This window comes from Saimiri boliviensis, chromosome 12 (genome assembly GCF_048565385.1).
Source record: "Saimiri boliviensis isolate mSaiBol1 chromosome 12, mSaiBol1.pri, whole genome shotgun sequence".
NCBI lineage: Eukaryota > Metazoa > Chordata > Mammalia > Primates > Cebidae > Saimiri > Saimiri boliviensis.
Genome location: NC_133460.1, coordinates 10,576,336 through 10,710,827, shown reverse-complemented (window position 1 = coordinate 10,710,827; position 134,492 = coordinate 10,576,336). Strand labels below are relative to the sequence as shown.

The window sequence follows — 134,492 nt, the reverse complement described above, 5'->3', positions numbered from 1 at the left end:
TGCCCTTTGCTGCTGTTCACGGTGCTGCCGGAACGTCCCCGCACCAGGTTCTGTGGACATCCCGGCTCCGTGTCTCTTGGGTGTGTGGATCTGGGAGTGGCGTTGCTGGGTCAGGCGGGAACGCTGTCTGGTCCCTGGAGGAACGGCCAGGCCGGTATCCAAAGTGCTGCCCACCTGTAACCTGCCTCTCACCCCCGGCTTTTGGGTCCCTGAGCAGTGTTTCTGCAGGAGTGAGGGCTGGCAGCCACGCCCAGCCTGAGTCCAGGGCTGTGGGCGGAGGACACGGCCCTTCCTCCCATCGCCCACCCTTGGGGCATCTCGTGTCGGGAATGGCAGTGCCTGACCTGCTCAGTGAGCTTGAAACGGGGTCTCTGCAGGGGCCTGTGGGGCTTGGGCCTCCTGTCAGCAGCCTATCCTGGCAGGTGGGGACCTGCCGGCCGCCCACGGGTGTCGGGAGCCTTGGAGTCCTGACGCACGGGTGTGGGGGCGGTATCGGTGTGGAGCTCGGAGCAGGCGGGGTGGCGCCCGGGCCACGGGTGGGAGAAGCTGGCGCTGTTTGCGAGGCATCCATCCCTCCATCCGTCCTCTGGAGAATTTCAACACCCACACTTGGAATAAAAAAAAATTATTAATGAGCTTGGTGCGGTTGCCATGGGAACCTGTTGCTAATGAATCTCTGGGGTTTCCTGTTACCTTTGCCGAGGAAGGCCGGAGCCACGCTCCTTGCTGCAGCAGTGCTCGTGGTGGGGTTGCCGTGGCAACGCCTGTTGCTAACCCCCAGCTGTTCCCGGTTGACCGGCCCGGCCCACATGACAGAAAGCAGTTTGGCCCCTGCAGGCCTGCCCCCGGCCAGAGACCCCAAGACCCCTCCCCTGTTTCTGAACGGAGCCCACCCCTGCTTCAGGGACACAGCTAGACACGGGAGACAGAGGGGACTTCTGGGGTTGCCATCCACGGGGCCAGGCTGCAGGTGCCCAGTAAATACTTGCCAGGCCAGTGCACGGAGCACGTGGGGCCTTGGGGCCCAGGCTTGTTCCCCAGGGCTGCCTGGAGGTGGCGGTTGTCCCCAAGGCTTGGCGTGTGCACCTCTGTCTGCCCCAGGCCTTCAAGTTGGGGGATTTGTAAGGAGCCGCTGTGCCTGGGCCAGGGACGGTTTTTGTGGCACCTGTTCCCTGAGAGACAGACCAGAATTCCCCTGGGGCGTGGGGTTGGGAGACCAGGGTGGCCTCCAGTGCCCCGACCCCCTCCAGTTGGGGAAGTTCCTGTAGGACCCCCCACAATAGTCTCTGCTCACCTCACCCCAAGAGGGGTCCCACCACGTGTAGTCCGTGTGCATGCTGGCCATCCAGTGACCTCCCGCTCCCCCTCCTCCCAGGGCCCCTCTGAGGCCTGCAGTCTCCGAAGCAGGAAGGTCTGAAGCTGGTGGAGTCCATGCATTCTGGCCTTCCAGCTGGGAGTGTGGCCGGAGGATGGGGCCAATGACACGTGAGGCCGCTGGGCAGGTGGGGAGGCTGCTGGACTTGGGACCGTGGCTCCTTGGTGGCTCAAGCCACTCTGGGGGACCCCACCTGCCCTTCCGGTACCCAGGTCACCCCATAGCTGGGGAGATGCACCCTGCAAGCAGGGAGGGCTCCCTGGAGGTGGTGACAGGTGGGGTCGGGGTGGGGATGGTGATGACCCCAGGAAGACCCAGTGTGTCTGGCAGTGCCCCCCCAAGCCCCTCATGCATTTTGCCCAGCTCATTGCTCTCCAGACCCTTTCCAGAGTCCTAGGGCACTGTGCCCCACCTGGGGTGCCTTGTTGTAGGGGGATTGTGACATCCCCTCCAGCCTTCTTTGTCTCCCCTGGAGCCTGAGGCCTGAGGAGGGGTGAGGCTGAGGAGGAGTGAAGGCCGAGGAGGGGCGAGGCCGAGGAGGGGCGAGGCCGGAGGAGGGGCGAGGCCGGAGGAGGGGTGAGGCCGTCTGCATTGGATCCTTCTGTCTTCCTCAGCCCCCTCCCCGCTTTGGGGGCCTCAGGGGGTGTCCCGCTCTGAAACACCCTGGCCTATGGCCTCTAGGAGGTGGGCTGGGGCTGTCCCTGCCTGTCTAGGGTGAGTCTGTCCACAGTGGAGTCTTGGGGTGACGCCGAGGCGTGCTCTGACCACCGTCCGAGTGGGTCAGCGGGCGTGCTACGTAAGCACGCAGTCTTGGCGGTAGGCGATGAGGGGAAGGTTCTGGACCGTTCCGGATAACAGCACACTGGGTGCCCATCCGAGAGTTTGCCTGGCAGTGGCCAGTCCTGCGGTGGTGTGGGCACAGGGGTCAGGCTTGCTGGGGGGGTCTCAGCCCTGGACACAGACGTGGGCAGGCACTGGCCCGAGGCTTCCTTGGCAGCTGTGTTGGCTGTGGGGTAGCAGCATGGCCAGCGGGCAGGTCCTCCTGCCCCAAGCAGCCCTTGGTGAAGGGGTGGGCATCAGATGATGCCTGAGCTGGCCGGAGACCCAGACCTGCTTGCTCTCCCACTGTCTGACATGGGTATCATGGGCAGGGCCGGTGGGGTGGGCCCCAAGAGGGTCAGGGGGCGTTCGCCTTGGTCCCCACCAGCATGGCCACGGCCCCCACGATGCTCCCAGCAGCGGCTTGGCGGGTGCAGTGTGCGTTCTGACTTCTCTGGAAGCCCCGTCGGCAGCGGCCCCGGGCCCCAGCCTCTCCCCGAGAGACCTCCAGAGCCGTGCGGGCCGTGGTCCCGCCTCCACCCCATCAGCCAGTTCCCGGGGTCCTTGTGCTTCCCCTCGGAGCTCTGGGAGGCCGCAGCTCACTCCTCGGGGCTGGCCACAGGCCTGTGGGGACAGCTGATGGCACTGTGCGTGTGGGGGGTGCAGGGCCGGCTAGGCCGTGCTTGTTCCCAGGGGCATTTGTCTGTCTGCCTCCCAGGCCTAGTCCCCAGCCCCAGGGAGAGGGGGACGTGTCCAGAGCCCAGGAGCGGCTCCCCCGTGAGGCCGTCCAGTGCTGCAGTCTTGTTGGGAAGCTCGGGGCTTTGGGGCTGGGCGGCCGGGGTGTTTTTCTGAGCATGTGAAATATGGCCTGCCTGCGGGTCGGGATCAAGGATGTTTTAATTCCTAATTTAGACTGTTTATGTTCAGGGCTCAAGTCCCGGTGGGGAGAGACAGTGTGGGCTGAGCACCCGCCACCCCGCCTCTCCAGGGAGGCCTCCGGCGTACAGAGAGCTCCCAGCCCGGGTGGGTGCGGGGTCTGCCCCTGGGCATGCCGGAGGAAGGGCCTGACCTCTGACCTCTGCACCCTGACCCCAGGCCGCCTGGGTGTGTCCAGACTACGGGGCCACCCAGGCCAGCTGGTCCCAGCCTGCCCACCTCCCCCCACAGGCGGAGCCCTCTTTGTGAGGGGCAGCCCCTCCCCACGCCTTCGGGCGTGCTCTGGGGTGGGGGCCTGAGGTCTCGCCACAGCCATCGGGGGCAGGGCTCCCTGGGCCGGAGCCAGCGGGACGGCCCTAGAGGCCGGGCAACCCTGGGCAGAGGCATCTGTTGGCATCGTCGGAGTCTACCACGAGAGACCCGTAGAGACACGGAGGCGGGGGAGGGGTGGGCGCGGGCGGAGGGGGACGGCCGTGGACTGAGAACACCACGCCCCCCACCCTGGCCTGCACACCCCCCACCCCGGCCCGCACCCACCCCCAACAAGCCTAGCGGCCGTCTGTCAGCCTTGGGATCTCAGGGTTGTGTTCCGACTTTAATTAGGGAACACGTCTCTGCCCCGTGTGAATGATCTGCGGGACTGGGCTGGCTTCCTTCTTGTCATGCTGATGGAGTTTCGGGATCCTCCTCCTGCTCCCACGATCTGGACAGGGGTTTCCGGCTCAAGGGCCAGGAGACGGGGCATGGTGGGTGGGGCAGGTCCCCACTGAGCCCCGTCTTTCTTGGGGGCTGATGCAGGTTTCATTTCGTTTTTTGGCTGTTGGCTCCGGCCCCGAAGCTCAAGGTTTAAGGAGCTGACCCCACGCTGTCTCCTTGGCTCAGCGGCTCCCATGTGGAGGGTCGGGGTGCCTGGTCTGAGAGCCACCTGCTGCCTGAGGGGACAAGTGCCGCCCGGCCCAGGTGCCCCAGGACTGGCCCAGAGGAGAGCCAGCAGCCAGATGTTGGGACGGGGCAGCCCCTCCCTCCAGCTCTCCCCCCACCCGCCCCGCCCACAGCGCCTCCCTGATTCTCCCCACACACCCTCGGTTCCCGGTCATGGCCACAGCCACGGCCAGGCCTTCGTGGCCGCTCAGCCCCTCCCCTCCCCCAGCTCATCCCCCACCCACACTCTTTGGAGCCCCGGAAGCCCCGACCCTGCCCAGCTGTCTGCTTGCCCTCTCGTGGCCCAAGGGCACCTTCTCAGGAGGTCTCTGTGGGGCCCTCCCTGGCAGTCTGGGTGTCTGTGGAAGTGGGGGGTGTCGTGGGGCTTTGGGGGCTGTCAGCAACCCAGGGTGATCTTAGGGGGTGAGAGGGCAAGGCCCAGACCGGCCTATGGCCCTGGGACAGGCTTTCCTTAGAAAGGCGCCGGGGCCCTGGACAGCAAGCTTCCCCCGCCCACTGGCAGGGCTAGGAGCCTGGAGGAGGCCACCGTGAAGCTTCTGGAATCCATGTTTGAATGGAGATGGGGGTGGCTTTTATTTTCCAGGCAGTAAATTCCCTTGGTCGCCATAGAAAAGCAGAGGAGCCTCAGGCTGCTTCTGCCCCTCGGAGCCAGAGGTCCCTCATTTCCGGTTTGCCAAGGCCGTCTGCGGCCGGCTCCATCCCTCCACAGTCCTGGGCCGCCCCTCGGCCTGTGGGGACCACGCCCCCGCCCTGGAGTCCCTGGAGCTCTGGGCAGCCTCCCATCCTCCATGCGTTTGCCCCTTCCAGGCTGGGCAGATGCTTCCCCTACCCTGCTCCGTCTCTGAGCACCCACTGGGTCTGAGGGCGCTGTGGATTCAGGCCAGCCTGGCTCAAGGTCCTGGGGTCTCTGCCGGCCTTGGCTGAAGTCTGAAGCTGGCCTGCAGGTGCCAGAGCGTCCCCAGGAAGATGCTGGGGTAGGTAGGGATCCCGGCTGCAGGGGGTGGGTGTCGGGGGCGAGAATGGCCACATGCCTCAATCCAGCTGGCCCAGGGCGAGTCTGCCCTTCCCGCCTGGCATTGCCCCTGGAGCTTGGCAGGGAATGGGGGATGGGACACCCCCCACAGCACGTCACCTTGGGGCTTCCCGGTGGAGTGGAAAGGCTGCTCGGGAGCCAGGCCATGCCATCCCCAGCACCCCAGGCTGCCCTGGGCCCCTGCCTCGTCCTTAGGCTACCTCCGGGTACCCTCCTTCACCCGGTGGGCTGGGCCTGGCCTGCCTCCATGTGGGGTGGCCTTGGGGTCCCCAGCAGGACACGTGTGCACCCGTGTGCCATCATACTCATCACCCACTCTGTAGAGGGAACCCCGAGGCATGGGAGCCCAGGTAGCCCGCACAATGGATCCTAGCAGGAGCTCCCGGCTTTCCTAATTGAATGGTTTGTCATTAAAGGGGCTGCTTCCCCATAACTGGCTTACTGCAGCCATAGGGGCAGAGCTGCCTGCACGGGTGTGTGGCAGGGAGGTACATGGGGTGGCCTGGGGCATGCTTTTCCCTGGGACACCCGGGGGCAGGGTGGACGGCTGCTACCTGGATGCAGCCTGAGGGCTCCCGTCCGGGCCTGTCCCCTCCTCCGAGGTGGAGCAGGGGCCCTGATCAATGCCGGGACACCCCGTGGGGATCCTGGTAGTCACTGGCCTTAGGCCATGTCCGTCCATGGCAGCCGACCCCAGGACACCAGGGACCTGCAAGGTGGGAGCTCCCTGGAGGGAGGGGAGGTGTGGGGCTGGAGTTCCAGGGTCTCAGAGCCGCCCGGGGCATGTCGTGGGGAGCCCTCCGTATGTCCTTGGGCCCAGGGGGCTGGGAAGCCCATGCCCTTGTGGATATCGAGGTGGCTAGGTGTGGGTGTTACCTAGGCCAAGGCGGAGCTCCTGGTGTGTTGAAGTGGCTGATGGTGTGAAGTGGAGGTGCCCGAGAGGCCGGGGCTGGACGGGGGCAGCAGATGGACGGGGTGCTTGTGGCCATGCCGGGAGGAACGGGGTGCAGTTTTGCAGGGGTTTGTGCGGGTGACGTTGGGAGGCCCAGCAGGCACAGAGGTGGCCAGAGCCCCAGGGTAGAGGGCCGTTCTGGGGTGTGCGACAAGGTGCGCTCCCCGGTGGCCTTCAGGACAGTGGCTGAGCCTCGGGGCCGAGGGACCCTCCGCACTGGTGTGGACGGGCTCTGGATTAAGCCGAAGGGCCTCTGCCACTGGATTCTCTCTCACTGTTTAATTTTTTAGTGTTTAACACGAATTTTAAATAATTATTTACTAATTCACTTAACCACAATAATAAGCCCTTTGTGTGTGAGTATAACATGGTCTTTTATGGAAAAGGGTTATGTTTCTGAAAACATAAAGCTTCAGTGAGAAGAGGGGCTTTGTTTTGCAATTTTGCGACTCTGCTGCCTGGCCTGGTGGAAGCATGGAGGCGGGGGGCTGTCAGAGGGTCGGGGGAGGAGGGTGGGAGAACCAGCAGGCTGACCCTGGGAGAATCTCTCCCTTCCTTCTGCAGTGCCTCCAGCTGGAATGCTTTCCAGATGAAGGGACAAAAGCAGAGCCCCCGGGAAGGGCAGTGCTCCTGGCAGCCCATTTAGTCCTCTCTCTCATGGCAGCTGGTTGAAATCTCCTGTGGGGCTCCTGGGTTCAAGGCCACCCCACGGCCACAGGCCAGGTGCCTCCCGGTCACTTCTCCTGGACCCCACCCTTAATGGGGGCCAGAGCCCAGGACGTGGCGGTAACTAACACTCCACAGCAGCCAAGCGTGGATTGCTGCCAGAATGGGGGGCTCGATCTCGGGGTGCTGGCATGAGGCTGTCACCAGTATAGTCAGCCCAGCCCACCTGGCCCAGCCCAGACTCTGTGGAAGCTGGGGTGTGGCCACGGGGAGTGGGGGCGGCGTCCCCTCCTGTGCTCAGGGCTGTCTGGCCCCCTCCCCCAGCAGGGGCCGCAGCACCTTCCAGAATACAGCAGAACAGCGTCTGTCCAGTCCCCCGCCGGGAGAGGAGAGGCGCCCATTGTTAGTTTAAAAAAAAATGACTCAGACAGTTCACAGAGCCTTCCTTTTCCTGCAGGCTTCCAGGAATTCCGATCTGACTTAATGGATCCAGTTGTTGGTGGGTCGATTCAGACACGGGCAGCTGAACGAGAGCCAGGATGGGCGAGTTGGCGCGGTCTCGAGGAGACTCCCTGGGGCCCAGGTCTACGGTCGGCTGGCAGTGGGCAGACGGGCGGCCAGCTGTAGGCACCCACCCACCCTACCCCCACCGGCCAGGCCTGGCTGTGGCTCCGTGGTGGGTCTCAGGGCTGCAGGGACTGTAAGGCCAGCTAGGTGGCGGTTCCCCGCATCAGGAGGCCTACTGTGCGCGCAGGTCAACGCCCACAGCTCAGCGTGACGTGAGGCCCCACTGTGCGTGAGGTCAGTGTCCACAGTCCCGGTGACATGAGGCCGTTCTGTGTACGCAGGTTAATGTCCACAGCCCCCATGTGATATGAGGTCCTACTGTGTGTGTAGGCGTATCCACCATGGGAAGCCCTTCCTGCTGGGTTCTGGGGACCCCCAGGAGGACCACTCACCTCCTCGCAGGTCCATTTGGTGGATTTGCATCGTGAACGCCGGCTGTGGGGCCGGGCTTTGAGGGAGTTGACAGGAGACAGGGTCTGGGGCCCTCAGACTTCCCCACTGCTGTGTCCTCACTCTGCTGGGCATGGCCTGTGCTGGACGCACCCCTGCCCCCTCCGCCCCGTAGCTGCCGGCTCCTGAGCCCCACTCCTGGTCCCAGCCGGCCCCACGTGTTCCAAGCTTGTCTTTCCCGGTGGCTGTGCCCCATCTGTTGACCCTCATGTCCGAGGACCTGCAGCGTTCCCTGACACACAGTAGGTGCTCAGCAAATGCCTGAGGAAGGAAGAGGAGGAAAACGGGTCTCCTTCCCGGAGGAGGATCCCGGGAGTGCATTTTGACGGCTGAGTAGGAGTGGTCCCATGCTGGGGAGGTAGGTGGGCGGTGGGCCTTGCAGATGGAGGACAAGTTGGGGCCGGGCTTGGAATAGCGCATTGAGGGGCCTGTGCCAATGGCCCCAACTGCGGCAGGCCCTGGGCTCCCATCCTCCTGCGGGGAACCCCAGTGCAGGCTCCACAACAGCCTGGTTCCTCCGTCCGCTCCTGGCCTGGGGCGGCCATGTTCCCAGGACGTCCTGGTGGCTGCCCGGGCACAGCCCTATTCGGGGAGGTGCTTCCCGATCCCGTCACCTAGTCACCAGACCTGTCGTATCCAGCGGGCTCCGAAGGCAATGCTTTCCACCTCTTCACAGATTGGCCTGTGTAATGGCTCAGCTGGGTTCTAGCCCTGGGGAACTTCAGCCCATTAGACACAAACGCTGTGGGGTAGAGATGTTTGTGCCTAGTGGCTCTGGCTGTTAGTGTGGCGCTCAGCGCTCTAATTATCACCGGAAGGGAGCCTCCCCTGCCACGTGGGGGTCAGGCAGGGGTGTGGCACAGCAGCAGCGTCTCGGAGCTGCCCTGCCTACCCTTGGGTCCAGCCACGCGGACAGCCGGGCATGGGTCTGGGAGGGCTGTCCCTGCTCTCGGCGGCACCGTGGCTTCTCCACGGACGCCAGCTGCCAGCTCTTCCTGCCGGGCAGGTGTGGCAGGGACCTGCGCTCGGCGACTGGGGGCGTGGGGCCAGTACTTCCCACCACACTCGGAGGTGATGGGCCTGGGCTCCTTGTGAGGCCCCCATGTTCGTATCCCAGAGTCCTAACCTGCCCCCGAAGTGCCCCAGAATGTGGCTGTTCTTGGAGAGAGAGGCTTTAGAAGGTAGGACCAGGTGAGGCCGCAAGGGGTCTGAGTCCAGTCTGACCGGGTCCTGGTGAGACACAGACGCAGAGGGGTGTCGGCGGCATCTGCAGGCCGAGGGTCATGGCAGCCGCAGGAGTAGTGGGCTCTGTGCATACCTCGGTCTCCAGCTCCGGCCTCCAGGCTGTGGGACAGTGAGTGTCTGTGGCTTCAGCCGCTGCCATCCCAGCACACCAGCCTCCAGCCGTAGAGGGGCCACACTGTCCCTCGGGGCCCTCTCTGTACCTGGCTGGACCTGACCCATCCCCGGCCAGGAGCTCCTTGGCAGGTTGGGCCCAGATGTCCCCGCCCCTGCCTCCACCGAGCTCCAGAAGTCAGCACTGGGCTGAAGAGATGTGGAGGGTGTGGCCGGGGAAGGCAGGTGTGGCTGCCAGGACAGAGGGGGGACCAGACGGTGGAATCTTCCCAGCAGGGCGGCCCCCGCTTCCCTCCCAGCCCTGCCGTTTCCCAGGGGGACAGAGTGAGGCTCTGTGATCCCTGCCAGGTCACAGAGACCCTGTCTGGTGGTGAGTGCCTGTGGACACCAGGCTGCGGAGGGCGTGGGCTTCAGCCTTCGCTGCATGTGGCTCCCAAGAGCCACCCCTGGGCCTGGCCGTGGTCTCCCCAGCAGGAGGAGCTGTGTTCTCACCTAGCGCGCCTCCGGGGCTGGTAGAAGGGGTGTGTGGCGGCCCTGTGGGCGGGGCTTGGCCTGCGGCTCCTGGGCAGGGTGAGCTAGGGGTCCCTGATCTCAGCCACCCGGCTTCGGGGGATGGAGGCCGTGGCTGACCAGGCATCGGGGTTTGGCGGACGCCAGGGCCTCCCCGCTGTGAGGTGAGGGGGTGGGAGAGCAGCCCCTGCTGAGTGCCCTCTCTGTCCTTTCGGATTAATTTACTTATTTATTATCGTTGTTTGAGACGGTCTTACTGTGTCGCCCATGTTGGCTCGGTCTCAGCTCACTGCACCCTCCACTGCCTGGGTTCAAGGACTCCTCCTGCCTCAGTCTCCCACCACCACGCCTGGTTAATTTTTATTTTTAGTAGGCACAGGGTTTCACCATGTTGGCCAGGCGGGTCTCAAACTCCTGGCCTCATGATCCACCCTCCTTGGCCTCCCAAAGTGCTGGGGTTACAGGCATGAGCCACCGCACCCAGCCCATTCTTCTTCTTCTTTTTTTTTTTTTTTTGATTCTGAGTCTTGCTCTGTCCCCCAGGCTGGAGTGCAGTGGTACAATCGTGGCTCACTGCAACCTCCACCTCCCGGGTTCAAGTGATTCTCCTGCCTCAGCCTTCCGAATAGCTGGGATTACAGGTGCTCACCACCATGCCTGGCTAATTTTTGTATTTGTAGTGGAGACGGGGTTTCACCATGTTGGCCAGGATGATCTCGAACTCCTGACCTCAGGAGACAGATCCCCCCATCTCTGTCTCCCCAAGGGCTGGGATTACAGGCGTGAGCCACCTCGCCCAGCCCCATCCCTCTTTTTTTAATAAACACCTGGTTGCCAGGTGGCTCTGCAGGGACAGGGCGAGGGGTGTCTTGTGGATGGACAGGCAGCCTGTGGGGTGCCCCGGGGGGTCCCTGTGCCTGCACACTGGCTGAGCCGGGCGCCTGTGTGAGCACACGTGTGTGGTGCATGTCCTCGTTGCAAAACATTGGGTGTTACAAGCATGTGCTGGGCTTTCACACACAGATTGAGACCACAGCATCACCCGCAGAGCATGCAGAGGTGAGAGGGACTCGGGCCGCCGTGGGCTGGGGAGTAGGGTCTTAGAACTCGGGGGCAGAGCAGGGGCAGAACAGGTGAGGAGGGGGTATGCCAGGTGCCTGAACCCAAGGTCTCATCTAAGGGAGAGCCCCTCAGGGTGGAGTTGGAGGTGCCCTGGGGCACAGAGGTGGGCCCCATATCCTGGCGTCCCTGTGCCCCCTCCGAGGCACAGACATAGCCTCTGAGTCCTGAGCAAGGGCTGAAATTGCAGCCAGGGTGTGGAGGCCGGGGAGGGGCTGCCCTGCATAGCACGTTGAGTGGGTAGTGGCCCTCACGCCTGCCTGGCCTTGGCTTTCCTGGGACAGGGGTCCCCTCGGCCGCCATGTAGAGGAGGATGCATGGGACACAGGTGGGGCCTGGACAGGGCAGGTGAGGCAGGGAGAGATGAGACATAGTTTGGGACGAGAGTGCAAAGTGTGTGGCAGAGGCTGGGACGTCCCTGGATGGTGTGTGTCGCTCCTGCAGGGAGGCTCCTTTGGGGAAGAGGACCAGAGTGAGGTCAGCCCTGCTCCAGGCCGCCCCTGCCCTGGACTCCCCGGCCCAGCACCCAACCTGGCCGCCCGTGTGCTCAGGACATACCTGCTTGGGCCGTCTGCAGGGCCTCATCCCATCCTCCCGTAGGAAGGCGCCTGGGCTGGACTGCTTCCACCAGCTTTCTGGACAGACCCAGGGGTGGAGCGCCAGGCCACGTTCCCATGGAAGGAGCGCCTGGTCCCCTGGGGTCTCTAATTTGGGCCACGGCAGCTGTGCAGTGGTGCTCAGGCAGTTATTTCTGGCCTGGAGAATTCCAGCCTGGAGCAGGCCCGTCCTGGGGGCCGTCTGTCTTCTTCCCCAGGGTCCTCTCCTGGCTCTGTTTCTGCTGCCCACGCCTTTCCCTTACCCGCCCGGGGGCATGCGGAGCCCTCATATGGGGACCAAGATGGGCAGGGGTGAGGCCGGAGGAGAGGTGCTCTCATCCGACACAGCCACCCCTTCCGCCTCCTGCTCCCAGGACAAAGCCAGCCTGACCAGGTGGCCCCGACGCAGGGCTGCTGCTGAGCCCCCGGCCGTACCTGAGCCAGCCAGGAGTCTTGGGGCCTGCTCCACTTTCAGGCAGAACGTGCCTGGGTGCTCATGTGCCCACGGTACTTGCCGGCATTGCCGCACACTGCCCTCAAGTGGCTGGTGGGGTCTCCGAGAGGCTTTTGGGCCTGCGCAGCCAGGCTTCCCAAAGGCGTGGGGACAAGGACTGGGACCATGCGCTTTTCCACGCAGTTGTGCCTTTAAAAGTTCCTGAATCAAGCTCTTTATTCCAGCTAAGTAGGTAAATGAGGTCTTCTCCTAATTAGCATGGCTTTTTAAATGTGCGTGGAATTAGAGGGAGCTGTTGGCGGGTGCTCCCGCTCTGCGGTGGGCCCGTGAGGCAGCTGCTCCGTTACTCCCTGGAGGGGGGGCATCCGCCCTTGTCTCCGGCCTGAAGAAGGCGGTGCGTGTGCTCCTGGGAGCACAGTGTATGTGAGCCTGGCCCGTGCAAACAGGCGGCGTACGCGCATCACACACCTGCAGCAGACACGCAGCCCTCACACACACATGCGCCCTCACACAGAAATGCACGCAGGCCCCCGCTGCCCCCTGTCTGCCCACACAGAAGGGCCTGATGCTCCCAGGGCGAGAAGTTGCAGCCCAGGGGAGGCTGGTGATTCCCCGGGCGGGGGCTGGGGCGGGGTCCATACCTGAGACGGCTCAGGCAATGCAACCATTCCAGCCCCTCCGGTGGGTGGCGGGTGGGACGCCCTGCAGGGTGGGAGAGCTGGGCCCCCACCCACCTGCTGCAGCCCCGAGAGGACAGAGGCAGCGGCCAGGACTGCTCTCTGCGGGCCCGAGTCTACGGAGGCCACTGTGCAGGGAGGAGCTCCGTTGAGACGGAATGTTCCGTCAGCTGGGAGTGAGCCGTTCACTCATGGAGCGGCGACCTCCATCCCCTGGGTGGTGGCCTGTGGTGGGCGTGGGCTCCCGCACCCCTGCGTCCGGGGAGCTGCTCTCCCAGGGCAGCCCAGCCCCCCGCGCCCTCCTGTGACCAGCGGTGCCGGTTGGAGACAAACACTCCATGTTTGGCCACTGCCTGGACTCCCTGCCCCCACCGCCCTGTGAGTCAGGCGGCCAGCTCCGGCCTCGTTCCCTGGCCCAGGCCACCGAGTAGAGGGGCTGCTGCGGCGGGGGCCTGGCTGGGCTGAAAGCTCCCTGCAGGCTGCACGCTGAGACTCAGAGCAGATGGGGGTCGGCTGGGAGAGGTCGGGGGTGAGGACCAGGACGGAGGCCGGGAGGGCAGACAGTCAGTCAGTGTGGCAGGGACCCCTCACCCTGATCCTCCTCCTCGGTCACCCGCTGTTCCCTGCCTGGGATGGGGTACAGGTGACCTCTGTGGATCTGAGCCCTGAGTCCTGGGCCTAGCCTGAGAGCTCCCCAGGGTGGCAGTCGGCCACAGCGGCGGCGGGCACTGCGGGTTCTCGGGAGGCCAAGCCCACCCGTCCCGTCCCGTCCCGTCCCTGGACACCTCTGTCTCCAGGGCTGGTACAGGTGCCAGCCAGTGAAGGAGGCCTGGGTCCCACCTACCACCCCCATTCCCCATGACTCCCAACATCCCCAGCGTCAGGGACCAGGGTGGGACACGGTGGGACCCCAGGTGGCTGTTCCCAGGAAGTCGTGTGTCAGGCCTAGAGCCCTGAAACCCGGTACCCCTACATCCCTGTGCGGCCAAGGGAATCCTGAAGCTGCCCTCGGGAGCTGGCCTCCCCAGGACCCCTGACCGGCCCTGTTGGGTCTGATGGCTCCGTGTCCCCTCCACTTCTCCCAGCACATGGGGGTCCTTGGGACCCCACCCCTTCCCCAGTTAAAACCCTTTGATCATTTCTCCTGGAAGGAGACAGACAGGCATGGGGGCCGCCCTCAGTGTGGAGCCGGGGATTCCTCCCAGCCCCTCCCCCAGCCCTGACCAGGCTGCCTCCTCCCTTGTCACCATGGTGACGGCCTCCGGGAAGGAGGAGAAACTTCCTTCAGTCAGCGCATCCCTGGCATCCCTGATCCTGGGTCGTGTGGCTGCCTGGCCCTCCCGCTTCACACCGGCTCCCGCCTCCCTAAAGCCCCAGTGGAGGACAGGACACGCGCCTGGTCGTGGTGTTGGGGGTGGGGTCCACGCTCGGGCCAGGCTCTGGAGCTCCCCGGGCACCGTCCCAGCCTGCAGCTTTGATGTATTTTCCGTCGTCTCCCCCGAGAGTCTGGGGGACGGCCCTGGGGCGCAGGGTGGAAGATCACAGGTGTATACACAAGTGTGCGCATGTGACCTGGGTGCGGCTCCCTCGGTGGGGTCTGTCCCATCCAAATGCCAGGAGACCCCAGAGTCTGCAAACATCCAGCCCAGAATGGGTGCCTCACTATAGAGGGAGCCTCAATTCATTAACTCTCCCTGGGATCAGTTCGTCAACCCCAGGGGCTCCTGGAGGGGTGTCGGTGCCGCCTGGGGAAGGCGCATCTGCCTGGCCGGCCGCTTGGCTGCCCCAGTGCTTTGCCGGAGGCCGGGGATGGAAGAGTGAAGGCTAGTGGGGTGTGCTTGGCCCCTCAGGCCTGGGTGGAGCTGGTGGGGGAAACGGGTCGGGGCCACACTCAACTCCAGGGCATCACTCCTGCCCAGAGGCGCTTCCGGTGCTGCCAGAAGGGTCAGGCCCAGGCTCTCGTCCGCACGGGGCTCTCCCAGAGCCCTGAGACGAGGGAGCAGATGCTGTGCCAGGCCCAGGTCTACTGAGTGCTTGACGGCTTTGGGCCGTATGTCTGAGGCAGAGGCTGGGCTGTGGAGGTAGGCGAGCATGGGACGGAGGCTCGGGTGCATGGGGCCACCAGCCCCAGAGGACTCGGGGTGGCTTGGCCTGGGCACCTGCACATAGCAGCTGCCCTGCCTTCAAGGGCTTCCCACCTCTGGGATGGGCTGCCCGTTTCCCGGCCCTCACCCTCATCCTCTGTGAGCCTGGGAGGAGGCATCCCTGCCCTCTCGTGGGTGTCTGGACCCCCCCGGCGGAAGGCAGGTCTCAAGGGGCTGGAAGGTGCCAGGAGGAGTCACGTGGCTGGGTGGGCCTAGGGCATGTGGGGCCCTTGTGCCCAGTGAGCGTGGAGGTGTGTGGCAGGAGGAGGAGATGCTCCCACCACCCCGAGCCTGCCCAGGTGCCGGGTCTCAGTTCCCCATCCACAGGGTGCTTTTGAGTGGTGACTCCAGACAGGTGCAGGGAGTGACGGTCAGGCACCGCGGATTTCACCATTGTATTTGCTTGTTTAGTTAACAGTCAGGTGATTTGTAAGGAATTAACATTCTGAAGTGCACAGGTCAGCGACGTTTGAACCGTCACCTCCGCCTCGTTCCTGAGCGTTGCCATAACTTGTCCCAGGAGGAAACCTTGTTCCCCCAGCCCTGGTGGTCTACACCCCGATTTCTGTCTCTGGATTTAAATGTGCGGGACTTCCCATGTCTCATGGTTCTTCCGTGCCCAGGGCCTCCCGACATCACGTTTCTAGGTTCACGCGTGGCGTGGCGCGGCGTGGCAAGCTTCTTTCCTTTTCATGCCGTGTAATATTCTGCCGCACGGCCAGACTGTCCTGCATTCCTTCATTGGTCTGTTGGTGGACACTGGGGCGGTTTCCACCACAGGCCTTCAGGGTCATTGCTGCCGTGGACACACGTGGACCTGCTGTGAGTGCCCGTTTGCCTTGTCCCTGGTGTGCTGGCAGCATCGGCCTTTGTGTCCTTACCCACCAGTTACCCAGAGCCTGCTTAGACATGCCCCAGGTGGGACCTGGACTCCAACGTGGACCTGGCCATCTGCAGAGCCCACCCCCAAGCCTGCCCTTCAGGAGACCCCGGAGATGCTCAGAAAGCCTGGGTAGTGGGCACGGAGGTCCGTGGCTGGCATGCATAGTGGCAGTAGGGTGTGTGTGTGTGCGGTCAGGGTGTACAACCTGCTTGGGGCTTCTCTAGAAGAACCCGTCTCCTTCGTGGTGTTTTGGGTGAAATGAGCAGCTCCCTGGGGGGGTGTCCCAGAGGGCTGTGTAGATGCTGGGCCCAGGGACCCCGGAAGGCCGGGACCAGCCCGCTGTGACCGCACAGGCCTGGACGACTCTGTGGATTTCGCTTTTGCATTTGCACATGCAGTGCCTGGATTCGCTGAGCAGAAAGCCAGAGGATGCCGCGGTGGGGGGTGAGTGCCAAAGGTCGCTGTGGACTGCGCCGGCGTCCCGAGTGTTCTCATCCTCCAGGGATTCCCCGGGAACTTTTCCGGACCTTTGCACACATGTGCGCGCACACACCCGCCTCGAGACGGCCCGCACGGCGGCTCTTGTCATGAATGGGGTCCTGTGCCCTCCGTGACTCGCTCCTCCCGCCCTGTGTGCCCTAGACCTGGCTCAGTCCTAATCCCCAGGGCACCGCCGCCTCCTTTCCAGTGGCCGTGTCACTCTTCCTGGCCGGGTGAACATGCCACGTCAGTGGAGATCACCCTGGCTCTCAGGGCCGTGACCACCACTGTGGCTGGCAGACTTCAGGGTGGTTGTCCCACCCCCGTGACCTCAGGGTCCTTTGGAGCCGCTCTGGTTGTGAGTGGGGGTGGACGTGGACACCGGGCCAGAGGGTGAGGCTCTGCAAGGGCCGTGCGCTGTGGCGTTGGGTGCTGACCAGGCGGCCAGTTCCCGGAGGGCTCCCGTGCCGCCCACTGACTCCCAGGGTCTGAGGCTGGCCCGGCCCCTCCTAGGTCTCTTGATGTGGGACGAAGCTGTTGCTTCCCTGGTGGACAGAGTCCCTCTGAGCACAGGACCATCCCCTCCGTGCTCGGGATGATTGCTCCTGCGGGAATGGGCTTCCCCCATGAATAAACATAGGTTTTCTCCTTGAGCAAATTAGAAAAGTAAGATTGAGTGCTCCTGAGAATGAGGGCCAGGAGGGGAGGAGGCGCCAGCACAGCATGGGGCTGTGGGCAGAGCGGGTGGGGAGGGAGCAGCCTCACCCTTAGCACCCTCTCCCCAGGGCAAGGAGGGATTTGCCCAGCCAGAGGTTGGTGTGGAGAAGGGAACACGTGCCTGAGTGTCCCAGCTGCTCTGTAGCCGGCTGCCCGGTACCCCTGCTTCAGTCTGTGCCCTGTGGGGTGTGGAGTCCTGAGAGGGGGGCTCTGGCTCACCTCACCCTGGGCTTCCCTTCCTGCTGTGGGTGCCCTCCCTGCCCATGTTCGCCCCTGCCCCTGGCTCAAGCCGCTTGTACCGAGCTGTTCCGGATTTGGCCTAATGGGGCTCAGCTGGCTAAGCAGATTGCTCTGGGGGACCAAGGACGGTGGGGTCTCCCACCAATCCTCCCAGTCCACGCAGCTGCAGAGCTCTGCAGCCTCTGCACCGATGTCAGGATACAGGCCAGCAGGGAGCCACAGCCCTGCTTAGAGGTCAGCAAGCATAGGACTGACCAAGGCTCAGGGGTGAATGGGGCCACCCTTCTCTTCTCCGACAGACCGAGGTGGGGGACCTCAGGGGCCTTCTCCAGCTCCTGGCGTCTGGCCGGGGTATACCTTCCCCAGGCGGCCCCCACTGGGCTGGGCTGGTTTACCCCACAGTGTAGGCCAGGGGCTCATAAAGGAGAAAAAAACCCAGAGAGGGGCTCGAACAGGGCAACAGGGCTGAGGACCCTCTCAGTGGTGGGGCCCTGTCTGTTGGAAGACTGCTCAAGCGCAGCACCCACCCTCTCCATCCGTCCCACACCAGGCTGGGTGAAGTGGTTCACACCTGTAATTCTAGCGCCTTAGGAGGCTGAGGCAGGAGGATCACTTGAACCCAGGTGTCCGAGGCCAGCCACTCTGACTGTAGAGGAGGGGCCAGGCAGCAGCCCCACCTGGAGACGGCCAGCCGCTGCCTGGACTAGCACTGCCACAGTCCCCTCCCCGGTGATCTGAGGAGCTGAGGTCAGCGCAGGGCTTTGATCCCTTAATCATCTCGTGAGGAGGGCATGCAGCCCTGCCTGTGTTCCTCTGTGGGAACGTCTGTCCCGTCCTGACCTTCCTCCTACAAATGTGGAGGCCTCGGTGTGGTGGAAACGTGCCCTCCAGGGTCAGCAGGGGCCAGGCCGAGTCCGAGTCAGGAGGGTGGATGGGGGATTTAAAGCCCAGATGGTTTTGCTGGAGGGTCTGCGTGAAACCCATCAGCACCAGAAAGACGAAACAGCCCTATTGTACAGATGGGGAAACTGAGGCTCAGACGGGGAGGTGCAGGTGGAGGTAGAGTTCGGGTCAGGCTCTTGCCCCACAGCCCTGGCCTGGGTGTTAGTCACTTGGCAGGGTTGGGGAGACCCTGGCCCGGGGTACCGAGCCAGCAGATCTAGGTGGGCCTGGGAGCTGGTGTTACCTGGGAGGGTTCGGGTTAGGGTGGTTTGGGCCATGCTGTCCCATAGTATTCGGGCTTCTGAGGACCACTTGTCCCAACCCTGGACCCTGGAGACCACCGACTCTGGGGAGAGGGGTCCCATGACACCTCGGGGCTCACCCGGCACCGTTTGGGGGCCTGGCAGCCCCAACATTTGCTGAGTGACCCTGAGACTGGCTCCTGGCGCTCAAGAATCCTAGGTCTGCAGTGTCTTTGGCACAGAGGTAACAGCAGCTGCCAGGGTGTCCCCGCTCCCAGGCACTCCCCTCACCCAAAAGCAGGGTATGCAGGTCTTGCTGCCCACTCCAACACACACACAACGGGCAGTGCCTCTGGGGCTCCCCTCGCCCACACCCAGGGGCCAGGAGAAAATGGCACTTTGAGAGCCATGGTCTCAAGCTGGGAAGAGCGGTTTGTAACGTTTCTTTTCCTCCTCGGCTCCCCACCCCCGCCCCAATGAGAAATCGGGGATTGATGGAGCAGCTCCAGTGAAGCGCTGTGTTTCCAGCCGGGAGGCTGCTTACCTAACCCCAACCCTCCTGGCTCTGGTACACCCAGGACAGGCCCAGGACAGGCCCAGGACAGGAGGCCACTTCAGCACCATGGACAGCAGCCGCGGCAGCACCGCCTGCTGTGTCTACGGGGGCTGGCATTTGAGGTCCGCTGGAGCTGGGCCCCTTGGAGGGCCCCCCAGATCCTGAGAGCTGAGGGGGCTTCCGTGGACCTTGGCATGGGCCTTCGTGGCCACAGGCAGTGCCCGCATAGGAAGGGGGGCACTTCCTGCCACAGAAAGGAGCCAGGGGGTGCCACCTTTGTTCCAGGGCCCCAGGGAAGCTGCAGACTGCAGCAGAAGCCTGTGGGGTTGAGAAAGAGCAGTTCTTCTCCCAGAGGCTGAGGAGCTGGTGCCCCTGAAGCGTCCTGGGCAGGACTGGTTTTCTTCGTGGGTGCCAGCTGTGGAGGCCCAGCCCCAGACAGGGCCACAGGAGTGAGAAGGGGACATCGCTCCTACCCAGCCGCTCAGAAGGCCTGAGGAAGGGGAGGCAGGGGGGCTGTGCTGGACCTGGCAGGTGCCCTGAAGAGTGTCTTTTGGGGGGAGGGGGCAGGGTCTTGCTGTGTCACCCATCCTGGAGTGCAGTGGCACAATCGTGGCTCACTGTAGCCTCCACTTTCCGGCCTCAAGCGATCCTCCCACCTTAGCCTCCTGAATAGCTGCCATCACACCCAGCTAATTTTTTTGTTAAATTTTTTGTAGAGATGGGATCTCACTATGTTGTCCAGGCTGGTCTGGGACTACTGGGTTCAAGTGATCCTCCTGCCTCAGCCTCCCAAAGTGCTGGGGTTACAGGTGTGAACCACTGCACCCAGTCCAAGAGCACTGATTTTGGAGTGTAGGACCGATGGAGAGGGTGGGTGCTGTGCTTGAGGGGTCCTTCGACAGGACCCCACTGCTGAGGGGGTCCTCAGCCCTGTTGCCCTGTTCAAGCTCCGCTCTGGGGTTTTTTCTCCTTTATGAGCCCCCAGCCTGCATTGTGGGGCAAGTGAGCCCAGCCCCCTGGGGGCCACCTGGGGAAGGCGTCACCCAGGCCAGACTCCAGGGGCTGGAGAAGGCCCCTGTGGTCCCCAACCTAGGTCTGTCTGAAAAGAGGAGAATCACTGAGGTCCAGGGAGATAAGGAGTGGGGGTCAGTGGGTACATTGCTGCTGCCCGGGCCTCAGGGTCTAGTGGATGCTCCCTGCCTGAGGGAGATCCTGTGGCCAGGACCACCTCACTGCGCTGCTGCTACCGGCTGCCCGCCTCTTTCCTGGCTGGGTCTGCAGCCGCCTGCTCCTGGCTGCGTGTCGGCCTGGCTTCCTCCGACCTGCAGTGGAAATTGATTCTGATTTGTAGAAGTTGATTTGAAACCTGAAGGAATTTTTAATTAAAGCCCAGAAAAATCCATCTGTATAATTAAGCCTCCAGAAGTCACTGGGCTCCGTGCAATGCAGCCGGCAGACACTGCCTGTCCTTAGCTGCCCACAGAAGTGTGGCTGGGACAGGGTGACGCATGAGTCCGGCCTGTTCGCCCGGGAGCTGTCCAAGCCCCTGCTGGCCACCGCGGGATGTCAGACCTGGGCTTGCTGCTCCCCTCTCAAAGCAGAGTCCCAGAGGGGCTGGGACCTGGTATGTCTGGTGGCCCCTCTCCAGGGCACAGAGGGCTGGTGGCTGGGGTGTGACCAGTTGGGAGGTGCCCAACAGCCTGCCTGCTGTGCCCTACGTTGTCAGAAGCCTCCTTGGGCCCCCCAGGCACTACTACACCACCGTCCCCTCCAGAGGCACAGAGATGGGGTGCTCCCCATTGGAGGAGCTCTCTGGGGTTGTGGGGCTAATTTCAGTGGGTACTGGGGGGAGGAGAGGCAGAGGATCTATGATGGGCAGGGACCCTACAGACCCCAGGGCTCCAACCCAGCAGGCTGGCCTAGCTGTGTGGCCTCAGGCACACTTGGGGTCTCTGCCAGCCAGCACCTGTGTAGCACTTGGGGTCCCGGGAGATGTGGTGTTGCTGTCGTCACCAGGCATAGCTCAGGAGGCTGTCTGCAGCAGGGGTTCCTGCAGGCCTAGCCTTGCCCTTCTAAAACCTTCACCTGCTGTGTGTGTGATTTGGGGGGTGCACCTGGATCGGAGGGGCTCACTGGAGCCATGTCCCTGCTTGGAAAAGGCAGTGCCCCAACCCCCACTAAACCAGATGGTCCCAGAGGTGGGGGACGGGCACCCAGGCTCCCTCCTGGCTTCCCTCGAGATCAGTCACACAGGCTTGGGGAGGGTCTCAGTGGCATGGCAGAGGGGGCAAAGGTGTCCAGGTAGGACCCTGGCCCAAGGACCCCTAGCCAGCCATCTTTGAGGAGTTGCCAGGTACTGGCTTCCACCCACTGCTGCTCGCTCCTCCGTGCCACAGGCAGCTCTCATGGGCACTGGTACTGCCTGGCCCTGACCTCTGACACCATCCACTACACTCTGCCAGCTAAGCAGGCCCAGAGATGGCTGGTCAGGGTTGCCTGCACCTTCCCCTCTATCCCCACTGGGCCCTCTGCATCAGGGTCTGGGCGGGGTCCAGAAGTCAGAGTCCCCCTCAGTGCCAGGGAGGCCATGCCCTACCCTTAGCTCAAAGTCCTGAGCGGGCTGGGAGCCAGCCGGGTGCAGAGAGGGTGTGAAAGGGCCTCATGTCCAGGTAGCCCCGTAGCTTAGGGCACCCCCAGCTCCAGTCTGGACATTTCTGGCGGGTCTCCGGGGTAATCTTAGTGCAAACTCCAGGCAGGCCTGGGATAAATCGGGCCATGGCAGGAGGCATCTGGAGGCAAGCCTCAGCCTGAGGCCCGGAGTCCAGGCTCGGCTAGAAACAGCTTGCTTTACCAGAGTAAGGGTGTACTGGTTGGGGGCTGCCTGACTTGAAGGAGAGAGGGGAGAGATGCGACGAGAGGTGGTCCCAGGCACCTGCCGGACAAACAGCCCCACCACCCCCATTGGGTAGATGGGTAAGCTGATGCCTGGGGTGCCCTGTGCCTGGGGAGAGGTGGTGCCACCTGCAAGACCCATGCCCCAGCCAGGCTGATGTGGGGCAAGGGCTCAGATCAGGAAACACCGTTCCCCACACTTGCCTCTATGCCGTGTCCTCTCCTGGTGTGGTGCCTTTGAGCTCTTCCGTGCCAGCGTGTTCCGTTTAACCAAGAATACCCCTCCACCCGGGAAGTTAACGGCCCTCAGAGACACACAAGGACAGTCCCCAGCCACCCCCGCAGAAAGGTGCTATTTGCAGTAGTTCTGGGGACAAAGGTGCCAGAGGCTGGGGGCAGAGCCGCCATCCACAGTTGCTCCCTTGCCCTGGTGCTGGGTCAGGAGACAGGAGAGTCCAAGGGGCCCAGGACGGCTTTCTAGGCTTCCATAGTGGGACCTCGGTGCCTGCCCCCGCCACCTGCCCTCACCACCTTGAGCAAGTCATGCAATCCCCATCCCCACCTCGCCCAGTGCTCTGAGGCTGGCTGTGACTGAGCTTGGACACTCTGGCCCCTGGGCCTGCAGTGGATGCACCACCGGTAGGCGGGAGTGCTTGCTGTGGCCTCGCCCATCCACAGAAGGGGACAGCGGCGTGGCTGTGCCAGCATGCCAGCTGCCTTGGCGGGAGGCTGATTTCGGCTCCTTGCAGCTGTGGTGCAGCAGAGGCGCCTGTTACTGCTGAACCCATTAAGTGTAATTACCAGACCCTTGGCGGGAACTCGTAATTATGGTGGCTTGGAGCTGTGGCACTGGCATCAAAGGCTGACCAGCCCCGAGGCTGGGGCCCAGACTTGGTGGGAGGGAGGGGTCTGGGATGGGCTGCTGGGGTTCCTGGAGGAGAGGTTCCAGGCTGGACTGACAGCTAGGGACAGGGAAGGCCCTCATCCCTGGGCCCCTTTCCCTCGTACCATGGCTGATCCCTGTCCTAGGCAGTGGCGGCTACCCTTGTGGTCATCCCTGAGAGTTTGAGCCACTCAGCCGCCGACCCCAGTGTTGCAGGCAGTGCCTAGGACCTCGCTGTAGTGAGTGTGGTCCTTGTTGGTTAGGGGCACTGCTGCCGCTATCATCTAGGTCACAAGCAAACCTGCCAGTGGGGAGGGGAAGCTGGGGGCTCAGGCCTGTGGCCTGTGCAGGGTGGTTGCCAGTAAGGGCAGCCACCAAGATTCAAGCCCAGCCCCAAGTCCAGAGCCAGGGGTGAGGCGCAGCCACTGGGCTGCTCCCCGAACCAGCTGTGAGGGGTGGATGCCCAGCTCCCTGTCCCCTCCTCGGTTCCCAGGTGTTGGGGACTGTGGGGGCTGGCAGAGCTGGGGCTGTTCGCCGACAAGCTGTTGTTCTCTAAGTGCTGACTTCCGTCTTCCTTAAGGAAGGTCCCTCCGGGCCCACGGCCATCCAGCTGGTTGCCCCTTTCTCCTTCCTCTGGTTCCCTGGTCAGGGTTGGACCGGCCCGGCAGACAGCGCACAGCTCTGGGAGACGGGCCAGAAAGCCTGCCCTGAGTGTGCCGCCACCCAGGCCTGGAGGGTGGGCCAGGGAGTCCTGTCCCTGTGGAGTGCATGGCCGTACCCCAACATCCCAGGGCCCTCCCAGCTGTGCAGGGCACCCTGCCTGCAGCCCCCTAGCGAGGGAGCCCCACACAGCCTGGCCCCCACGTGGGTAGCTGTAGGGCACGTTCAGAGCCAGATGTAAGGCTGAGGGCCCCACAGGGTCATGGGGTGTCCCTTATGCTGTGCTGAGGCGCAAGATCCGAGAAATAAAGAGACAGGACACAGAAGTACAAAGAAAACGCAGCTGGGCTCAGGGGGCCACGCCACCTATAAGCGGAGTCAGGCGATGCCCCGAATGTCCAGAAGCATGAGTATTTATTGTGTATAGGTTAGGGGGCAGGACAGTGAGTGAAATCATCTTTAAGGACAGTGATAGGGTCGTGAGCAATAAAACTAGGGGTCCACCCCCATTAGGTCACCTAGGCTAGGAGGTGGACAGTGCGCAGCAAGGGGCCAGTTCCCATGAAGGCAAGGGCCGTGTGCAGTAAGGGGGTCCACCCCAATTAGGTCACCAAGGCTTGACGTTGGGCCGTGCACAGTGAAGAGGATGCAGTGTGCAATACCTCTATCTTTGGGCAAGCTACTTCTAAGAAGATTTATAGGAGGGTGCTTTAAGTCACACAGCAGTGACAGCTGTCAAGGTTACTGCCACCTTCTGGCAGCCTCCAATGGCTTCTGTGGGAAGATGCTTTTCAAGCAGCACAGTAGCAAGAGCTGATAAACTTCACAGTCACCAAGGTGGATTGCCGGTCTGAGGGCAGCCTTCCGCAAGAACTGGAGCAAGGTCCGATAACTCCTTTATCAGGAGGAGTGGCTCTCGCCCCAAGCCTGCCATACAGCGGGTATCTTTCCGATACTGAATGCTGCCGCCTGGGCCATGGGTTCTTGTCCTGGTATAACTGTTTTCTCTTAAATCATGCTCTGCACTGTGTCCACTCCAGGCAATCCTCCGATTATGAACTAAGATATAATTATAGGCGTATATGTAGGGAAATATTCTTTAGGCACTCATACTAGCAACTATTAATGATTATAGATTATATAAAGGGATTCTTCAAGCCCTATTTCTATAATACATGATCGTGTAAAGGTTATATAAAAGGAAATAGCTGAGTAGTAATACTATAAAGTGAGATATTCCTCAAGCCCTAACTGTGCCAGGGTTCTGCTTAGCTGTCATTCCTCGGTGCCTATATGGGGGTTACCCACAGGTAGCTAGGCCCTGGGAGTCTGAGCGGCCCTCACTGGGGCCTTACTCCTGATGCGACCCTCCCACCGAGGGCTCCTGCAGCCAGCTTTCCTGATAAGCCTTCCCAGGGTGACACCCACCGTGCAGAGCCTGGTCAGGCACGGGCTGGAGCGCCACCTGGTGGCTACTTTCGGGAGGGGTGGTTGCCGGTCCTGAGGCCCCCATGCCAGGCTGGACACCCTCACATACACACAGCCCTGGCGGGGCACCGCCTGACGGGTGGGCACTTGGGAGCCCCGTGGGGGTGGATCCTGTGTGCTCCTTAACTCGTGGTGACACGTGGTTCGAGCACGTGAGCATGCTGGTCATCATGCTCAATTGCGTGACCCTGGGCATGTTCCGGCCCTGCGAGGACGTCGAGTGCAGCTCCGAGCGCTGCAACATCCTGGAGGTGAGGGGCGGGGCTGGAGGCGTGGCTTCGGGTGGGTGGGCAGGGCTGAGTTATCCCATGGCCCCTCCTGACCCCTCCTCCCGCAGGCCTTCGACGCCTTCATCTTCGCCTTCTTCGCGGTGGAGATGGTCATCAAGATGGTGGCCTTGGGGCTGTTCGGGCAGAAGTGCTACCTGGGGGACACGTGGAACAGGCTGGACTTCTTCATCGTCATGGCGGGGTAGGCCTCGCCTCGGAGAGCTGGCCAAGGGGCCCCGCCCTGCCCCACCGGGATCCCTGTGTCCCCTTGTAAAGAAAGATGAGAGGTGTGTTCCGGAGGGGTCCAGGTAGAGCCAGGGATCCCGTCGGGGAGACTGGAGACCCACCCTCCTGGGCACAGGTGATGGAGGTGGTCTCCGTGTGACTGAGGGTCATACTCCTGCTACCTTGGGGCCCATCCTGGCTGGTGCAAGGCCCTCCAGCCCTGCTAGCCCTGTTGTGCCCCCCCCCAGCCCACCCTTGGCCCCTGGGCCCCTCACTGAGCTGCCCCTCGCCCCGCCCCCAGCATGATGGAGTACTCGCTGGACGGGCACAATGTGAGCCTCTCGGCCATCAGGACTGTACGAGTGCTACGGCCCCTGCGCGCCATCAACCGCGTGCCCAGTAAGTGACCCTCCCCACCTTGGCTTGAGACCGGGAGGTCTGCATGTCTACCAGCCCCGCAGAGCACTCAGAAGTGCCCACGGGACCACAGGACTGGGAGGTGAAGGAACGTTCCCAAGCACCCGGGCCCCAGCCCAGGTCCCAGCACTGGGTTGGCCTCTGCCATTTGCCACAGGCCCTGCAGGACTTGCTAGAGGTTTTCTGGGGAGAATCCAGCTGGGGTGTGGTGGGCAGTCAGCATTCACAGGGTCCCTGGCTCCCACATGGCCAGGTGACATGGGTCGCTGTGAACCTCAGATTCCTCGTCTGCCTGGCATTTAGGGCAAGGCTGTGGGCTAAGCACATTGCTGGTGGCTTTGCTGTCTGGCCCATGCTAGTGTGGCTCACACTGGTGGAGACACATTTGTGAGTGCGGCTCAGCTCTCCTGGGGCTCTGTGCAGCACCGCCTTCACTCCCACACAAGCAAGGGGAGAGTCTGTCCTGAGGACAACTCACCCTCCCCACCCCTGCCACTGCCTCGCTCCCTGCTCCTGCCAGGGGCACCACCCACGGGTAGAGGGGAAGATGGCTGGCCCGGGCTGGGCCTCCGTGTCCCCTGCTGAGCAGCTGAGTTTTGAGAAGGAAGGCTAGAAACCCTCCAGGACTTGGCCAGCAGCTGTGAGGAGGGGACTGGTGGAGAGGAGCTGCTTGTGTGTGCTGTGCGCTGGGAGTGAGGGAAGGCCGAGGAAGAGCTTCTGGAAGTCACACGCCTGCTTGCTTGGGAACTGTGCTGTCAAACCTGGGCCACCCACCTGCGTCAGAGACAGGATGGGATAGTTTTTTGTTTTTTTTTTTAAGACGGGGTTTCACCATCAGGCTGGTCTTGAACACCCGACCTCGGGTGATCTACCTGCCTTGGCCTCCAAAGTGCTTGGATTACAGGCGTGAGCCACCACGCTCGGCCCTATGGGATAGTTCTTTAAAGTACTCAGGGCTGCATTCAACTGCTGCAGCTCCTGGGGGTGGGTGCAGCCCCCACGAGGTCATATGAGGCACACTGTATGTAGCTGTGGCCCTGCATGTGCACGTGCGGATGTAACAGCCTTTCTGGCTGCCTAACCTGGGTCCTGGTGGCCTTGGCACTCAGGGCTTGTCCTGCAGCACACCCCCGGGTTGGGCACTCCCTCCCCTGGGGCCTCCAGCTTGCCGAAAGGCAGGTGGGTCAGGCTTGTGCTGCTGGCCCCTGAGCCTTCTTCCTTCCATCTACCTGCCTAGATCTGTGCGGCTCAGAGAGGGGTTGAATACCTGGTGCCAGCCTGAACCTCGGTGTCTCCCGGAATAGTGTACAGGGGTGCCTATGGCCCCAGGGTGGCTAAGCGTGCAGTGAGGTGATGCACGTGTGGGTCTTGGCCCTGCGCCTGGCACACAGTGTGCTGTCTGCACACCAGTCTGTCCCCACCTGTTGGAGCATCAAGCAGCCAGCACACACAGCCCCCTTCCATGGATGTTTACTTTTCAGGTTAAATTCCCAGAATGGTCCTAATTGTCACCCGCAGCCTGGCCTCCTGGGGATGTGCTGCTGTCCCAGAGAGGGAACTAGGAAACTCTTCCAGACTGGATCATACGTTCCTCATAATGAGGACATGTTCTGGGCTGCATCCCGTTCTGTTGACCTGGGGTCCACTCTCAGCCCTGGATCATCTGTGATCTTTGAGTCAGTTGTGGTCTGGCCAGGGCAGCGCTCACTGATCTTTCTGCTCGTTGGCTGTTCCGGCACTTCCGTGCCCCTCCTGGATCTCACTCACCCCCATGACCTGAGGAGCCCATTTTGTCATTGACACCGCTGGGTGCTGGGTGAGACCTCAGCATCCCCAGGCTCCTGGCCCAGGGCTCTACCTGCTGCCTTAACCTGGCCCTTGCTTAAATTTGGAGGAAAGGAGGTCTTCGGGGAACAGGCCCATGATGGAGCGAGGGGTGCATGCGGCTTGGCTGACCCACTTGCTGGATTAATCTGGAGTTCACGCAGCCCACAGCACCCAGGACTGAAGGCCTCACGAAAAGCCACTGCCTACCCTCCCCACTGCCCCCAGCAGCCTCTCTCAGGGGTGGGGCTCTGCCCTGGCAGGATTCTCACTGGGAACAAGACAAAAAGCTTTCAGAACGCTGAGCCTGCTGCAGAGACCCCCCCAGGAGACAGCCCACCACCCAAAGCTCTGGGACTCCCAAGGCTGCTGCTGCCTTGATGGCAACTTCAGGGTGCCATGGAACAAGCCTTGCGGGCCACTGGACTCTGGTCATCCTGAGGCCCTGAGATGCTTCGTTGTCAGGCCTGCCCTGGCAGTCCCTCGGCTCCGCCCCTCCACACCACAGCCCTCCAAAAGCAGCAGGACCAGCCGCCCTGGGCTGGTTGGAGGTGGAGACCTGGCTCCCCTCTGGGCGTGTCAGGCCCCAGGGTGTCCGTGTCCCTGGGGGCCGGCGGTGGCCGAAGGGGAGCCCTGATCACACTGAGGGTGTAGAAAGTCACCAGGGGGCAACCCAAATCAGCATGCAGTGGGCATGGACACCCACTGTGTACAGTGGACAGGGCTCAGGGCTCCAGAGAGGGGCTGCGGCCCGGAGGACGCACCTGCAGGGCTTAGCAGTGCGACCCTGGCCTTGCTGCCCACAGGCATGCGGATCCTGGTCACCCTGCTGCTGGACACGCTGCCCATGCTCGGGAATGTTCTTCTGCTCTGCTTCTTCGTCTTCTTCATCTTCGGCATCGTTGGCGTCCAGCTCTGGGCCGGCCTCCTGCGGAACCGCTGCTTCCTGGACAGTGCCTTTGTCAGGTAACAAGGCCTTGCCCCTGCGAGGCCCCGCAAAGATGGCTCCACCCACATGGCTTCGCCTTTCAGTCATCACTGCCCCTCGTGGGTCCACTCTCCACCCGGTTACCGCACCTGTGGCTCCACGAGTCACGCAGTTTCCGCCCCATGTGGCCCCGCCCACAACGCAGTCACCGCCTCACATGGCTCCGCCCTGCACGCAGTCGCTGCCTCCTGGCCCCGCCCACCAGTCCCTGTACTTTGTGGCTCCACCTAACATGCAGTCACCGCCCTGTATGACTCCGCCCACCATGCAATCACCGCCTCGTATGGCTCCGCCTACCATGCCGTCATCTCCCTGCGTGACTCCGCCCACCACAGTCAACGCCGTGCATGGCTCCGCCCTCCACATAGTTACCGCCCCCACGTGGCTCCGCCCGCCGTTCAGTCACAGCCCCCGCTGGCACTAACCCCCAGTCAGTCTGTCCGCGCCCCTACCGCACCTCGGGTTAGGCCCCACCTCCCTCGCCGCCTTCCATCAGGCCCCGGGACAAGTCACCCCAACAGTCCGTCCACTTTCGTCCAGAGTATCCTCGGCCCTCACCCTGGGATCTCCCCTCAGCCCCCAACCCCGGGGTCTCCTCTCAGCCCTCACCTCGGGGTCTCCGCTCAGCCCCCAACCCCGGGGTCTCCCCTCAGCCCTCACCCCGGGGTCTCCCCTCAGCCCTCACCCCGGGGTCTCCCCTCAGCCCTCACCCCGGGGTCTCCCCTCAGCCCCCAACCCCGGGGTCTCCCCTCAGCCCCCAACCCCGGGGTCTCCCCTCAGCCCTCACGCCGGGATCTCCCCTCAGCCCTCACCCCGGGGTCTCTCTTCAGCCTTCAACCCAGGGTATCCCCTCAGCCCTCAACCCTGGGGTCTCCTCTCATTGCAGGGTCCTCTCATTCCTCCCCTGAGATTCCTATCAGCCCTTACCTCAGGGTCACCTCCCCTCACCTCAGAGTTCCTTCAACCCTCGCCCCGGGGTCCCCTCATCCTTCACCCTGGGATCCTCTCAGCCTGTATCCCAGGATCACCTCCCCTCACCCCAGGGGCCCCTCAGCCTTCACCCTGGGGTTCCCTCAGACATCTCCCCAGGTTCCCTTCTCTCACCTGTGCCCCCTCCCCTCATCCCTCCTCCTGCAGTCCCCTTATCCCTCTCCCCAGGACTCAGCCCTCACCCCAGGGCCGTCGCCCCTCTCCCTGGCATCCCCGCCCGTCGCCGCCTGCCCCTTACCCCTTTCCAGGAGGAGCCGTGGTCTGAACGTGGGTCTCCCATCCCTGTTTCCCTGTGTTACTCTTTGTCAATTTTTCTGTCCCTGTCTCTGTTCTCCCTGTTCCTTTCTGTCTTTGTCTTTCCATGGACTTGGGCTGAGAAGGGTGAGGTTCCTGCAGCACCACTGTGTCCTTGGCCTTAGCCCTGGCTGTGTCTCCTGATCCTGGTCATGACCCCTGGTCCTATCACGCTCCCTGATCCTAACTGTGCCCCTGAAGCTGGCCGTGTCTGCTGCCCCTGATCGTGCCTCTGGGCGCCGGCTGTACCCATCCCCCAGGAACAACAACCTGACCTTCTTGCGGCCGTACTACCAGACGGAGGAGGGTGAGGAGAACCCGTTCATCTGCTCCTCCCGCCGAGACAACGGCATGCAGAAGTGCTCACACATCCCCGGGCGCCGAGAGCTGCGCGTGCCCTGCACGCTGGGCTGGGAGGCCTATGCGCAGCCGCAGGCTGAGGGTGTGGGTGCCGCGCGAAACGCCTGCATCAACTGGAACCAGTACTACAACGTGTGCCGCTCGGGTGACTCCAACCCCCACAATGGCGCCATCAACTTCGACAATATCGGCTACGCCTGGATCGCCATCTTCCAGGTGGGCACCCAGAGGATGGGATGGGGGCCCTGCTGCACTTCGGGGGAGCGGGTGTGGGACTCGCCCCCTCGCCCAGATCCCGGGGGGGTGGGGGGGAGGAGGAGGAGGGGTAGTGCGGGCCCACGTCCAGCCACCTCCCCTGCAGGTGATCACGCTGGAGGGATGGGTGGACATCATGTACTACGTCATGGACGCCCACTCGTTCTACAACTTCATCTACTTCATCTTGCTCATCATCGTGAGTGTGGGCGGCAGCATTCGCCAGGATGGGCCCTGGGGTTAGCTGGCTGCGGCTGGGGCGGGCTACCCGCGTGGTCAGAGGGACTTCTGGCCAGCCTCCAGCTGAAGGGGGCACATAGGAGGGAGGCAGAGCTTGTGGGGATGGGGAGGTGTGGCTGGGGACGCCAGGAGGCCATGCCATCCCCTACACAGGGTCCAGGCCTGTGGGTGCTGGCTTAGGGCTAAGGAGCCAGGAACACCTCTGGAGGGTTCATGCCCTCCCAGCACAGCTTTCCACGGTGCGTTCGGCCCCAGGCATGCTCCTCACCTAGTCCTCTCACGGGCCCCAGGTGTCCCAGCAGAGTCGGCTGAATCAGCAGACATCTTTAGGGTCCTGGGTGTGCCTGGAGCCACCCTGCAAGGACCCAGCAGGTCACAGAAGCAGACACACGTCCCTGCCATATTTACAGACAGCAAGTGAGGCGAACATGCCGAGAAGACTTGCTGTACACTGGCCTGTGATAAGGAGGAAACGCATCTGGGGTGCTGGGGAGGGGAGGGTGGCCCCCATCAAGAAGGTCACCTGCAGGTGAAGGAGGGGCCGAGTCACATACACGAGCAGGAAGGAGGGTGCCCAGTCTTTTGTCCAAATAGGCACAGAGCACCTACTGTGCGATGCCTGCTTTAGACGTCGGCGCTCAGCACTGTGCACCACAGTGTCCTGCCCACAGCAGGGCACCCCGCCCACGGCGTCTGTGGCATGGCCCCTACTCACACAGGTGGTGCACAGTGGGGCTCCACGGCGAACTGGGGACCCGCTCACTCACTGCCACCCACCCGCCCTCCGCCGTCGCAGGTGGGCTCCTTCTTCATGATCAATCTGTGCCTGGTGGTGATTGCCACACAGTTCTCGGAGACGAAGCAGCGGGAGAGCCAGCTGATGCGCGAGCAGCGGGCGCGCCACCTGTCCAACGACAGCACGCTGGCCAGCTTCTCCGAGCCCGGCAGCTGCTACGAAGAGCTGCTCAAGTATGTGGGCCACGTCTTCCGCAAGGTCAAGCGGCGCAGTCTGCGCCTCTACGCTCGCTGGCAGAGCCGCTGGCGCAAGAAGGTGGACCCCAGCGCAGGGCAAGGCCAGGGCCCCAGGCACCGCCAGCGCCGGGCAGGCAGGCCCACAGCCTCGGTGCACCACCTGGTCTACCACCACCATCACCACCACCACCACCACTACCACTTCAGCCACGGCAGCCCCCGCCGGCCCAGCCCCGAGCCGGACATCTGCGACACCAGGCTGGTGCGGGCTGGTGCGCCCCGCTCTCCACCCTCCGCAGGCCGCAGACCACCTGACACAGAGTCTGTACACAGCATCTACCATGCCGACTGCCACATAGAGGGCCCGCAGGAGAGGGCCCGGGTGGCACATGCCGCAGCCACTGCCGCTGCCAGCCTCAAGCTGGCCACGGGGCTGGCCGCCATGAACTACCCCACCATCCTGCCCTCGGGGCCGGGAAGCGGCAAAGGCAGCACCAGCCCCGGACCCAAGGGGAAGTGGGCCGGTGGGCCACCAGGCACCGGGGGGCACAGCCCCTTGAGCTTGGATAGCCCCGACCCCTACGAGAAGATCCAGCATGTGGTTGGGGAGCATGGTGAGGACCCCAGCCCCACCCCACGGAGAAGGTGGTGGGACCCAGGCAGGGCGGGCAGGGTCTCCAGTATGTCATTCTTGCACCCATCGTGAGCGCTCTCATGAGTCTAACTTGGAGTTTTCTAGAGCAGATCAGTCATGCCTCTGGAACCCCCATCAGTGCCATAGCAAGCCCTGGTGGCCCACAGCCCACAGCAGGAGTGGTGGCCATGGAGGTGGGATTCTGAATCTGACAGGACTTATCAGACCCTCCTGGGACAGTATCCCATGGCCTCTGCCTGGCCCTGAGAGGTGTGGTATGCCCATGTCCACAGCCTGGAGGACTTGCTGAGCCTTTGTGGGCATCGAGGCTGGCCCCCTTTCTAGGTGGAGGCACTGAGGAGGGGAGTGCAGGGGAACCATCAGGGAATCAGCAAGGTTCAGGAAGACAGGCTGGCGTGGGTTCTTCTGCGCAGGGCCTTGGCATCAGCCCACCATGGACAGACAGGTGAATTGGAGGCTCCAGGACCCACAGATGGTAGGGTTCCACATAGGCCTGGGTGCCCTTCTGGGTTCTGTGCACAGATGTGTAGATGCAGGCAAGCAGGGGGCACACGTGAGTGAGGCTGCCGGGATGCTGTGTGCCCTCATGCCCCAGTACTCAGGGTGTGCAGGCGAGAGTGTTGGGCACGTGCTTCTAAGCCTTGCATTGTGGGAGTCCAGCCACTGTGTCATAAGGGACACACGGATTCCAAAGACAGCATGAAAATGTCACAGGACGACTCAGTCATTTTTCTGTCAGTTTCGTGTTGGAGGTTGCGTTGCGTGACGCAGAATTCCGTAGCTAACTTCGCCTGTGTGCTGTCGCTGCTGGAACGTGGGTGGTGGTATATTTCTATGGATGGCGCAAGCCCAAGGCGGGCAAACGTCTCTGCACCCAAGAGTGTCCCTCCGCTAGTGTGTGAGCAGCAGTGCAGCTGTGGGGTGGGGAGTGTGCGCCCAGGTGTGTGTGTGAATGTGCCCAAGTACGTGCCCACACGTGTCTGGCTGCTGTAACCATGTACTAGGGGGCTTTGTACTGTGGAAAACCGCTTTCTCAGCTCTGGAGGCCAGCGGTCCAGTGTCGCAGGGTTAGGTCCTCTGGAGGGTCTAGGGGAGCACTCTCCCCACCTTTCCTAAATTCTGGCAGTCTCACCACTCCCCAGCTTGTAGACACGTCCTGCGGCTTCTGGCTGTCTTCGTGTGGCTGTCTCTGTTTCCTTGTTTTTAGTGGAACAGTCATGGTTTGGGGCCCTCCCTCCTCCAGCACAGCCTTCTCCCCCATGTTAACTCATTACACCTGCGGAGACCACACTTTTTAGGTGAAGTCCACTTGCAGGTTTTGGAGGTTGGACCCTGGATGGATCTTTTCCGGGGGGACACGTTCACCCCACTGCTTGTGTGAGTGTGGATTCCAGGCCCTGGTGGTAGCACAGCTGAGTGGGCCTACCCCTGTCTGTGCCCTCTCCCACAGGACTGGGCCAGGCCCCTGGCCACCTGTCGGGCCTGAACGTGCCCTGCCCCCTGCCCAGCCCCCCAGCAGGCATGCTGACCTGTGAGCTGAAGAGCTGCCCGTACTGCACCCACGCCCTGGAGGACCCGGAGGGTGAGCTCAGCGGCTCAGAGAGCGGAGACTCAGATGACCATGGCATCTACGAATTCACGCAGGACGTGCGGCATGGCGACCGCCGGGACCCCATGCAGCAGACCCCTGCAATGGACACGCCAGGCCCAGGCAGCCCCCGGCAGCAGACACAGCAGAGGGCAGCCCCCGGTGAGCCGGGCAGGCTGGGCCGCCTCTGGGCCACCTTCAGCAGCAAGCTGTGCCGCATAGTGGACAGCAAGTACTTCAGCCGCGGCATCATGATGGCCATCCTCGTCAACACGTTGAGCATGGGCGTGGAGTACCACGAGCAGGTGCAGGCCGGCCTGGGCAGGGCGTGGGCTTCCGCTCGTGCTTGTGGGGGCTGGGGAGTCTCAGGAGGCCTCCAGTAGCCTGACAGCTTGAACTGATGGTAGGACAGTCAGGTAGGGCCCGGGGAGGCCTGGGATGGTGAGGTAGGAGACCAGGTGTGCTGTCCTCTGCTGGAGGGGACATCCCTGGTCCCGGCTTCCTCCCTAGACAGCAGCTGACTAGGCTCCTCCTGAGATGCTGTGGCAGTCCCCTGACCCCTTGGGTCCTTGATGCCGCCAAGCCTGCCCCCAGATCAGTGCTGAGGAGGGGTGGGAGCCGTGATGCGGGACCCTGACCACCCCATCTCCACTTGCAGCCTGAGGAGCTGACGAATGCCCTGGAGATCAGCAATATCGTGTTCACCAGCATGTTCGCCCTGGAGATGCTGCTGAAGCTGCTGGCCTGCGGTCCACTGGGCTACATCCGGAGCCCATACAACATCTTCGATGGCATCATTGTGGTCATCAGGTGGGTCCCCACCCCTCCCCAGGCCAGAGGGGCAAGGGAAGCTCCACTCTCTGGCAAAAGAAAAAAAAAAAAACCAACTTCAGAGCAAAACCCTGAGCGCAGGAGGAAGCGCTGGCAACGGCAGAGGACTTGACAGCAGGCTGCGGGAATCAGGTGCTTGCTGACCCCACTGGACCAAGGGACTGTCCTGGGAACCGTCCCCTCCCCAGACCCTATGCTTCCCCACAAGCACTATTGGGTACGCACCTACATCAGCTGTATCTCAGATGGATGTTTCTAGAAACCAGTGGAGCTGCCGGGCGCGGTGGCTCAAGCCTGTAATCCCAGCACTTTGGGAGGCCGAGGCGGGTGGATCACGAGGTCGAGAGATCGAGACCATCCTGGTCAACATGGTGAAACCCCGTCTCTACTAAAAATACAAAAAAATTAGCTGGGCATGGTGGCACGTGCCTGTAATCCCAGCTACTCAGGAGGCTGAGGCAGGAGAATTGCCTGAACCCGGGAGGCGGAGGTTGCGGTGAGCCGAGATCGCGCCATTGCACTCCATCCAGCCTGGGTGACAAGAGCGAAACTCCGTCTCAAAAAAAAAAAAAAAGAAAAGAAAAGAAAACAGTGGAGCTATTCCCTGTGGGAATGAATAGAGCACGCGTGCAGTGGCCTCAGGGCTGAGCTGTTAAGGGCTCAGACCCTGCGGGAAAGACCAGCTTAAAAGGCTGAATGAGGCTAGTTGCTGGGGGAGCATTTCTGCTACAAAAATTAAACCAGAAAGGATAGGCAGAATTTGGGGGGAAATGCCCCCCACCGTCTTCCCCTAGGAGGAAGCCCATCCTTCAAGAGTAGAGGGGTGAAGGGCCTCACACCCCTGGGCAGAGAGCGGGTGAGCAGAGCAAAGCGGCCAGGTCTGGTTGTAGCAGGGCCAGGACAGAAGAGCGCCCTCAGTAAAGGAGCGTCCCCGACCCGGCCAGAGCCTGCTCTGCTCTCCCAGAGAGGTTGGGGGCCAGAGAGCCACCAGGGCCATCCGCAGATGGGTGGCTTTTGAGACGCTTTTACAGCTTCGGCTTGATGCAGCCAGACCTGCTCCCATCTGTGGGTTGCAGCACAGGCCACTTTGGCTCCCGGGCGGCCGATCCTGCTTCCAGTGGGAGGAGGGCCTGGGGTCAGGGATCGAGGCTCCGCTGACCCTCGCCCCCACCTGTCCGCAGCGTCTGGGAGATCGTGGGGCAGGCGGACGGCGGCTTGTCTGTGCTGCGTACCTTCCGGCTGCTGCGTGTGCTGAAGCTGGTGCGCTTCCTGCCTGCGCTGCGGCGCCAGCTTGTGGTGCTGGTGAAGACCATGGACAACGTGGCCACCTTCTGCACGCTGCTCATGCTGTTCATCTTCATCTTCAGGTGGGACCCCCCACCCTCGGCCCACCCGGCGTCTCACCCCAGGGCAGCTGGGAGGCAAAGGGCTGGGGCTACCCCCAAGGAAAAGGAACCCTCCCACCACCAGCCCCAGAGCATCCTCAGGCCCTCAGCGTCTGCTGCCTGCCTTTGAGAAGCACTGATCAGGCACCTGCTGTGTGCCACTCCGCACAGGCAGAGAGTTCAGGCTGGGCTGCGCTCCCTCGGGACTCGCAGATGGCAGGTTCAGAGCTGGGCCACCAGGTGGACAAGCTAGGCACTTGCTCCCATAGGAGCAGAGTACTGGGTGTGGCGGCGGGCGCCGGGCTCCAGCCGGGGTGTTCTGAGCACCCACTGGGTGCCAGTCTGGCTTGGAGCTCAGGGTCAGCGTTGGCTGGAGGGTAGGCAGCCAGGCAGGCTGGGCTCCCGAGACCCAGAGGAGCTGAATGAGGCAGGTGTCCCAGGACCCCGCTGCCGCCCAAAGCCAGAGTGGCCTCCCATGTCTGTCCCACCTTTGGCCATGGTCTTCTCGCCTGTGGAAAGGACACAGTAGTACTGAGCTGTGGGGGCAGGACGTCCCTGCTAAGCCTGAGAGCTCAGGGAAGGTGGGAGTCAGGAGACCCAAGATGGGCAGAGCTGGCCCTGCTCCTTCCTCCCCCGCCCCGCTTTTGCTGCCCGCTCCCCCCCCCCACCCGCCATCAGCACACCCCTGCCTTCCCCCAGCATCCTGGGCATGCATCTCTTTGGCTGCAAGTTCAGCCTGAAGACAGACACCGGAGACACGGTTCCTGACAGAAAGAACTTCGATTCCCTGCTGTGGGCCATTGTCACTGTGTTCCAGGTACGGCCTGGGGTCCCCGCAGTAGTGCTGTGCTGAGTCTTACTGCAGAGAGGTGGGTGTTCCGTCCTGCTGATGCAGAGCATTTCGGGGCTGGGTTGACCCCCCCGGGCTCCCCGCCGTCCCCCAGATCCTGACCCAGGAGGACTGGAACGTGGTGCTGTACAACGGCATGGCCTCCACCTCCTCCTGGGCCGCCCTGTACTTCGTGGCCCTCATGACCTTCGGCAACTACGTCCTCTTCAACCTGCTGGTGGCCATCCTCGTGGAGGGCTTCCAGGCGGAGGTGAGGGGCAGGGATGGGACTTCCTTGAGAACGGTGTGGGGCTGCCAGGAGGGTGAGGAAAAGGAAGAGGAGCTTCCAGGTAGAGGGGAGGGGTGTGGAGGGCCTTCCAGGAGTGGAGTAGAGAAGGGAAGCTGGCTTCCCTGAGGAGAGGGGGGCCCCAGGAGGAGGGGGAGGCCAGGAGCCCAGTGGCGTGGCCAGGGGTTGGTCTGGAGAGACAGATTTCTCCCCTAGCTGCCTGCCCCGGCAGTGACATCATCCCTTGGGCCCTCCTGTCTACACCCCCACCAGGCTGGCCCAGCCTTCCATCCGGCATGAAGGGTCCCCACCCTCAGGGCCCTCACGCCTGTCTTGTGCTTTGCGGGGTGCAGGGCGACGCCAGCAGATCCGACACTGACGAGGATAAGACGTCCGTCCGCTTTGAGGACTTCCACAAGTTCAGAGACCTGCAGGCCTCAGGTGCGTGTGGTCAGTGCGTGCGCTGGGTTCTGGCCGTGCAGGGCCCCTGAGGGCAAGTCCTAGGTAGGTGGATTCCTGGGTCGGGAGCCTGGCAGCTCGAGGGGTCCATGCCTCCCTCTGTCCTGCAGAGCTGAAGATGTGCTCCCTGGCCGTAACCCCCAACGGGCACCTGGAGGGCCGTGGCAGCCTGCCCCCTCCCCTTATCATGTGCACAGCGGCCACGCCCATGCCCACCCCCAAGAGTTTGCCGTACCTGGACGCCGCCCCCAGCCTCCCTGCCTCTCGGCGTGGCAGCAGCAGTTCCGGGGACCCCACCCTGGGAGACCAGAAGCCTCTGGTAGGGACCATCTCCTGCCCCAGCCCGCAGGCCCCTTTACATTCTGGCTCATGATGGCCTTCCCCAAAGACAAGTGAGGGTCCCGCCCCCTACACCTGTAAAGTCCCAGCCCTGTGCAGAGGCCAAGAAAGAGCTTTGTGGTTTCCGTGAACGGGAGCCGGGTCTGCTGCTCTGTGAGGCCGGTATGAAGGGGCAGATGCGGCAGCTGCGTGCACCCAGCAGTCTCGCACAGCAGCGGGCCGGGGGCGGTGGGCAGAAACGTGTCCAGGAAACAGAAGGCAGGTTGGACGGGGGGGTCCGTGGATGCCAGCGGTTGGTGTTAATAGTGATGCTTCCAGGCCACTGACTCCCGCCACCTCCCAGGCCAGCCTCCGAGCTTCTCCCTGTGCCCCCTGGGGCTCCAATGGCGCCTGGAGCAGCCGGCGCTCCAGCTGGAGCAGCCTGGGCCGTGCCCCCAGCCTCAAGCGCCGCAGCCAGTGTGGGGAGCGTGAGTCCCTGCTGTCCGGCGAGGGCAAGGGCAGCACCGACGACGAAGCCGAGGACGGCCGGGGCGCGCCCGGGCCCCGCACCACCCCCCTGCGGCGCGCGGAGTCCCTGGACCCACGGCCCCCGCGGCCGGCTGCCCTCCCACCTGCCAAGTGCAGCGACTGCAACGGGCAGATGGTGGCCCTGCCCAGCGAGTTCTTTCTGCGCATCGACAGCCACAGGGAGGATGCCGCCGAGCTCGATGACGACCTGGAGGATGTGAGTGCCGGGCGCTGGGCCCACAGCCCCTTCCCGCCCCTGTCCCGGGGTCACAGCTGCCTCGCCCCCCTCTGTCTGCAGCAGGTTCTCTGAGTGGAGTCTGAGATGGGCCTCGGGGCATGTTCTTCACTGGGGGGACTCAGAAGGGGAGAGAAGCAGGCCGGGCCGGGGAGGAATCCAGCAGCGGTCAGGGAATTCACCCACAGCTGATCCCAGAGTCCCCCCCGCAACCCCGCTGCCATCTGGGGGCCGTGTGTTAGATGACCACCATCTGGTCTGCACACCGGGCTGGGCTCTGCAGTGTTTGGTCACCCACGAGACTGTCAGGCTCCCTTGGGTTGAGGACTGCTCCCCAGGGCCACAGACCCAAGAGCACCTACTTAATTGGCCCCGTGGACGCCCAGCCTGGGTCACTCTGCCATCTCCAAGGTAGAGAAGGAAGAGGCTCCGTGGCATGGGCCCCAGAGACCAGAGAGCCAGAGGCCAAGGGCCAGTGGGTGACGAGTGAGGATGGAGAAGGCTGAGAAAGTCCCAGGAGAAGGGCTGCTCGGGCTGGGAAGGGTGGCCCAGCTAAGCGCAGAGGGTCCTGGGGTGGCCGGGCAGGTGGGCATGGGGCTCTGAGGACCCGCCTCCTTGTCCCCAGAGCTGCTGCTTCCGCCTGCATAAAGTGCTGGAGCCCTACAAGCCCCAGTGGTGCCGGAGCCGTGAGGCCTGGGCCCTCTATCTCTTCTCCCCGCAGAACCGGTGAGGGGGGCCCGGGACGGGGCAGGGTAGATCCACCCCAGGGGACCCCCGCCTCCAGGTCCCCACTGGGCAGGGCTGGCACGTGCTGGACATCCCCAGCTGAGCACCCCTTCTCTGAGACCACAGGGACCAGGGCTGAAGCGGGGGCCTGGTCAGGGCTGTCCTGCCACCCCCATCCACTCTGCCGTCCATGGCGCACGGCCCCGCCTCTCAACCGGCCCTGCCCACCCAGGTTCCGCGTCTCCTGCCGGAAGGTCATCACGCACAAGATGTTCGATCACGTGGTTCTCGTTTTCATTTTCCTCAACTGTGTCACCATCGCCTTGGAGAGGCCTGACATCGACCCCGGCAGCACCGTGAGTCAGCCAACCCTGTCGTCCCGGGCTACCACGACCCCCAGGGAGGGGTGGAGTGGACACAGCTCCCCAGCATCCTCTCCCGGCAGGAGCGGGTCTTCCTCACCGTCTCCAACTACATCTTCACGGCCATCTTCGTGGCGGAGATGATGGTGAAGGTACCTCGGGGCCCGGGAGTGCCCCTCGTTCCCAGGTCCCCGTTCTGCCCACGGCCCCGCCCAGCTGCGTGCCAGCTCCCCAGGCCCCTCCCCGAGCCTGAGCTTAGTGCCACTGGCCCTCCGCAGGTGGTGGCCCTGGGGCTGCTCTCGGGCGAGCATGCCTATCTGCAGAGCAGCTGGAACCTGCTGGACGGGCTGCTGGTACTGGTGTCCCTGGTCGACATTGTCGTGGCCATGGCCTCGGCGGGTGGCGCCAAGATCCTGGGCGTTCTGCGCGTGCTGCGTCTGCTTCGGACACTGCGGCCTCTGAGGTGGGGGCAGGGGCACCTGGGGGCTCGGGGGGCAACTTAGAAGCACAGCCCCCTGGTGCCACTGCTCCTTCCTGCTTTGGCAGACCTGAGCTGCTCGCAGGCCACCCGGTCGGCCCCATTTCGGGGCCTTTGCATGAGCTGTGCCGGGGCTGCCAGCTGCTGCCACAGATGACCCCAGTGCATCCCTGTGCCCTCCTCCAGGGTCATCAGCCGGGCGCCAGGCCTCAAGCTGGTGGTGGAGACACTGATCTCATCGCTCAGGCCCATCGGGAACATCGTCCTCATCTGTTGTGCCTTCTTCATCATTTTTGGCATCCTGGGTGTGCAGGTGAGTGGCCCGCACGTGCCTGGGGGTCTGCCCCGTCGCAGACAGGGTCTGTCACCGCAGTGTGGCTTACAGCAGTGCAGCTGTGAGGCTGGAGGGACAGCTCGGGCCTCACTTGCACCTCAAAGCCCCAGGAGGCCCTGGGTGGCGCAGGGTACAGGAGCCAGGCCCTCCGGGGTGACCGCCCCACCCCATCAGCTCTTCAAGGGGAAGTTCTACTACTGCGAGGGCACCGACACCAGGAACATCTCCACCAAGGCCGAGTGCCGGGCGGCCCACTACCGCTGGGTGCGGCGCAAGTACAACTTCGACAACCTGGGCCAGGTGGGCCAGGCGGCCGGGGGGACCCCCTGGAGCCAGAGGGCCAGGGACCCCAGCTCCAGGCCTCGTCGGTGACCCTGGGTGTGACCCGCAGGCTCTGATGTCACTGTTCGTGCTGTCGTCCAAGGACGGCTGGGTGAACATCATGTACGATGGGCTGGACGCCGTGGGCGTCGACCAGCAGGTGCGCATGGGCCGGTGGCAGCCCCCGGGAGCGAGCCGGGTCACCTCGGGGGCTCCCCGGCACGGCCGTCTTGGCCTCTGGGGACTGGCAGGGCCTCGGGAGCCAGGGCCGTCCTGGGCAGGGCACCCGGTGTGCGGCGGACGGGCACCCACTGCCTCTGTGCCGCAGCCCGTGCAGAACCACAACCCCTGGATGCTGCTGTACTTCATCTCCTTCCTGCTCATCGTCAGCTTCTTCGTGCTCAACATGTTCGTGGGGGTCGTGGTCGAGAACTTCCACAAGTGCCGGCAGCACCAGGAGGCGGAGGAGGCCCGGCGGCGCGAGGAGAAGCGGCTGCGGCGCCTGGAGAGGAGGCGCAGGAGTAAGGAGCTCCCGGTGGCGGTGGCGGGTCGGTACCTGAGTGCCCACCGGGCCCTCCAGCTCCGCACGCCTGCCATCCAGCGGGCGCCAGAGCCCTGCCCGGCCCTGCCCTCTCCCACCCTGGCCTCCCCGAATGGCTCTGCATGCCACCTGCCTTGCCTGGGCTCGCTTGGGGACCGGGCCGTGGGGGGCTGGCCAGAGAGGGCGACGGGGGGAGCCCACCATGGCAGGAGAGGAAGAGACACCCCCCAACCCCATCCCTGGCACCCAAGGGGCAGGTTCACCCCCAATTCCTCACTCCACGAGGAGCCAGCACAGCCCCCGTGACACAGGCTGAGGGAGAGCAGAGCGGGCTCCTGCCTGAGCTTCCCCACGCGCTCGGCCCTCAGACCTCCTCCTTGTCTTTCCAGGCACTTTCCCCAGCCCAGGTACCGGCCCTGCCCCGCACGCCTCAGGCCCTGCTTCTGCAGCCGCTGCTCGGGGAAGGGCGGGCATCCCAGGCCCACTGGGGTCCTCTGAAGGGCGGGCACAGGCGGCCAGAGGTGCTGGGCGTGTGGCTCGGGGAGGGGCTGTGCTCACCTGCCAGGGCCCGGGCTGCCGAGTGCATGCTTGCGTGTGGCTCTGCCCAGCTTGCCGTTTGCCTGTGTCTCCGCTGTGCACCAGGACACCCAGGGCAGCAAGGGGCCGCCCACACCCCTGCAGGCTTGTGGCTGCTGTATGTCCTCAGTGGTCCGGCCCAGCTAGGCCGCTGGCCCCCTCTGGCTGCCCGGGCTGCACCAAGCGCTTCAGTGACTGCGTGTCGGCCCTCGGAGTGTGAGGGTCGGGTGGGGGGGCTGTTTCCTGTTCTTCCAGGCCCTGGGCCAGTGGTCCCCACCCATGTGTGTTTCTGTGGCTGAGGCAGCTCATGCTTTCACCCATGGGAGCTCCTCCCTGTGCATGTAGGGACCCTGGAGGCCAAGTGTTGAGTGCAGACCAGTACGGGGGGACACGCTGATGATCGCAGACTGCAGATGGGCTGGAGTCTGGCAGACCCAAGACCAAACCCGTAGCCCTTTGCAGGATGGGAAGGGGAGGGACTTGGGCTGGTGGCCAGAGGGCAGGTCACACTCTATCGTCTCTGCTTCGGTGAGGCCGGTGGGCCCAGACCCAGAGGTGGAGTGGGGCTGCCGTGCCCAGCCCTTCATCTGTATCTTAGCCTGAGGCCACTGAGGCTGAGAATAGACCACCAGGAATAGACCACAGAGGCCCAGCCTCATGCTGTGCCAACGTGGGAGCCCCAGGAGGGCAGGGTCTACCCAGGCACCCAGGTGGAATGTGAAGAAGCCATCTCAGCTTCCATACCCACTCCTGGGGCTGCCTGGGACGGGGCTGCATCATGAGGAGGAGGTTAGTCAGTGGCCTGTCCCCAAAGTCTGCCCCAGTGCAGGCCTCCCAGCCCAGCCGTCTTCAGTGAGCTACATCTCACCTAGAACAGGGGCCCCTCCTCCAGCCTTGCGTGAGCCCCCCAAGGAGGCAGGGCCAGCCCCATCTTCACATGTGGGCAGTGGGCCCCCACTTCCCTGCACTTGGCCACCTGGGAGGAAAACAGGTCTGCAGGAGCCAGCAGCCCGGGCAGCCCCCCGCCCCGCACTCACGGCCGCCCTCCCTGCAGAGGCCCAGCGCCGGCCGTACTATGCCGACTACTCGCCCACCCGCCGCTCCATTCACTCGCTGTGCACCAGCCACTATCTCGACCTCTTCATCACCTTCATCATCTGTGTCAACGTCATCACCATGTCCATGGAGCACTATAACCAGCCCAAGGTAGCCGCCTTCCTCCAGACCAGGGCAGTGGGAAGGCCCGGGGGCTGGGGGGCTCCCTGCACGGCCGCCGATGCAGCAGGCGCAACCCAGGACAGGGCGCCCCGCCGCGCTCTCCCTGGGGCTCGGTTGGGGGATGCGGAGGTTTTGTTTGAACAGAGACGTCTTTTAACATGGATTGAAACTCCCCTCTCTCTGCCCTGAGGGACCCTCCCCAGCCTGGCCACGAGTGGGGGCCTACCAGGAGCCAGGCAGGCCTAAGAGGACGGGGTTTTTCTTGACACGGACTCCCCCTGCACCCCTCCCTTCCTCAGTGGATGGATGTCTTTCCCCATCCTTTCAGAGGGAGGAGGTGGCCTCGGGCAGCGGCAAGCCTTTGAGGCTGAACAGACTCCGCTCTATGGAAAGCCCAGCCTGCGCTGGGAGGGGCAGGGTCTTCCCTCACCAGAGGCTTATCCTCGGCGGGGGGGGGGGTGGGAGCTCCAGGGTCCATCCGGGCAGGCCTCCCAGCCTGGCCCAGACTACATAACGTAGGTGCTCAGAGCTGGGCTCGGTGAGCCAGTGTCCCCATGCCCGCAAGGTGCTCCGGTCAGTAGAGGACAGGGGCAGGTGGCCAGGATGCCGCCGCTGGGGCACACAGTGAAGTAGGCCAGCGGCCCATGGTGGCATTCCAGAGGCAGTGGTGTTCAGCTGGGCCTGTGGATGCGGGAGGGTACCTTCCACTCTCCCCTCGTCAGACGCTTTGGGAGCACTGCCTATATGCCGGGCTAGAGGAGGGGCGAAGAGGCTGCCGGTGCCCGGGGAGGAGCTACTGAGCTGACCTGGGAGCCTCCAGGCCTGGCCAGCGGGGCACTCACGGTGTGCAGGGCGGGGGCCAGGGAGAGAGGTCGTCCCGGCCTCACCTCAGCCAGCCCCACCTGCACCCCCAGTCGCTGGACGAGGCCCTCAAGTACTGCAACTACGTGTTCACCATCGTGTTTGTCTTCGAGGCTGCCCTGAAGCTGGTGGCATTTGGGTTCCGTCGGTTCTTCAAGGACAGGTGTGTGGGGTGGGGCTGCCTTGGGGCTCAGGGCTCTAGGGGCTGGGGCAGGCCTTTCCCCGGAGTCTGCAGAAGTGACCGTGCTGAGCTGAGGCGGGACCCGGCCGTGCAGGTGGAACCAGCTGGATCTGGCCATCGTGCTGCTGTCACTCATGGGCATCACGCTGGAGGAGATCGAGATGAGCGCCGCACTGCCCATCAACCCCACCATCATCCGAATCATGCGCGTGCTCCGCATCGCCCGCGGTGGGTGCCCGGATGCTGCGGGAGGAGGGTGGGGCTTGGCCCGGCGGGGAGAGTGAGAGCAGGGGCACCCAGGGTCCCCACACGGCAGGGAGGGTCCGCCCAGCCCCACTGACGCTCAGCTCCCGGCTCTAGTGCTGAAGCTGCTGAAGATGGCCACGGGCATGCGCGCCCTGCTGGACACCGTGGTGCAAGCCCTGCCCCAGGTAGGTGGAGCCCACAGCACCCTCGGCGCAGGGGCCACACGGCCCGAAAGACAGGGCTGCAGGGAGGGCCTCAGCGTCCCCCCACTCATGTCTCTCATCCCTCGGGCCTGCGGCTGCCGCGCCTATACCCCTGCTGTGCGTGCGGCGCGTGGCTTGGCCGAGCTGGGAGCGGTGGATCCAGCCGCTGCCCTCTGGGCCTCCGTTCTCTGGCAAAGACTCATCGCCGGGACACTTCCCTGGTGCACTTGTTTAGGCAGAGGGCCATGGAGAGCCAGATGGATCTGTGCAGAGCACAGCAGGTGGCCAGTGTGTGTGTGTGTGTGTGTGTGTGTGTGTGTGTGTGTGCACGCGCGCGCGCGCGTGCACAGGCCCACACTTAGGATGCAGGTGTCGGCCGCAGGCCTGTGTGCCCCTCAGAGCCCACGCAGGCTCGGCCTCCTGGCTCCCTGTGCCCCTGGCCCCTGCCCACATCCTTTTTGGCCTCCAGAGCTGAGAGACCCAATGCTTTGCCCCATCCAGTCTCCGGTCCATCTGTCCAACCTCCGTGTGTCCGTCCATCCACCAGCCCAGCCACATTGCCAGCCACCGCTCACGGCTGCACACGCACCTGGCGCCGCCGCCTCTTCCCAGCCCTTCCCCGTCCCTGCGCCCTCCGTCACGTGCCCCCTGCATGTCTTCCACCTCCCACGTCAGCTGTCCCCCCCTCACACTGTCGTCAGCAGCACGCCTAGCTCCGTTCGAGTAACACTCCCGAAGGCCTGAGTAACCCCAGGTGCTCAGCTGTGTGGAGGAGGGTCTCAGAGCAGGGCCAGGCCTGGCCAGCCTTGCGGGGTGGGCCGCCCAGCGAGGCAGCGTGTGCAGATGCTGGGGCTGGTGGGGTGGCTCACAGGAGAGCTGTGGGCAGGGGAGGGGTGAGGCTCCAGGCCCACCTGCCAGCACCCCTTAGCTTCGCGCTGGTCTGGGCCCCACCATGGGAGGTCTGAGGTAGCCCCCAGGGGTATCCTGCTAGGCCTTGAGGAACCTGCTGGGCAGAGAGAGTAGAGTGGGCTCCGGGCCAGAGGCCGATGCTCAGGGCCAGGGCCCAGGAAGGCAGCAGCCAGCACGGAGCGGTGGGCCCTGTCCACCTGGTGAGGCCGTTGGAGCCCCCAGAGGGGCATGGGGCTGAGGCGCAGGGGTCCCTGCCCTGCTCTGGGAATTTGCTTCCACTTGGCCTGGGCTGGGAGTGCCCGGGAGAGGGTGGCCTCGGCGCTGAGTGCCCTGCAGGGTGGGCTGAGGCCGCCCACCTCCTGACCCAGCTCTGCTTCTCTCTCGTGTAGGTGGGGAACCTGGGCCTTCTTTTCATGCTCCTGTTTTTTATCTATGCTGCGCTGGGAGTGGAGCTGTTCGGGAGGCTGGGTAAGTGGCCCCTGCCCGCCACTCCAGGCACACATGGGGTCCTGGCAGGCTAAGGCTCGTGTGTCAACGCAGAGGCGTGCACCCAGCTGTGACATACATGCGCGGGCGTGCGCACAGGAGCACGGACACAGGGATGCCTGCCCCACACGAGAGCGAGTACACGTGGACACATGCACACACACGCGTGGAAACACGCCACCAGCCCCAACGCAACGTGGTCCCAGGAGGTGCATGCCGGCTACGTCCCCTCGCCTGGTGGCTGTAGCCTCCTGAAGCCTCCACCCGGGCCTCAGCCTCGGCCCAGGCTGGGCTGGGCAGGTGGGGACCCTCCTCAGACAGCCCAGCCCCACCCCTGCCAGGTCCCACTTCAGCCGGCCCAGTCCCTCCCGGGTCCGTCCCCAGGGCCCTGTCCTGACAGTGGGTGTGGCGTCATCATGGCCTGTGTCTGTCCACCGGGCAGGCTCAATTTCAGTCACCCGGCTCCCCTTTAGCCCCTACCGTGCGCAGTCACAGACACAGACACTGAAGACTCTTCCAGGGCCCAGGGGCTCCAGCTTCACACCAGGGTCAGCCTCTGCCGGCCCGGCTGGACCAGCACGGCCCCGTCATCTACATCCTCCGGGCTCCCCAGGGTGCATGTCCCACCCCTGCCCGAGCAGGCGAGGCTGACGGGGGCGCGTCTCCCTCCCTCAGAGTGCAGTGAGGACAACCCCTGCGAGGGCCTCAGCAGGCACGCCACCTTCAGCAACTTCGGCATGGCCTTCCTCACGCTGTTCCGCGTGTCCACGGGGGACAACTGGAACGGCATCATGAAGGTACCCGGCAGCCCCGGCTGTCTCTCAGGCTCTCCCGGGGACGGGCCTGGGTCCGTGCCGGCCGGGCAGGGGGCAGGGGCGGCGCCCACGGGCGGTGTGGAGCCCGGCCGGCAGCTGCCCCCCACCGCAGGACACGCTGCGAGAGTGCACCCGCGAGGACAAGCACTGCCTGAGCTACCTGCCGGCGTTGTCGCCCGTCTACTTCGTGACGTTCGTGCTGGTGGCGCAGTTCGTGCTGGTGAACGTGGTGGTGGCGGTGCTGATGAAGCACCTGGAGGAGAGTAACAAGGAGGCCCGCGAGGACGCGGAGCTGGACGCCGAGATCGAGCTGGAGATGGCGCAGGGCCCCGGGGACGCAGGCAGGGTGGATCCGGATGGGCCCCCCTCGCCCCGGGAGAGCTGGGGTGCCGGGGATACCCCGAACCTCCCGGTTGCGCGCAAGGTGTCCGTGTCCAGGATGCTCTCGCTGCCCAACGACAGCTACATGTTCCGGCCCGTGGCGCCCGCCCCGTCGCCCCGCCCTCGCCCGCTGCAGGAGGTGGAGATGGAGACCTATGGGGGCAGCACCCGCTCGGGTACAGCGGGCAGCGGGAAGGTGTGGGCTGGGCAGGTGGGAGGGAGAAGGGCCCCGGGCAGGGAGGAGGATGGGGGCAGGTGGCAGGGAGGACGGGTCTGGCCGGAGCTGGCAGGAGGGTGGGTGGGTGGGAAGGAGGGAGAGGGGAGGCCAGGGGCGGGTGAGACGCAGGATGGGCTGCTGGGGAGGAGGACTGGGGTGGGTGGCTTAGAGGGAGGGCAGGTCGGGCTAGGCTGGACGGGAAGGAGGGCGGGCAGGAAGCAGGACAGTGGTGGGTTTCTGGAGAATGGTGGTGGGTTTCAGGGGGACGGTGCTGAGTTTCAGGGGGACGGTGGTGGGTTTCGGGGGGATGGTGCTGTTTTGGGACGGCGGTGGGTTTCGGGGGGACGGTGCTAGGTTTTGGGGGGACGGTGCTGGGTTTCGGGAGAATGGCGGTGGGTTTCAGGGGGACAGTGCTGGGTTTCGGGGGGATGGTGCTGGGTTTCTGGGGGAATGGTGCTGTTTTGGGACGGCGGTGGGTTTTGGGGGGACGGTGGTGGGTTTTGGGGGGACGAGGCTGGGTTTCAGGGGACGGTGCTAGGTTTCAGGGGGACAGTGCTGGGTTTCTGGAGGGCATGGTGCTGTTTTGGGACGATGGTGGGTTTCGGGGGAACAGTGCTGGGTTTTGGGGGGACGGTGCTGGGTTTTGGGGGGACGGTGCTGGGTTTCGGGAGAATGGTGGTGGGTTTCAGGGGGACGGTGCTGGGTTTCAGGGGGACGGTGCTGGGTTTCAGGGGATGGTGCTAGGTTTTAGGGGGACAGTGCTAGGTTTCTAGGGGGGATGGTGCTGTTTTGGGACAGCGGTGGGTTTTGGGGGTGCTGGGTTTCGGGAGGACGGTGCTGGGTTTTGGGGGATGGTGCTGGGTTTCTGGGGGATGGTGCTGTTTTGGGACGGCGGTGGATTTTGGGGGGACGGTGCTGAGTTTCGGGAGGACAGTGCTGGGTTTCAGGGGGACAGTGCTGGGTTTCTGGGGGGATGGTGCTGTTTTGGGACGGCTGTGGGTTTTGGGGGGACAGTGCTGGGTTTCGGGGGGACGGTGCTGGGTTTTGGGGGATGGTGCTGGGTTTCTGGGGGGATGGTGCTGTTTTGGGACGGTGGTGGATTTCAGGGGGACGGTCCTGGGTTTCAGGGGGATGGTGCTGGGCTTTGGGGGGATGGTGCTGGGCTTCGGGGGGACGGTGCTGGGTTTCAGGGGGACAGTGCTGGGTTTCTGGAGGGCACGGTGCTGTTTTGGGACGATGGTGGGTTTCGGGGGGACGGTGGTGGGTTTCGGGGGGACGGTGCTGGGTTTCGGGGGGACGGTGCTGGGTTTCGGGAGAATGGTGGTGGGTTTCAGGGGGACAGTGCTGGGTTTCAGGGGGACGGTGCTGGGTTTCAGGGGATGGTGCTAGGTTTCGGGGGGACAGTGCTAGGTTTCTAGGGGGGACGGTGCTGTTTTGGGATGGCGGTGGGTTTTGGGGGGATGGTGGTGGGTTTCGGGGGGACGGTGCTGGGTTTTGGGAGGACGGTGCTGGGTTTTGGGGGCATGGTGCTGGGTTTCTGCGGGGGACAGTGCTGTTTTGGGACGGTGGTGGATTTCGGGGGGATGGTGCTGGGTTTCAGGAGGACGGTGCTGGGTTTCGGGGGATGGTGCTAGGTTTTGGGGGACGGTGCTGTTTCAGGACGGCGGTGGGTTTTGGGGGGACAGTGGTGGGTTTCAGGAGGATGGTGCTGGGTTTTGGGGGGATGGTGCTGTTTTGGGACAGTGGTGCATTTCGGGGGGACGGTGCTGGGTTTCGGGGAACTGCTGGGTTTCGGGGGGACGGTGCTAGGTTTCGGGGGACGGTGCTGTTTTGGGACGGTGGTGGGTTTTGGGGGGATGGTGCTGGGTTTCGGGAGGACGGTGCTGGGTTTTGGGGGGATGGTGCTGGGTTTCTGGGGGGACGGTGCTGTTTTGGGACGGCGGTGGATTTCGGGGAGACGGTGCTGGGTTTCGGGGGGATGGTGCTAGGTTTCGGGGGGACGGTGCTGTTTTGGGACAGCGGTGGGTTTCCCTGCCTCAGGCTCGGCCAGCTCTGTGCACTCACCGCCCGCGGAGTCCTGTGCCTCCCTCCAGGTCCCGTTGACTGTACCGTCTCCAGCCAGGAGCAGCGAGTCCCCCAACACTCTGTCCCCTCAGGGCACAGCGCGCTCTCCCAGCCTCAGCCGGCTGCTCTGCAGACAGGTAGGAGAAGCCTTGCCCTGCATTGGAGGCTGGTTGGGGTAGGGGCCGGCAGGGACGCCTTCTCTCATCGGAGGCACCAGCAGACAAGGACCAGGCCCCAGGAGGGTGGCACTGGGTGCTTGGGGCTCCGAAGTTTTCCTTCTGTTGCTTGGTGGGTCTTGGGGTGTTGGGCCCAAATGGGCCCTCAGGCCTGTGAGCTTGTGGCCACAGAGCACCTGGCTACAGGGACTCGAGTCTCCTTGGATCCACAGCCTCCAGCCTTAGGGTGGGCAGACAGCGGTTTCTCAGGCCTCACGGTGGGCAGATGCGGTTCTCCGGTCCTGGCTTGTGCCCCAGCCTCACCCACCTGCAGCCTCAGCTCCATGCTTCTCCCTACCCCGCACCGTGTGGGAACAGTTAGGAGAACCCCATCCTGGGGGTGCCCAGCTGGGCTGCTGGTGTCCAGGGTCGGGGAGCTGGCCTCAGCCTCAGCTCTGTACCCCTGGGGGTCTCCTGCCCACAGGATCTCTTCCCGAAGACCAGTGGGTAGAAGCTTTCCCCTGGAGCCTCACAGCTCAGGGGTGAGAGTGGGATGCCCACACCAATGCCTTCCAGCCCCATCTCGAGGGTCCCTCTGCTCACATTGACCCCCCCACTGACAAGGCCCTCCCAGGGTCCCTCTGCTCACTGTGACCGCCCCCCCACTGACGAGGCCCTCCCAGGGTCCCTCTGCTCACTGTGACCGCCCCCCCACTGACGAGGCCCTCCCAGGGTCCCTCTGCTCACTGTGACTCCGCGCCCCTGCAGGAGGCTGTGCGCACAGATTCCTTGGAGGGGCAGATTGATAGCCCTAGGGACACCCTGGACCCTGCGGAGCCTCCCGAGAAAGCCCTAGTGAGGCTGGCGTCCCAGGGGGGCTCCCTGCAGTCTCCCCAGCGCTCCCCACGGCCCGCCAGCGTCCGCACCCGGAAACACACCTTCGGACAGCGCTGTGTCTCCAGCCGGCCGGCGGCCGCAGGTGGAGAAGAGGCTGAGGCCGCCGACCCGGCCGACGAGGAGGTCAGCCACATCACCAGCTCCGCCCGCCCCTGGCAGCCGGCGACGGAGCCCCGTGGCCCCGGAGCCTCTCCGGCACCCTGCGGCAGCGAGCGGGACCTGCGACGGCTCTACAGCGTGGACGCCCAGGGCTTCCTGGACAAGCCGGGCCGGGCGGAGGAGCAGTGGCGGCCCTCAGCGGAGCCGGGCGGCGGGGAGCCCGGGGAGGCGAAGGCCTGGGGCCCCGACGCCGAGCCTGCTCTGGGCGCGCGCAGGAAGAAGAAGATGAGCCCGCCATGCATCTCCGTGGACCCCCCTGCGGAGGATGAGGGCTCCTCCAGGCCCCCTGCCACGGAGGGCGGCAGCACCACCCTGAGGCGCAGGACCCCGTCCTGTGAGGCCGCCCCTCACAGGGACTCCCTGGAGCCCACGGAGGGCTCTGGCGCCGGAGGGGACCCTGCGGGCAAGGGGGAGCGCTGGGGCCAGGCCTCCTGCCGGGCCGAGCACCTGACCGTCCCCAGCTTTGCCTTCGAGCCGCTGGACCTCGGGGGCCCCAGTGGAGACCCTTTCTTGGACGGTGGCCACAATGTGACCCCAGAACCTAGAGCTTCCTCTTCCGGGGCCATAGCACCCCTGGAAGCCCCAGAAACGGAGCCTGCCATGCCCGACAGTGACCCCCCAGAGAAGAGGCAGGGGCTGTACCTCACAGTCCCCCAGTGTCCTCTGGAGAAACCAGGGTCCCCCTCGGTGACCCCTGCCCCAGGGGGTGATGCTGATGATCCCGTGTAGCTCAGGGCTTGGTGCTGCACAGGGCTTTGGCACTGGGGTCTAGGGGCCCCAGCGGGGTGGCGGCCCAGGCTGAGCCGTGCGTGGACCCTGACTTGGGTCCCATCGTGGGCAGGGGCCGCAGAGGATGGCGGTTGAGGCGGACACCGGCAGGCGCTCCTTCACTGCCCAGTGACGCGGGGGGCAGTGCTGGGTCCCACGAGCCTCCGTCCGTTCCGGTTTGGGTTCCTCTAAGAGTTTCGCTGCCAGCCGAGGCTATGTGGCGGTTGTGTTAGTGTTCCGTCTTGAGAGAAGCCACGTCTGTGAGACAGAGACCAGGCACCCACCAGAGAGGGCAAGGTACCCAGCTGCGTTCTCTCAGGCCACGCGTTGTTACGGGGCACTTGCTGGGGGCCGGTGCACCACTGCGGCCCGATGTCACCTTCACTCACAGTCCGTCCTTGTCCGCCTGTCACGCTCTCACCACTCTCCCCTTCCAGCCACCACCCTTTCCGTCCGCCCAGGCATTCCCAGAACGTCCGCGACTCTGGGGGACGCTGACATCACTAAGATGTAACACGCCCAGCCATCACTAGGGGCATCACGGTGGAGTAACGCGCCCGGCCCCCATGCGAATCGGGCCTCCCCCTCTGTCCAGGGGCTTTGGCCGAGAGATTCCAATTAACACCTTAGTTTCGTGTGCATTTAAATTCAGGTTCAGTGTTGCAATAATTAATGCAGACGACTCAGCTTCTCAAGTCAAGGGAGAGGGAGGGCCAGAGCAGAATAAATAGTAACTTATTTAAGAAACGCCCTTGGACTCCGGGGGTCATGAGTTGGGACGCGCGAGGGAGCACTACCCCCGGACTGACACAGCAGGCACTTGGCCACCAGGACGCAGGAGACCAGCAAAAGGAAGAGGCCGGGGAGGAAGAAGCCAGCCAGGAGGGGGAGCCTGGGGTACCCAGACCCTGAGACCTCTGATGCCAGGATGTGGCGGCGGATCCAGTTCACGTAGGCAGGGACAAGGGTGTAGACCCCCGGCCTGTTGGGGCGGCCACAGCCCTCACCCCAGCTCACGATGCCAGCTTGCAGCCAGAAACCATTCACCTGGCAGACCAGAGGCCCTCCGGAGTCATCCTGAGGGCAGAGAAGGGGAGGATTGGGAGCCAGGCAACTGGGGAAGCCCCCTCCCTGGGCTGCAGGCACCCCCATCCTCCATCATGGCCTGGTGGCCTCACCTGGCAGGCATCCCCAGGGCCCCAGGCACACAGCATGTCGGGCTGAAGGGCGCTGCCCTCAGGGCTGGGGTAGTCCTGGCTGCAGGCCTCTCTGTCCACCACGGAGACTTCCACCTCCTGCAGGCTGTATGGGGGTGGCAGAGGCTCTGGGGTGGGGGGGACAGGTGTCAGGGAAGGTTGGGGCACCAGCCCCTGCGCTGGGGGAATGGGAAGCTTTCCCGAGTCCCATACCAGTGGCCCTCGTCACTGGCATGTGGGTTATGATGGCATTTTGGTCACTGCTATGGATCCACACAATAAGCTTTGAAAAAGAACAGCCAACAGGAGTGGCCTTGGCTGGGTGTAGAAGCCACCAGGAGCAGGTGGTGGCATAGGTGTCCCTTGAGCCAGCTCCCTCCTGGCTGCCCTGCCCTTCCTCCGTCCCAGGGTCCCCCCAGGGCTCCTCATCACCTCCTTCCTGCGTATAGCCCCAGCCGGTCACCCAGCACCGGGTCCCAGGGCCGAAGTCAGCCGAGGCTTCCGGGAGACAGACAGGCAGGATCCGGCTGGAGAGGGTCACAGGGACACTGAGCTGCACCAGGGCGATGTCTCCACTGGACCCCGGCGGTCCCGGGGGGCTGGAGTGCAGGATGATCCGCCTCACGGTGGAGAAGTGGGGAGACAGAGTGATCTTTAGCTCTCCCAGGTGCACCTGGTAGTCAGATGCGTTCAGGGACCTGGCAGGGAGGGTGGCCGAGTGTTGGGGGCATCGGTGCCCAGAGTGGTCAGCATCAGCCCCGCCCAGACCCCACTTCTGTGGGCATCCGATGCCCACCTCTTCCCTCCTGAGCTTAGGGCACAGAAGCAGTTCTGGGCGTTGGGGACAAAGCCTGGACCATGGTCTCACCCTCCAGAGCCCAAGGACCATGGTGGCACCTTGGGGATCCTGCCAGCACCCAGGAGGGAAGCCAGCAACACTCCCGGCACCCGGAGGGGTGGGCGGGAGGCAGATTGCACGTTCAGCTCCACTTGAAGAGACTGGGCTGGGAGGGAGGGAGCTGCCTGCCCTGTGAGGTGAGCCAAGATGGGCAGACCTCACGGAGCGTGGGCAGTCAGCTCCTCCCCATCCACTGATGGGAAACGCTCAGTTCCCAGGCCTCAGAGTGAGTCAAGAGCCAGTGGAGGCCTCTGCCCCGCCCCGTGCCCCACTCAGGCCTGGACGTTCAGACACTCACCCGGAGAAGCAGTGGGCAGCCGTGAGCACCCACTGGGGGCTGAGCAGGGACCCACCACACACGTGCACCCTCCGCAGGCGGAGGCTGGCCTGCCATGGCCATGCGCCGGCCGAGGCCACGTGGCCTCCCACGATTCGGCCTCCTGCATCTGAAACCTGCTGCCGGCCACATCCTGAGCCAAAGGAGGAAGGGGTGGCTGGTGGGGATCCCAAGAAGCCCGCCGCCCTCCCTTCAGGAAGACTTCCCTGACCACAGCTCCCTGCCTTCTTGGGGACTTTCCTCTTCGGTGTCCCCGTCTGCCCGACTGTCCCCAGAAGCATCATGGGTGCAGCAGAAATGGCACCCCAGGAGCAATGAGTGTGCCCAGTGCCCAGGCTACAGTTTTGAAGCACCATGCGCCACAAACTAACCAGGGCTCCCAGAGACAGTGGCGGGGCTGCCGACGGCATCTGGGATGCTAAAAGGGGATCAGGGAATGGTGGAGCCCCCGGAAAGGCCCAGGATGCTGGGGGCGGCTGCCTAGTGGGCCCCGGGTTTCCTTCAGGAGTGGTGGAGCTGTTCGGAGCGAGACGGAGTTGGGGGCACATGGCACTGTCCAGGATCCCCAGGGCCTCTGAATTGGACCCTTGGTAATGTAACTTTATCTTCTGTGAACTTCACCTCAGTAAATTAAAAAGAAGTAAGAGGAAGTCAGCTCGAGGGCCGCCGGCCACGTGTGGGCCAGCCTGAGCTGGAGAATTTGGGTGGGGTGTGGCACACGGCTGAATGGAACAGGAAGCTGGACGGAGACAGACGTAGGTATTTAGAGAGAGGGGTGGGGTGGGGGCGGGGCACCGCGCTCTCCCGCACAGCAGAGCCCCCAGCGGGGACCCGTGCCTCGGCCGGACACTGTGGGGAGAAAGCTGGAGGAGGGCCGGGTGGTCTTCATGGCCTCAAAGCATCTCCCAAGATACAAGCTAGCTGCAGTGGTGGGGGAGACTGCCCCCCTCTACTGAGAGATGTGAGCAGAAACCGCCATGGCCTCCTGGCCCCCGGTGGGACCCCCCGGAGAAAGACAGGGTCACCTTGAGGTTCTGCCCGGCCTCGCCTGCACCCACCCCCACACCCCTATGGGAGACGTACCTGGCTCCAAAGCCCTGAGGGACACACCTGCGGGAAAGAGACGGAGGGCCGGGGATGGAGGGGGCTGCCGAGGGGGGGGGTGTGCAGGCCCCAGAGGCCCCTGCGAGGTGCCCGCCAGGCCTCAGGGTGACACTGGGATGGGGCCCATTCCTTAGCGGAGAGGCCGGGCCTGGTGAGGCCGGGCAGCCACTGTCTCACTGGCCCAGGGGTGGGTGGGACCAGCCAACGGCCATAAACAGCAGCAGGAGGCCGGGCGCGTGGCCTCAGGCGTGGGCCTCGTCCCCACCCTCCAGGTCCTGCTGGGGGAGAAGTCAGCAGAGTTCCGAGGCCTGGGACTGCCGGCACCCCAGCGCCTTCGGCTCCCACCCCACCTCTTCCTGCCTCTGTCCCCGGGCACTGATGGCTGGCCCTCCAGCCAGGGGTGCAGTCTCTGCCGAGGAGGCACGGGGCACCCCAGGGTGGGGGCTCAGCGTGTTTCTTTCTCTCAGGCAAGCCCCCAGCTTCACCCCCACCCCTGCCAGGGGTCCAGGCAGGAAGCAGATGCCCCCCCCACCCCCACACCCAGGACAGGTCACCCACCGGGCACCGCCAGGACCAGCAGAAGTCCACAGGCCCCGAGGGCCATGGTGTCTGCCACTGCAGGGAGAAGCAGGAGGGCCCGCCTGACCCTTGGACCTGCTGGGCGTTGGGGGCAGGGGTGGCCATGCACCTGCTGTTGGGCAGGGCAGGAGGCTGGAGGAGTCCGGAGCACCGCAGACCGCCCCAGCCGTTCCTCCTGCACACCTGCAGAGGAGGGTCGTCACCTCCATTTATCCCTGTGTGGACGCCACAGCCCTGGCACCCAGTGGCTGGCCTGACTCACAGGGCACAGCAGGGAAGGACAGAATGCAGGCGCTGCTTCGCACCCTAGCTCTGTTCCAGGGCGAGGGCTGAGGGAGAGGTAGGTGTTCCTATCAGTGCCACCTCCTCCAGAAAGTCCTCCCTGACTCTCTCTGCTTCATCCTCTGGGATCCCAGTCCTTGGGGTTTCTCAGAAGTGTCCCAGCCCAAGGCCCAGCAGCCCCGTGGAGACAGCTCAGGCCCCCGTGACTACCCACCCTTCAGGAAGTCTCTGTTCCCACATCTATCAGCAGGTCCCGTGGTCACGCCACAGATCAGATGGGCACCGTCTCCCGGCCCAGCCTGGGTGGGCCCTTCCTAACCGTCCTGGCTGCCCCGGCCTGATGACTCAGCTGATTAGGGGCCCTGGGCAGTGCCCGGGAATTCCCTACCCCCCTCGCCAGATCCAATTCACAGGCCAGGCCGGAGGGTCTGGCTTAGACCCTCCAGGTCAGGGATCCCCTCTTTGATGTGGGGAAACTGAGGCACGGGGGGAGTTGCCTGACCCCCTACCAGGATGTGGCCTCCCGGGCACAGACTTGGCCTCCTGCACCCTGGCACCTGGGGCAGCCACGGCTCAGAGCGGCGGGTTCAGTGTTTGCCCTCGTGTCAAGAATGATACCAGCCTCCCTCTCTGCATTCGGGGCGGCGGAGCACCCACCACGGGGCCCCCTCCTCCCTCACAGCAGTGACACCTGGAGGGGGTGTCTCGGGGGAGGCAGGACAGCATCATCCATGGAGAGAAGTGGGACTGAGCCTCGGGTCCCTGCCCAGGGCGCCCCTGCACAGGACAGTGTCACCCAGTGCAGAGGGGGCCTGAGGGGCAGGGTCTTCATGGAGCCGGGTCCTCCAGTCCTGACACCCCAGGGCCGTCCCCAGTTCCCCACAGGAGGGGACTTCAGGGCCTTCACCTGTCCCAACCTGGTTCACCTGCAGCACTGGGGACCCTGTCTCTCCGCCTGCGCCCCAGCATGCCGCTCCCCACAGAGCGCCCCACACCGCCCAGATTGCAGGCCCGCACCCTGTGACGTGGCATCATTCCCTCCCCATTTAACAGGAGAGCCAGCTGAGGAACAGGGAGGCGGGCCTGGCCCTGGCGATGGCCCCCGAGTGGTGGGGTCTCCAGTAGCCTAGGACCCCGGGAGACCTGGGGCCGCTTCTGTCTTCAGTGGCCTGGCCACCTGGGCACTGTCCCCTCGGTGGAAACCCTGTCTGGCCACAGAGGGTGGACCCCTGCCCCCCCACTCACCCATCCCCCTTACAGCCCCTGTGGCGGGGAACCAGGGCCTCCTGTCAACAGCCACGTGGGTGGCCTTGGAGCAGGCCCCCCAGTCCCAGTGGAAACTCAGGTGGCTGCAGCCCGGGCCAGCAGGCAGCCTGCCTGCCACGTCCTGAGAGCCCCCTCCTGCCGAAGCCCATGCTCTCTTCTGCCGCTGTTGCTGGGCCGAGCCTCGCTGAGCTTCCCAGGGACCCTAGATCTAATTCGGGAAGCCCTGGGGCTGGAGTCTGCCCAGTGCCCAGCCCAGTGACCAGCCTCTGGAGTCCCCTTTCCCTTACGCCGGAAGCCTCGTCCTGAGGGGCCACGTAGCTTCCCTTCAGGGTCTCATCCCTCCAACTCTCACCCCACTACACCTCCACTGGAATTGTGGATACGTGCTTCTTTTTTTTTTTTTTTTTGAGACGGAGTTTCGCTCTTGTTACCCAGGCTGGAGTGCAATGGCGCGATCGAGGCTCACCGCAACCTCCGCCTCCTGGGCTCAGGCAATTCTCCTGCCTCAGCCTCCTGAGTAGCTGGGATTACAGGCACGTGCCACCATGCCCAGCTGATTTTTTGCACTTTTAGTAGAGACGGGGTTTCACCATGTTGACCAGGATGGTCTCGATCTCTCGACCTCGTGATCCACCCGCCTCGGCCTCCCAAAGTGCTGGGATTACAGGCTTGAGCCACCGCGCCCGGCGGAAACGTGCTTCTAAGCAGAGCCCTTAGAAGGGCTGAGAGCAGGGACTGGGGGTCACCCGCACTGTCCGTGCTAAGTGGGATAAGACACGGCACTGGCCAGATACGAAGGGCCCACGCGCTGGTGTAAAGACCTCAAAAGGTTTTAAAAATCTGAAACTCAGGCCGGGCTCGGTGGCTCACGCCTGTAATCCCAACACTTTGGGAGGCCAAGGCGGGCAGATCACTTGAGGTCAGGAGTTCCAGACCAGACTGGCAACATGGTGAAAACCCATCTCTACTAAAAATACAAAATTCAGCTGGGTGTGGTGGTTCATGCCTGTGGTCCCAGCTACACGGGAGGCCAAGATGGGAGGGTCTCTTGAGTCCAGGAGTTCGAGGCTGCAGTGAGCCCCGATCATGCCACTCCACTTCAGCCTGGACCACAGAGGGAGACCCTGTCTCCAAACAAGCAACTGGGCAAGGCAGAAGCATTAAGCAGAGGGGCGGGGGAGGGCCTCGTGGGAAACGCGGGGGGAGGGGCTCCTGGCCAGCATGCTCTGTGTTGACCCTGGTGTAGGGACCTGGCTGCCTTTCTGATCATCTTTCCAGTTGCCCGAGTGGTTCTGTGTGACCCGAATGCTGGAGGCATCGTGCGGGGAGAAGCTGGCCCCGGGGACCAGGGCAGCCCAGGAGGTTGCGCCCCACGGTGACTGGCTGCACCTTGGGGGCTGGGACCCCACAGCTCCAGCAGCTTCCTCAGCATACCTGGAGCCCTCCTGCCCCAGCGACACCCACAAGCAAAAGCACAGCAACACCCACCCAGTGATTTTCATGCACTTTAATGAGATGCAGGCCTCAGGAGGGTCAGCGCCCACAACCTGCTACCTGGGCAGGGGGCACCGGAGGCCTGGTATCCGGGCTTGGGCTCAGAACCAACCAGGGGAGGGGGCTCAAGATGGGGAAGGGGCTCGGGACAGAGCAGGGTGCCCAGGACAGGGAGGGGCACTCAGGACAGGGCAGGGCAGGTGTGGTGGGCAGAGTAGGAAATTAGGGTGTCACAGGAGGGAAAGGCTCTCCAGTGACCTGGGTCACCACCTGCAGGCCTGGCTCAGGGCTTCTTGGGGATGTATTGGTGGATCCAGTCCAAGTAGTAGGTGACGCGGGTGTAGATGCCGGGCCGGTTGGGCTGGGCACAGCCCTCGCCCCAGCTGACCACGCCCGCCTGCAGCCAGGTGCCATTCACCTTGCAGACCAGGGGCCCTCCAGAGTCGCCCTGGGAAGGTCAGGGGTCAGCGCTCGCCGGCCAGGCCCGGAAGTGGGGGCTGTGGTGCGAGGGGTGGGGGCACCCTCGGGGCCCACCTGGCAGGAGTCCCTCCGGCTGTTCCCGGCACACAGCATGTCGTCACGCACAATGTGGACAGCGTCTCCCGTGTAGAGGCCGGTGTGGTACTTGGCGTCACAAACCTGGTTCTCCACAATGGGAACCTTCACCTGCTTCAGGGGAAACGGCGGTGGCAGGTGCTCTGCGGATAGGGAGGAGGGTGCAGCCTCAGGAGGGAGCCCGGCAGCACCCGCCCGGATCCCAGAGGGAGCCCCGAAGCTGCCTGTGGCTGAGACCCGGGCCCTGCCTCCCACCGTCCCCAACACAAACCGCCATTATTCACGTCGCCCCAGCCAGTGACCCAGCACGGCGTCCCCGCGGGGAAGGTCTCCGAGGCAGGGGGCAGGGTGACCGTGCGGAGGTGGCCGGAGACGTTCACAGGTTCCTCCAGCTCCAGCAGGGCGATGTCCGCCCCGGTCTGCACGGTGTAGAACTGGGGGTGCACGATGAGCCTGCTGACCGGCAGCAGCTGGTCCTTGTAGTAGAGGTGCTGCTCCCGCAGCTGCACCCTGAGGTCGGCCAGATCCTTGACGTCTCTGGCAGCGGAGGCTCCACTCAGGCCCTGGGCAGCACCCGGGGGCCAGGGCACACCCAGCCCTGCCCACCCCCCAGCCCCCGGGAGACTCACGGGCCCAGGCAGTGCGCTGCGGTCAGCACCCACTGTGGGTGGATGAGGGAGCCCCCGCAGAAGTGCATCCAGAACTGCCCGTGGAATCTCAGGCTCACCTGCCATGGCCACCTGCTCCCGGGGGCCTCCTGCCCCCCCACAATGCCCGCTCGTGGCAGTGCCTGGCCTGGGGCTGGGGCAGGAGCCAGTTCAGGACCAGGAAGCAGCCCCACGCCTGGACCAGAGCTCCCCTGTGTGGGGGCCAGCCTGGCTTCCCCAGAACCCTCCCAGGCCCCGGCCTCTGGGACATGGTGAGGGGCAGGGTGGGCCCCAGCTGGGACTCACAAGGCGCCGCATGGGCGGGGCTCGCCAGGACGGGCAGCACCAGCACCACCAGGCTCAGCATCTGAGGAGCAAGAAGGGGCGGCATGAGTCCGGCTGGGGGACGGGGCGGGGCCGGGGGCTGCAGAGTGTGGGGTGCAGAATGAGCGGGACAGGGGGCCCAGGGTGGGTCCAGGGTCCAGGCCTGCGGGCCTGGGTCTCGGCGCTCTGGGTCTGAGGCTAGGCCACTCTGCTGCAGGTGACGCTGATGTCAGGGTCTCTGAGGGTGGGGACTTACCCTGGCCGCTCCCTGTTCCTTCTACCCAGCGGGCTCTCCCCTCCCCATTTATCCCTCCAGACCAGGGCGGGGCGGAGGGGGGTGGCGCTGCACCCTCCCATCCAGCAGGGGAAGTGGATGATTCAGACCCGGGGCCCCCATGTGACACATGCCCCCGCCACCCTGATGCCCTCTGTGTGGGGGGCTGCCAGGCCGGCCCTGCTGAGGGCTGAGCACTGGAGATGTGCAGTTCCACCTGCCAGCTGTGGATCCCATACCGGAATGCACCACCTTCCCGCTGGTGGGATCAGCCCCTGTCCCTGTCCTGGTGCCAGGAGGCCTTCAGGCACAGCCACACCCAGGTCACCCCACAAGCCGTTTCCCCAAGAGGGACACAGAAAGCGGAACCCATGTCCATGGGCCACCCTCCAAGAGGCGGGAGGTGCCAGTGGGGTGGGGACAGGACTGGAGTCTCCCTCCTACAGACTCCAAATCCATGGGGGGAGGGACAGCCCTCCCCCACTCACTTGGTGGGGGGCTCACATGAAACCCCCTTGTCAGATGAGGACACAGCCTTGAGAGGGACAGCACCAAGTGTCCTCGGCCAGGAAGGGGCCCGGCTCCCGACCTCCCGTGTGAGACCCAAGTCCTCCTACAAGTCACCAATGTCCACGTCTGGGCTGTCCCTGCAGGTCCCCTGGTCGGCAGGTGCCTCATTATCCTGGGACCTGAGCTTCATCCGCGGAGGGAGGACCAGGCAGGGGTGCAGGTGTACCGCCAGGAGCCCAGCCCAGCTCTCCGTGGACTCACTCAGCCCGTCAGTGCTGACACTGACCCTGCAGGTGCACCCACTCCACCTCCCGACCCCCTCCCAGGCCCGCTGGTCCCCAGGACCTCCAGCCCACTTCCTCCCATTCTGAGCCCCGGGATCCCCGCCTGCCCCCTGACCTTTAACACAGGGCCCACTCAGAGCTCCTCCTTCCCCCACCATGCCTGGGACCAGCCTGCTTTGGGGCCGACTCTGCACACTGGGGCCATATCCAGGTGCATCCCCAGGGGCGACCCAGGCCCCTCCTGCTCACAGCCCTGCTCCTCATCCATCCTCTCAACAAACTTCCCAGAGGTCTTCATGTGCCCCATCCTGGTCCCATGCAAGAGGCCCGTAAGATGGGGCCTTCAGAAGTGCAGGACGTGAAGGGTTCGGGTGATGAGTGACACCAGGGATGGGGGCGGGGCGGGGACACAGGAGACACCAGGGCTGATGGTGAAGAAGAGACTCGGGGGACACCAGGGCTGAGAGAACCCAGGGACATACGGGGACACAGAGCTGGGGCATGCCGAGGTCTCTGGCACCGCTGAGTCAGGGGCCCTCCTAGGAATGCTCCGATTGGGTCAGGCCTGGGGTGGACCAGTCAGCACCATGGGGAGAGAGTGCATTGACTGGCTAACATTGGGCCAATCAGGGCAAGTCCTGGGCACCCTGCCGACCCCGGCCCGTCACCTGGGGGTGCTGCAGTGCTGGGGCCCATGGGAGCAGTGGATGGACCCTGTCCCGGTGCCTCTCAGGAAGCACCGCATGCCACCTCTGCCGTCCAGCAGCAAGAAGCTGAACTCCCATCACGTACACCAAGCAACCAATAAAGGCGACAGCAAAGCTCACAACTCACAACCACAAGGGAAAGGACCCTTTGTGCTCAAAGAGGTTCAATCCGTTTTAGAACAAAAATGCAAAATAATACCAGCAATCATTTGAATCATTTGGTGGTTCCAGTTTACGGAGGCTTCTGAGACGGAGGTAGCCGGCATTGCCGGGAGGTGGCGTCCCTGGGGCTTGGGGAGGGATGCTGTGGCCGGGTTGTCCGTCAAGGGCCCTAAGACGGTGACCTTCGACCTTGCAGCGATTCTACCTAAAGCGGGCAGGGATTCTTTCTGAGGTGATAAAAATGCTCTAAAATTGGCTGTGGTCATGGCTGCTGTACTCTGGATACACTAAACCCCTGGAACCGTGTATATTGAGTGGGCGAATTGTATGCCATGCAAATTGTATCTTCAATAATCTGCTTAAAAAAATAGAAAGGTCAGGCACAGTGGCTCACGCCTGTCCTCCCAGCACTTCGGGAGGCCAAGGCAGGAGAGTTACTTGAGGCCAGAGTTGGAGACCAGCCTGGGCAACACAGGGAGATCCCATCTCTACACAAAATCGAAAAATTAGCCAGGGGTGGTGGTGTGCTACTTGGGAGGCTGGGCACTGGAGCCCGGGAGGTGGCAGTTGCAGTGAGCCGTGATTGTGCCACTGCACTCCAGCCTGGGCGACAGAGCGAGACCCTGTCTCAGAAAAAGAAAAAAAGAAGAATACTAAAACCCACAGGACCAGCTCATCATAAACACTTCAGACAGACAGGATCCTTGCAGCCTCCCAGAAGCTGCTGTCTAACGCAACGTGGGAAGTAAAGGTTCCTCTTCAAAGTTTCCTTTTTTGTTAAAGAATAGATTGTGAGGTCTGGCTCCAGCTAACGGAGCTCACGCTCAGCAGTGAGGATGACCCCAAATGCGTGAGGGATAAATGTGTGTGTTTTCCTCTGTTCATTGTACTCTCGTGGCATGATGGCTAACAAGGGTACCCTTCCTGCAGTCCAGAAAGTAGAAATTGCGTTGCTGAGAGATCCATTGTCTCAGTGCTGATCTCTCTTTGTGGCACCGAGCATCTGTTTCCAACACACCATGTGGCGGACAGCCCCACGCAGCCCTGGCGACTGCAGACCAGAGGGTAGAGTGGTCATCACCCGGGACTTGTCCCATCCCCTTCCTCCTCCAGGGCATTTGTAGCCACACAGCTCCAAGCTGAGATCTCTCAGAGAGACCAATGCCAGGTGCCTGGAAGGCTGACCTGTGGCCGCCAGCTCTCCAGAATTCCGGCCTCCTCCTGATGGCCGGGACGGTGCGAAGACAGAAGAGCAGAGACCTCGCCGAAGGTGGAGCCCTCAGTTTCTCCAGCTGTTCTGCTCTCTCTGACCACGAGGGGCACAGCTGCTCTGTGGGGTGAGGAGCTCCCCCTCCGTGCATTTTCGTGTGCGTTTCCGCTCCAGCCACGCACCTTCCCAAACTCAGCCCAGTGCCCAGCAGCATACGGCAGCACACCCGGGACCACCGAAGCTAGCCAAGATGGAGTCCTGGGGCCCCAGTGTGGCCTCTCGCCGCAGACAGGTAGGCAGCTGGTAATGTTGCTGAGGTCGCCGTTGACAGACGAGGGACAAGAGGTTACATGGGGCAGTGTCCCCAGGGGAAGGGTGGGAAGCAGTGGGAGACCACGGTGACCATGTCCGGACCCGGTGCGGCAATGGGACACAGCCCCGGAGCCTGCCGGGCTGACGAGACGGACACTGGCATCCGAAGAGGCCCAGGCAGCCAGGGCTTGGGAGGCAGAGGAGAGGACTGCTCAGAGCTCTCTGGGGTCTGCAGGGGGTCCCCGGAGTCCTTGGCCGAGTGCCGGAGACGCATGAAAGGGACATAGGAGTCACGTCAGAGACAAGGACAGACCACCGAGTAAGACGGGCAAGAACTCCGGCGTGCACGCGGGCTGGGATACCGCATGCTCCCGCCAGCCCGGTGGAGACCTTGGCAGAGGCTGGCACTGGAGAGTCCTCAGAAGGCTATCGACCTACTAGGGGGGTAAAATTACCCCAAAACCGAAGGCTTCTCTGGACCCACCCTCACAAAGCTGAAAAGTGGCTGTGGTCGTGGCCAAAAACCAACCACAGTTGGATCCAAATGATTGTAAGTGGCTTAACTGCCTGTGAGAACACGTCCCCAAACAAAACCCCAGAGACTGTCACGAGATCCGGGCGAGTCAAAAGCAAGCGGGCACGAGAAAGGAAAGGAAGAGATGGCCCTCCAATTAAACGCAAAAAGTCAGTCATTAGAAGTAGATCCAGACACGTGGGGAGGGACGGGACTGGCAGACACGTGTCTTAACGGCTCCGCAGGTGTGCTCCGCGTGTTTAAAAAGATAGAGGAGGCCAGGCGATAGCTCACACCTGTCATCCCAGCGCTTTGGGAAGCCATGGTGGGTAGATCACCTGAGGCTGGGAGTTCTAGACCAGCCTGGCCAACATGGAGAAACCTCGTCCCTACTAAAAGCACAAGAATTAGGTGGGCGTGGTGGCGCGTGCCTGTAGTCCCAGCTACTCGGGAGGCTGAGGCAGCAGAATCGCTTGAACCCAGGAGGCGGAGGGTGCCATGAGCTGAGATCGCGCCACTGCACTCCAGCCTGGATGACAGAGAGAGGCTTAATCTCAAAAATAATAGAGAGCCAGGCGCGGTGGCTCAAGCCTGTAATCCCAGCACTTTGGGAGGCCGAGGCGGGTGGATCACGAGGTCGAGAGATCGAGACCATCCTGGTCAACATGGAGAAAAACCCTGTCTCTACTAAAAATACAAAAAATTAGCTGGGCGTGGTGGCACGTGCCTGTGATCCCAGCTACTCGGGAGGCTGAGGCAGGAGAATCGCTTGAACCCAGTGAGCCGAGATTGCGCCACTGAACTCCAGCCTGGGTGACAGAGCGAGACTCCATCCAAAAAAAAAAAGGAGGAATGGGGGTCCAACTCCAGGCCACGGCAGGGTTCTCCTCCTCAACCAACCCACAGGCCGGGCCCCTCCTAAGCGGTTGGGAGACACCTGCTCCCTCCCCTCCAGGGTCCGCTGAGTCTTCTTCAAATGCACCCGCCTCCTCCAGCACTTGGAGAACGTTCTCAAACCCTCCGACTCCCGGGCAGTGGGGCCCCAGCTGTCTTCAAGCAGCTCCGCACGGGCTGCCGGGGTCACAGTGGCTGCTGGGAGGGGAAGACGCAGAGAAATTCCCACAGTTGTCTGCTGATCCTTTCACAGCCTGGAAACCACAGCCCCCCGTGGTTTCCCCCGGCGACCCGCCCGCCCCACGGACATCCACAGTCGTTGTCCCGGCCTCAGAGGCTCTCGGCCAGAGTCTCGGGGTGCGGGGTGGCCGAGAAAGGTATGGAGTTGGGGCACAGACGCTTGTCCTCACTTGAGACCAGTGCCCCCGTCCCTCTCGGGTTTACAGAGTCCACCCTGGGCGCCTCGGCTGAGGAGGAGCCTCTCTAGCCCCAGGCAGTGCCCTTCCCACCTCCCCCGCCGTGGGCCGCCGTCTGTGACCCAGATCAACCAACGGGGAGGGTCCTGCTGTGCCTGGAGCCAGGGGACCTGAGAAGCAGGGACGGGGGTTTCACTGGCTGGGCTGGAGGGTCCGTGGCAGCTGAGTCATTGCCAGCCACCAGCCACGCTGGCTCCCTGACCTCAGACCTCCACCCTCCGGGGCATCAGGAATGAATCCCTACTGTGTACGAGCCACCGGGCTGTGGCAGTGCTGCAGCCTCTGGAGCCACCACGCCTGGCTAATTTTTATATTTTTTGTACGGACGGAGTCTCACCATATTGTCCAGGTTTGTCTCAATCTCCCGGACTCAAGCCATCCTCACGCTTTGGCCTCCCAAGAGCTGGGATTACAGGCGTGAGCCACCCCGTGAAAACACCTTTCCAAAAACAAAGATCAAAGAAGAACGTTTTCAGTGGGACAGACACGGAGGTCCTCTACCCCTAGCATATCTGCGCTGCCAGGAACGGGAAGGGAAGTTCTGCAGGCAGAGAGAAAATGGTAAGAGGTAAACAGGGGGATGGAGCAGGTCTTCCAAGCGCTGGGGACGGAGGCCGCTGTGGCTGTGTAGACGGTTCCCCTTTCGAAAACGATTTAAAGACAATTGGCCGTTTGAAGCAAGAAAAGCAAAAGCGAGTCAGGTAATGGAACGGGTGTGACGTCGGCGCGTCGCGAGGCGGACGGGATGGAACGGGCGTGACGTCGGCGCGTCGCGAGGCGTACGGGATGGAACGGGCGTCACGTCGGCGCGACGCGAGGCGTACGGGATGGAACGGGCGTGACGTCGGCGCGTCGCGAGGCGTACGGGATGGAACGGGCGTGACGTCGGCGCGACGCGAGGCGTACGGGATGGAACGGGCGTGACGTCAGCGCGTCGCGAGTCATACGGAATGAACAGGTGTGACGTGTCCCACAGCAGCAGAGGGGACCCGGGAAGATGAAAAGCACATCGCGAGGTAAAACTGCAAGTGAAGTAGTTTGTTTTCGAATGAATGCACTTGATTTTTTAGAGCAGTTTGAAGTTTACAGGCAACCGGGCAGAGTACAGGCCGTATCCCTCCCATCTCCCCACACGCAGTTCCTATGAACGGCTCGCGTTAGTGCGGTGAATTGTTACAACTGACGAATAGTATTGACACATTATGACTAAGGAAAGTCGGAGTTTACAGAGGGTTCACTCTTGTGTTGTAGCTGTGTCCATCATTACCGTATTATGCAGAATACACTCATCCCCCTTAAATCCCATGCTCCACTGACTCTCTCCCCAACCCCTGGAAACCATGGATATTTTCATGTTCTCTGAAGTTTTGACTTAGCCACTATTAATGATATACTATTAACTTTTTCCAACTGGCTTCTTTCACTGAGTAGTATGCCGTTAAGGCCCCTCTATGTCTTTTTATCTTTTATTTATTTATTTATTTTGAGACAGAGTCTCACTCTATCACCCAGGCTGGAGTGCAGTGGCACGACCGGCTCATTACAACCTCCACCTCCCAGGTTCAAGCAGTTCTCGTGCCTCAGCCTCTCGAGTAGCTGGGATTACAGGCATGCGCCACCACGCCTGGCTGATTTTTGTATTTTTAGTAGAGACAGGGTTTCACCATGTTGGCCAGAATGCTCTTGATTTCTTGACCACGTGATCCACCCACCTCTGCCTCCCAAAGTGCTGGGATTACGGGCATGAGCCACCACCGTGCCCGGCCAGCCCCTCTTTGCCTTTACATGGCTCGATAGCTCATTGCTTTTCATCTCTCAATGATATTCTGTTGTATGGACGTACCGCAGTTGGTCACCCATTCACCTTTTGAAGAACGTTTGGGTTCCTTCAACGTTTTGGCAATTATGCATAAAGATGCTATCAATATTTACTTGCAGGTTTTTGTGTGGGCACAAGTTTTCAACTCCTCTGGGTAAATAAGTACCTAGGAGCACCATTGCTAGGTCATGCAGTAAGAGTACATTTAGCTTTGTAAGAAACTGCCAAACTGTCTTCCGAAGTGGCCGTGACATTTTGCATTCTAATCAGCTGAATGAGAGTTCCATTCGCTCCACCTCCCTGTCAGCCCTTGGTGCTGTCTGTTTCAGGGATTTTAGCCATCCTAAGGTGTGCAGTGGCATCTCATCCTCATTTTAATTTGCAATCCTTGATAACACACAGCGTGGGGCATCTTTTCGTGTGCTTATGTGGCATTAGAATATCTTCTTTGATGAAGCGTCTGTTCGAATCTTCTGCCCACTTTTTTTTTTTTCATTATTTTAATCTCTTTGCTAGATTTATCTGATGTGCCCACTTTTTAATTAGGTTGCTTGTTTTCTTTCATGTTGATTTTGAGAGTTCTTGCTACATTTTTTGTGGGAAGTAGGAAAGTTCAAAGTTTTATAAGCGTTAGAAATAGTAGTTTGTTTTAAAGATTTTCTTCAAAGCCTTCTTGGTTTTCACTAATAACTCTCTGTTAAGCCCTATCCTCCGTAGCTGTTAGATGTGCTCACAAACACGTAGTACGCTCTATGTCCTTGTACTTTAACCAAGACACCCGTGCTGGATGTGCTCACAGGCAGGTCCCAGCTCACAGCCTAGGTCCCTTCCTTATTGGGACTTCCTTTCGTTCTCCATTGCTTTTACCTGCTTAGAAAAGTTTTAAGTTATTAGGCCTGGCGCGGTGGCTCAAGCCTGTAATCCCAGCACTTTGGGAGGCCGAGGCGGGTGGATCACGAGGTCAAGGGATCGAGACCATCCTGGTCAACATGGTGAAACCCCGTCTCTACTAAAAATACAAAAAATTAGCTGGGCATGGTGGCGCGTGCCTGTAATCCCAGCTACTCAGGAGGCTGAGGCAGGAGAATTGCCTGAACCCAGGAGGCGGAGGTTGCGGTGAGCCGAGATCGCGCCATTGCATTCCAGCCTGGGTAACAAGAGCGAAACTCCGTCTCAAAAAAAAAAAGAAAAGAAAAGTTTTAAGTTATTAGCCAATCAGGTTTTAGTTTAGATTGTGAGGTTTGGCTCCAACCAATGGGGATCAGACATAGCAGTAAGGACGACCCCAAATGTATAAGGGATAAGTATGCGGCTTTTCCTTTGTTCATTGTACTCTCGTGGCAAGATGGCTAGTGAGGGTTCCCTTCCTGCAAGAAGTGACAATTGCCTTGCTGAGAGATCCTCTGTCTCAGTGCTGATTTTTCTTTGTGGCACTGAGCATCTGTTTCCAACATTTTGGGTAATCATCTTTTATCAGATACAAGTTTTGCAAAGGTATTCTCCCAATCTGTGGCTTGTCTTTTCATTCTCTTAACAATGTCTCTTGCAGAGTAGAGGTTTTTAATTTTTTTATTATTATTATTAATGAGACTGAGTCTTGCTCTGTGGTCCAGGCTGGAACGCAGCAGCGCAATCACAGCTCAGTGAAGCCTCAACCTCCCAAGCTCAAGCAATCTTCCCACCTCAGCTCCTGAGTAGCTCGGACCACAGGCATACACCACCACACCTGGCTAATTTTCTGAGTTTTTTTTTTTTTTTTTTTTTTTTTTTTTTGAGACAGAGTTTCACTCTTGTTACCCAGGCTGGAGTGCAATGGCATGATCTTGATTCACTGCAACCTCCGCCTCCTGGGTTCAGGCAATTCTCCTGCCTCAGCCTCCTGAGTAGCTGGGATTACAGGCAATTCTCCTGCCTCAGCCTCCTGAGTAGCTGGGATTACAGGCACGCGCCACCATGCCCAGCTAATGTTTTGTATTTTTAGTAGAGACGGGGTTTCACCATGTTGACCAGGATGGTCTCGATCTCTTGACCTCGTGATCCACCCGCCTCGGCCTCCCAAAGTGCTGGGATTACAGGCTTGAGCCACCGCGCCTGGCCTATTTTCTGAGTTTTTGTACAGATGAGGTCCCACTATGTTACTCAGGCCGGTTTGGAACTCCTGGGCTCAAGTGGTCCTCCCGTCTCAGCCTCCCAAAGTGCTGGGTTTACAGGCATGAGCCACCACACCTAGCCACCTTCTAACTTTTTGTTGAGAACTGGATATAATGCCTTCAGTAGCAGGAGCTGAGGTAAATAGGCTTTATCATGAGGTTTTCTGTTTTCTGGCTGGGGGTCAGGCTGTGTCGGATGCTTGCTGTAGCTGTGAGTGCAAGAGGCTTTGATTTCCTCTGCTGTCCTTGTTTCTGTCTTGCTTGTTTTCTTTGGTTTCCCTAGAAACTCCTTCTCAAATAGAATCATGGTCCTGTGACTCTCTAAGTTTTTCTCTGCTGTAATTATACCGAAGCGCTGTTGGAGTGGCAGTGAGGTGCCATGGGACGAGGATATGTCCTGTGCTGTTAGGATTGAATCTCAGCACTTTCTGCACAGCAGGCTTGAGTCCTGGGGCTGATGGGAAAACTGGGGGAGCTGAGGTGTCTCATTGCCCTTTCCCTAGGTTGGATTGGGATCTGGAGGGCAGGTTTTTGTCATAGAGAACAGAAATCTCTGGGTGCGTTTCCAATGACTCACTTCTCTCCTCCCTGTTCCTGAAGTATGAGGGGATTTTTCTCCAGTCTTCCCCTTCAGAGCCTGTCAGCCTCCAGGAGGAAACCCTCCTGAAAGCGTGGGGTCTACCTGAGACCAGCACTTGGAATGTTCAGGCCTCAGCTCGTCCACTCTTGCCTCCAGCAATCAGTCACCTGTGACGTGTTCCCGCCTGGCTTCCGCCCTGTGAGTGGGGATTCTCTGCAGCCGCCTGTCTGTCCCGTCTGGGGGCAGTGCTTTTCCCTGTGAGCTCAGTTCTCTGATGGCTGTTCAGCTGCATTTCAGCTCGCTCAGCATTTTTGATGTGGTTGTGAGGATGGGATTGATGAATTCCAATCTCTTTATATGTCTCAATGAGAACCTGATATGTATAAAATTTTTCTTTTTGGTTCCGCAAAGAAAAATTAGTGCTGGGACAAAGGATCTCTCAGCAGAGCGATTCTTTTTACTTCCCGCAGAAAAGGTACCCTCACTAGCCATCTTGACACAGGAGTAAAATGAACAAAGGAAAGCAGACATATTTATCTCTTACGCATTTGGGGTCATCCTTACTGCTGTTTCTGATCTCCGTTGGCTGGAGCCAGACCTCACAATTTAAACTACCACCCGATTGGCTAATAACTTAAAACTTTTCTTAAAACAGGTAAAAGCAATGGAGAGTTGGGACATGCCTGTGAGCACGTCCAGCACAGATATCTTGGTTAAAGTACAAGGACATAGAATGTACTACGTGCCTGTAAGCATGGCGTGTCTACCAGCTCCATAGGATAGGGCCTCTAGCAAAAAGGCAAGAAGGCTTTTGAAGAAAGTGTTTAAAACAATCGATTATTTCTAACACTTATAATTTTTCTTAAACAAGAAAGGAAACTTTGAAGAGGAACTTTTCTACTTCCTACAGAACTGAATGTATACATAGATATTTTTTGAGAGAAAATTAAACAGAATGCACAGACTTCAAATGTCCAGTTCAAAAAATTGTGACGATTGTCAAACCTGTGTAACCGCAGCCCAAAGCGAGACGTAGAATGTGGTTGTCACCCTCGGGTGCCTTCTCCCCTCTCCTTCAGGCACGGTGACTGAGAATGGAGGAAACACTCGATTTTTTCTTTTTCTTTTTGACAACAGAGTTTCACTCTTGTTGCCCAGGCTGGACTGCAGCGGTGCAATCCCAGCTCACCACAACCCCCGCCTCCTGGTTTCAAGCAATTCTCCTGCCTCAGCCTCCCCAGTCGCTGGGATTACAGGCATGCACCACCACACCTGGCTAATTTTCTATTTTTTTTTTAGTAGAGACGGGGTTTCACCATTCTGCTCAGGCTGGTCTCGAACTCCTGACCTCAGGTGATCCGCCTGCCTTGGCCTCCCAAAGTGCTGGGATTACAGGCGTGAGCCACCACACCTGGCCGGACACACCCCAGGGTGATGACATTGGTCCGCGTTCCTGTCTCTCCCCTTGCGCAGGGCTTTAAAATGCTCTCCCGCCCATGTTTGTACCTCCCGGAGTCAAGATCTTGCAGGCCTCCCGTTAAATGTATTCCTAGTGTTTGATTTTTTGTTCTACAGCAAAGGGTATTGATGTTCGCGTTTATTTTCCAATTGTGCATAGCTGGCATTTAGAAATACGATACTTCTGCGTACCGGTTTTGTATCTCGCCGCCTTGCTGAGTCCACTACTCCAGGGCGCACGGAACCCTCTGGATTTTCCACGCAGCGGTCACAGGCGTGACTCTCCCGCGAGGCCACGCTCCCTGCGGACTGCTGCACTTCCCCGCTTCTCCACCAGAGGGCGCCCCGACCGTGCAAAGCGGAGCCGGCCTGGGAGAAGCGGGGTGTTTGCGGAGGGGGCGGGGCGGGGCGGGGCAGGGGGCAGGGGCGGGAGGGGCGGGAGGGGCGGGGAGGAGCCGGCTGCCCCGCCCTCCCCACCTGCCGCGGAGTCCAGTTTCAGAGCCCGGGAACTTCCTGGGCTGGGATAGGCCCTGCGTGTGACCGTAGGAGGTAACTGCGCCCTCCCTGCCTCAGTTTCCCCATGGGGAGAAGAGGCAGGACTGCCCCGAGACTGCACTGGGGTGCGAGCCAGGGCTGTGCAGGCCTAGAGCGGGGTCGCCCTCCAGGCCTAGGCTGTGGCCATCGCCCTCCATTCTTCTGGGAGGAGGGAGCTGGAAGGGCTCATGCAGGTCAGGGGTCCAGGGTCATAGGTCGGCGGAAGCTGCCCCCGAGGCCGCTTAGGACAGCCTAGACTAGAGGAAGGCGGGTTGGAGGAGGAGGAAGCAGCCCGCCGCCGGGAGGGGAACCTGGGGAGGCGCGGGGATCTGCACTGTGAATCCCCTGAAACCCTGGTCCTGGGAATGGCCGGTGCAGACCCCTGGCCAGTTGGGGCAGCTGTAGCTCTTGCTCATGACGCCAGGCTGCCCCCAGGAAGCATGATCGTGGCAGACCGGAGGCCCTCCCAAGTCTCCCTGAGGGCAGACGAGGCTGGGGGCGCAGCTGAGCTCCGACACCCCCACCCCCGTGCGCAGCCTGGCTCGTCACGTTGGTCACTGGGGAACTGCAGAGCGCCCACCACACTCACTGAAACGGCCAGAAGCTGGGTGGTTTTTTTGTTTTTTTTTTTTTTTTTGAGATGGAGTCTCGCTCTTCAGCCCAGGCTGGAGTGCAATGGCGAGATCTCCGCTCACTGCAGCCTCCGCCTCCCTGGTCCCGGTTCAAGCAATTCTACCTCCCTCAGCCTCCCCAGTGGCTGAGATTACAGGCACGAGCCACCGTGCCCAGCTAATTTATTTATTTTTGTATTTTTTATTAGAGACGGGGTTTCACCATGTTGGGCAGTCTGGCCTTGAACTCCTGACCTCGGCCTCCCAAAGTGCTGGGATTACAGGCGTGAGCCACCGCAACCGGCCTGGCCAGAAACTTTTTAAACAGTCAAGCTCTGCCCCCATCTCCACCCCGCCCCTTCCCTTTCCTTCTGAGAAATTTGGTCCTAAAGCCCAGGGTGGGCCTGGGGGGCCACAGCCACAATGGCCCAGAGTGGGGTGCACATGGGGGGCTGATGACATCAATCAGTGAATTAGGGGTGGAGCCCACTTTCCACTGCTGGAGAAGGCAGCGCGATGGGAGAGCGGGAAGGCAGACTAAGTCCCAGGAGCGGAACCACAGTCCAGGCACTGTGGGAGCTGACGGTTCTCATCATAGAGATCACCGTGTCGATGTGCACATGGGAGCGTGTGTGTCAGTGTGCATGCGTGAGTATGCGTCTGAGTGTTCATATGTGCATGTGTGTGTGCGTGTGAGCATGTGTGTGCATATGTGTGTGCCTGTGTATTGTGCATGTGTGAGCATGTGTGTGAATATGTGTGAGCATGTGTGTGCATGTATGTGCATGTATGTGCGTGTGCATGTGTGAGCATGTGTGTATGTGTGAGCATGTGTGAGTATGCATGTGTGCATGGGAGTGCGAATTTGTATGCATGTGTGTGCATGTGTATGTGCCTGTGAGCATGTGTGCATGTGTGAATGTGCATGTGTATGCATATTTGTGCATGTGTGTGAATGTGTGCATGTGTGAGCATGTTTGTGTGCATGTATGAACATGTGCGTTTGCATGGGTGTGAATGTGTATGCATGTGTGAGCATGTTCATGTGTGTGCATGTGAGTGAATGCATGTGTGAACATGTGTGCCTGTGTGTGCATGTATGTGTGCCTGTGAGCATGTGTACATGTGAGCATGTTCGTGTGTGTGCATGAGTTAATGCGTGCTTGTGTAAACGTGTGTGTGCATGTGTGTGCCTGTGAGCATGTCTGTGCCTGTGTGTGCATGTATGTGAATGTGTGTGCACCTGTGAGGATGTGCAAATGTGCCTGTGTATGAGCATTGTGCATGTGTGTGCATGTGTGTGAATGCATGTGAGCATGAGTATGCATGTGTGTAGGTATGTGCATGTGCGATGTGTGTGAGCATGTGCGTGTGCCTGTGTGAATGTGCATGTGTGTACATGTGAGCATGCATGTGTGCATATGTGTGTGCATGAGTGTGCATGTGTATGTGTGTGCATGTGTGATGTGAATGTGTGTGACCATGTGAGTGTGCCTGTGTGTGAATGTGTGCATGTGTGTGCATGGGAACGTGTGTGTGCATGTATGGGGGTGTGTGTGCACATGTGTGTGAGTGCATGTATGAGTGTACGTGGGTCAAGTGGTGCCTGCCTGCGTGTGCATGTGTGTGCATTTGTGTGAGTGTGCATGTGCACACATATATGTATTCCCTAGCTCTGTCCCCTGAGAAGCACTGTAAGCGTTGACACCCAAGAGCAGGGGACAACCTCGTCACCTAGATGGTGTTCTCTAAATGCTCTTTGCCACTGACAGGAGCTGGACTTCCCGGAGGAACGCCTGGAGCAGAGGAGAAGAGACGAGGAGCCCAGAGTCACCTTGTGGGAGGGAACGCTGAGAGTCGGAGACGAGGCAGAGGGCACAGACGCTCCCGGTTTCCGCATCAGGGTGAGTTCGCATGTTACATAATGACTGGAGAAAAAAAATGAAAATGATTGAATAAAACAGGAGACCATGAGTCCATGCAGTTATAAATAAGCAAATGAATACAGAGAGTGTCTGATGCTGGCTGGGCGCGGTGGCTCACGCCTGTAATTCCAGCACTGTGGGAGGTTGAGGCAGGTGGATCATGAGGGCAGGAGTTTGAGACCAGCCTGCCTAACATGGTGAAACCCTATCTCTACTAAAAATACAAAAATTAGCTGGGCATGGTGGCAGGTGCCTGTAATCCCAGCTGCTCAGGAGGCTGAGGACGGAGAATCGCTTGAACCCGGGAGGTGGAGGTTGCAGCGAGCTGAGACCACACCATCGCACTCCAGCCTGGGCGACAGAGTAAGACTCTGTCTCAAATAAATAAATAAAAGAGTCTGATGCAAACTCGGCTAGTCACAGGGTCTCAAGGAACCTCCCCACGAAACATGCAGTCATCACTAAGGGCAGGAGTGGCTTCCGTAGAGAAGCCGGCCAGCTGCCCCTTGCTCGAGTGTTGAGAGTGGACGTCCCAGCAGGTGGATGCAGGAGGCAGAGCTCCTGCCAAAAGGGCATCCCCTCAATCTAATGGTGAAAAAATATCAGCCTGGTTTGAGGGGCGCTCCACAAAATGATGGCCCGAAATCTTCAAGGCTCTCAGGGTCAGAGGCATCGAGGAAAGACCCAGGACCCTTCCAGAGCCCGGCAAGCCTCCCGATCCTCAGCGGGACGCTTTTGCTTCAGGGACGGTACTGGAGAGTCGATGGACTTGGGCTGGCGATTGAGAATTACATGGGAGCGGGCTGTCCTCGGCTTCCTTGGGGCTTGCTGCTGTGTGGCAGAACTACAGGAAAATGCCCTTCCTTCCTTCCTTCCCTCCCTCCTTCTTTCTTTCTTTTTCTTTCTTTTACTTCTTTCCTTCTTCCTTCCTTCCTTCCTTTCCTTTCTTTCTTTCTCTTTCTTCTTTCTTTTCTTTCTTTCTTCTCACTCACTGCAAACTTGACCTCCCAGGCTCAAGCAATTCGCCCACCTCAGCCTCCAGAGCAGCTGGGACCACAGGTGCGTGCCACCACGCCTGGCTAATTTTTTAATTTTTTGTAGAGATGAGGTCCTGTCACAATGCCCAAGATGGTCTCAAACCCACAGGCTGAAGCAGTCCTCCCAATGTGGCCTCTCGAAATGCAGGCATTGCAGGCGTGAGCCGCTGCGCCCGCCCTGCTTACCCTGTCGGGGAATCCAAACTGTTTCCCCTGCAGCAGGACTGCCTGCCCTCCACAGGCAACCTGTGAAGCTTCCTGTTTCTCTGCATCCTCATCAGCACTTGGTAATTTTCCTTTGTTTTTGTTTTTTTGTTTTTTGTTTTTGTTTTGTTTTGTTTTGTTTTTGAAACAGCGTCTCGCTCTGTTGCCCTGGCTGGAGTGCAGTGGCACAATCTCAGCCCACTCCAGCCTGTGCCTCCCAGATTCCAGCCATTCTCCTGCCACAGCCTCTTGAGTAGCTGGGATTCCAGGCATCCGCCACCATGCCTGGCTAATTTTTTATTTTTAGTAGAGACAGGGCTTTTACCATGTTAGCCAGGATTGTCTCAAACTCCTGAGCTTAAGTGATCCACCTGCCTCAGCCTCCCAAAGTGCTGGGATCACAGGCATGAGCCACCGTGCCGATCCAGAATTTTCCTTTTCTAATTCATAGCCAACCTGAGGGCATGACGTGGTATCTCAGGTGGTGGCAACTCGAATTCTCCTCATGATTCTTAATGCCAAGCATCTTTCCATGGACTTGTTGGCTGTGTGTATATCTTTGGAGAAATGTCTATTGAAGTCATTTGCCCATTTTTTAAATTGGGCTATTTGTCCTTTGTTCTGGTTGAAAGAGTTTCTCTGTATATTCTGAGTCATAGACCCTTATCACATGTATAATTTGTAAATGTTTTCTCCCATTCTGTAGAATGTCTTTTCACTTTTCTTGGAAATGTCCTTTAATGTGCACAATTTTGATGATGTTCAATTTATCTCTTTTTTCCGTTGTTCTCATGCTCTTGGTGTCTTATCTAAGAATCCATTGTCAAATCCAAGGTCATGAAGACTTACTCTTCTGTTTTCTTCCAAGAGTTTTGTGGGTTTTACTCTCATATTCAGGTCACGGATACATGTTGGATTAACTTTTGTATATGGTGTGAGTTAGGGATCTGACTTCATTCTCCTTCATGGGGATACCCAGTTGTCCCAGCACCGTCTGTTGAAGAGACTCTCAATTCTCCCATTGAACAGTCTCATCACCCTTGTCAAAAATCAAAAATGCCAGTGACGTATGAGTTTATTTCTGGATTCTATTCTATTCCATGGATCTATATGTCTCACTTTTTGCCAGTACCATGCTGTTTTGATTACTATCACTTTGTAGAAATCTTTGAAGTCAGAAAGTCTGGGTCTTCCAGCTTTATTCTTCTTTTTCAATGTTATTTCAACTCTCTGGAGCAGCTTGCAATTCCCTACGAATTTAAGGGTTGCTGTCTCCATTTCTACAAAAAAAGAAAAAAAGTTCATTGTAGCATCAGTGGAGAATACACTGGATCCAGACTGGGGATTGCTGTCTGATTGATGGCGAGTTTTCCACCCATCAACATGCGGTGTCTTTCCACTTATTTGGGGTTATGTCTTGTTTTCATTTCAGCATGATACAGAATATTTTCTAGTTTTCAAAGATGTTTTTTGTTTGTTTGTTTTTTGAGACAAGGTCTCACTCTGTTGCCCAGGCTGGAGTGCAGTGGCATGATCTCAGCTCAATGCAACCTCAGCCTCCCAGGTTCAAGTGATTCTCCTGCCTCAGCCTCCAAAGTAGCTGGGATTACAGGTGCGCGCCACCATGCCCGGCTACTGTTTTTGTATTTTTAGTAGAGACGGGAGTTTCACCATGTTGTGCAGGCTGGTCTCAAACTCCTGACCTCAAGTGATCCCACCTCAGCCTCCCAAAGTGCTGGGATCACAGGTGGGAGCCACCATGCCTAGTCGCAAAGGTATTCTAAAATGTGTGTCTGGGATTTGTTTCAGTCAAGTACGGTAAGACACAGAGACAGAAATTATTGTCACATGGGAAGGAGTCTAGACTCACAAATCCCTGGAGGCAGGGGGCACAGCAAACCACACGGGCCAGGTGGGAAGGTGCCCAGATCGGTCAGGAGGTGGGAGGGGGGAGGGCGGAGCAGGGCTCAGAGCCTTCATAGGGTTCTCCCCAGAAGGGATGGGAGAGGCAGGGAAGGTAGACTCCTGTCTAATACCTGGCCCTGGGGTGACTTAGGTCAGAGGAGTGGTGGCTTCATGTGTGCGCCTCTGATAGGAGGTGGTTGGGTTGTGCTCTGGAATGGCTGGTTTGTTATCGGAGGTAAACCTGCGGGGAAATCACTGCTGTCTTTAGGGAGGAGCCCCTGGGCTGGGCAGTCTCTCCAGGACCAAACCCCAAATGCCAGAGGACCAAGAATACAGAAAATCAAAAAATACGGTCTGAAAAAAAGCATACAGCTCCTTCACCGGAGTCAGATTTTTTCCAAGGTCGTTTATTCTTTCCATGCTATGTTGGAATTGTTTCTTAATTGCTTTGTTAGATTTTAGCAGTCTATTTTTTTTTTTTTTTTTTTTTTTTTTTTTGAGACGGAGTTTTGCTCTTGTTACCCAGGCTGGAGTGCAATGGTGCGATCTCGCTTCACCGCAACCTCCGCCTCCTGGGTTCAGGCAATTCTCCTGCTTCAGCCTCCCGAGTAGCTGGGACTCCAGGCACGTGCCACCATGCCCAGCTAATGTTTTGTATTTTTAGTAGAGACAGGGTTTCACCATGTTGACCAGGATGGTCTCAATCTCTTGACCTCGTGATCCACCCACCTCGGCCTCCCATAGTGCTGGGATTACAGGCGTGAGCCACCGAGCCTGGCATTTTTTTTTTTTTTGAGACCCAGCCTTGCTCTCTCACCCAGGCTGGTGCAGTCTCAGCTCACTGCGTCCTCTGCCTCCAACTCCAACTCAAAAAACAAGTAAATAAAATAAGATAAATGAAAAAGAAATATCCAGGAGTTGATGCTGATATAAATAAATAATTGAATAAGTAAATAAGTGGGGGGGAATAGACAAATCTCCAAGGAGAATTCCAAATAACGTCCGCAGCCCTCTCCTCTCATGGGGCGGGGCACAGCGGAACCCCCATCCCCACCTGGCTGCTTAGAGGGACTTCCTTCCAATACTAGGGCTCTGAGGCCAGCAGGGAGGGGCTGCGTGGTGAGAAGCCAGCTGTGCCTGAGCTGGTGTTAAGTCAGGTTGACAGCACGTGACCCCGCCACCTGCCACAGGTGAGAAGGCACTTCACCTCTGTGCTCTTCCTCCCGAAACCCGTGACCTCAGGTAAGCACGAGAAAAATGCCAGGTAAATCCCAATTGATTGACGCTTTCCAGACTCGATGGCCAGCCCTCCTCAGAACCGTCGAGGTCATCAAGGGAAAGGGAAGTGGGAGAAAGTGTCACAGCCAAGAGGAGCTGAAGGAGAGTGAGGATGGAAGGTGACGTGGGATCCGGGGTGAGGTCCTGTCACAGGACAGGGAGCTGAGGGAGAGTTGGGGAATCCGAGCCAGCTAGGGGCTTGCTAACCTCGGGAACCTGCTGGCTCATCCATTAGGGCGGGTGAGCCTCTCCCGAGGAGGAACGGGACACAGGCCCGGGGTGCATGGATGGCTCCAGACTTCTTCGAAAGTTTTCCATACGTCAAAGCCTGTTCTAAAATAATAAGTGTATTTTAAAGAAAGAAAGGAACACAGAAATACTTCCCAGTGCAGCAGCCCTGTGGCGACAACTCAGGCCCCCGTGACAACCGCTCTCTGAGAAGTCCGTGTCCCCACAGCCGGCAACAGGTGCCCTGCTGGCACCGCAGATCAGATGGGCACCGTCTCCCGGCCCAGCCCGGGCAGAGCCTTCCTAACCGTCCTGGCTGCCCTGGCCTGATGACTCAGCTGAGTAGGGGCCCTGGGCAGTGCTCGGGACATCCCTGCCCTCCTCCCTAGAGCCAGTTCACAGGCCAGGCTGGAGGGTCTGGTTCTTAGACCCTCTAGGCCAGGGATCCCCTCTTCGATGTGGGGAAACTGAGGCACGGGGGAGTTGCCTGACCATCCACCAGGATGTGCACGCCCCCGCCCCCCCGCCCGGGCACAGACTTGGCCTCCTGCACCCCGGCACCTGGGGCAGCCACAGCTCAGAGCTGCGAGGCGGTGTCCGAGCTCTGGGACCCTGTACAGGAGGGAGTCGGGGCAGGAGCCTAAACCTCACCATGGCCCAGGGAGACCAGGCCCGGGGACACGGAGGCCTCCTCACAGGAGCGGCGGGGGGGGGGGGGGGCAGCGCTCGGGCCTGGTCCCCCGAAGCCCACCCACCACACCTGCACCTCCAATGAGTCACCTGCCTGGGTTTTCTCACCCAGAAGCTGGCTCTGAAGCAGCACCCGTGGGTGTCTCCCCGAGAGGCGGGGGGAGGGGGGTTGGGGGGCTGTTCTTAGCATCTTTATTACCGGAGCCCAAAAACGGAGGCGGCCTAGGTGGCTTCCGACGGGTGGCTGAGAGCAGCACGTCCAGCCAGGGTTTGGGGCGCAAATCCCTCCCTTTTTCTGTTTTTCTCTTTTTTCCCCTCCAAAAAATGCCTTTTGGTTTTAGGTGTTTTTGTTGTGATGGGTTTTTTAAGACATTTCCTGTTGTGTTCCCCACAAAGACGCTACAAAACACACTGCGCTGTTCCTAAGCTCTTTAATCAGACAGAGACCTGCGAGGCCCCCGCCCCTCCTCGCCGGCACCTGTCCCGGTATCAGGGCGGTCCGGGCGCGGAGGAGCCGAGAACCGGGCTCGAGACCGCGGCCTGCGGCGGAGGCAGCAGCGAAGACCGCCGGGAGGGGGACGGTCCCGGCCCTCCTCGGCACCCCCCGCCTCGCCCGGAGCCCGGCCCGGCCGCTCAGCGCCCCTCCCCGACCTGCTGCAGGATCCAGGGCACGTAGGTCTGCACGCGGGCGTAGACGCCGGGGAGGTCCCGCAGGGCACAGCCGTAGCCCCAGCTGACCACCCCCACCAGGCGCCAGGACCCCCGCACCCTGCAGACCAGGGGGCCGCCGGAGTCACCCTGAGGAGGGGAAGGAAAGGGGCCACCGCTGAGCTCCAGGGCGGGGCGGGGCGAGCGGGGGGTGAGGGCGTGGCGGGGGCGTGGCGGGGGTGGGGAGGGTGTGGAGAGGGCGTGGCGGGGCAGGGCAGGGTGAGGAGGTGTGGGCAGGGTGGGGGCGGAGTGAGGGTGGGGGGCGGGGGCGGGGCAGGGCACGGTGGGGGCGGGGCGAAGGTGGGGCGGGGTGAGGGCCGGGAGGGGCGGGGAGGGGCGGGGCGGGGAAGGGGCAGCGGCGCTCACATAGCAGGAGTCTCGGCCCTCGCTGCCCGCGCACAGCATGTCGTCCAGGATGATCCGCCTGTCGCCCACGTGCCGGGAGGCGTTGCGGTACTGCTGCTCGCAGACGGCGTTCTCCACCACCTGGACGCTCACCTGCTGCAGGCGGAACGGCGGCGGCAGCGACTCTAGGGACAGAGGAACCCGGGCTGGCACAGCGGACACGGCCCTGCCAGCGGCCCAGCGGGCCCAGTGCCTCCCCTACTGGGACGGTCGAGACCCTGGGTCGGAGAGGAGGCGGCCGCCCTGCTGTCAAGGGCCCCTGGTCCCTGCGCCGTGGCCTGGCGGCCTGAGCACGGTGTGTGGGACCCCGTGGAGGGGGCATGTCTCCCTCTAAACACCTAGGGCTCAGAGGCAGACCTCCCAGAGAAAAGTGGAGGGATGAGTTTTTCTATTTTTTTTTTCTCCTCCAAAAATGCCTTTTGGTTTTGAGGTGTTTTTGGTTTTGATGGGTTTTTCTTTTTTAAGATTTCTTGCTGTGTTGCCCAGGCTGGTCTCAAACTCTCAGGCTCCAGCAATCCTCCTGCCTGTGCCTCCCAAAGTGCTGGGATTACAGGTGTGAGCCTCTACACCTACACCCAGCCAAAAAAAAAAAGTTTTTTTCAATTTATTTAAATGTATTTTATGAGACGGAGTTTTACTCTTGTTGCCCAGGCTGGAATGTAAGCGCACGATCTCAGCTCACCACAACCTCGGACTCCCAGGTTCAACCAATTCTCTTGCCTCAGCCTCCCCAGCAGCTGAGATTACAGATGCACACCACCACACCAGCTAATCTTTTGTATTTTCAGTAGAGGTGGGGTTTCACCATGTTGGCCAGGCTGGTCTCAAACTCTTGACCTCAGGTGACCCACCCACTTCGGCCTCCCAAAGTGCTGGGATTATAGGCGGGAGCCACTGTGCCTGGCCAAAAGCCTTTTCTTAAGTAGAAAACGATGAGAAGTATTTTCCCCTCTGCCTGTCAAGTCTGCGCTCGGTTCTATCATTGACAGTCACAGGACCCCTCACTCTCCCAGCCTTGGGCAGCACAGAGCTGTTGGGAAAAGGAGCTGGAGGTGCTTTGAGGCTGTGAGCAGTGCCATCTCTTCCCTTGCTGGAACTCACCCCCCAGGAACCCTGGGATGACCCGAGTCCTTCTCCAGCCCCAACCCAACACGCACCGAACATCCCAACCGCTCCCCAGCCGGTCACCCAGCACCGGTCCTTCGGGGTGAGCTTCAGGGAGGTGGGGGAGAGCTTGACCGTCTTGACATTAGCAGCACAGATCACCGGGCTCGCCAGCTGGAGTAGGGCCACATCCGCCCCCAGCCCCACCGTCACGTAGTCAGGGTGGATGATGACCCGGCTGACACTCAGCAGCTCCCGGCCACCGTAGAGATACACGTCCCCAGCGTGGATCCGGTAGGTGGACGGGTCAGTGTCCTTCCTGGGGAGGATGGACCCAGGCTTCTCAGGGGGCCTGACCTGGGGCAGCCCCACTCCCACCCTCCCCTCACTGGGGTCCCCGCCTGGGACTCACCCGAAGATGCAGTGGGCGGCGGTCAGCACCCACTGGGGGTGGATGAGGGAGCCCCCGCAGATGTGCACCCAGGACGCCCAGTGGTAGCTGTAGATCCTCAGGCTGACCTGCCATGGCCACTTCCCCTGGGGGGCGTTGTGGCCCCCCACAATGCCCAGCAGGTCATTCTCGGGGACAGGTGCTGGAGCAACAGGAGGAGGTCAGGGAGCCCGGCCTCAGACACCCGAGCCTCAGCCCATGCCCACCCTCGGGCTGGAGCCGGACTACACACGTCCCCTGGATCCTGGGTCAGGGCTGGCAGAGCCTCTGGGAAGGGAGGGCTGTGTGGGCTGGGACTCACTGGGGCTCCCGGAGCTGCAGCTCCCCAGGGAGAAGACGGCCAGGAGCAGCAGCAGCAGCATCTGCAGGGAGGCAACGTGGAGTGCAGGCTGGGGGCTCAGACCCGGGGTCAGCGGTGGGGTCGGGGAGCCACCCACAGGCATCAGGGAGGGGACAGCACCCTTACCATGCCAGGACTCTGCAGCTCTCTCCCCAGCCCCTCGGAGCTCCTTTATTCTCAGCCACAGGAAGTGGGCAGGTGCCAGTCAGTCCTCTCCTTGGAGAAGGGGCGGGGAGGAAGCGGCCCCTTGTTCAGGTTGAGAAGGGCGATGGCCAGCGACCAGGGGTGTGGGTCCTTGGTCCAGGCTCCAGAGGTGCAGCTGCCCTGAGCCACTGCGTCACTGTCCCCACTGGCATCACCAGCAGAGGAGAGCCGCCAGGGTTAGGGGAGGAGGGTGCGCAGCCTCACTGCAGAAGCGCCACCTCACCTGGCAGGTTCCCGCGCCCCAGGGAGGCAGTGGGATGGCGTCCCCACCTCGAACCGCCTTGGTGATGCTCGGAGCCAGGTGACCAAGCGTTTCTCGATGCCCAGGGCAGGTGGTGGCAATGCTGACGACATGGGCAGGCACCTCCCCCGGGGCCGCACGGTGGGCTCCCAGCTTCCACAGCCACCCCACATGCGCTGATCAGTGCACAGCGGCCCGCCCTCTCTGGTGGGATGTCCCCACGTCCTCACCGAAGGCAGTGGGGCTTCACCAAGGCCTGGGCCGATGACCCGAGGCCAAATCCTCACTGCAGGGGCGGAGACAGGGCCCAGGGGAGCCGACCCCAGGCTCTCTCCTCCCAGGTCTACGCAGTGGCCCAGCCCTGGGTCAGATCCTCTGCGAGTGGCCAGAGCAGACGGTTCTCTTCCTCACAGAGAAATGCCTGTGACCCTGGCCGGTTGGGACATCCCAGCAGGTGCAGTTCACTACGCGGGGGCTGGAGGGTCCTCCTCCCCTGCCTCCACCCAGGGCTGCATAACAGAATCTGCCCCAACTCCGAGCGGCTCAGTGAGAGGCAGTCGAGCCTCCTCCTCCTCCTGGCTGGAGCCCCCCGGGTCATCACCAGCCCCACCCTCAGACCCCTCCTCATCCACCAGAAACAAGCTTCTCCGTGGTGACTCGGGAAAGCCACTCTGAGCCCTGGCCTGGTCCCCGCCTGCTGAGCTCCGGGCTCAGTGGCCTCTGGGTGGCCGGTGATGCCACTGGTGACAGTTACCGAGCCCTCAGGGCTGGCCATGCCTCGGGAACCACAAGGGAGGTGGCTGGGGAGACAGCACACCCAGGCCTGGAGCCACCTCCAGCCAGGGAGTTAGGGGTGGGCCCTGAGCTCTGCTTTGGAGGCCCCAAGCCAGGCTATCCGGTATGTCCTCAGTCCTGCCTGTCCAGGGGGCCTGACAGGGTGAGCCAGAGGACCCAGGGCGGGGCGTGGGGCAGGCTGGGTGCTTGGTTCTGGGGCAGCCCACGCTGAGCAGGGCAGGGTGTGGGTGGGCGGAGTGGCAGGGAGCTGCTGGGATTCAGGACTGGGAGTCTGGGCCCAGGAGGCTTTGGGACACCCCAGGCATGGCCCAGCTCCATGGCCAATCAGAGAACATGTTTCCAGGGCTGGGAAGAGTCCGAAGGCTCTGGAGAAACAGCCCAGGGGAGGCCCGAAGGGAGAGAAAGACGTGCCAGCCTCGTCCGTCAGTGCCAGCGGGCAGCGGCCCTTGGGTGAGAAGGGAAACGGAGGAGGCAGGGCTGCGTGTTCTCACACCCCACGTCCCCACCTCGGCCTGGGGCTCACTGCTGGGATGGCCACCATGGCACAGCGGGGGACACAGGGGCGGGATGAGGGCCAGCTCCTGAAACACCCTGCATCCTGCTCTCGGGGCTGACCACGGAGGCCCAGGTCCCTTATCTAGGAGGGATCAACCTGAGACCATCAGCCACAGGCTGTTAGCCCACGGTGCCTGGGGACAGGATACCTGTTTGTCCTGATAGAGTCAGGGCCAGACCACCATGAGAGCGTTTGGCGATAGGATCAGAGAAAGAACTGGGGGCCGTGCAACCGTTAAGACAGGGGTCAGAGGCCCTGACCAAGGATAGGGTCAAGTTGAGGCCTGCGGCCAGGGCACCCCCACCCAGGGTCACCGCGGTGTGAAGGATGTGGCTGCCTCGGGCCAGGGTTGCAAAAGGGCTGGGCTGGAGGAAAGGCCACGCAGAGGGTCCCGGCTCAGGGGCACGGGGGTCTCAGCATACGGTACGCAGAGCCTGAGGTCACTGGGACCCGGGAGACGAAGGGTGCGTGACCACAATGTTTCCATGTCCCCAAGGTCACCCAGCATGTGTGTGCAAAGGGAACCCTGTGACCCATCAGTACCGGCTTCCCTGGTGTGGGCTCAGCTTTCACAGACCTGGAGAGTCCTGCCCGCCTGCTTCCGGGGTCCTGTGAAGACGCTTCCTGCGCACAGGTTGGAGTCCACTGCTCTTCCCCGGCACCCTGCACGCTGGGTCTCTGCCGCTCACACAGGGTTGTCCTTGGTAACCAGGCCACTGAGCTGTACTTCCTGGGTTGGGACACTATTTCTTGAGGGCGTTTTAATGGAGCCATGGAGTTTGCCATGACCATAAAATCTGCATTGATGTGACTGGAAAAACCAGAAAAAAAGAGTCATCTTCTTTCAATGTGACATAGTTTTGGTTTTATTTTTTGAGACAGAGTCTCACTCTGTCACTCAGGCTGGAGCACAGCGGCTTGATCTCCGCTCACTGCAACCTCCGCCCCCTGGGTTCAAGTGACTCTCCTGCCTCAGCCTCCAGAGTCGCTGGGACTACAGGCACGAGCCACTGCGCCCGGCTAATTCTTTGTGTTTTTGTATGCAGACAGGGTTTCACCACGTTGGCCAGGATAGTCTCGATCTCCTGACCTCATGATCCACCCATCTCTCTCTCCCAAAGTGCTGGGATTACAGGCATGAGTCACCTCGCCCAGCCATGAAATGGGTTTTAAGGTAAAAGACCTAGGCCAAACATAAATGTTTAAAGTAGAAATTCTGCGCAATTCTAGACCCTGCAGTCACCCTTCTCGCCACCCAGCACCACCTCCCCTGATGCCACACGTGTGTTCACGAGAGGGAGCTGCACGGTGACGGGACTGCCACCCACACGCAGGCAGAGACGTCAGGCTTAATGGCGCACTGCAGCCAGCTGTATGGATTTAGGGAAACTTATTCCACCAGCTCTTCATGGACAGTTAGACAGTTTCCAATAATTTGCTGTTATAAATCATAATGATATGAATGTTCTTGCGTGTACAGAAGATGTGTGTTTCTCCCAGTGAATCACACACAATGCACAGTGCTCAGTCAGGTGGGTCTGAGTCTAAAATGAAACCCAAGCTGAGACTCTGGAGCCACTGGGATCCATCTGCTCACCCACCCTCCCATCCATCCACTCACCTATCCATCCATCCATCCACTCACCCATCCAGCCATCCACTCATCCATCCATCCACCAACTCACCCATCCATCCATGCATCCATCCTTCCACTCACTCATGCATTTATCCACTCAACCATGCACCCATCCATCCACTCACCCATCCATCCACCCATCCATCCATCCACTTACCTATCCACCCATCCATACATCTGTGCAACTGCACCCATCCATCCAACTCACCCATTCATTCACCCATCCTCCCATCCACTCACCCATCCATCCATCCACTTACCTATCCGCCCATCCATACATCTGTGCAACTGCACCCATCCATCCAACTCACCCATCCATTCACCCATCCATCCATCCACTCACCCATCCATTTATCCACTCAACCATGCACCCATCCATCCACTCACCTATCCATCCATCCACTTACCTATCCGCCCATTCATACATCTGCTCAACTGCACCCATCCATTCAACTCACCCATCCATTCACCCATCCTCCCATCCACTCACCCATCCATCCATCCATCCATCCATCCACTCACCCATCCATCCATCCACTTACCTATCCGCCCATTCATACATCTGCTCAACTGCACCCATCCATTCAACTCACCCATCCATTCACCCATCCTCCCATTCACTCACCCATCCATCCATCCACTCACGCATCCATCCACCCATCCATCCATCCATTTATCCACTCAACCATGCACCCATCCATCCACTCACCCATCCATCCATCCATCCACTCACCCATCCATCCACCCATCCATCCATCCACTTACCTATCCGCCCATCCATACATCTGCTCAACTGCACCCATCCATTCAACTCACCCATCCATTCATCCATCCTCCCATCCACTCAACCACCAGCCATCCATCCACTCACCCATCCAGCCATCTACTCACCCATCTATCCACTCACCCATCCATCCACCCATCCACCCATCCACTTACCTATCCGCCCATCCATACATCTGCTCAACTGCACCCATCCATTCAACTCACCCATCCATTCACCCATCCTCCCATCCACTCAACCAGCAGCCATCCATCCACTCACCCATCCAGCCATCTACTCACCCATCTAGCCACTCACCCATTCATCCAGCTCACCCATCCATTCACCCATCCTCCCATCCACTCACCCATCCATCCATCTACTCACGCATCCATCCACCCATCCATCCATTCACTCACCCATCCATTTATCCACTCAACCATGCACCCATCCATTCACTCACCCATCCAGCCATCCACTCACCCATCCATCCACCAACTCACCCATCCATCCATCCATTCACCCATCCTCCAATCCACACACCCACTCACCCATCTACCCACTCATCCATTCACTCACTCTCCAATTCACTCACTCACTTACCTACTCATCCACTCATTCATTCACTCACCCACCTATCCATCCATTCTTTTTTTTGGAGACAGAGTCTCGTTCTGTCACAAAGAGTAGAGTGTAGAAGCATGACCTCAGCTCACTGCAACCTCCATCTCCTGGATTCAAGTGATTCTTCTGCCTCAGCCTCTCGAACAGCTGGGATCACAAGCTCAAGCCACCAGGCCCAGCTAATTTTTTTTCTTTTTTTTAGTAGAGATGGGGTTTTTCTGTGTTGGCCAGGCTGGTCTTGAATGCCTGACCTCAAGTGATCCACCCGCCTCGGCCTCCCAAAGTGCTAGGATTATAAGCGTGAGGGTTAGGGTTAGGGTTAGGGTTAGCTCTGGGAAGTGTGGCTGCAGGAGACGGGGGATGGCCGGACACTGGACCCCAGGCAGCCTCGCTCCTCTGGCCCTGGGCGGCCAGGGCGTCTGGGAAGGAACAGCTCCCACATATTCCACCTCCCCAGGAACCACAGACACCCCCCAGGGTGTGCACGTTGTCTGGAAGAGGGTGAGGAGTCAGGCCACCCCAGCCCTTCTCAGCCGTGCTTCTCGGGGCTGAGCTGAAGGGAGAGGTGTGGTCAGCGCTGGGGGAGGATTTCTCCAATGTGTACAGGAAGCCTTGCTCAGCCCCCTCCTACCTCAGTTCCCTGGGACGAGGCTGGGGCCTGTGACTTAGAAGGATTAACGGGCCAACAGAAGAATCATATCATTAACATTCTTTCCTCACTATGAAAATAGCTTTCTTATTCATTTTCTGTGGGCAATGCAAGTTTGCTATACAGGTTCCAAAGATGCAGTGAGAGCCCAGGGTGTCTGGCCTGTCCCTCGAGCACAGGTGGCCCCCTCCCTTTCCTCCTGTCAGGCCCCCGCCCTCTGTCCTGCCTGCAGGCTCATCTTTCAACCCAGCCACACCGGATGCCTCCGGGAACCACTCAGGCTTCCCTTAGGGCTAAACCTCACTGACACCCAGGGGAGCCGCCTCTGCTTCTTTTGAGGACTCTTCCGTCTATGACACCACCTCCCACTGCATTTCTTAAATTTTTTTGAGACAGAGTCTTGCTCTGTTGCCAGACTAGAGTGCAGTGGCATGATCTCGGCTCATTGCAACCTCTGCCTCCTGGATTCAAGCAGTTCTCCCACCTCAGCTTCCCAAATAGTTGGGATTACAGGGGCCCACCACTGCATCTGTCTAATTCCTGTATTTTTAGTAGAGACGGGGTTTCACCATCTTGGCCAGATCTCGGTCGGGAGATCTCGAACTCCCGACCTCCTGATCCACCCGCCTTGGCCTCCCGGCTGCATTTCAAATCCCTGTCACACACTCACCACCCTCCAGGCCCTGAAATCAGGTAGAACAAGTTTATTACCCGATAGCCCAGGACACGCCACCTTAGTGGCTTCAGTAGAACCAATGAATAAAGGAATGGCATGAATCAATGAATGAATGAATGAATGAGAGCCTGAAAATGACTGAATTGTGTGTGAATCTGCCAACACCCTCACTTGGTAATGGGGCACGCTGCACATAAAACACAATAGGGTTGGGGCACGGTGGCTCACGCCTGTCATCCCAGCACTTTGGGAGGCCGAGGCAGGTGGATCACCTGAGGTCAGGAGTTCAAGACCAGCGTGTCCAACACGGCAAAACCCCGTCTCTACTAAAAATACAAAGATCAGCTGGGCGTGGTGCCAGGCACCTGTAATCTCAGCTCCTCCGGAGGCTAAGGCAGGAGAATCACTTGAACTCAGAGGGTGGAGGTGTGGTGAGCTGAGACTGTGCCACTGCACTCCAGCCTGGGTGACAGAGCCAGACTCTGTACCACAATAAGGAGTGATGGCCCTGAGGTTGGGGAGGAGTCTCTGAACCTCTCACCCACCCAAACTCCACCTGCCCCAGCCCAGGCCAGCCCCGTTCATTTCCCCCAGCACTCAGGTTTCCCAAAAGGGAGAGGTGGGCCACCCACTCTGCAGCCACAAAGACCACTCTGACCACCAGCCTGTGTACGCAGTTTAATGAGACAATCGCAGCCGGACGGCACCCCAGCACCACCGAGGCCACCACCCTCCTTGGGACCCGCAGAGAAGGAGAGGGGAGGAAGACGGGCATGGGAGCAGGCTGAAGCTCAGGGAAGTGGGCGGGAGGTATAGGTGGAGGGGATCAGAAAGCCGTGCCAGGGAAGGTTGGGACGAAGCTGCTGCCTCCTCCGCTGATTCTGGCGCTCCCCCAGGGCTTACCCACACTTCCTGATCTGCCGGCGGATCCAGGCGACGTGGCTCCGGACGCTCGTGAAGACGGCCGGCAGCTCGATCATGGAGCAGCCGATACCCCAGCTGACCACGCCAACCTGGACCCAGGAGCCTCCCTTCCTGCAGACCAGGGGCCCTCCGGAGTCCCCCTTCAGAGAGAGGACACAGTCACACGTCTCACCAGGGGCCTTCGTACAATGGGACTCCCTGTCCAGCCTCGAGAGGCCCAGGCTAGGGGGAGCCCCCTGGGGCAAGGCGGAGCCTGAGGGTCTCACCATGCAGGGCCCCCGGCCCAGGGTGCCGGCACACAGCATGTCCTCCGGGATGACCTTCTCGTTGGCGCTGGCATGCAGGTACTTCTTGTAGCCCTCCTCACAGGCCTCGCGGTCCTCCAGCGGGATTTGCACCTGCTGTAGGCGGTAGGGTGGGTGTAGTGGCGCTGGGGGAGGAAGAGAGGGGTCAGGAAGCAGCAGGGGGCTGTGTCCCTGACACGGTGAGTTTGCTCACACCTGCCACAGCCAAGGCAGCCATGGGGAGGGTCCACACCGCCTGCGACGCATGGGCCCTGGGCTCTGGTCCTGCTCTCACCGCTCCGACCTGGAGCCAGCCTGGGCCTCAGCGTCCCCATCTGTCCTTGGTGGGGGTGTGTCCTCAGCCCATCTCAGCAGAGCCCTCCTTCCGTGATAGACAGGCTCAGATTCCACAGACAGACCCCCACAGACCGGGGCCGGGCATACATGTCTCTCCAAAGCTCTGGGATGGGATCTTACTTGGAAATCAAATCTTGGCAGACCGATTAAGGTGGGATGAGGCCATGCTGGGATGGGGATGGGAAGGGCCCTCAGTCCAAGACAGGTGTCCTCATGAGAGGCAGTACAGGAGTGGACCCAGGCTCGGGGGAGAAGGTGACATGAAGACTGAGGCAGAGATGGTGGGCATGCGACCGTGAGCCCCGGGACATCAGGGCCACCAGAGGCTGGGAGAGACCAGGAGGGACCCTCCCCTAGAGCCTGAGAGGGAGCAGGGCTCTGCCCCCACCTGGACTTTGGGAGAACACATCTCCATGGCGTGAAGCCCCCAGGGTGTGGGCCTTGTCACGGCAGCCCCAGGACACAGACACAGGGGCGGGGGCTGGGGGCCAGCAGCCCAAAGGTCCCCAGAACATATCAAGAAGCATGACTTCCATTGAAAAACGTAACCGGATTCGCCCTCCCACCCCCTCCATGCCCCCAAAATCCACACAGAACAGAGTGTGAGGGCAGCAGGCTGTGGGCCTGGGGATCCTGGGCAGGTTCCGCCACAGCTGACGGCAGACCAAGAGAGCTGGGAAACGCCCCCCATCGTCCTTCATGCAAAATGAGTATCAGCGCATCAGCGTGGATGCGGGGGGCTGAGAGGCCGAGCGGAGTTGGGGGACAGCTGGAACCCACTTCCTTCCCCGTCCCATTTATTTCTGAGCTTGTGAATGTCAGCCCCCAAGGGACCTGCCTCCATAAATGGGCATGGAGGGGAAATTCTGGAAACTTCCCCACGCCTCTCCGCCACCCTCCCCCTCCCCCCCACCCGCCATCACTCTCACCGAGGTAGGATGTCCTGCCCCAGCCACTCAGCCAGCACTTGTCCTCCGGGGTGAAGTTCAGGGCCTCGGGCGGCAGGGTGACCGGCCGAACGCTGCTTGCTGCCTCCACGGGGGTGGCCAGCCTCAGCAAGGCCAGGTCGAATCCCAGGTGGGCCGCAACGTAGTCTGGGTGGACGATGACCCGGCTGACGTTCAGCAGCGCCCGGCCACCGTAGAGATACACGTCCCCGGCATGGATCCAGTAGGTGGACGGGTCAGTGTCCTTCCTGGGGAGGACGGACCCGGGCTTCTCAGGGGGCCTGGCCTGTGGCCGCCCCACTCCCACCCTCCCCTCACTGGGGTCCCCACCCAGGACTCACCGGAAGATGCAGTGGGCGGCGGTCAGCACCCACTGGGGATGGATGAGGGAGCCCCCGCAGATGTGCACCCAGGACGCCCAGTGGTAGCTGTAGATCCTCAGGCTGACCTGCCACGGCCACTTCCCCTGGGGGGCGTTGTGGCCCCCCACGATGCCCACCAGGTCATTCTCGGGGACAGCTGCTGGGAGCAACAGGAGGAGGTCAGGGAGCCCGGCCCCGCCCTCCTGCAATTCCAGGAGCTTCCGGGCCCTGCTCCATGAGGGGTCAGCTCTCTGTCCTAGTCCCCTAGGGTCCAGTGTGGATGGGGCCAGGACTCACCTGGGGTGTCAGGCACGGAGCCCCCCAGGCAAGGGAAGGTCAGGAACAGCAGCCACAGCATCTGCGCAGGGAGGAGAAGGCTGGGTGAGAAGAGCCGGGCAGGACCTGGGTCTGGAGGACCCTGGGTGGTCAGTGTCCTCACTGTGGTCGGTGGCCACAGCTGCCCTCATGGACCCACCTGGAGCTCCTTTATCTTCCTTGCAAAGGAAGTAGGTGGGGCTCGGTCAGACCTTCCTCCTGCCGGGGTGGGGGCAATGGCTCAAGGCCAAGCTTTGACTGGGTGACCAGGAGGACACAGGCCACCCCCAGCCCCAGTGACTGCTCCCTAAGGGACAGTCGTGGTTGTCAGGGATAAGGGGCACCACCTGCATCCAGTGGGAAGGGGCCGGGGCTGCGGTCTGTGAAACGTCCACGGTGCATAGGACGGCCCCACCCCACCGCAGAAGGCCCTGGCCCCAAATGCCCACAGCCCCCGGGGTGTCACCATACCACCCGTCTTCATGGCCACTGCCCCGGAGGCCAAGGTAGCAGCTGGGCTTCGGTGGAGAAAGGGCCAGTGACCAGCACTCCCAAAGCCTCTCCTGCCACCGGGAATGAGATGGGACGGGCACTCATACCCCCACCACGGGGGCAAAAGCATCAGCCAGAGGGAGGGGCGTGAGAGGCGCTGGGAGCCAGGACCGGGGGACCCTCCTGCTCCATGGTGGCCCCCCCAGGCCCAGGCTCCAGCCCTCGAAGGGAGTTTTCAGACAACACTGTGGAGTCCACACGGGAAGATCTTCTGGATGGGCTCATTTTAATCCCATTTTAATCATATAAACCCATTTTCATCAGATACAAGCCTCAGGTAGCAGGAGGGGTCCCCTGTGCTGGGAGAGGGGCCATCACCTGCTGGGATTCTCAGAGGGTGGGGAGCAGCATTCCCATGGCAGGGCCCAGCCCCCAGGCCCCAGCTACCCACTGCTGAGCCTCGGGGCTCCGGCAAGCAACGCCTGTTTCAGCCCAGGCAGCAGACGCGTGCCAGGGCTGAAGAGGCTGCAGAGGTCAAGGTCCGCCTGCAGCCTCTCCTCCAGGAAGCTTGCCTTGCTGTGGGATTGTCATGGGGGGTGGTGATTGTGGGGGTGTGGGAACACACGGGAGCACTGTGAATGGGGGCGTGCGGGCATGTGCATGCATGCCTGTGTGGGTGTGGCTGTGTGTGTGCATGTCTGTGTGTGTGTGCATGTCTGTGTGTGTGTGCATGCCTGTGTGTGTGCATCCCTGTGTGTGTGTGTGCATCCCTGTGTGGGGGTGTGCATGCCTGTGTGTGTGCATGTCTGTGTGTGTGTGCATGCCTGTGTGTGTGCATCCCTGTGTGGGGGTGTGCATGCCTGTGTGTGTGCATGCCTGTGTGTGTGTGCATGCCTGTGAGTGTGCCTGTGTGTGTGCATCCCTGTGTGTGTGTGCATGTGTGTGTATGAGTATGTGCATGTGTGTAAGTGTGTGTGTGTTTCCATGTGTATGAGTGTGCGGGTTTATGTGGGGTGCATGGTTTTAGCACAGATATGCATGAGTGTGTGTGTGTATTACACGTCCTCCAGCTGGCTCAGGTCCAGCCCTCTCCATGCTTCTAGAAGATTCCTGGCGAAGCCTCAGGATCCCTGGAGGCTGTGGACGGGTGTCCGTGAGGCTGGCCTGCAGCTGTGAAATCCTCTGCACCCAGACTTCCGCCTGCTCGCCCAGCCCTGGGCCTGCCCGCATGGGGAGGAGAGAAGCCCCAGGCTGCCTGGGATGGGCTCCCAGCCGTCCCTGCCCCTCGCTTCTGGCCACGTTCTGCCCGTCATGGCCCAGGACCTCTGGCTCTGTGCCTGGGGAGCAGCTGCACCCCTCACTCTCAGGGGGCTTGGCCTACGCCCACTTTAAGCTGCTGCCCAGGCCCATGGAGCGAGCAGCTCCGTCTGAAGAAGGGGAGATGAGAGAGCAGCTGGAGAACAGGAGGCCTAGGAGGCTGACCAGGTGAGGCCAAGACATGCTGATGGGAGGGAGGCTCGGATCTGGACCACCTGGGTTCCTTGTCTAGACGCAGAGGGCCTAGGAGGAGGGAGGATGGCTTCTTAGCCTGGGCTTTCTTGGTGATTCCTCTCCAGGCCTAGGACACCAGGAGAACGTGGCAGCTGCGTCCTGGGTGCAGGACCCTCCCTGCCTTACCAGGCCCCCACCCAGCTGCCAGGAGGCAGGGTCCAGGCGGCCCTGGTAAGGCAGACTCGGCACCAGCCAAGATCAGCGAAGCACAGCCAGTCGAGGGCTGTGGGGCGATCGTGGCCAGGGCCTCCTGGGTGGCCCGGAGCCTGCAGGCAGGGGTCCCAGGCTTTGCAGGGGTGGGCACGAGAGGCCGAGGAGCCGTCGGGCCCCAGGCCAGTCCAGGTTGGGTGAGCCAAGCTTGCCCTGAGCAGAGCCAGGAACGTCAGAGTCTCACTTGGAGGATGCAGGTGATGCTTTCCTTTTATCTTCTATTGGGTGCTTTATACTTGGAATCAGGTGTGAGGTCCACCAAAATCCAGCGCTGTGTTATGGGGAAGGCTCTCGAAGTTGCCCAGTGCTGTGTCTGCACGGGGAGGCTCCTACAGGAAGTGCGTGTGAAGGAGGAAAATGCATGCAGGGGAAGGAGTAGGGTGCCATGGTGAGTCAAACCGCGTTCCTGGAAAAGATCCGTTCAAGCGTGAGCCCCAGGACCTAGGAATGTGAAATTTATTGGAAAACAGGGCTTTGGCAGATGTGATTAAGGATGCCAAAATGAGAGCATCCTGGGATTAGGGTGGGCCTAAATCCAAGGACAGGCGTCCTTATAGGAGAAAGGGGGAGGAGGGGTTGAGACCTAGAGGGGCAGGGAAGACAGGCAGGAATGGGAGTGATGTGGCTGCAAGCCAAGGACTGCAGGCAACGCTGGGTGAGCGAGCGTGAGCATGTGTGCATGTGTGAGCGTGCGTGTGTGTGCATGTGTGTGTGCGTGTGTCTGAGTGTGCGTGTGTGTGAATGTGTGCATGCATGTGTGTGCAGGTGTGCGTGCATGTGTGAGTATGCATGCGTGTGTGAATATGAGCCTCTGGGGATCAGGAAGCAGGCACAGAGCAGCCCCTCCCTCCAAGCCTGCAAAGCAAGCAGCCCTGCTGACCCCTCTGGGACCAAAGGAGAATAAAATTCTCCCCTCAGTTTGCGGCACTTTATGTGGCAGTCCCAGGACACTGATACAGGTGTCAAGAGACGGGCACGGGCCGGGCACCATGGCTCACGTCTGTCATCCCAGCACTGTAGGAGGCTGAGGTGGGTGGATCACTTGAAGTCAGGAGTTCAAGACCAGCCTGGCCAACATGGTGAAACCCCGTCTCTACTAAAAATGCAAAGATTAACTGAGTGTGGTGGTGCACGCCTGTAATCCCAGCTACTTGGGAGGCTGACAGGAGAATTGCTTGAACCTCACAGGTGGAGGTTGAGGTGAGCTGAGATTGCCTGTTGCTCTCCAGCCTGGGCAACAGAGCAAGACTCCATCTCAAGAAATAGAACAAAAAATGAGATGGAGTGGAAAGATGTCAGAAACACTTATTGTTGGGAGCCAGGCTCAGTGGCTCACACCTACAATCCCAGCACTTTGAGAGGCTGAGGCAGGAGGATCACATGAGCTCAGAAGTTCAAGACTAGCCTGGGCAACAAAGTGAGACTCCATCTCTACAAAAAGTCAACAAAATTAGCCGAGTGTGGTGGTGCACTCCTGTAGCCCCAGCCACTCCAGAGGCTGAGGCAGGAGGATTGCTTGAACTCAGGAGGTTGAGCAGTGAGCTATGATCACACCACTACATTCCAGCCTGGGTGACAGAGCAAGACCCTGTCAAAAAAATTTTTTAAAGCTAGGGACCTGAATAAGGAATGAGATTCCAGTCGCATCTCTCAGGCCACTCTTGGGCTCAAGCACCCTCTCTTCCCTCTGGGAGCTGCCTGTTCCGCACCTGTGTTGAGCAGGGCTCAGCAGGAAGCAGGAACCAGACTCCCTGTTTAAGCAAAAGGGAATTTAAGAGAAGGAATTTGATCTTTTTTGTTTGTTTGTTTGTTTGTTTGTTTGTTTGAGATGGAGTCTTGTACTGTCTCCTGAGCTGGAGTGGAGTGGCACGATCTCGGCTCACGGCAGCCTCCGCCTCTCAGGTTGAAGTGATTCTCCTGCCTCAGGCTCCTGAGTCGCTGGGACTACAGGTGCACGCTACCACACCTGGCTAATTTTCGTGTTTTTTGTAAAGATGGGGTCTTGCTATGTTGCCCAGGCTCTGCATGGCTTAAAAAAAATTGTTTTCTAGAGATAGACTCTTGCTATGTTGCCCAGGCTGGTCTTGACCGCTTTGGCTCCATCGATCCTCCTGCCTCGGCCTCCCACAGTGCTGGGATTACAGGCGTGAGCACCGCACCCGCCCAGAAGCCCTGTGTATCTCCAGCTGTTGGTCCTGCATTGATCTGGATAAGCCGCCTCGCTGCTCTTGTGACCCCGCCACTGTCTGCAGGTGACCTTGGACGGGCTTCAGGAACACCACATCGCCTACAGACCCTGCAGCCCGTCCCTTCCTTTCCAATCCTGACACTCTTTGTTCCTTTCTCTTTGATTTTGTTTTTGTTTATTTGAGATGGAGTCGCACTCCATTGCCCAGGCTGGAGTGCACTGGTGCGATCTCGGCTCACTGCAACCTCCGCCCCTCCGGGTTCAAGTGATTCTCCTGCCTCAGCCTCCAGAGCAGCTGGAATTACAGGCATGCGCCACCATGCCTGGCTCCTTTTCATATTTTTAGTAGAGATGGGGTTTCGCCATGTTGGTCAGGCTGGTCTCGAACCCCTGACCTCAGGTGATCCGCCCGCCTCAGCCTCCTGAGTAGCTGGAATGACAGTAGCTGGAATGAGCCGTCGCGCCCAGCCTGTTTCTCCTGGTTTGTGTGCTTCCTGTGCTGAGCTGGGTGGAGGGACGGAGTGGCCATACCTACCAGTCCCTCAGTCACAGGAGAGGACATTTGTTGTGGGCTTGGGTGAGGTCTCCCCAAATTTACTAAGAGTTTCATTGCAGTTGGTGGTTGAATGTATCAACCGAAAGAATCAAACGCTTATCGATCAGATTATCATATGGTTGTTTATCTCTGCTCTGTTGACTGGCAAATTAGATGATTGGATCTCCTAAGCTTTAACCTGGGTTAGTCCTGATCAGGTTTTACTGTAATTGTGAGCACATTTTTTTAGAGTCAACGGGTTAATGATTTTGGATGTTTGCAACAATGTTCCTAAGTGAATTCAGCCTGAAGTTACCCTGTGTTCTATGAGTCCAGCCTTGTTCTGCAGGCTACACTAATCTAATAAAACCAGCCGGGACGTTTGCCTCTTTTTTCTAGTCTCTGAAAGAGTTTGTTTTGAAATGGAGGTTGTGTTTCTTGAAGACTCAGTAGAATTCTCACAGGAAACCATGCAGGATAAATAAATATACACATACTATGTACTCAGAAAATTTTAAAAATTTGGCCAGGTGTGGTGGCTCACTCCTGTAATCCCAGGACTTTGGGAGGCTGAGGCTAGTGGATCACCTGAGGTCGAGAGTTCAAGACCAGCCTGACCAACATGGAGAAACCCTGTCTCTACTAAAAATACAAAATTAGCTGGGTGTGGTGGTGCACCCAGCAACTTGGGAAGCTGAGACAGGAGAATTGATTGAACTCAGGAGGCAGAGGTTGCAATAAGCTAAGATCGCGCCATTGCACTCCAGCCTGGGCAACAAGAGCAAAACTCTGTCTCTCTCTCTCTCTCTTTTTTTTTTTAAGATGGGGTTTAAGCTGGGCACGGTGGCTCAAGCCTATAATCCCAGCACTTTGGGAGGCCGAGGCGGGTGGATCACGAGGTCGAGAGATCGAGACTATCCTGGTCAACATGGTGAAACCCCGTCTCTACTAAAAATACAAAAAATTAGCTGGGCATGGTGGCGCGTGCCTGTAATCCCAGCTACTCAGGGGGCTGAGGCAGGAGAATTGCTTGAACCCAGGAGGCGGAGGTTGCGGTGAGCCGAGATCGCGCCATTGCACTCCAGCCTGGGTAACAAGAGCGAAACTCCGTCTCAAAAAAAAACACAAAAACAAAAAACAACAACAAAAAAAAAGATGGGGTTTCACTATGATGGCCAGGCTGGTCTTGAACTCCTGACCTCAGGTGATCCACCCACCTCGACCTCTCAAAGTGCTAGGATTACAGGCGTGAGCCACAGCGCCTGGCCAAAACTCTGTCTCAAAAAAAAAAAAAAAAAAAAAAAGCAGTGACTTCAGCTGCAAATAAAAAACAATTTGTGTTCTGAGTAATAATGTGTCATATAAAAAATTTTTTAAATTAAAAATCAAAATAATTGTCTGGGTGCAGTGGCTCATGCCTGTAATCCCAGTACTTGGGAAGGCTGAGTCGGGAGGATTCCTTGAGCCCAGGAGTTCGAGAGCAGCCTGGGCAACATAGTGAGCCCCTGTCTCTACAGATGATTTAGATATTAGCCGAGGGTGGTGGTGTGCCCCAGAGCGCCACGACATGAGGCTGGCACACGTGTGGTAGACATGGGGAGTGGATGGGTCCCAGGCTTCCCGGCAGAGCGGTGAGAAGAATACAGTGGCAGATGCCCTCGGCCCGTCCCTGTGAGGCACAGCTCTGCCCAGGAGTTGTCCAAAGCCGTCAGACCCAGAGAAGGGTGCGACACAGTGTTGAGATGACCCAGGGACAGGCACAGGGCATCTCTGTGAGCCTATGTCCTCTATGAGCAGGCGGGACAGAGCCAGCAAGATTCCTGTCCCTCATCAGGGTGGCCCCTTTGTCTCTGTGGCAGGGTCTGGGGACGGCCATCGTGTAGCAGGTGACGTGGTGAGGGTGCTGGAGATGGCATCGTGTGGCAGGTGACGTGGTGAGGGTGCTGGGGACAGCCGTCATGTGGCAGGTGACGTGGTAAGGGTGCTGGAGATGGCATCGTGTGGCAGGTGACGTGGTGAGGGTGCTGGGGACGGCCGTCATGTGGCAGGTGACGTGGTGAGGGTGCTGGGGATGGCCGTCATGTGGCAGTTGACGTGGGTGAGGGTGCTGGAGATGGCATCGTGTGGCAGGCGACGTGGGTGAGGGTGCTGGGGATGGCCATCGTGTGGCAGGCGACGTGGGTGAGGGTGCTGGGAATAGCATTGTGTGGCAGGTGATGTGGTGAGAGTGCTGGAGACGGCCGTCATGTGGCAGGTGGCGTGGGTGAGGGTGCTGGGGATGGTCATCGTGTGGCAGGTGACGTGGGTGGAGGGCCTTCAGATCCACTCCTGGCCTGGCCCAGGTCTTCGGGCCTCTGGAGTGTTCTGTGGGGACCTGGTGTACACTGGCACAGTGCCAGCTGCCACAGCACCCACCCCAGCACCCGCCTGGGTCTGGCTCCACCCATGATGTTGCAAAAGGGACCTGCAGGGGGTGGGGCTTTGTGGCCTTGGCCAACCTGCATCCTGCCTCGGGCACAGCCCCACGGAAGCCCTCACCACAGGCTCTCATCCATCCCTGACCTGCATCCCGCACCGCACTGTCTCAATACAGGGGCCCTCGTCTGTATCAGGAAACCCAGGCTCCCAGCCCCTGCTCTGTGTGGTTCTCTCCAGGTGGGGTGGGAAAGACCTGCTAAGAGAAGCAAGATTCCTGCTGCTTCACTCAGTGTGAAGCCAGAAGGGACCAGACCCGGACACCCTTCCCAGTGCAAGCTGCTCCACAAAGCCCCTTTCTTTTTTTTTTTTTTTTTTTTTTTTTTTTGAGATGGAGTTTCACCCTTTTTTTTTTTTTTTTTTTTTTGAGACGGAGTTTCACTCTTGTTACCCAGGCTGGAGTGCAATGGCGCGATCTCGGCTCACCGCAACCTCCACCTCCTGGGTTCAGGCAATTCTCCTGCCTCAGCCTCCTGAGTAGCTGGAATTACAGGCACGCGCCACCATGCCCAGCTAATGTTTTGTATTTTTAGTAGAGATGGGGTTTCACCATGTTGACCAGGATGGTCTCGATCTCTTGACCTTGTGATCCACCCGCCTCGGCCTCCCAAAGTGCTGGGATTACAGGCTTGAGCCACTGTGCCCAGCCCACAAAGCCCCTTTCTCCAGCTAGAGAGTGTGGCCAGCCCTCCTGTGCTTGGGGGCCTTCTCAGCCTCCCCTGACCCCCACCTTGGGGCTGGGGGGTGCAAGAGGAAGGAGAATGGAGACTTCTGCATCTCAGGTCAAGGGTGCCTGGCATCCTGCCACAACCTGGCCGTCTCCCTGGCCCAGGGCTGTTCCCAGAGCTTCTCCGAGGCGGGCACAGGGCAGCCACATGAGAGGGCTTGGTGCCAAATGCTCTAGTGCCCCTGGCCAAACAGTAGCCCGGCAACTCAGGATCTACACCAGGCATGGGTTTTCCTGAAGCCTCCCGTGCTGCGCCCTGGAGAGGCCCTGGGCACTGGGTAGGCCTCTCAGAGCAGGAGGAGGTGCCCAGTGAGTTCAGAAGCACTTGAATGCGAAGGGACTGAGAAGAAACTTCCAGAAGCACTGCCCCACTGAAAAAAAAATGCCCAAGGGCCCAGCAGAGCATGCCAGGAAGCACACTGGGCCCACAGCAGGATCTGGGATGGACAACTCTGGATGGGAACAAGGGGAGGTTGAGGGGGTGGACTTTGCTTTATCCGCAGCTTATCTGAGGGAAGGGAGTCTGCCCCAGACCAGGTACCCCAAACCTCTGCAATGACAGCAAAGACCTAGCAGGAGGGAGGGAGGAAGGGTGGAAGAAAGGACGGACGGAAGAGTGGATGGATTAGTAGGTGGGTGGATGGATAGTTGGATGGATGGATTAATGGGTGGATGGATGGATGGATGGATGGATAGATGCATAGATGGATTAATGGGTGGTTGGGTGGGTGGATGGATGGATGGATGGATGGATGGATGGATGGATTAGTGAGTGGGTGGATGAATGGATGGATAGATGGATGGATGAGTGAATAGATTGGTGGAGGGATGGATAAATAGATGGATGCATGGATAGATTAGTGGATAGATGGATGGATGGGTGGTTGGATGAATGGATGAATGAGTAGATAGATTAGTGGATGGATGGTGGATAGATGAATAAGTGAATAATAGATTAGTGGATGGATGGAGAATGGATGGATGGATGGATAAGTGGATGAAAACATGGATAGGTTAGTGGACAGATGGATGGGTGGATAGGTGAATGGATGAGTGGATAGATTAGTGGGTGGATGGATGGATGGAGGATGGGTAGATGGATGGATGGATGAATTGATGAATGAGTGGATAGATTAGTGGACAGATGGATGGGTGGATGAGTGGATAGATTAGTGGGTGGATGGATGGATGGAGGATGGGTGGATGGATGGATGAATGGATGAATGAGTGGATAGGTTAGTGGATGGATGGATGGGTGGATGAGTGGATAGATTAGTGGGTGGGTGGATGGATGGAGGATGGGTGGATGGATGGATGAATGGATGAATGAGTGGATAGATTAGTGGATGGGTGGATGAGTGGATAGATTAGTGAGTGGATGGATGGATGGAGGATGGGTGGATGGATGGATGAATGGATGAATGAGTGGATAGATGGATGGATGGGTGGATGAGTGGATAGATTAGTAGGTGGATGGGTGAGTGAATAGAATAGTGGGTGGATACATGGACAGATGGATGGATGGACAGATGGACAGATGTATGGATGGATGCATGGATGGATGGACAGATGGACAGATGGATGGATGGATGCATGGATGGATGGATGCATGGATAGATTGATGCATGGATAGATTAGTGGGTGGATGAGTGGTTAGATTGGTGGGTGGGTGGGTGGATGGATGGATGAATGGATGGATGGGTGAATAGATTTGTGGATGGATGGTTGGATGGCTGGATGGATAAGTGAATAGATTAGTGGGTGGTTGATGGACTGATGCATGGATGGACAGATGGGTGGACAGACGGATAGATGGGTGGATGGATGGATGAGTGGTTAGATTGGTGGGTGGATGGATGATGGATGGATAGATTAGTGGGTGGGTGGATGGATGGGTGGATGAATAGGTGGATGGATAGATGATGGATGGATGGATTAGTGGGTGGGTGGATGGATAGATGGATGGATGGGTGGTTGAATGGATGGGTGGATGAGTGGATGAATTTAGTGAGTAGATGTGTAGACGGATGATGGATGGATGAATTGGTGGAGCTGACCTATACTTTAGTGGAGGGCTGGGCTGGGAGCTGGGCCCCAAGAGTAGAGTCATCCCTGAGCTGTTTCCACCCCGTTGATCATCTCCCTCCACCACCAACGAATGCCTGGTCGGGAGCAGCCTTTTTTTTTTTTTTTTTTTTTTTTTTTTTGAGACAGTCTCTGTTGTCCACACTGGAGTGCAGTGGCGAATTGTCAGCTCAGTGCAACCTCCGACTCCCTGGTTCAAGTGATTCTCCTGCCTCAGCCTTCTGAGTAGTTGGGATTACAGGCACGCGCCACCATGCCCAGCTAATTTTTTTTTTATTTTTAGTAGAGACGGGGTTTGACCGTGTTGGCCAGGATGGTTGGTCTCCGTCTCCTGACCTGGTGATCTGCCCGCCTCAGCCTCCCAAACTGCTGGGATTACAGGCGTGAGCCACTGCGCCCAGCCTGGGGCAGCCATTTCTACAGCCGGACCGTCCAGAGCAGATGTACCCCCCTCAGGGAGCCCCTAGTCACTGCCCCACCAGCCACACCCACACTCAAGAACACTGGCCACTTTCTGGTTTGCTTTGCTAAAGGTTTAATGAGACTACTGCAAACTGCCTCTGGGACTTCCATTCCTAACCTCACCCCATTCAAAGCCCCTCCCATGCCTCCTCCTCCCAGGGTGAGGGAGGAAGGTGACAGGTCTGAAAAGGTGGAAGGGACTGAGGGACAAGGGAGCAGAGGGGCCTGGGGGAGGAAGGAACTGGATCCCTGGGGAGCTGGGCGGGGCCGGGGGTTTAGAGGTGCATTTGCTGCAGGATCCAGGGCACGTAGGTCTGGACTCTCGTGTAGACGCCAATGCTGGGCCGATCGCTGAAAAATCCCCAGCTTACCACTCCCGCCTGGAGCCAGGTACCTCTCTTCTTGCAGACCAGGGGGCCGCCTGAGTCGCCCTGCGGAGCAGTGAATGCCCAGCTTGACCGGAGACACCCAGGACTAGCACATCCCAGTCCAGCCTCGGGGCTTCAGGTGGGAAAAGAGACGGCAAGAGAGAGGCGCCAGTCTCACCTTCCACGTGCGGCGGCCCGTGCGGCCAGCACAGATCATGTCGTCCTGGATGAACTTTCTGTCTCCAGCGCCAGGAAAAGCGTCGTGGATCTGCCGCTCGCAGTCTGCGTTGCTCAGCGCGGGGACCTTCACCTGCTGCAGGCGGTAAGGAGGCGGCAGCATATCTGTGGAGACAGGCCTCGGGTGCTGGGAGCGTCTCAGGGGGTCCCCCAACCAGCACCACACAGAACACTTCCCTGCCCTCAACCTCAGCTCAGGACCTACGTGGCCTAAGGCGGAGTCAAAGGGGCTCCACCTGTAAAGCTGCAAAAACCCAAAACTGAGAGCGCTCACTGCGGCCTCGGCCTCCAGGTTCCAGCGATGCTCAAGCCATCCTCTAGCATCAGCCTCCCAAGTCACCGGGACCACAGCCACGCACCACCATGTCCAGCTGATTTTCTTTTTTTTTTTTTTTTTTTTTTTTTGAGATGGGATCTCTCTGTCCCCAGGCTGGAGTGCAATGGCTCAGTCTCTGCTCACTGCAACCTCCACCTCCCGTGCTCAACTCATTCTCCTGCCTCAGCCTCCCGAGTAGCTGGGATTACAGGCGCACCCCACCATGCCCGGCTAATGTGTGTGTTTTTGGGACACACGGAGTCTCACCATGTTGGCCAGGCTGGTCTTGAACTCCTGACCTCAAATGATCCGCCCACCTCAGCCTCCCAAAGTGCTTGGATTACAGTCATGAGCCCCTGCGCCTGGCCAATATGTATTGTTTTTAAGTTTTTTGTAGAGATGAGGTCTCCCTGTGCTGTCCAGACTGGTCTTGAACCCCTGGGCTCAAGTGATCCTCCTACCTCAGCCTCTCAGAGTGCTGAGATTACCAGCATGAACCACGGGGCTCACACCCTACCGACCCCACCACCCCTGTCCACCAATACCTTTTAACTTAGGAGAAAAGGGAGATGGGTCAAGACACATACTCTAGAAGAGGGAGGTGGGGCGTACGCTCTTTGTAACAACACCAGGTACTGCCTTTTAAAGAACAGGCCGTGCACGGTGACTCACGCCCGTAGTTCCAGCACTTTGAGAGGCCAAGGCAGGCGGGTCACCTGAGGTCTGGAGTTCGAGACCAGCCTGACCAACATGGAGAAACCCCATCTCTACCAAATATACAAAATTGTGCAGGTGTGGTGGGGTGGTGCACGGCTGTAATCCCAGCCACTTGGGAGGCTGAGGCAGGATGATCGTTTGAACCGGGGAGGTGGAGGTTGTGGTAACCCGAGATCACACCACTGCATTCCAGACTGGGCAACAAGAGCGAAATACCATCTCTCTCTCTCTTTTTTTTTTGAGACGAAGTCTCACTCTGTCACCCAAGCTGGAGGACAATGGCACAATCTGGGCTCACGGCAACCTCCGCCTCCTGGGTTTAAGCGATTTTCCTGCCTCAGCTTCCTGAGTAGCTGGGATTACAGGCACGTGTCACCACACCCAGCTAATTTTTGTGTGTGTTTTTTTTAGTAGAGACGGGGTTTCGCCATGTTGGTCAGGCTGGTCTTGAACTCCTGACCTTGTGATCCGCCTGCCTCAGCCTCCCAAAGTGATGGAATTACAGGCGTGAGGGACCTAGCCTGACTGCAAAATGTCATCTCAAAAAAAAAAAAAAAATCAAGACTAGGGGCAGGTGAGGAAGAAAGCCTCAGGGTCTCTGAAGCCGTCAGTGGAGGGAGGGACTGATGGGTCAGTTCCTGTCCTCTGTGAGCCCATTCTGTTTTCCACAAAATGAAGAAAAATGCCTCACAACGAGAATGTGCATGACACACATGTTCTGTGCACACACGCACAGCACACAGTAGGCACCTCTTCCCACCCACCCCAAATGCTACGCTCTCTTCTCCCACCTATATTTCATGAGCTGGGATCCCTAGGCCAGCTCACCTGAACCCTGCACCCCAGCCCTAGCAAGAGAAACCCAGAAAGGTGCAAACCAAGGGCTTGTCTTTCATGAGCCTTGCCGGGACCCCCTCGAGTGCCGCCCTGTGTCCCTCTGGCTCTCACCGAACAAGCCGACCCTTCCCCAGCCCGTGGTCCAGCAGTTGTCACTTTCAGTGAGTTCCAGGGACGCTGACGGCAGTGCGACCGGCGCGAGGGTTTTTGTTGTTCTCACGCTGGTGGCCAGCTTCAGCAGGGCGATGTCTCCCCCCAGGAAGAAGACGGAGAAATCGGGGTGGACGATGACCCGGCTGACATTCAGCAGCTCCCGGCCACCATAGAGATACACGTCCCCAGCGTGGATCCGGTAAGTGGACGGGTCAGTGTCCTTCCTGGGGAGGATGGACCCAGGCTTCTCAGGGGGCCTGACCTGGGGCAGCCCCACTCCCACCCTCCCCTCACTGGGGTCCCCACCTGGGACTCACCCGAAGATGCAGTGGGCGGCGGTCAGCACCCACTGGGGGTGGATGAGGGAGCCCCCGCAGATGTGCACCCAGGACGCCCAGTGGTAGCTGTAGATCCTCAGGCTGACCTGCCATGGCCACTTCCCCTGGGGGGCGTTGTGGCCCCCCACGATGCCCAGCAGGTCATTCTCGGGGACAGGTGCTGGAGCAACAGGAGGAGGTCAGGGAGCCCGGCCTCAGACACCGAGCCTCAGCCCGTGCCCACCCTCGGGCTGGAGCCGGACTACACACGTCCCCTGGATCCTGGGTCAGGGCTGGCGGAGCCTCTGGGAAGGGAGGGCTGTGTGGGCTGGGACTCACTGGGGCTCCCGGAGCTGCAGCTCCCCAGGGAGAAGACGGCCAGGAGCAGCAGCAGCAGCATCTGCAGGGAGACAGCGTGGAGTGCAGGCTGGGGGCTCAGACCTGGGGTCAGGGGTGGGGTCGGGGAGCCGCCCGCAGGCGTCAGGGAGGGGACGGCGCCCTTACCATGCCAGGACTCTGCAGCTCTCTCCCTGGCCTCGGAGCTTTATCCTCGCCCAGAGGCGGAGAGCGGCAGGAGGTGGGGCCCTGTGGTGGCCCCAGGTCCGGGAGGCGTCTCCACTCCTCCTCCACTCTTCCATCCCACCCACCCCTGAGCCTGGGCTGGCAGGACAGGGGTGAGAGGGGCGGGTGAGGGCAGGGAGCGTGAGGCCGAGCTGGGGCCCCCGAGTCTGCCTGTTCCTCCTGGAGGAGGTCACAGCATCTGGTTTCGAGGGCAGGGCCATTAGGAGAAACTCGGATCTGAGATGCAGGAGGGAGCCGAGGCAGCAGCAAGCCTCTGCGTCCCACTGTGGGGTCCCCGGGGCGGTTCCTGGCAGTCCATGCACGGCAGCCTGAGGATGATGGGTGGCCCCATGTGGAGGTGCAGCTCTCTCCCAGGACAGACCGCAGGCCCGGGAGATCGTGGGAGGGAGGTACCCACCATGGCAGTGCCCACCACGATTGGCAAAGCCACTCTGCAGATGCCCCCCAGCCAAGTCAGCCTGGAGTCTGCACGTGGAGACGCCTCCACGGTGGGTGTTGGGGTGAGGTCCTCCGTCCTTATACCTTCCGGACACAGTTGAGGCAGGCTGTGGCCGTGTCGCCCAGGCTGGAGTGCGGTGGCGCGATCACAGCTCACTGCAGCCTCCACCGCTTGGGCCCAAACCATTCTCCCACTCAGTGCTCCCGGGGAGCTGGGACCACGGGCGCACTATGACCCAGAGACAGGAGAGAGACCTGTGCAGTAGGGACCGGAGGGGCCGGGGGCAGAAACGCCAGGCTGCACCCTGGGCTTTGGGCAAGAGCTTCGGAGGTGTGGCGGCACCAGAGCCGTCGTCCTCCCGGGGAGCACAGGGCTTCGGGGACAGAGCCAGGACCCGCACCCGCAACCGCAGAGGCAGGGGAAGGGCAGAGAGGAGGGACAGAGGGCAGGTGTGGAAGAAGGAGCGGTGAGGACCCGCGGGGAGAGCTGGACGCGGTGTCTGGTGCTGAGGACTCAGGGCGCTCCGTGTCCTGTAGCGCGGCTTCTGCCCCAGCCCCGGGGAGAGCTGCTCCTCCTCTAGGTAACTGCACAGGAGGCCACAGGCCCCGTGAGACAGGCTTGGTGGCTCCAGCCCCTCCCTCCACCAGTGGGTGCTGGGACCCCAGCCAGAGCTTATGAAAGGGGGTTCAGGGGCTCACATCCTGCCCAGAGTGTAGGGAGCCTGGTCCCCATGCTCCCTGAGGCCCACGGTTCCTACTCCCCCCTCCCTCCCTCCCTCTCCCACCTTGGCCCCCACTTGCCCCAAAAATCTTCCGGAATCTCTTTTTTCAGTCTTAAGGCCCTCCCCGATCTCTGCGCGACCCCCACCCCACCGCACACCAAGCTGGGGGCGCATGTATTTGAGGTGGGGCAGTTGGCACTAAAAGCCAAACTTTTCTGGCAGAGGTGAGGAGCTGAGTGAGTCTCCCAGCCCCTTGCCTGTCTGGCAGACAGACAGACGATCCCTTCTGCTCCTCAGAGCTACGGGTGGCGGGGCCCGAGAGTGTCAGGCACCCAGGGGGACCCTCCCGCTGGGGCCTGGGGGTGCAGGCAGCCACTGTCCACACCCCCTGCCCTGTCCAACTCAGGGCCAGGGTGTCCTGCCCCAGCCTGGGGCTGGCAGGAGATTTGATGAGTACGCAGCCACCCAGAGCCAGAGAGAAGGCGCCGCTGTGGCTTCCCCAGCGTTTCTTCACTGACCTTTCTCAGCCCCTGATTGTAACAGACACCCAATCTGATACCCATTCTGGGGACACCCAGGTCCACCCTGGGTCAAGGGCCCTGTGGCCCGTGCAGGCGCCCCCCCCAACCCCGGTGTCCCAGGAAACCTGGGCTCTGGGAAGAATCCAGAATCCTAGTGGGGCCAGGAGGGGACACAGAGACCCCTGAGGAAGCTCTCCTCGGGCCCATATTATGGAGACCCTGGGGGCGTCCCCCACTTCGGAGGGGCCCAGGGAGCAGGAGGGCTCAGGAGGGAGGTAGCAGGGGCCTCCCTGCGGCTCCAGGAAACCCATGAGGTGGGGTGCTCCCATCTCCCTGAAAGTGGGGGCCGCTAGGGGCCGAGAGTGTTGTTCCCTGATAAGTGGGAGTGGCCAGAGCTCAGCAGGCAGGGGCTTTGGGACCACAGGGCCTCATGGTGCCAAGGCCGTGGCTGTGACAGGGCCATCGTGTCCCATTTTGGGTTTTAGGGGCAGCTGTGGGGACCCATGCCACGGTGGTTCCTCTGCCTGGAGAGGAGAGGGGGAGCGGCTGCTGGGGCAGAGCTGGGGTCTCCCATGTTCCCGGGCAGCCAGCTCCATGGAGACCCACGGTTCAGCGAGGCTGTGTCCTCAGCAGACCCTGAGACTCCGGGAGCCCCACGAAGAGACCCGGCCGAGGGAGCAGCCTCAGGGCCCCCAGTGTGGCGGAACTGGGGTGTAGCGAGGCTGGGTTTCATGTCACAGATCAGGGGGAAGGAGGGAAAGGAGGAAAGCTGTGCCAGCCAGCGATGGCTGCGGGGAGAGGGCAGCTGTCTCATCCTGGGGCTGTGGGAAGCAGGGGAAGGAGGCTGAGCCCTCCCGGAATGAGGCAGTCACCACACGCCCTCCCACGGGCCCCCAACGAGGCCTGAAGGTGCGGTCACTCCCGGCTGGCCCTGAGCCCTCACCACAGCCCAGGACACATGAGAGAATCAGACTCGGAGGTCGCTGTTCACATGGTTTAATAGCATGGCAGACCCAGGCAGAAGGCAAGGTCCCTGGGTGCGTCCTCCCAACCCGCCCACGTCCCCGGGACACCAACTTCTGAGCCCTCACTGCTGCCGCATGCTCACCCCTAGGTCAGGGAAGGACGGGCTGCTCTGGGGCCAGGCAGGCAGGAATAGGGCCCGGAGGCGGGAGCGGGGAATGCAGGGGGCGGCTAGGCGGGGAAGCCAGGAGAGCAGGTCGGCTCCCGGGTTCCCAGAGGCTCCTCAAAGCTCCAGTGGGACGTGCTGGCCGACCCAGGATGAATAGGTCATCACCCGGATGTAGACATCAGGGTAGTCCCTGTGCCCAGAGGCCATGCCCCAGCTCAACACGCCCACCTGGAGCCAGGTGTCCAGCCAGTAACAGACCAGGGGGCCCCCAGCATCGCCCTGTAAGGGAGGACACAGTCAGGGGACGACGGCCCCACGGGGAAGCCGCTCCCACACCCAACACTGAGTGCAAAGGGCTGGGGTCTCACCTGGCAGGAGCCCTGCCCCTTCCCCCCTGCACACAGCATGTCAGCCTTGATGACGGTGTCCTGGCCGTGGGCAGAGGGTCCTTTGTGATACACCCTCTCGCAAGCCTGGGTCCTCACGATGGGGATCTGAGCCTCCTGCAGCGGCCCTGTGGGGAGGGGCTGGGTGAGCACAGCTGGCCAACGTGGCAGAACCCCATCTCTACTCAAAATACAAAAGTCAGCCAGGCGTGGTGGTGGGCGTCCGTAGTCCCAGCTACTCGGGAGGCCGAGGCAGGATAATCGCTTGAACCGGGAGGTGGAGGTTGCAATGAGCCGAGATCAAACCTCCGCACTTGAGGCTGGGCGACAGAGCCAAACTCCATCTCAAAACACACAAAAATGGCGACTGCTAACTGAGAAATGGCCTCCGGCTCCTGTGGCTGTCGCCAAGGTTTAACCCATAGCTGAAGACGCCTCCTGGTGGGGTGTGAGGCCTGGAGCAGGCGGCCAGAGGTCCTGCGGCCCACCTGTGGCCCAGGCACGCCCCCGCTGGCCCCACGCACCTGCCTGAGTTCTGCCCAGGGCTTCCCCGCCGTCCCCTGACCTTACCAAGGGTCCCCCAGCCAGTCACCCAGCACTTCATCCCTGGGAGGAGCATCAGCGAGTCAGGGGCCAGGGACACGGGGTGGACGAGCTCCGACAGCATCACAGGGGCCTCCAGCTTCAGCAGGGTGACGCCAGCGCCCCCCCCCCGGGCCAACAGGCTCAGGTTGAACTTGGGGTACAGGATGACCCGGGCCACCTTCGTCAGCTGGTCCTGGTGATAGAGCGTCACTTGTCCAGTTTGGACCCTGTATGTCTGTGGCTCCGACGCATCCCTGGGGGAGACCAGCTCCTTCTCAGGGCAGGGGGGCCCCAGTGCAGCAGGAACACGTCCAGGGTCTCAGCCCAGGCTCAGGGGGAGCCACAGCTCCCAGAACCTGAGCCTCGTCCCGCCCGAGGACACCGCCCGCCACACTGCAGGGCCCTCCCCCTCGCCTTCCTCCCGCCCACGGCTCTCCCGGGGAGCACTCACAGTGCTGTGCAGTGGGCCGCAGTCAGCACCCACTGGGGGTGGATGAGGGAGCCCCCGCAGCTGTCCTCCCACTGGTCCCGCTCCTTGTTGAAGGTCCTGAGGCTGACCGGCCACGGCCACTTCCCGGGAGGGGCACTGTGGCCCCCGACGGTGCGCGCCCACCCAGTCCCTGATCTGGGATCTGGGGACGTGGTGAGAGGGGCTGTGAGGGGCCCAGGAGCCCTGTCCGGAGTCAGCATGGCCTCCCCCATGCCGTCCCCCAGAGCCCAGGGTGAGCGGGCGGCTCCCAGGGGCTGGTCAGCACCCACCCACCGGAGTCAGTGCAGGCCTGGGGTCGGGGGCAGGTCCCAGGACACTGGGAGCATTGGATGGGGCCAAGACTTACCCAGGAACATGGGCACGGAGTCCCCCAGGAGGGGCAGGGGCAGGAACAGCAACCACAGCATCTGCAGGGTTGCGGGGAGCACAGGGCTGGGTGAGGAGAGCTGGGACCGGGACCGCGGGATCTGGGATGGGTCGGGGGGTGCTGGGAGGACCTGAGAGGAACCTGGCACTGCCTTCCCGGTGTCTCTGCCCTCTGCCTCCTTGAGCCCCCCCTTTATCCTCTCGGCCCAGGAAGTGGGCGTGGCCTGTGCATGCTTGGGCGGGGCTTCCCTCCTCCCAAGTCAGTCCATCAAAGTCTCAGCTAGGATCTGCGCCAGGCCTGGGAGAGGCTCACGGTCGAGGTGGCAACGTCGACACTGAATGGGGCGTTGGGAGACGTGCTGAACGCCATGGGAGATGCCCGGGGTGGGCCAGGCTGCGGATGCTCAGGAAAGCCCTCTCCCCGCAGGAGCCACCCCGGCACAGCCAGGGCTCACCTGGGCTCCAGCTCAGGGGTTCGAGGTCCAGGTCTTCCCTGGGAGGCGGGTCCGGGCGTGGGCCGCTGCCTCCTCCTGTGGGCCTGGCACGGAGCCCGCAGCCCCCACCCACCTGGGAGAGCTGCAGGGCCCTGCATGGTGGGAGGCGGAGGCAGCCAAGCGGGGGGACAGGGCCCCTTGGTGGGAGAGCCTGCGGGCAGGACTGGGCAGGGACGGCGGCTTCCCACCCTCTTCCTGCCTCTTTCGGGACTCCGGGGAACGGTGGGCACTGGAGAAGAAGACTCCCTGGCTTCCTCAGCAATCAGCTCTGGGAGCCCAGGCGCCAGGACTGGTGACATCTCTGAGGAGCGGGCGCTCCACCTCAGCCTCCGGGTGCAGTGGTTCATGCCTGTAATCCCAGCACTTAGGGAGGCCAAGGCGGGTGGATCACCTGAGGTCAGGAGTTCGAGACCAGCCTGGCCAACAGGGTGAAACCCTGTCTCTATTAAAAATACAAAAATTAGCCTGGTGTGGTGACAGGCACTTGTAATCCCTGCTACTGGGGAGGTTGAGGCAGCAGAATTGCTTCAACGTGGAGGTTGCAGCGAGCCAATATCGCAACACCGTACTCCAGCCTGGGTGACAGAGTAAGACTCCATCTCAAAAAAAAAAAAAAAAAAAGGATTGTCACCACAACCCAGGAGTTTCCTGTTCCTGGAAGATGCCCACAATCAGCAGGGCAACTGGGAGCTGAGGGAAGAGGGCGGAGAACGTTGGTGGGCAGTGTCCTGGCCCGGCCACCTGTGAGTGCCAACCCTGCCACTGCTGGGCCCCACCCAAACCAGTGACCACCTGAGCAGAGAGCCTCTACCCCTGCCAAGACCCTCAGGGAGGCTCCCCACACTCCAAAAACCTCACACACCCAGGGTGGTCCTGCCACAGACCCTGCGTTGGGAAGACAGGGCCCTGGTGACTGTCCCTTGGAAGACCCCGATGTCTAATATACAGGGAGGGGTTCCTGGAGGGGCCCATGTCCAGCAGCTCCTCATGGGGTTCACGTTGTGGTTTTACATTTTTCTTTTCCTGCTCTGTCACCCAGGCTGGAGTGCAGGGGCATGATCTCGGCTCACTGCAAACCTCCACCCCCCTGGTTCAAGCGATTCTCCTGCCTCAGCCTCCTGAGTAGCTGGGATTACAGGTACGCGCCACCGCGCCCAGCTAATTTTTGTATTTTTAGTAGAGACAGGGTTTTACCATGTTGGCCAGGCTGGTCTAGGTCTCTTGACCTTGTGATCCACCTGCCTTGGCCTCCCAAAGTGCTGGATTACAGGCGTAAGCCACCATGCCCAGCTGACTCTTTTTGTTTTTTATTGTTAATCTGGGCTTTTTAAAACAGCTTTATTGAGACTGAGTTCACAAAAACCTACATTTCAGACATGTGCAGCTCCGTAGATTTTTGTGCATTCGGACATGTGGCTATCACCATTCCCAATTTTTTGGCATTTTTATCGCTCTGAAAAGAATCCCACACCTGGCCGGGCGCGGTGGCTCACACCTATAATCCCAGCACTTTGGGAGGCCGAGGCGGGTGGATCACGAGGTCAAGAGATCGAGACCATCCTGGTCAACATGGTGAAACACCATCTCCACTAAAAATACAAAAGTTAGCTGGGCATGGTGGCTCGTGCCTGTAATCCCAGCTACTCAGGAGGCTGAAGCAGGAGAATTGCTTGAACCCAGGAGGCAGAGGTTGCGGTGAGCCGAGATCGCGCCATTGCACTCCAGCCGGGGTAACAAGAGCGAAACTCTGTCTCAAAAAAAAAAAAAAAAAAAGAATCCCACACCTGTCAGCTGCCACCTCCTGTCCTTGTCACTCCCCTCCCCCAGCCCCACGAACCTTCTGTCTGCCTCTACGGATTTCCCTGTTCCGACATGTCACTCAACATGTGGCCGCGGTGCCCGACTCTTCTCACGAAGCGAGTGGGAGAGTTTCAGGCGCTTTCCCTTGGTGGTGCCCTGCCCTACCCCAGGAAGCTGGCTCAGCCCCAGGCCATCCTCTCAGCAAAGACCTCCTGGAGACAGCTCGCCTAGCCTGGGAGGAGGCCTGGGCCACCCGTGCCTGGAGGGGTGCGTGGTGTCCTAGCCGGCTCCAGAGGCCACAGCACTGCCACAGCCCAGCAGCTCCTACACAGCAGGGATTTATTCCTGACGCCCCGGAGGATGGAGCTCCCAGGTCAGGGAGCCAGCGTGGCTAGTGGCTGGTGAGGGCTCATGCCCTGGTTCAGAGACAGTGCCTTCTCTCTGCGTCCTCCAGTGCCGGGAGGGTGAGCGAGCTCTCTGGGGTCCTGCCTCTAAGGGCACAAATCCGCCGTTCACTTCCTGAAGCACCCCTCCATAAGCCTTGTATTCCCGACGTGTGATGTAACCGGGATACGGCGGCGGGGGGGGGGGGGGGCGTGGGGATGGGGAAGAAATGGCCGTGAGAGGCCCTGGGAGCTGACTGGGCAGAAGCTCCAGCTCTCTCCAAAAGACTTCTTTGCACGGTAGGAGGGAGGTCAGCTCTGGAGCCTTCTGATTTGGAATTGCCACGTGGGCTCCCAAAGTGACATTCTGGCACTGGTGGGTGGGGACTGGTGTTGGGGCACATCCCACAAAGCTGGGCTTTGCCTGAGACTCTTGGGGCCTGCACAGGAGGGTACGTACCCCTGGGATGCCCGCAGGGGCCATCTACTCTGCGGGGCAGACGTCCTGCCGGTGGGCACCGCCGTCGAGGGGGAGGAAGTGACTCTCCGGGCCTGACGTGGCCCCACCTGCCTGTCTGAACACCCATGCTCTGCCGGCTCAGCAGCCCCAGCACCCACTTCTGAGCTCTGGGTTCAAACAGAGCTTAATCAGATGGCAGCAACCAAGAGCGTCGCTCCACTGCCCCCAGCCCCTGCCCCCAGCCCCTGCCTCAGCCCCTGCCCCCAGGCCCTGACCCTGCCCACAGGCACAGCCCCTGCCCCTGCCCCAGCCCCTGCCCCCAGCCCCAGCACCTACCGCAGGCCGCCAGATTGCATCCCCGAAGAGTCGAGGAGCCACAACCACCCCCACCCAGCATGAGGCCGATGCAGCCCCAGATATGGGGACAGGACTCCACAGCCTGACTCAGGCAGAGAGCGGGTTCTTCTCACTAAAGCCCTTTGTCCCAGAGGTTCCCAGGGAACAAGGGGCCGGGATGGGGCCTGGAATCAGATAGAGACCAGGCAGGTTATGGATGGGGGTCCTGAGTCCCCCGCCCCTCCCCACTGTGCTGCCCCCACCCACCAGGGCCCTCTCCACCCCAGGACCCTCTCCACCCCAGGGCCCTCTGCACCCCAGAGCCCTCTCCACCCCAGAACCCTCTGCACCCCAGGGCCCTCTGCACCCAAGGGTCCTCTCCACCCCCAGAACCCTCTGCACCCCAGGGCCCTCTCCACCCCAGAACCCTCTGCACCCAAGGGCCCTCTGCACCCCAGGGGCCTCTGCACCCCGGGGCCCTCTCCACCCCAGGACCCTCTCCACCCCGGGGCCCTGTGCACCCCGGGACCCTCTGCACCCCAGGGCCCTCTCCACCATGGGGCCCTCTGCACCTCAGAACCCTCTGCACCCCGGGGCCCTCTCCACCCCAGAACCCTCTCCACGCCAGAACCCTCTCCACCCCAGGGCCCTCTGCACCCCAGGGCCCTCTCCACCCCAGGACACTCTGCACCCCAGGGCCCTCTCCACCCCAGAGCCCTCTGCACCTCAGGGCCCTCTCCACCCCGTGACCCTCTCCACCCCAGGGCCCTCTCCACCCCAGGACACTCTGCACCCCAGGACCCTCTGCACCCCAGGGACCTCTCCACCCCAGGACCCTCTCCACCCCTGGACCCTCTCCACCACACTAGAACCCTCTACTTCCACCAGCACCCCCCAAAAATCTCAGGCTCCGGACACTCGGAGGCACCTCCATATGCCCCAGGCCAGGCATCCAGGGTGACCAGCAGAAGGTGTTACAGCCAGAAAATCCAGAGGCACCCATGGGACCCTTGCTTCCCAGGAAAGCTGTGGTTGGCATGGGAGCCTGTGGCCCCACATAGCCCCTGCTGGAAGCACCTCCGGGGTTCCAAAAATGGGGTCACATTTGCAGAACCCAAACCAGAGAACCCTGACTTAGGACTTTTGTGTTTTTGTTTTTGTTTGAGGAGTGTCACTCTTGAGGTCCCTGCTGGAGTGCACTGGCGTGATCTCCACCTCCCGGGTTCAAGTGATTCTCCTGGCTCAGCCTCCTGAGTAGCTGGGACTACCGGCCATGCCCGGCTATTTTTCGAATTTTTAGTAGAGACGGGGATTTCACCATGTTGGCTGGGATGGTCTCGATCTTTTGACCTGGTCATCTGCCCACCTCATCCTCCCAAAGTGTTGGGATTACAGGCGTGAGCCGCCACACCCAACCAATTTAGGACTTTTGAAATTCAGAAAAGAGGAATTTGTGCCAGAAAAGGAGAAAGTCTAGAGCTGGCTAGGAATCCTGTCTGGGAGTGGAGGGCCGGGAGAGCAGCGAGGGGAAGAACCGGGACCCTGGGGACCAGCGCCCCGCGCCAGCAGCTCTCAGGGCCACATCTTGCGGGAGCAGGAGGACCCTGGTGGAGGGTAGGGGCCTGGGGGCTCTAGGAGGGAGGGAGAAGTCGATCAGCCTGGGACTGACACTCCAGTGTCAATGGCCCCGACAGACGTGAGCGGGCCCCTTGCAGCCCTGGCGTCCATCCCTCTCCTGCCTGGCCTGAGAGACCTAGGCCTGCAGCCAAGCCCGGCCAGCCCGCTCGGTGACACCTAGCTGCTCCCACAGTCCAGACACACGCCACAGACCCGGAGCCACTTCCACACCGTTTAATAGAGTCAAGTCACAAGCAGTTGCCTGGGATGGCCGGGGTTTTGTTCCCACGCCCAGTCATCTCCGAGGGCCCCCACCCTGCTCCCCGACAAAGCCTTGCGAAGCTGGAGCGGAGCAGAAGGCTCTTGGGGCGCGGGCCTGTGGGAGGCCGAGGCTGGGACTAAGGAGCAGCAGGCGCGTCCGCAAGGAAGACGGGGTCTCCAGGAGCGTGCAGACCCCACTGCACCCCAGCTAGGGTCCAGGGAACAGAGGGACATACTGGCGGATCCAGGACACGTAGCTCATCACGCGGGTGTACACGCCAGGGTACCTTTCGCCGCAGAAGTAGCCCCAGCTCACAACCCCCACCTGAACCCAGGAGCAATTCCACCTGCACACCAGGGGGCCCCCGGAGTCACCCTGTGGGGAGAGACAGCGCTCAGCAAAGCCCCCGAGGGCACCCACAGCGATGGGGCCGGTGGGCAGGGGACCGAGGAGGCAGGGCAGGGCTGGGGTCCCACCTGGCAGGAGTCCCGGCCCTCACTCCCCGCACACAGCATGTCGTCTTGGATGACCCTGTCGGTGCTGTCCAGGGACTGGTTCCGGTACTCCCGGTCACACTCCTCGTTCCCCACGATGGGGACGTCCACCTCCTGCAGATGGTAGGGTGGGGGCAGCGGCTCTGCAGGGAGAACGTGGACCTGAGCCTCTTCCCTGCAGCAGGGACCTCATTCCGCCCCATGCGGGCCTCCCTGACCTTCAGCAGAGGACGTAGGGGAGCCTCCACCCCCAAATGCTGACCCAGTGGCTCAGTTTCCCCAAGTCCACTAGAGTCGGGACCTGCCCACATGACCTCTGAGGGTCTGGATGCCAGCCCAGTGCCAGGACACAGGGCTCCTCTCAGAAGCAGGGGCAAAGCTGCGGGCTCAGGACCCGGGACAGACCCTCCATCCACAGCGGTGCAGCCCAGCCTCCGCTGCTGTTGGCGGAGTGGAGCCGGGGAATGCTGGGTCTGTAGCAGCAGCTGGAGCTGCCTGCCCAGAGCAAGTCCCAGTCCCTGACGTCTGTTACAGAAGCATCCTGTCCAAAACCCGGGCGCCATGTTCACTCACCCGCAAAGGGGGTGCCAGAGGACAGAGTGAGGGGTTTTCCACAAGACCCAGTCCCCTCATCCCTCCCCAGCAAGCCTCCCTGATACGCACGGTTGCCCGCGATGACACCCCAGCCGGTCACCCAGCAGGTCTTCCCCGAGGGGACGTCCAGGGAGGCAGGCGGGAGCGAGACAGGGTGGACCAGCTCAGACAGCGGCACGGGGGCCTCCAGCTTCAGCAGGGCGATGTCCGCGCCGCCCTGGACAGACAGGCTCTCGTTGTACTGGGGGTGGCGGAGGATCTCGGCCACCTTCGTCCGCTGGTCATCCTCATAGAGCCTCAGCTGCCCGACCTGCACCCTGAACGCACAGGCCTCCAGCTCCTCCCTGGGGAGAGGAGCAGGCGCCTCTCAGAGTGAGGCCGGGCTTCCCCTGCATCCTGGGAGGGGCCCCCGGCACACAGGACACCTGCCTGTCCCCACCCCGACTCCCACCCGCCCGGTGGACGGCAGGCCCCACTCACGGCTCAAGGCAGTGGGCAGCGGTCAGCACCCACTCGGGGTGGATGAGGGAGCCCCCGCAGATGTGCTCCCACTTGTCCATCTTCATGTTGTAGAACCTCAGGCTGACCTGCCAGGGGTACCTGCTGGCTGAGACGTCACAGCCCCCGACAATGCCCACCTGCTCACGCCCCGTGCCCGGCTCTGGGGAGGCAAGGGAGGGCCATGAGGGGCCAGACGAGGGTCCTCCTAGAGCTCGGGACACCAGGACAGACTTGGCAACCAGACGGTCCTCTCACCCCCCAGGGCTGGCGCTCTGAGCCCGGGGCAGGGCAGGGACGGGGTCCTGGGCAGCGGGGGCATTGGGTGGGGTGGACTCGCCTGGGTTCCCGGGCACAGAGCCCCCCAGGCAGGGGAGGGTCAGGAGCAGCAGCCACAGCATCTGAGGGGAGGCCTGCATCAGGGAGGGGGACCCCAAACACCAGCTTCTGGGAACGGAGGCTGAGCTCGGGGATTCAGCTCTGACGGGAGCAGCTCCCTGCGGCACCAGCCTGCACGCACCCCGCCCAGGGCCACCTCACTCAGGGCCCCCTTTATTCTTCCGTCACAGGAAGTGGGCAGAGCCCAGCAGCCCCACTTCGGGGGTTCAAGGCGTAACCATAGAGATCTCCCTTGACTGGGACTGCGGGGGCCTGACGGCCGGCCAGAGGAAGCAGGGACCCCACGTTCCTCCACGGGACAGGGGCAGGGCCAGGTCGGGGAAGGTGCAGAAGGACTCAGGCCGGTGCCGCCCTCAGGGAGCCTGTCCTGTCAGTGACGGACACGGGGCCGATGCTGCTGGTAAGAGATGAAAAGGCAGGTTCAGGGTGGCGCTGGTGCCTGGGCTGGAGGGAAAGGTCTCCAAGAGCCATTGCCCAGTCCTTGAGCCCTGGCCACACCTTCAGCGGCCCTGCTCCTCTGGGCACCAAGCACCACAAAAAGGCTCAAGCACGGTCCCAAAGGACACACAGTTACTAATCAGAAACAGGTTCCAGGAGCCCCAGAACCCCGGCTAGAGAAGAGGGCTGTCAGAAGCCACGGGACTGGGGGGCCCGGCCTTCCGGGAACATGCTGTTATCTAGACCAGCCGGAAAGGACCATGCCGTCCACCGTAAGGCAAGACTTGCGACGGGCGACCCAGGAACGTGGCCCGGATCTCAGCGCTCCTCCGTGCTCCAATGCACATGGCGGAGTCCTCCAAGCAGGTGGAGAGAAGGAAGGGTCAGGGCACTGCAGGGGTCCCAGGGACATGGCCGTCCCCTCCAGTGAATCTCCAAGGTGAGGGAAGAGGAAAAGATGGATCAAGCTGTCCAGACCCGGGGTGGGGTCCCCATCACAGCTGCCCTCACCGCAGTAATGACTCAGCTGCCACGGACCCTCCAGCCCAGCCAGTGAAACCCCCGTCCCTGCTTCTCAGGTCCCCTGGCTCCAGGCACAGCAGGACCCTCCCCGTTGGTTGATCTGGGTCACAGACGGCGCCCACAGCAGGGGAGGTGGGAAGGGCACTGCCTGGGGCTAGAGAGGCTCCTCCCCAGCCGAGGCGCCCAGGGTGGACTCTGTAAACCGGAGAGGGACGGGGGCACTGGTCTCAAGGGAGGACAAGTGTCTGTGCCCCAACTCCATACCTTTCTCGGCCACCCCGCACCCCGAGACTCTGGCCGAGAGCCTCTGAGGCCGGGACAATGACTGTGGATGTCCGTGGGGTGGGCGGGTCGCCAGGGGAAACCACGGGGGGCTGTGGTTTCCAGGCTGTGAAAGGATCAGCAGACAACTGTGGGAATTTCTCTGCGTCTTCCCCTCCCAGCAGCCACTGTGACCCCGGCAGCCCGTGCGGAGCTGCTTGAAGACAGCTGGGGCCCCACTGCCCGGGAGTCGGAGGGTTTGAGAACGTTCTCCAAGTGCTGGAGGAGGCGGGTGCATTTGAAGAAGACTCAGCCGACCCTGGAGGGGAGGGAGCAGGTGTCTCCCAACCGCTTAGGAGGGGCCCGGCCTGTGGGTTGGTTGAGGAGGAGAACCCTGCCGTGGCCTGGAGTTGGACCCCCATTCCTCCTTTTTTTTTTTTTTCTTTTTTTTTTTTTTTTTTGATGGAGTCTCGCCCTGTCACCCAGGCTGGAGTTCAGTGGCGCAATCTCAGCTCACTGGGTTCAAGCGATTCTCCTGCCTCAGCCTCCCAAGTAGCTGGGGCTCCAGGCACCCACCACCATGCCCTAAGTTATGTGCTTCCTTTTTGTTTTTGTTTTTTTGAGATGGAGTCTCGCTGTGTCGCCCAGGCTGGAGTGTAATGGTGCCATCTCGGCTCACTGCACCCTCCGCCTCCCGGGTTCAAGCGATTCTCCTGCCTCAGCCTCCCGAGTAGCTGGGATCACAGGCACATGCCACCACGCCCAGCTAATTTTGGTATTTTTAGTAGAGACAGGGTTTCTCCATGTTGGTCAGGCTGGTCTCGAACTCCTAATGTGGCGATCCGCCCGCCTCGGCCTCCCCAAGTGCTAGGATTACAGGCATGAGGCCCCGCACCCAGCTGCTTTATTTTTATTTCCTGTGAGGTGCCCTGGCATTCCTTGTTCACCAGCCAGGGGAGCTTTCAGGAATCCTGGGGTCCCCAGTGCCAGGGTCCTCAGGGTGGCTTCCTCCTGGAGCCTCGCTCCTGCTGGCCTCAGCCACGCCAGCACTGGCCTCTGCCCACAGCGTTGCAGGAAGAGGTCAGAGAACAGTAACAGCAGGCCCCGTGACATCCCTATCTCTGGCCCCAGGGCCCCAGCCCAAGCCCCGTGGCCCCACAGCTCAGCCCAGGAGCCCCACCCGCAGGGGCAGATGCCCCTGGCCCACGGAGGGCGGGAACCGGCTGGGGAGTCTGTTTGACAGACAGCGGTACCCATTCTCCTCCTCCCTGCTAGGCCTCCAGTGCCTGCCGCTGGTCTGCAGAACCAGGTTTGGGCATGGAGCTGGGGTCACTTAGAGAATAGTCAAGGTGAAGACAGGTGGCCCTGTCTGCGGGGTCTCCAGGTTCCTCCCACGCGCCGGCAGCTCTGCTCCCCTCTTCCATTCCTTTCTTTTTCTTTTTTTTTCTTTTTTTTTTTTTTTTTTTTTTTTTTTGAGACGGAGTTTCGCTCTTGTTACCCAGGCTGGAGTGCAATGGCGCGATCTCGGCTCACTGCAACCTCCGCCTCCTGGGTTCAGGCAATTCTCCTGCCTCAGCCTCCTGAGTAGCTGGGATTACAGGCACGCGCCACCACGCCCAGCTGGTTTTTTGTATTTTTAGTAGAGACGGGGTTTCACCATGTTGACCAGGATGGTCTCGAGCTCTCGACCTCGTGATCCACCCGCCTCGGCCTCCCAAAGTGCTGGGATTACAGGCTTGAGCCACCGCGCCCGGCCCCATTCCTTTTTTTTTCTTTTGAGACAGAGTCTTGCTCTGTTGCCAGGCCGGAGTGCAGTGGCATGATCTTGGCTCGCTGCAACCTCTGCCTCCCAGGTTCAAGCGATTCTTCTGCCTCAGCCTCCCAAGTAGCTAGAATTACAGGTGCATGCTGCCACACCTGGCTAATCTTTAGTACAGACAGGGTTTCACCATATTGGCCAGGCTGGTCTTGAACTCCTGACCTCATGATCTGTCTGCCTCAGCCTTCCACAGTGCTGGGATTGCAGGCGTGAGCCACCACACTGGCCTTTTTTCTTTCTTTTTTTTTTTTTTTTAGAGTAAGGGTCTCACTTTGTTGCCGGCGCTGGAGTGCAGTGGCACAATCTCAGCTCACTGCAACCTTCGCCTCCCAGGCTTAAGAGATTCTCCTGCCTCAGCCTCCCGAGTAGCTGGGATTACAGGTGCGCACCACCACACCTGGCCAATTTTTGTATTTTTAGTAGAGACGGGGTTTCACCATGTTGGCCAAGCTGGTCTCAAACTCCTCACCTCAAGTGTTTATGGGGAGACCATGCATACCCCCATGACAGCAGGCCACAGCGGGCAGGCTCCCGCCAAGGAACTGCATTCACAGTCAGATGGACAGCCCCCAGGAACACCATGGCCCCAGCACTTCGGGCCAGTGCCCCGCATGGGCCCAGATGCATTGTCCCCCCAAACCCTGCCCACCCAGACAGTGGCTCGTCTTTCTGGGCCTCAGACACTAAAGGGCTGACCATCGCCCTCTGGGGAAGGGATGCCATCCCCCCATTGTCCACCCGCGTGCAGGATGGAGGGCGACTTCCGTGCCTCTGAGGGGACCTGAACGGGCATTCCACCATCATGACATTCCATTTCTCACTGGCATCGGCGTGTCTGCCTCCATCTGCCCTGACGCCAGCGTGGCTGGTTCCTGCATTTTCCCCATCGCCCTGTGGATCCTGATACGGCCGCATGATTGATTTCTTCATTTCCACTGAAGAGTCTCCAGTTTCCTTCCAGGTTCTTGCCACCATAGACATAAACAGGACTATCTTTTTTTTAAAGATGAAGTCTTGCTCTGTCACCCAGGCTGGAGTGCAGTGACCCAATCTCGGCTCACTTCAACCTCTGCCTCCCAGGTTCAAGTGATTCTCCTGCCTCAGCCTTCCAAGTAGCTGGGATTACAGGCACACGCCACCACGCCTGGCTAATTTTGTATTTTCAGTAGAGACGGGGTTTCACCATGTTGGCCAGGCTGGTCTCAAACTCCCAGCCTCAGGTGATCCACGCATCTTGGCCTCCCACACTGCTGGGATGACAGGCGTGAGCCTCTGCGCCCGGCCAACAGCACTGTCATGTAAACAGAGTCCTTTGGGGCCCATTTTTCTGCAGCTCACGCAGGGTCGAAGCTCATTCTGGGTTACATAGGCCGCCGCCAGCTCACCCTGCAGGGAGGCTGGAACCCTTTCCCCCTGGCCTCGGCCCTGAGAGCACCCATCTCCCCAGATCTTCCCCAACGCCATGCTTTCTAGTTTTTGTCAAGCTGAGAAGGGCAAAATGGCCCCATGCGGATGTTTGGATAGCCCGTCCACAGTGACCAAGGGGGCGCTCGGACTCCAGACGCCGCATGAAGGCTTCTTCGATGAATGAGTCTGTCTTCTCGGGATTTCTGATGCCTCCTCAGGGTGACAGCCCCTGACTAACAGGACCAAGTCCAGGACCCCCCACGTGGAATTCAGGACCCTCTCCCCATGCCCTGTGCACGCTGACCTCACTCACCGTCTGAAATGACCTTGGAACCTCCAGTCCTTCTGCATAAACCCCATTCAAACTACAGGAACCAGCGCAAAACCCTGCTTCCCAAAAGATGTTCCACCAGACCACGGGAACGCGGAACCAAGGCAAAGTCAGCTTCTTGTCACACAAAAACCATGCACTTCCACGGGGTACAGAGCATTAAAGGGGCAGGTGCGGCACCCACCTGTACTTGCAGCGCTCTGGGAGGCCGAAGCCAAAGGATCGCTTGAACCCAGGAGGTCGAGGCTGCAGTGACCTGTGATCATGCCCTGCACTGCAGCCTGGGTGACAGAGCGAGACCGTAAAAATGACTATTTTTTTGAGATGGAGTCTCGCTCTGTCACCAAGGCTGGAGTGCCATGGTGTGATCTCAGCTCGCTGCAACCTCTACCTCCCCCGTTCAAGCGATTCTCCTGCCTCAGCCTCCCGAGCAGCTGAGACTACAGGCACCGCCCCTGCCCCACCACGCCCAGCTAATTTTTGTATTTTTAGTAGAAGAAGCAGTGTTTCACCATATTGGTCAGGGTGGTCTCGAACTCCTGACCTCAAGGAATCCACCCACTTCGGCCTCCCAAAGTGCTGGGATTACAGGCATGAGCCACCCTGCCCAGCCTAGACATAACTTTCTGTTAAAAAACCATTCAGTGCCGGAAGCAGATCCCAGCAAACCATCCCCAACAGGCTCAGTCTAAGATTTGGCATATCTGTGCCACACCACCCAGCCAGCACCTGCCTCCCCATGAGGCAGCAGGTGAGCAGGACTTAAGCAGGACCCCAATGGAAACCTGGGGAGACCAGCAGCCACCTCTAGCCCTCACCATTCATCAGCATACAAACATGTCCGTCAGCCGTGACAGTTTACAAATGCCATGGCAACAACCAGGAAGCTACCTTACCTGGTTCCAGGGATACCCTGCCCCCCCCCTTTTTTTTTTTGAGACGGAGTTTCGTCTTGTTACCCAGGCTGGAGTGCAATGGCGCAATCTCGGCTCACCGCAACCTCCGCCTCCTGGGTTCAGGCAATTCTCCTGCCTCAGCCTCCTGAGTAGCGGGGATTACAGGCGCGTGCCACCATGCTCAGCTAGTTTTTTGTATTTTTAGTAGAGACGGGGTTTCACCATGTTGACCAGGATGGTCTTGATCTCTTGACCTCGTGATCCACCCGCCTCGGCCTCCCAAAGTTCTGGGATTACAGGCGTGAGCCACCGCGCCTGGCCCACCCTGCCCCTTTTCTAGAAAATTCTGAATAACCTGCCCCTTCATTAGCATCTAATTAAGAGTAGGAACAGAGGCAGCCAGCATGGCGTGGGGCTGCGCTCTGGGCTCCCCCCGTGCCGGGCCCTCTGCTGCTGCTCAACCCTGCTCGGCCTCTGGGGCAGCGGTTCTGTGTGATAAGCGCTGCTGCCATGATAAACGTGCTTTCCGGCGGGCACCATGGCTCGTGCCTGTAGTCCTGGCACTTTGGAAGGCCAAGGCAGGAGGATTGCGTAAGCCCAGGAGTTTGAGAGCAGCCTGGGCAACATAATGGGACCCCATTTCTACCAAGAATACAACAATCGGCAAGGTGTGGTGGTGCATGCCTGGGGTCCCTGCTACCCAGGAGGCTGAGGCAGGAGAATCACATGAACCCAGGAGGTCGAGGCAGCAGTGAGCTGAGATCTTGCCTCTGCAGTGCAGCCTGAGTGCTAGAGCAAAACCCTGTCTCAAAAAAAAACCCCAAAACGGGCCGGGCGCGGTGGCTCAAGCCTGTAATCCCAGCACTTTGGGAGGCCAAGGCGGGTGGATCACGAGATCGAGAGATCGAGACCATCCTGGTCAACATGGTGAAACCCCGTCTCTACTAAAAGTGCAAAAAATTAGCTGGGCATGGTGGCACGTGCCTGTAATCCCAGCTACTCAGGAGGCTGAGGCAGGAGAATTGCCTGAGCCCAGGAGGCGGAGGTTGCGGTGAGCCGAGATCGCGCCATTGCACTCCAGCCTGGGTAACAAGGGCGAAACTCCATCTCAAAAAAAAAAAAAAAAAAAAAAAAAAAAAAAAAAAAAAAAAACACCCAAAACGGGCTTTCTTTCCCTGTTGCCTCACTCTGGAGTTCTTTTTTCTTTTTTGGAGATGGAGTCTCGCTCTGTCCCCAAGGCTGAAGTGCTGTGGCGCCATCTCAGCTCACTGCAGCCTCCGCCTCCCGGGTTCATGCGATTCTCCTGCCTCAGCCTCCCAAGTAGCTGGGATTACAGGCATGTGCCACCATGCCCGGCTAATTTCTGTGTTTTTAGTAAAGACGGGGTTTCACCGTGTTAGCCAGGATGGTCTTGATCTCCTGGCTTTGTGATCCGCCCATCTCGGCCTCCCAAAGGGCTGGGATGACAGGTGTGAGCCACCGTTCCTAGCCTCACTCGAGTGCTTTCCTGAACAAAGTCAAGAACTCTCGCAGTCCGAGCCACGGTTTCAAGGTTCGCCTGCATCAGCCCATCAGCCGCAAAGGGACTAAGACAAAGACGCAAAGGGACCCCCTACGGGGAGAAGGACAGGGCAGACAGGTCTTTGCTTGCTCGGGGTGGATGGGAGCTGCAGAGTTGTGCCCGGCCGTCACCATTCCTCTTGACTAACCAGCTAAGAAACTCAGTGAAGCCTTCACCTGGACCAGAGATTGAGGACCATTTGGCCCCATGTGGCTTCCACAGACGGGCGAGTCTGCCTTTTCATACCCTCAACCCTGACTTTTCCAAGCTCAGTTCTCACACCCAGCAGGGTGGGATTTCCTGGGAGTTGCAATGGCCACTAGGAGCTGAAGGACACAGTCCCCTACTCCCGACCCCCAGGAGGTAAAACATCCAAGTGTGTTCCGGGGTCTCCGAGGGAACCCACAGCAGCGCCAAGCTCCAAGTGCCCACTGAGGAAACACGTTCCACCATGCACATGGCGCACTGCTTTCTCTTCCCCTGCCACTGTGTCCTGCCCTTTGACATGTGTGCCTCCCAAACACACTACTCACACCTGAGCCCTTAGCTCAGAGTCTACACCGCCAGGTGCGGTGGCTCACGCCTGTAATCCCAGCACTTTGGGAGTCTAAGGCAGGCTGATCACGAGTTCAAGACCAGCCTGGCCAACACGGTGAAACCTCGTCTCTACTAAAAATACAAAACTTAGCTGGGTGTGGTGGTGCGCGCCTGTAATACCAGCTACTCGGGTGACTGAGGCCGGAGAATCGTTTGAGCCCGGGAGGCAGAGGTTGCAGTGAGCCGAGATTGCGCCATTGCACTCCAGCCTGGGGGACGGAGCGAGACTCCATCCCAAAAAGACAAACAACAACAACAAAAGACAGTGTTCAGTGTTGTAAAGGGAGGCAGGGCTGTGGCTGGAGTGAGCGCGATGAGGGCCGAATCCCACGTTAATTAACGTTGTGAGAAATCATTCATCACTTGAGAAGACATGAAAGACCAGGTTGTGTCAGATTTTCCAACTGCAAGAGGAGATGCCTGTTGATGGTACAGTAACATTTTAAAGTAGTGAAGAAAGTAACTTAAAACTCAGGCCGGGCGCAGTGGCTCACGCCTGTCATCCCAGAATTTTGGGAGGCTGAGGTGGGTGGATCGCCTGAGGTCAGGAGTTCGAGACTAGCCTGACCAACATGGTGAGACCCTGTCTCTACTAAAAATACAAAAATTGGCTGCGGGGGGTGGTGCACACCTGTTATCCCAGCTACTCGGGAGGCTGAAGCAAGAGAATCACTTGAACCCAGGAGGCGGAGGTTGCAGTGAGCTGAGATCGTGCCACTGCACTCCAGCCTGGGTGACAGCATGAGTGAGACTCTGGCTCAAAAAAACTTAATAATAAATAAATAACTTAGAATCTAGAGCACGCTATCCCAGAAAACTTGCACCCAAGGCTGAGGGCAATATAAATGCATTTTCAGGCACAGCACATCTCAAACTTTTCATATCCTTTAAAACGTTTCTATAAAACTCTTAAATAAAAGGAAAGACAATTACAGAAAATGTTGCAAGAGATACATTCGGAAAAGGAGATCACACAGCATGATACAGTTTACCGATGTCCTTTAAAATAGATAAGACCAAAGAAAAAGAGAAAATTTATCCGCAGTAACCCAGAATTAACCGTCTAGATGATATCGACGTGACGGATTTAGGAGAGGAAGAGAGGCCGGGGATGTGAGAGGCTGATAAACTTCTTATCTTATTGAATGTACACATAGCTATCTGTTTCAGAAAGGTGACAAGGGAGAAAAGGAAACTAGAAAAAAACTGAGCTTTATAAAATAAAAAGATAACAGGAACCGGTCTGAGTATATCAATGATTCTAATAAATAGGAAGGAGTGAACTTATCAGTTAAAATATCATACAAATATTTGCCAAAAATAAACTTTTAAAAAAGAGGAAATTTAAAACTACAAATATAGCCAGGCACAGTGGCTCACGCCTGTCATCCCAGCACTTTGGGAGGCTGAGGCATGTGGATTACCTGAGGTCAGGAGTTCGAGACCAGTCTGGCCAGCATGGAGAAACCCCATCTCTACTAAAAATACAAAAATTAGCTGGACGTGGTGGTGAGCACCTGTAATCCCAACTACTTGGGAGGCTGAGGCAGGAGAATGGCTTGAACCCGGGAGGCGGAGGTTGCAGTGAGCCAAGATTGCACCACTGTGCTCCAGCCTGGGTGGCAGAGTGAGACTCTGGCTCAGTAAAATAAAATAAAATAAAATAAAATAATACAAATATTTGGCCAGGCGTGGTGGCTCCTGCCTGTAATCCCAGCACTTTGGGAGGCTGAGGTGGGTGGATCACTTGAGGTCAGGAGTTTGAAACCAGCTTGGTCACCATAGCACAACCCTGTCTGTAATGAAAAAACAAAAATTAGCCAGGCATGGCCGGGCACGGTGGCTCAAGCCTGTAATCCCAGCACTTTGGGAGGCCGAGGCGGGCGGATCACAAGGTCAAGAGATCGAGACCATCCTGGTCAACATGGTGGAACCCCGTCTCTACTAAAAATACAAAAAAAAAATTAGCTGGGCATGGCGGCACGTGCCTGTAATCCCAGCTACTCAGGAGGCTGAGGCAGGAGAATTGCCTGAACCCAGGAGGCGGAGGTTGCGGTGAGCCGAGATCACGCCATTGCACTCCAGCCTGGGTAACAAGAGTGAAACTCCGTCTCAAAAAAAAAAAAAAAGAAATCTCAGAACTGCAGAATGAGAAAATAAAAACGCTTTAAATAATGATTTAAAAGATTTGAACGCTCTACACAAGGCACTATGTGGATGGCAAATAACTTCATGGGAAAAGTTCAGTATCATCAGCCATTGAGAAAATGCAAAGTAAAATCGATACAGACCTATTAAAAGGGCATCTTTATAAAGCCTACAGCACCAGTGGGTGGTGAGGATGCAGTTAGACCAAACTTACTGTGCACAGGGGGAATTACAACCACATGAAAACCTGTATGCAAATGTTTGTTTATTTATTTATTTATTTATTTTCCGAGATGGAGTCTTGCTCTCTCATGCAGGCTGGAGCCCAATGGCGCGATCTTGGCTCACTGCAAACTCTGTCTTCCGGGTTCAACCAATTCTCCTGCCTCAGCCTTCCAAGTAGCCAGGATTACAGGATGTGCCACCACACCCAGCTGATTTTTGTGTTTTTAGTAGACATGGGGTTTCGCCATGTTGACCAGGCTGGTCTCGAACTCCTGACCTCAGGTGATCCACCCTTCTCAGCCTCCCAAAGTGCTGGGATTGCAGGTGTGAGCTACCATGCCCAGCTGGAAAAAGTAAACTTGATTATAGCCGCCAAAATGCTGGTAAGCTCCGTTCTGCTTTCTGTCGTGCTCAATTTGATTACTCTAAGTAGCTCGTATCTGTGGAATCAGGCACTAGTGGTCTTTTTGTGACTTATTTCGCTGAGCGTCTTGTCCTCAAGTTTCATCCACATTGTGCTGTCAATTTCCTCTCCTTTTGAGGCCGAATAACGTCAACAGCACCTTTTGCTTTTCCATCCATCTCTCCACGGACACAGGGGTTGGTCCCACCTTTTGGCTGCTGTGAATTATGTGGCTGGGAATGTGCGTGTACTGTTAGGATATAGTTTGGAAGAGACCTGAATTAATGGGGAGATACCACGATCTTGGCTAAAAGGACGGCATCACGGAGATGTTAGTGGTTCCCAACGTGACTATGGGAAACAGATGCTCGGTGCCGCAAAGAAAAACCAGCACTGAGACAAAGGATCTTTCGGCAATGCAATCTTTACCTCCTGGACTGCAGGAAGGGTACCCTCACTGACCATCTTGCCCCGAGAGTACAGCAAACAAAGGAAAACGCACACATTTATCCCTCACGCATTTGGGGTCATCTGATCTCCTTTGGCTGGAGCCAGACCTCACAATCTAAACTAAAACCCGATTGGCTAACAACCTAAAACTTTTTAAACAGGTGAATGCCGTGGAGAGCTGGGACAGGCCTGTGAGCAGGTCTAGCACAGAGATCCTAGTTAAAGTACAAGGACATAGCATGTACTACGTGCCTGTAAGCATGTCGTGTCTACCAGCTCCATCGGATAGGGCTTAACAAAGCTATTAGCACACTTATTCTTTAATAAGAAAGGAAAGTGGCCGGGCACTGTGGCTTAAGCCTGTAATCCCAGCACTTTGGGAGGCCGAGGCGGGTGGATCACGAGGTCAAGAGATCGAGACCATCCTGGTCAATGAGGCGAAACCCCGTCTCTACTAAAAATACAAAAAATTAGCTGGGCGTGGTGGCGCGTGCCTGTAATCCCAGCTACTCAGGAGGCTGAGGCAGGAGAATTGCTTGAACCCGGGAGGTGGAGGTTGCGGTGAGCCGAGATCGCGCCATGGCACTCCAGCCTGGGTAACAAGAGCGAAACTCCGCCTCAAAAAAAAAAAAAAAAAGAAAAAGAAAAAGAAAGGAAAGTCTCGAGGAACGTTTTTACTTCCCACAGTGACCCACAGGTTCGATGTGATTCCACCGTAAATCCCAACAGAATTATCCCCACTGACTTGAGATGTTCTAAAAGGGACGGAGCAGTAGAGGGGCAAGAAGAGGGGGAGGTTTCCGCAGAGGAACGGAGAGTGGGACATGCTTGATGTGGGGACTGATTATGGAGCTGATGTGAGGCCACACCTCCTGCCATTCAATCTGTGGATTCCTTTAACTGCAGGCAGTGTCCGCACTGGGCTCAGTATCAGGATCATTGCCCGGATTCTAAATCAGCGCCACAGCACCGGGACACTGAGCACCCCATCTCCTCTCCTCCTCCCTCAGGGCCTCACTTTCCCTGTGTGAAGCTTGACGGCACTCCTGAAATAAAGCCTACAGGGGGCATGGCGCTTCTTCCCTTGCTGGAGCTGGTGCTAGTTACTGTATTTCAGTCAATCAATTATTTAGCTCGGTCTTTAAAACACCTGGAAGATTTCTTTTTTAAGATGGAGTCTCTCTCTCAGGCTGGAGTTACAGTGGCAGGATCTCAACTCACTGCAGCCTCCACCTCCCGGGTTCAAGCGATTCTCCTGCCTCAGCCTCCCGAGTAGCTGGGATTACAGGTGCCCCCCACCACACCCCACTCGTTTTGGTTTTGTTTCTGTTTTTGTTTTTTTGCAATGGAGTCTCGCTCTGTTGCCCAGGCTGGAGTGCAGTGGCGTGATCTCGGCTCACTGTGCAGCCCTTCTTCTCCCAAGTTCAAGAGATTTTCCTGAGTAGCTGGGATTACAGGTGCCCACCATGACACCCAACTAATTTTTTTAATTTTTAGTAGAGGTGGGTTGTCACCATGTTGGCCAGGCTGGCCTCAAACTCCTGACCTTGTGATCTGCCTGCCTCAGCCTCCCAAAGTGCTGGGATGACCCGTGTGAACCGCTGCTCCCGGCCAAGATTATTTGGAATTTCTCAGAACAGGCAGGTTCCATTTCACTATCTCCTTCCCCCTCTTCAGGATCACCAGTTGTTTTGAGGATTAAAGGGTGTGCTTGTGGAGCCTGAGACCCATACCTGGCGGGGAAGAGGGCGCCTGCCTTCTCTCCAAGAACCAGAAGGCGTGGAGTGATGCCTGATAGAAGGTGCAGGAAACCTGGCCTCTGGGAGGGCCTTGTCCTCTCTAGGCGTGGAAGTGAAACACTGAGGCCATTGGCTTCGTCGGACTCTCATGTATGTGCAGACCACAGGCACATCAGAGCAGCTGGAGTGGACTGCAGACTTGATGGATGTTCTGAAATGTCTTACCCTGTGGAGGATTTGTTCAAAGTGCCCTGTGTGGTGTGTGAACCCCTAAAAACACCAAGATGGAGGGCCAGGTGCGGTGGCTCATGCCTGTAATCCCAGCATTTTGGGAGGCTGAAGTGGGTGGATCACCTGAGGTCGGGAGTTCGAAACCAGCCTGACCAGTATGATGAAACCCCGTCACTATTAAAAATACAAAATGAGCTGGGCGTGGTGGTGGGCACCTGGAGTCCCAGCTACTCAGGAGGCTGAGGCAGGAAAATCGCTTGAACCCAGGAGGCGGAGGTTGCAGTGAACAGAGTTCACGCCACTGCACTCCAGCCTGGGAGACAGAGCGAGACTCCATGTCAAAAAAAAAAAAAAAAAAAAAAAAGGCCGGGCGCAGTGGCTCAAGCCTGTAATCCCAGCACTTTGGGAGGCCGAGGCGGGTGGATCACGAGGTCAAGAGATCGAGACCATCCTGGTCAACATGGTGAAACCCTGTCTCTACTAAAAATACAAAAAAATCAACTGGGCATGGTGGTGCGTGCCTGTAATCCCAGCTACTCAGGAGGCTGAGGCAGGAGAATTGCCTGAACCCAGGAGGCGGAGGTTGCGGTGAGCCGAGATCGCGCCATTGCACTCCAGCCTGGGTAACAAGAGCGAAACTCCGTCTCGGAAAAAAAAAAAAAAAAAAAAAAAAAAAAAAAAAAAAAAAAAAGGCACTAAGCTGGAAATGGCCAGGACAGTTTTCTGTGACATGGAGAGCACGGAGCTGTGTGATTCTTCTGCTTCTCCAAGAGACGGTGAACGCGCAGATATTCACAGGCCCCTAGCACCAAATTCCCCAGAGGCCTTAACACGAGAGACCCCCAGAACTGTGCTGAGCCCCCTGGGGGGAGACCCCACCCAGGAGCCTCACCCCACACCCTTCTCATCCCTGCTTGATGTAGAGCTGCTGACCGAGATAAAGGAACAGCGGGAACAATGGGCATTACCCAACCTCGGCCCCTGCCCCACCCCTGCCCATGTGGCATCACCACCCACCCAAGGAGCCCCCAGGGAAGATGCTGAGGGGCTGATGCTGCCTGAGATACCGGGGGAACCCTGTGCCCCACTCCGGACCCGGCAGGTGCCAGCCTCCCTCCTCTGGTCAGGTCTCCGGCGCCCTCTCCTGGCCGAGGGCTGGGTGAAGATGGAGAGTTTGGGGTCTGTTAAAGACCAGCCCCAGAACAGAGAGAGGGTGTAGCCCCCCAGTCCTCTCCCCAACACCCCAGCAGGCTGCCTCACCACTTCCCATTACTAGGGCCGCCCCCAGACCTTGGCTTTCCAGCAAGAGGCACCAGAAGGGCCTTTGCTCAGTGCTGTGGGCATCCACAGATGCGGCACAGCTGGGTGCCAGCCCAGGAAGGCACAGCGGAAGTTGGGGTCCCCTTGGAAGAATTGCCCCTTCCCAGGAGAAGTCAGCACCTGGCAGACCTCACGGTTGGATATTTTCAGCCTGAAGCTGAGAGTGAATGGGAAATGAACAAGGTGGCACGCAGGTGATGCTCTGGGCCACAGGTGGACACCTGGCCCAGCCCGGCCAGCAGCCCCGACCCATGCTGACCCACCCTGACAGGTCTGGGACCCCCACTGCCTGCAGGAGGCTGTCGGGCTCCGGGGGTGTCTGTCCTTTCTGATTTGGACCGGCAGAAGTACAGGTATGGGCCCTCCCTCAAGGAACGTATGCATCAGGCCCCTGGGGGCAGAGAGCGCTCCACGGTGGCCTCTGAATCCCAGGACCGGAGCATGGAAGGGCTCCCAGAGGGAACGCCACACCCTGGATCGCAGACGGTAGGGGTGGGAGCCCCGAGCCAAGTTCCAGGGGAGTGGGGGCTGAACCAAGCCCCGCACCACCCCCCAGCGACCCTGACCCTCCTGCAAGCCAGGTGCCACTGCAGGAGAATGGAGACACGACACTGGAGCCTGGTCATCATCCCACTGGGCACATCCCTGTGACCCCGTCAGTTCCCTACCCCCGGGGGAGCCAGCCTCGGCGTCACCATCCAGCCCAAGCAGCTCCCACTGGTAAAGCCCCTCAGCTGGTCCAGGGACACCTGGGACCCCCATCCCAGCCTGCTCCAGTGCACCCTGCAGACGTCTCCACTGCCAGCGCCACAGCACCCACTCAGTCTTCGGACACAGCTCCTACCTCCCACTGTGGACGCCACCCCCTTATCCAACTCCACACCCAAGGCTTGGTCCAGGATCAACTATTGCCAGTGGGGTGGGGGAGGCAGCAGGGAAGTGCCAGCCAGGCCGAGCACCCGCAGCACCCTGGAACAGCCACCACCCACACCCAGCTCCCTGCTGCACTGAGGACGGACTCGAGCTTAGAGACCCAAAGGGAAGCCGCTCCACCCCTGTGGACAAACGCACTCGGCCACATGGATGCTGCTTTACACACCGTTTAATCAGAGTCACAGGCCGGGCAGGCGGCGGTGGGAGAGCAGGGGCCTCAGCTCCCCTCACACACCCGCCTTCCTGGAGACACCAGCCTCCAGAGCCACCCAGTGCTCTCCCTGGAGAAGGACAGGATGTGGATGAGGGGCAGGAAAGGGCAGTGGAAATGTGGGTGCCAGGTGGAGGACCACTGGGTGCCAGGATGGTCAGGCTGGAACTGGGGAGGGGCGGGGGGTGTCCACACGGGAGGCGGGGTCTCCTCCATCACGTGGACCCCTTGCAGCCCCGGGGAAGGGAGGGACGTGCTGGCGGATCCAGGACACGTAGCTCATCACGCGGGCGTACACCCCGGGGAAGTCGCCGTGACCGCAGGAGGTGCCCCAGCTCACCACCCCTACCTGGACCCAGGTGCAATTCCACCTGCACACAAGGGGCCCCCCGGCGTCGCCCTGTGGGGAGAGATGGCGCTCAGCAAGGGCTCCCCATGTGCCCCACAGCCACGGGATGGCGTCCCCAGGAGGGGACAGACAGGTGCACCCGGGGTCTCACCCGGCAGGGGCCGTGGTTCCCGTCCCCTGCACACAGCATGCCGTTCTTGATGACCTGCTCA

General features: G+C 60.2%; 7 protein-coding genes and 1 long non-coding RNA gene across 14 annotated transcripts; 2 read left to right on the top strand and 6 right to left on the bottom strand.

Annotated features, from left to right (window-relative positions):
- Positions 1-23,203: 23,203 nt before the first annotated feature.
- On the top strand, positions 23,204-52,172 carry CACNA1H (calcium voltage-gated channel subunit alpha1 H). 4 transcript variants are annotated; one of them, XM_010338987.3, is made up of 33 exons: positions 23,204-24,830; positions 24,917-25,050; positions 25,375-25,472; positions 28,121-28,280; positions 29,847-30,162; positions 30,308-30,400; positions 31,238-32,027; positions 33,519-33,961; positions 34,315-34,466; positions 35,669-35,854; positions 36,572-36,689; positions 36,817-36,972; positions 37,341-37,428; positions 37,557-37,765; positions 38,129-38,509; positions 39,153-39,253; positions 39,486-39,609; positions 39,699-39,767; positions 39,894-40,078; positions 40,280-40,406; positions 40,602-40,727; positions 40,819-40,908; positions 41,077-41,269; positions 41,679-41,696; positions 42,920-43,071; positions 43,998-44,107; positions 44,220-44,353; positions 44,486-44,556; positions 45,873-45,951; positions 46,645-46,766; positions 46,897-47,341; positions 49,423-49,583; positions 50,370-52,172. In XM_010338987.3, the coding sequence occupies exons 1-33, from the start codon at positions 24,603-24,605 to the stop codon at positions 51,384-51,386; spliced, it is 6,876 nt and encodes a 2,291-aa protein (XP_010337289.3). In that variant the 5' UTR covers positions 23,204-24,602; the 3' UTR covers positions 51,387-52,172. The 4 variants fall into 4 exon arrangements, with proteins under 4 accessions (XP_010337289.3, XP_010337290.3, XP_039334271.2 ...); XM_010338988.3 differs by lacking the exon at positions 41,679-41,696; XM_039478337.2 differs by lacking the exon at positions 41,679-41,696 and having other exon boundaries at positions 41,077-41,296.
- On the bottom strand, positions 52,161-55,588 carry TPSG1 (tryptase gamma 1). 2 transcript variants are annotated; one of them, XM_003928363.4, is made up of 6 exons: positions 55,519-55,588; positions 54,940-54,966; positions 53,818-53,989; positions 53,054-53,319; positions 52,604-52,749; positions 52,161-52,502 (listed from the first exon to the last, which is right to left on the bottom strand). In XM_003928363.4, the coding sequence occupies exons 1-6, from the start codon at positions 55,562-55,564 to the stop codon at positions 52,161-52,163; spliced, it is 999 nt and encodes a 332-aa protein (XP_003928412.2). In that variant the 5' UTR covers positions 55,565-55,588. The 2 variants fall into 2 exon arrangements, with proteins under 2 accessions (XP_003928412.2, XP_074237914.1); XM_074381813.1 differs by lacking the exons at positions 54,940-54,966; positions 55,519-55,588 and having other exon boundaries at positions 53,818-54,603.
- A 2,991-nt stretch (positions 55,589-58,579) lies between these two features.
- LOC101042059 (tryptase alpha/beta-1) lies at positions 58,580-60,376 on the bottom strand. The gene is made up of 6 exons (XM_003928364.3): positions 60,364-60,376; positions 60,090-60,150; positions 59,766-59,937; positions 59,408-59,673; positions 59,116-59,279; positions 58,580-59,029 (listed from the first exon to the last, which is right to left on the bottom strand). The coding sequence occupies exons 2-6, from the start codon at positions 60,148-60,150 to the stop codon at positions 58,865-58,867; spliced, it is 828 nt and encodes a 275-aa protein (XP_003928413.2). The 5' UTR covers positions 60,364-60,376; the 3' UTR covers positions 58,580-58,864.
- A 5,943-nt stretch (positions 60,377-66,319) lies between these two features.
- LOC120367406 (uncharacterized) lies at positions 66,320-80,535 on the top strand. Of its 2 annotated transcripts, none has more exons than XR_012512718.1 (4): positions 66,320-66,466; positions 74,375-74,506; positions 78,762-78,863; positions 78,967-80,535. It is a non-coding gene; the product is annotated as an uncharacterized LOC120367406 (long non-coding RNA). The 2 variants fall into 2 exon arrangements; XR_005581793.2 differs by lacking the exon at positions 66,320-66,466 and adding an exon at positions 71,930-72,006.
- Positions 80,497-83,017, bottom strand: LOC101029999 (putative serine protease 29). 2 transcript variants are annotated; one of them, XM_074381811.1, is made up of 6 exons: positions 83,004-83,017; positions 82,839-82,899; positions 82,499-82,679; positions 82,140-82,405; positions 80,944-81,107; positions 80,497-80,667 (listed from the first exon to the last, which is right to left on the bottom strand). In XM_074381811.1, the coding sequence occupies exons 1-6, from the start codon at positions 83,004-83,006 to the stop codon at positions 80,503-80,505; spliced, it is 840 nt and encodes a 279-aa protein (XP_074237912.1). In that variant the 5' UTR covers positions 83,007-83,017; the 3' UTR covers positions 80,497-80,502. The 2 variants fall into 2 exon arrangements, with proteins under 2 accessions (XP_074237912.1, XP_039333668.1); XM_039477734.2 differs by lacking the exon at positions 83,004-83,017 and having other exon boundaries at positions 82,839-82,999.
- A 7,291-nt stretch (positions 83,018-90,308) lies between these two features.
- On the bottom strand, positions 90,309-92,340 carry LOC141580680 (putative serine protease 29). The gene is made up of 4 exons (XM_074383166.1): positions 92,193-92,340; positions 91,875-92,052; positions 91,500-91,781; positions 90,309-90,375 (listed from the first exon to the last, which is right to left on the bottom strand). Exons 1-4 carry the CDS (start codon positions 92,251-92,253, stop codon positions 90,309-90,311), a joined length of 588 nt encoding a protein of 195 aa, XP_074239267.1. The 5' UTR covers positions 92,254-92,340.
- A 10,656-nt stretch (positions 92,341-102,996) lies between these two features.
- Positions 102,997-106,793, bottom strand: LOC141580697 (putative serine protease 29). The gene is made up of 6 exons (XM_074383179.1): positions 106,727-106,793; positions 106,220-106,396; positions 105,881-106,061; positions 105,522-105,787; positions 103,482-103,645; positions 102,997-103,366 (listed from the first exon to the last, which is right to left on the bottom strand). The coding sequence occupies exons 1-6, from the start codon at positions 106,791-106,793 to the stop codon at positions 103,211-103,213; spliced, it is 1,011 nt and encodes a 336-aa protein (XP_074239280.1). The 3' UTR covers positions 102,997-103,210.
- Positions 106,794-116,410: 9,617 nt separating this feature from the next.
- LOC101030627 (mastin-like) lies at positions 116,411-118,559 on the bottom strand. Its single transcript, XM_010338994.1, has 5 exons — positions 118,381-118,559; positions 118,023-118,203; positions 117,612-117,886; positions 116,931-117,091; positions 116,411-116,829 (listed from the first exon to the last, which is right to left on the bottom strand). Exons 1-5 carry the CDS (start codon positions 118,457-118,459, stop codon positions 116,662-116,664), a joined length of 864 nt encoding a protein of 287 aa, XP_010337296.1. The 5' UTR covers positions 118,460-118,559; the 3' UTR covers positions 116,411-116,661.
- Positions 118,560-134,492: the final 15,933 nt, after the last annotated feature.

Coding starts and splice junctions, on each gene's coding strand:
- LOC101042059 (XM_003928364.3), bottom strand. CDS start 60,150: ATGCTGAGCCTGGTGGTGCTGGTGCTGCCCGTCCTGGCGAGCCCCGCC. Junction 59,938..60,089: donor CCCCGCCCATGCGGCGCCTT/GTGAGTCCCAGC, acceptor CTCCTGCCCCAG/CCCCAGGCCAGGCACTGCCA. Junction 59,030..59,115: donor GCCGGAGGGACTCCTGCCAG/GTGGGCCCCGAG, acceptor TGACCTTCCCAG/GGCGACTCTGGAGGGCCCCT.
- CACNA1H (XM_039478337.2), top strand. CDS start 24,603: ATGCCAGGCTGGACACCCTCACATACACACAGCCCTGGCGGGGCACCG. Junction 36,973..37,340: donor TGGAGGGCTTCCAGGCGGAG/GTGAGGGGCAGG, acceptor TGCGGGGTGCAG/GGCGACGCCAGCAGATCCGA. Junction 44,354..44,485: donor CGTGCTCCGCATCGCCCGCG/GTGGGTGCCCGG, acceptor TCCCGGCTCTAG/TGCTGAAGCTGCTGAAGATG.
- LOC101029999 (XM_039477734.2), bottom strand. CDS start 82,980: ATGCCTGTGGGTGGCTCCCCGACCCCACCGCTGACCCCGGGTCTGAGC. Junction 82,406..82,498: donor GCCGCCCACTGCATCTTCGG/GTGAGTCCCAGG, acceptor CATCCTCCCCAG/GAAGGACACTGACCCGTCCA. Junction 80,668..80,943: donor AGGGCCGAGACTCCTGCTAT/GTGAGCGCCGCT, acceptor TCCCCTCCTCAG/GGTGACTCCGGCGGCCCCCT.
- LOC141580680 (XM_074383166.1), bottom strand. CDS start 92,253: ATGCTGTGGCTGCTGTTCCTGACCTTCCCTTGCCTGGGGGGCTCCGTG. Junction 92,053..92,192: donor CTCCGTGCCTGACACCCCAG/GTGAGTCCTGGC, acceptor TGCTCCCAGCAG/CTGTCCCCGAGAATGACCTG. Junction 90,376..91,499: donor CTCGGTGAGAGTGATGGCGG/GTGGGGGGGAGG, acceptor TTCCTCCCCCAG/CGCCACTACACCCACCCTAC.
- TPSG1 (XM_074381813.1), bottom strand. CDS start 54,404: ATGTGCCCCCAACTCCGTCTCGCTCCGAACAGCTCCACCACTCCTGAA. Junction 53,320..53,817: donor GCTGCCCACTGCTTCTCCGG/GTGAGTGTCTGA, acceptor CCTCCCTGCCAG/GTCCCTGAACGCATCTGACT. Junction 52,750..53,053: donor GGGCTATACGCAGGAAGGAG/GTGATGAGGAGC, acceptor CCCCCACCCCAG/AGCCTCTGCCACCCCCATAC.
- LOC141580697 (XM_074383179.1), bottom strand. CDS start 106,793: ATGGGGCCACCCATCATCCTCAGGCTGCCGTGCATGGACTGCCAGGAA. Junction 106,397..106,726: donor ACCGCCCCGGGGACCCCACA/GTGGGACGCAGA, acceptor AGAGAGCTGCAG/AGTCCTGGCATGGTAAGGGC. Junction 103,367..103,481: donor CGGGCCGCCGCACGTGGAAG/GTGAGACTGGCG, acceptor ACTGCTCCGCAG/GGCGACTCAGGCGGCCCCCT.
- LOC101030627 (XM_010338994.1), bottom strand. CDS start 118,459: ATGCAGGCCTCCCCTCAGATGCTGTGGCTGCTGCTCCTGACCCTCCCC. Junction 118,204..118,380: donor CTCTGTGCCCGGGAACCCAG/GCGAGTCCACCC, acceptor TTGCCTCCCCAG/AGCCGGGCACGGGGCGTGAG. Junction 116,830..116,930: donor AGGGCCGGGACTCCTGCCAG/GTGGGACCCCAG, acceptor CTCTCCCCACAG/GGTGACTCCGGGGGCCCCCT.